Here is a 144,179-nt window from a genome sequence, read left to right as displayed (position 1 = left end):
CCACGTGGGTTTGCCGTAGCCAAGGCTTGTTGCCTCCTTCCCCGGATCCAGCATCGCCAGCAGCAGACATCCGACGTGGGACAGCTCGCAGACCTCCAGCCTGGTCGACATCAGCGCCCCTGGTCCGTGCAGCAGCAGAATCCAGTGTCACCTCTTCGCCTGGCTGAGTGACCTCGTCCGGTGCCATCCTGGTGCCCACCTAATCACTGGCTAGTGATTCAGAACTTGGTCCCCTCTGCTTACAGGTACTCTTCTTCACTGATCCGTCCCCGGATCAGCCTGGAACATCTTCACTGGTCGCCTGTCAGCAACTTCCACTTCAGGCTCCTGGTTCGTCAACGAGGATTCCCGACAACACTTGAACCCTATGCAGCCGCAGCCCCTGGGCCAGGTAAACCGAGTACCACGGTGCTCCAGCGTAGAACAACTCTCTAAGTGTCTAGATCCACTTTCGTTTTTGACCTACCTAGTCGGGTTCGCCCGAGAACACTAACTTTGCATTTACTAGTATCCATAGACTTTGTCCCGCATTACGCGTGAGAGTTTCCACTCTGCACACGACGTCCCTAGGCCTCCTGCTTCTAATCTAAGGGTTCAGCATTGTAGGCCCTGCGGTTCTAAAGCCTCTGAGAGTAGTACTTACCTGCTAGTAATTTCGCATTCCACTTCTATAGTATATGGTTTTTCGTGCCCCTCGGGCATTTGTGTAAATTGTGCGACTTTCAGAATTTCATTAAGAGTTTTGTATTGTGCTTAGCGCCCTGTCCTCATAAAGAGTCCAGGGCTGTTGTGTTATAAATAAATATCCTTTTATTTTCATAACAACTTGTGTGGTGTCCTTTCACTTTGTGTTCAAGGGGTATATGTGATGGTATAACAGCTGGCTTAACACGCCCTCTAGAGTTTAGCCTAAAGACTGCTCTTGTCCATGCTACTAGGATAGCTGGTCTATAAGGTTGACTTACAACCAATCATCAATAAGGGTCGTTTGGAATGATACACAGTGATCACTAGAATAGTGAGCACTACATATCAGGCCAACTTCTCACAATGATTATAGGTGATTTTAACTATTGGCCCTCTGATCCCCGAGAAAGTCACCTCTCGGTGGAATTCTCTGACCTCTTATCAGGCCTAAACTATTATCAAAACATTACTAATCCTACCCACTGTAAAGGCCACACTTTAGACCAGGTGTGGACAACCAATCTAGATATCTCCTTCCCCATTGTGACCCCATGCTCCTGGTCGGACCACTATTTTATCTCTTTTGTTCTTAATTTGATCACTCCTAATCATCCTCCCCCTTTGACCAACTTCACTGCCCGGAACTGGAAGAAAGCCAATCTGGTGGAACTTCACTCCACTTTGTCCTCTACAATCCCTCCGACCTCGACTCTGGTGTCTCACCAGGCTTTTCTCCTTGATCAATGGCTATTATCTGCTTGCAATACCATCGCCCCTCTAAAAAACATAAAAACCAGGTCCCCTCATGACGCCCAGCGTTGGTTTACAGACCAACTGAAGGCAGATAAATTGGCTTACGTCAGGCGGAGCGCCGTTGGAGGCGTAATTACGACCACCAGCTGAAAATTGATTTTGTGGAACGTTTGAGAACCTATAAAAAATCTATCCTATCGGCCAAAACTATCTACTTCTCTCAAAAAATCTTGGAGTCCGCCTCCAAGACAAAGGATATTTTTTCCATTGTGAATGAGCTCTCCCTACCAGACCGAGTCACCCTTCAACCTCAACCTTCCCAATCCTTGTGTGACTCACTTAATGTTTTCTTTACCGATAAAATCATCACCATTAAGAACAATATTCCTTTGCCCTCATCCCCCCACCCCCCTCCCTTGCCCCCTGAAAACCCTTGCTGCCTGGATGCCTTTCCTCCGATCTCCCTTTCAGAGTTCTGTTCACTTCTGCATAAAGTGAGCTCTGGCTCCCCTATCGACTGCTGTCCTCCCCAGGTTCTTAGGGAAATCTTTTTGGCCTGCCCTGATCCTCCCCTGGCTTTACTCAACAACTCGTTGGCGACAGGGGTGGTTCCAGATTCCTATAAACAGGCAGTGGTGACACCAATCCTAAAAAAGACCAATGCCGACCCCACGGTCTTAAGCAATTATAGACCCATTTCAATTTCTCCCCTTTTTGGCGAAAATTTTAGAGACCTATGTCACCCGCTGCCTGAGCGCCTTCATTGAGACTTCATCTTTCCTGGAGGCCCAACAAGCCGGATTCCGCCCCCTCCATTCCACCGAGTCGGTTATTGTGGCTGTCATGCACACCCTCAGAAAGGGCGCCGATAATAACATCCCTCAAGCCCTTGTCCTATTGGACCTATCGGCGGCTTTTGACACGGTCGATCACGCATTATTGATCGACCGTGTCAGGAACGCCGGTATTCAGGGCATGGCTCTTGAGTGGGTCAAGTCCTTTTTGGATAATCGTTTTCAGGCAGTGCATTTGTCTACCTTCTCGGCTCCCTACTCTTCCTTGTCCTGCGGTGTCCCTCAGGGCTCCGCTTTATCCCCTTTATTATTTAATTTATACATGCAACCCCTGATCTTTTCCCTTCGTAAGTCCGCCGCTACCATCTTCAATTATGCGGATGATTTGCAGTTAATTTTTCCCACTGATACCTCCCTCTCCTCTCGTACTACTTTTCAGTCCACCATGCTTGAGATCTCTGAGTGAATGTACCATAGCCAACTCAAACTAAATCCTACTAAGACTGAGCTTGTTCTGGTGGGAGGAGCAGCCAATCCATGGAATGACAGCTTTTGGCCTCCCTCACTAGGGCTCCCTCCCCGTCCCGTCAACTCTGTGAAGAGTCTTGGCGTGGTCATTTCTAGTGACTTATCCATGGGGCCCCAGATCAGTGCGGTGACGTCATCCTGCTTCTTCCAACTACGCAGGATACGAAAAATCTGTAGATTTCTTACCAGAGACGCACTGATCCTTGTCATCATGGTCCTGGTTAGGTCGAGAATTGACTACGCCAACACTCTGTATGCCGGTATTCCTGCATACCTCCTTCACAAGTTACAACTTGTACAAAATCAGGCTGCACGCCTGGTTTACCACCAACCTCGACACCAACATGTCTCGCCGCTACTGCGGAGCCTTCATTGGCTCCCTGTAGCCAAGCGTTGCATCTTTAAACTGGGCTGCACGATCTTTAAAGCCCTATCTGATCTTGCTCCTCTCTTTATTTCCTCTAAATTGAAATGCTATGTTCCTTCCAGAAACCTCCGCTCCTCTGGCCACAATCTGCTAGTCATTCCAAAAACTAAACGGAAAAAACATGGAGGCTCCTGTTTTCCTTTCTGGGCCCCCAAAACCTGGAATGCTTTCCCGCCGGCCATCCGTCACTGCCCTACCTATGGCTGCTTTCGTAAACTGTTAAAAACGTATCTTTTTCAGTCTGCTTTTGAGTAAATCCACACGTCCCTGCCTCCCCGCATTTGTCATGAGCGCCATGAAACCGTACGGTGTCCGAGCGCTGTACAAAACTTTTTACCACACCCATACCATACAGTAGAAGGATGATCTACCCCTTCTACCCAATGTGGAAGAGGCTATGGAACCAAATTGAGCATTCACAATACATAACTAATAGAGCTCAACATTTACCCACTTTGATCACTGTTTAGAAAACCAAAATTGCTGATTATTCAATTCTCAATTTTCTATCATCAGATCTAGAAGTAATACAATTCTTTATGTTTGTATAACAAGTTGGATTCTCAACTGCTAACAGGTCATGTGAAACTGGCACCTTATCTTTTTCTAAGCAGGTGCAACAACCTTCAAGGAATGACATCAGTGATGTATCACTTTTAGAAAGGGTTATTGAAGAATGGAGACATCCTCGACCATTTAGACACTCAGGAAACTAATCAGAGATGTTCTCTAGATAACTTGGGACCTACTTTGATCTCAGTTTATTCTCTACTGCAGAAATTAGCCACCAATATTAAAGAGATAAAGACCACCCAGTCAGAAATTGCAGAGTAGATAGAGTCTAAGTTAGACCATATTGATACAAAGCTCTAACACGTAAGTGATAGATGTGAGGAACTAGAACAGAGTATCCACTCTGCAAGAAGCTCAGATAGGATATCAAAATACATCACCTTTGCTGCGATAGAAGATAAACAAATGTATGACGTTACAACGCATACTTTTACAATTCATACCTTTACAAGACATTTTTTGCAACGCAACATCCATTACAACGCATTCCATTTCAACGCATGCCATTGCAACGAATTTTTTAAAACTACCTTTACAACGCATTCCATTACAACGCATACTACCTTTATAACGCATACCATTACAACGCATACCATTACATTGCATGTATGGTAAGTATTGGATAGTGTAGGGGTAAAAATTACTACTCTAACTCCAGGAGGGTGCAACAGTAGGGTAAGTGTTGGATAGTGTAGGGGTAAAAATTACTATTCTAACTCCAGGGGGTGCAACAGTAGGGTAAGTGTTGGATAGTGTAGGGGTAAAAATTACTATTCTAACTCCAGGGGGTGCAACAGTAGGGTAAATGTTGGATAGTGTAAGGGTACTATGCCTTGGTAAAGGTATGCGTTGTAATGACTGCGTTGTAATGACATGCGTTGTAGTAGTATGCGTTATAGTGTCATGCGTTGTAATGGCTGCGTTGTAATGGCATGCGTTGTAATGGATGTTGCGTTGTAAATGTTTTGTTGTAATGGTAGTGTGTTGTAAAAGTTGCGTTGTAAAGGTTGTTTCCCAGATAAACACCACCAGAACCAAATTAAAAGATTTAGATAACTGATCATGGACGTCAAGTTTAAGATTGGGGGGAATTCCAGAGAAGTTTAAAGAATAATTCTGATACGATCAAGGCAGTTATAAGAGTAACATGAAACATGTCCTTAACGGAATTCATACTAATCTTTAACTTGCCGGAACTGACAGAGTTGAAATGTATTTCACAAGAAAACACTCTGGAGGCTCAGACACAGATCATACAACCAGCCAGCCATATGATCCTCTGACTAAGTGGATTCCTTGTCTTATTATAGATCGCACAAGTGCAAACATTTTTGGTGTCTGTGCAGAATACAGCAATAAAATTGCACTTATTTTTGCATAAGGATATGGTCATGGTTATGTTTTATGCTAATTTAAAATGGAAACATTTTGATTATCAATTCACTCTTTCTCTTCTACTTTCTCTTTTTATTTTCTCCCCTCAGTTTTGGGCAAACGAATGGTGTTCATCCAACGCACCACCTAGCTAGATGTTGCACACATGTGTGTCTAGGTAGTATGGACTAGGCATCCCAGAAGCAGCAAAAAGAGATCAAAGGGAAAGTTTGGGTGCCACAGAAGAAAGGAGGTGATTACACACTGGGTAAAGACAAGGGAGAGGAATAGCAGAGAATAAAATAGAGAGATAAACCTCAAAATGATGAAAGAAGGAAGCATACAGTGGCAATTTAAATACTGACTCATTCTCTAATTAATACATCTGAAGAGTGATTATTTTGTTTTCTCACTTTAAGTGCATAAACCTACCATAATTAGCCTACAACCAATGGTTTGAACGAAAAATAAAAAAAGAGAAGCTATTAGTGCTTGGCTTAAACAGTTTAACCGAAGCATACTTTTTCTACAAAATACAGGTTTTATTAGAGGAAAGGAAAATATAAACTCAAGTAATCATGGCTTGAAAATTGCTATTTGGCACATTGAGGGATGGTGTTGATGGTTTACAAAAACACTCAAATTCTGAGCAAAACACCAACTTATAACAAACAAAACTTGTGGGTAATTCTTTAAATTATTATAGGATTACAAAGATTAAATTTAGTTTCTTAATATGGTCCAATATTAGATAACATAAAACCCTTACAAAATTGGGAATGATAGCTGAGTTAGATACCAGACATGACAGTGATAGCCGGTGATTTTAATTGCCTGCAGAATGTTAGCCTTAACTCTTCTAACCTAACACAATGCCAACACAAAAGAAACACTGAAAAACATCTTAATGACTTGTGTAACCGTTGAGGCGTGGCAAAGAAGTCCAAATACTACATTTTACACTTATTTATTAAACTATGCAGATGAGCATTAAGAATTCATTTATTTTAACACACCTTACACTTTCCGGCATACTGACTAAACACTACTCAGTAGGTGTTGCCCACCATGCTGCAGTAGTTCTACAGTTTTTGGTTAAAATACCCCTAAATCATATAGATGGCTCAGGGACAAACCCCTGCTTTTGCTAGAGGTAAATATGAAAATATTAAACCAAAAAGTTAAGTATTATAATTTACATAACAACACCACAGCAGATGATTCAACACTCTGGGAGGCCACAACTAGAGGTGTATTCATATCATTAAGAGTGTACCATAAAAAAAATATAGCAGCTATAAATTCGATTCAACTAGAATTAGATACGGCCTAACAGACAGTTCTTTCAGATAATTCTGAGTTTACAAATTAAAATTCGATTAATAAGAAACCTAAAATGAGAGACTTTTATTTTAAGCAAGAGATTGTCAATAATCAAATATTTGAGCGCCAAATCTGTGAAGAAGGAGAAAGAGTCAGACATTTTTTTTGGCTTGGACATCGAAGGGAAAAAAATCAGAACTTGATTAAGTGCATCAAATACCGATATCGGCTCAGTAAACTTCAGATAATAGTTACAGTCAGAAAATATTTATAAATTACTATGCAACATTATGGGGGTCTTTACGATTGCGGTTTTTCCGCATCCTCGGGGCCGGCGGAAGCCACCGCCGGCCCCGAGGATGCGGAAAAACCGCAGCGGACTGACCAAAGACCCACCGCCACATTAGGATGGCTGGTGGGTCCTGGTTTCCGTCCGCAGCTTTTCCGCCGCGGTCGGATTACAACCGCGGCGGAAAAGCTCTAATATTGTGACGGTGTCTTCCAGACACCGTCCACCATATTAGGATGGCCAGTGAGTTATTTTCCGCGGCGGGTTTTCTGCCGTGGAAAAGCATACGGAACTTCACTGCGGGGGCCCGTTGCGGGCCCCCTAGGTGAAGGGGGGGTAGGGGGGGTGCACATGGGGGGTACCTATGGTACCCCCCTGCATTTGCATGCAGAAAGCGGCAGGCACCGTGCGGTGCCTGCCTCTTTCTGCATGCAAATGCTATGTGTGCATTTTTAACATTGCCGCGGTGCAGCTTGAAGCTGCACCCGCGGCAATGTTAAAAATAGAGGATGTGACCGCCAGGGTGGCGGTCACATCCTAATTGCACAGGAGGGAACTCCGCATGCCATGCGGAGGTTCCCTCCTGCTCTGGGGTCGCGGACGGACGCAAGTCCGTCCGCGATCCTAATCGACCCCTATATTTGGAACCACAGCCAATTCAGCAACTTCGGGAATTGGAGACAGGTGAGATTCTTCAAGAGGTCAACTTACCAACTATGATTTCATTAGCAGCTGACTTACTAATAAATCGTATATCAGAAAGTTAAATAAGAGAAACTATAAAACAAGTGCCAATCATGAAAGCCTTTAGTGCCAACTTGGTTAAAACTCTAGCAGTCTTTTTTAATTCAATATTAGATGTATGTCCTAACCCCTCTCTTCTGGGAAAGGGGTAATGATAAATGTTATAAAACTACGAAAACCAAACCACTGATCCAACCTCCTGTAGATCTAAAACACCACTCAATACAGATTATAAAATGTTTACTAAGATTATAGCCAATTGCAGGCCTTCTTCCATCATGTCTGGCACCTCATCTCCTCCTGTGGCCCTGTGGCGTTAGTCTGGGGTGGGGATTTTAATGTTACTTTATCTGCCACGCTTGATAGGTCCGGTCTCCAAGCGTTCCACCCCCGCGCCACCACGGCCCTCTCTTCTATCCTACTCTAGAACTCCCTCTACGATGCCTGGGGCCACCTTCATCCCGATTCCCAGGAGGGCACATGTATGTCCGGCGCGAGGGGGTGCTGGATGCGCATTGATTACTGGCTGACCTCTCCTGACGTCCTGCCCTGGCTCACTGATGCAACACATATGGCGCAAACCTTCTCAGACCATTGTCCGGTCCAAATCCGCATCCGTCTTCCCCACTCTCCACAGTGTGCCTTCTCATGGCGTCTCCCACGAACGCCTTACGGGACTCAGTATTCTGCGCAGACATTCACACTGCTATCGTTAATTATTTAGAACTCAATAGGGGCTCCGTAGACTTGGCGTCCGTACTTTGGGAAGGTTTCAAGTCGGTAATCCGGGATGAATGTATATCCAAACAATCTGGAGTGCTCCCTTCCCTTCGTTCTACTCTGGCTTCGCTTGAAAAGGAGATTAAAGAGCTGGATGCAGCCCATGCTCCATCCCCTAGTCCTGACAAATTAGCTTGCATACGCCAAAAACATACTGAGTTCTCTGAAGCGGCAGATCGCAAACTCTCCTTTTTAGGCCGCGAGAGCTGGGCGCGTCACTCCGGTGAGGGCGATCGCCCGGGACGTACTCTTGCTAATCTCCTTTGCCCACCACGCGTGGCCTCCTACGTTACGGCCCTGGAGGATGGGGTCCCATCTAGAACTACTGTCCCGGAGGAGATCAAATCCCGCTTTTTGGACTTCTACTCGCAGCAATATTCAGCAGGTGCTCCCCTGTAGCGCGAGGCCTTTGATCAACCTTTCAACTCCATTGCGCTAGTCTCGCTGGAGGACTACCACCAGGAATTCTTGGATACACCATTCACTAGGGAGGAAATACTCGCGGCCATTTGTAGCCTACCTGAGGAAAAAGCTCCGGGCCTTGTTGGCCTTCCAGCTTCTTTTTATAGAATGTTCCCTGACCTCTTAGAGACGCAGTTGGCGGCCATGTACAATGAGTCTTTTGACAACGATCTCTTCCCGCAGTCTCTCCGGGAGGCCTTGATTACCTTGCTCCTTAAACCTGATAAACCCGCTGACCGTCGCGACTCCTATCGCCCCCTCTCCCTCATAAACATTGATAACAAAATCTTTGCCAAACTTATTGCTTCTCGCCTTCTGCTCCTCATTCCAGTTATCGCTCTCCCGGACCAATCTGGCTTCATTCCCGGAAGGGCAACTTCACATATACTTTGCACAATTTTTTCTGTCCTGCACCAAATCAATACGAATCTTCCTGCTGTGGCTGCCCTGCTGCACGCTACAAAAGCGTTCGATACTCTTGAGTGGTCTTTTCTGTTTTACCTTTTACCACGTATGGGCTTCAGTGAAACTGTTTTGCGTAAAATCAGGCTCCCCTACTACGCTTCTTTGGCCCGTTTATGTATTAATGGTCAGGTCACCGACCCCGTCAGCATTAACCGAGGCACCCGGCAGGGGTGTCCTTTATCACCATTGCTTTTTGCCATCGCAATGGAGCCCCTGGCTGCCCGGCTCCGGCAGCACCATACGCATAGGGGAATAGGCTTTTCTGCTCGCTCCCTTCTTGACTCCATGTATGCAGATGATGTGACTTTGTACGTCCGCCACCCCCAAGACAACCTTAGCCCCTTGGTCAGGGAAATCATACAATTTGGCGGTCTGTCTGGTGTACAAATAAACTGGAGTAAGTCGGTCTTGTTTCCTCTGACTGATGCCACTGTCCCCTTCACTCCCGATTTCCCATTTGTGTGGGCAGCTGGCCCAACACACTATTTAGGTATCTGGCTGAGTAGAGACCTGGACGAGCTGCGCTGTGGATTGGTTGGAATCTAAGATTTCCATGTGGAGCAGGCTACCATTGTCTCTGGCTGGCCGGATCGCCATCGCCAAGATGGTGATGTTGCCAAAATTCCTGTACTTGTTCTTGAATGTCCCAATCCTCCTCACTGCCCATTTTTTCCGAAAGTTACGCTCCTTGATTATTTCACTTGTCTGGACGGGTAGGCAACCGAGGGTGGCATTTGACATTCTCACTCTCCCCATGTCGGTCGGCGGTCTGGGTGCACCGGACTTTAAGATATACTCTCTGTGTGCACAGGCCAGCTTTCTGCATTTTTGGATTCATCCCACTCCCTACCAACCTCATGTGGCTGTCGAGGCTGATGTCACCTCTCCTTGCCCTTGACTACGGCACTGTTTGCGCCAGCTGTCTGCCCTCGGGCAGAGGTGGATACCGTTGAGACGCTTCGCTGGGCTTGGTCTGGACTCTGCCTGCTCTCAAGCCTCCCCTTACTCTCCACAAACGCTGTGCCAATAGTGAACCACCCTGCTTTCCCCCCGCTTCAGCCCTCTGGTATGTCTAAGCACGCTACGCGTCTGGGATTGCGGACAATTGCGGACCTTTATCGAGGGGACGCCTTTTATTCTGTCCCAGAATCATCCTGTCCACTGGACACGCTAATATTCTACCAGCTGCGCTCCATTTGCCGGACTTTGCACTCCCCATTCCCCCAGCCCCCTCCCACCATGCCCGCAATCGACCTAGTGTATACATTCCCGTCCCCGCACAAATTGGTCTCCAAATGATATGCTCTCACACTAATGGCAACCTCTATCACCACAGACCGCGCGCGCGAGGCATGGGGGGTTGATCTAAGCATTGACATAGCGCAGGCAGACTGGCTCTACTGCTGGAACCAGACGAAGAAGCTGTCACCCCACTACCGGCTTCGTCTGATACACTTTAAGTTCCTACATAGGATATACTGCACCCCTGCCCAGCTCCACAAGCTGGGGCTCATTCCTAACAACACCTGTATGCGTTGTGGCACCCTTGCTGCAGATTTTGCACACTTGGCATGGCTGTGCCCTAGGGTCCCCGAGTTTTGGCAGGGTGTTTGCTCCACATTCTCTGCTATTACTGGCACCCTGGTACCCCCTAACCCCACCATGTGCCTACTTGGCTTTGTAAAATTCTGCCCAGATGCTTCCCGCCGGCTAATCGCTATGCTGCTTGTTCTGGCCCGGCGCAGGTTGGCCATGTGTTGGGGTCGTAGGCCTGCTCTCAAGGTTAATAGTTGGTTTGAGGACCCCTCTCGATGCCAGACATTACTATCGGAATTTTGGGACCTCATGCTCTCCAATTCCCAGCCAGTTGATATTTGGGGTCCGCTGGTGACTTACCTTCATTCCCGCACCCCCCCCCCCAGCGTTGCTGCCTCTCCCTCGCTCCCCGCCGACTCTTTGCCCGTGGCGGCCGCCTGTGCTGTTCGGTGCCCGCCCTCTCCTCTCTTCATTAGGCCTCCGTTACATGTTTCTCATCTCCAAGTAAGGAGCGGGCGGATGCCCCCCTGCGTGGAGGGGTTCTCTTGCATTTTTTGATGTCTTTGTAATATGCTTTTGTACTTCAAATTCCTGTGAAAGGGACTGCTGTTTTTCTTAATTTACTTTGTTTAAATTGGCTACCAATGTGTTGAATTGCATTTATCTGCTGCACAGTGTACTGCACCTGACTTGAAACTCTTAATAAAGGTTTTTTTGAAAGAAAAAAGAAAAGATTATAGCCAATTGTATAAACACTGTCCCCTCACCTTATACATTTAGATCAAAACTAATTCATACCAAACCAAAACCTATGCGCCAATACACACATCAGAATTCATTCATTTAGTGGTCTCAGATAAAATACCAGCAGCTTTCATTTTATTAATCACAGAGAAAGCATTTGATATTGTAAGCTGGAAGTTCCAATTTGAGATTTTGGAAAATCTTTAATTCCCTTCCCAGTTTACAAGGGCAATCCTTGCACTTTAGCAAGTAATGTCCCCAAGGTAATAATTAATAGGGCTCCCGGTTTTACAGTATTTTTTTTTAACATTTCCGTCTGTATTTATCCATATTTATTTTTTGGCCATCTTATTGGTATTTATTCATATTTATTTTGTGTTTGGATAATAAATGGAGTCGTAAAATGGTACATTTCCACATTTATTTCACTGATGAACATGCCCTCATACTTTATTGCCTGACCATTTTCAGCAAATTAAGCAGCCAACTATAACAAAACATTCACCCACAGATAAATATTATCATTATGCTTCATATATACGTTAACATATGCTTGAATTTAAGCAAGTCTCATCATGTTTTTGAACTGTCCATGCTGTCTGCCTGCTAACCTGGAATTTCCAAAACACAACATAGTGAGTCAATCACAAGAAGCACAATTTTCAGTATTTTTCCGCTTTCAAGAATAAATACAGACAGGAAACAGATTATTTTTAAATACTAGTTCCTTTGCTAAATCAGAAAGCGTAATTTCCACTTTCATATGGAATCAAAAGCGCCTCCGAACCAAAATAAGTATTCTGCTATTTGCAAAAAAAGATGGTGACTTAATTTCCCAAATTTCCGTTTATACTTTACAGCTGCTACATTTTTACAGGTTAGGCCTTTTTTTATGAAATACTTTACCTGTGATATTCTGATGCTTTTGATTATGCTAAGAAATATGGGCATATTACAATTACCTTCCTGCATAAAAGACCCCGTGGTGTCAAAAAAGTGATTGTTGTTATAGGACGGCCCTTAGTTACTATTCTGTGAGTTACTCTGGTGGTATGAGTGTGAGGCCGCTCGGGCAACCTTTATTTACTTCAGCTAGTCGGATGGTGGGGCAGTTGTGGGGCCACTGAACGGTCACTGCTTTCATCCCGTTGAGCAGGGCACAAGTCCTAAAAAAAGAACTGGGGGGACTCTGTCAGCGGAAGTGACGTCACGACCGGAAGTGACGTCACGAAAGGTGTCTTGACTCATCGGGCTCATTGCTTCCCCTCGCTCCCCCCATAGATGCGATTGCATCTGAGAAGCCGGCGCGTGTGCAGCGTGCTGTGAGCTCCGATCTCGTCCCAGAGAGGCCAAAGAGTGAAGTTCAGCTGTTTGGAAGGGGGGTACGGTGTCCACCTGGTAAAATAATGGGGGGACGCCGTCCACCCACGTGGTACCCCGACTCGAGCCCTGCCGTTGAGGTTTCTGTGGGAACACCCACAAATGCACTCCTGTGGCCGAATGTTTGTAAGGGGGTGTTGTCCTGTTTGTCCTGGGGAGTGAGAGTTGGGGTGTTTGCTGTTTGCTTGTTGAGGAGTGGGGTTCGGTACATGCCTTGTGTGAGACTTCCTTTTTGTGCGAAATATGGTGATCTGGCAGAGGGCTGGCTTTAGCGGTGGTGGCGCCCTGTGCGACAAACATTTTTGGCGCCCCTACACCCAATGATTACCTCCTAGGATTCTCTCACTACCACTGGGCAAACATGCCCCTCATCTCTCCAATCATAGGTTATAGCTAAACACAGCACCCCCTCCTGAGGTCAGCGCCCCGCCACAGGTCAGCGCACTGCGCGGCCGCACCAGTCGCACTGCCCTAAAGCCGGCCCTGATCTGACAAGGATGGAACACACATGTCCGATAGTGCCATCCGGTTTATCCTTCCCGTACTCATTGGCAAACACATTGACCAATAAAGTTTTATCGTAGAATATTCGAGTGAAGCACACTTTGGGTTAAAGGCATTTTTTTTCTCATATCTTAAGGGGCAAGGGGTAAGATAACGCTGCTTCAGGAACACACCTCATTGCTAAAAAGTGAGCAGTGTTACAGCGTAGATGGGGAGGACAGGCCAATTATACTGACTACTCGACTTTTGCACAGGGAGTCCTAGTATGGGTGAGACCCGGGCCGCCCTTCATCACACCGGGCATCTGATAGATCCAGAAGGCGCTATGTGGTGGTCAGCGGATGATTAGATGGCCGAGACATCATGATAGGCAGCATTTATGGTCTGAATGTTGATCAGATGATATTTTTGGCTGAGCTCTCCAGAGTATTAGCCTCCCATCTGGTGGCCCCAGTCCCCCTAGGAGGTGACTACAATTGTGCGGACGATCCCACACTTGATCGCTCCCATCCTCCGCTACGGGACTTCCCGATAGTCACGGTGGCCTGAGCATTCACAAACTGGCAGACACAATGGGATCTCATTGATTCCTGGAGGTTGCATCACCCAGGAGAACAAGGCTACCCTTTTTTTCCAATTAGCATAACCTCCATGTGAGGCTGGATGCATTCTTGTGCATACATGATGTTCAAGAGATAGTCCAATCCAGAAGACCTCTCCAGAACTCCCTCTGACCATGACCCCTGGGATGGGAGGGGGAGGGGACCTGTATTCTGTCGTGGAGGCTGAAGCCTGAGGCATTGGAGGACCCGCTTTACCACAACACCATCAAGACTGCCATTAGACAATATGTCTCCGACAATACTGGCTCCGCCTCAACACCCGCCGGGAAGCAGCACTCATTAAGACAGTGATCATTGGCAGGTGCATTTCAGAATCAGTGGGAGTCCAGCAGACCTTGCTGGCAGAAGTGGAGGTCTTTGAGGAAGTACTAAGAGAGTGTTTTTTTCCTTCCCTTTTTTGTATGAGAATGTAGAAGGGGGAACTGAGATGAGTCTCACAAGCAGTGCTGATCAGCACAAAGTCCAGCCCTTCCTACTACGGTGAAAAAATGTAGAAATGTGCAGCTCTTTAAACCGTGCGCCTTGAGTGTAAAAAGAAAATACTGGTGGCACAAACACAGAAACAAACTAAGAAATTGGGTGGAAAAGGTATTCGAACGGTCGCGTAAAAAAAAGTAAACAAAACAAATGGACTACAAAGCCTAGTCAGGGGGTGGTAAGCGCTATTTAAATGCAATTTTAGCTCCTGCTTAATTTGGCAGCTAGCATTTCAACTTCCCGGCGGAAGCATGCTTACTGCGCCCCCTGGTGGCACGTTCCCGTTGCATTCCGGACGCTTTGGCCATTTATGAGATGGAAATACTCTTTTTCTCGCTCAGCGCCTCCCGGAAGGAGCGTGGCGGCGAGGCGAGGCCCAGTAAATTGCCTTTCCCGGAGGACTGGAGCCGACGTTTTCTCCATTATTGTAATTATGGAGAAGAAAGAACACTCTGATCAATTATCCCTCAATCCTTCGTCTTCGTGGCAGTGTCCTCTGACCCGGCTGCGAGCATACACCATGGCTGCCTCCTTTAATGGGGAATCTGTGGGCTGTGAGCACACGCACTGAGATGGAGCCTCGTTACAGCGCCGGGCTTCCATCCCCAGGGGGCTAAATTAATATTTCCTGACAGTCCAGTGCTTCTGAAGAGCCATGAGGGTTGGCAAAAAGTCAGTGGTAAGGGAGGCATTTCTACCCAAATCAGTGCTTTAAGAGGGATGAAAAAGGCGAGGGCCTCTAAAAGGGGCGGGGCCAAAGAAGCATAACTAGGAATCCTTTCCAAAAGGCGTTCTATGTAATTAGTGTGGCTTAAAACACAAATTAAAATCCGATGCATCACACTGTGAAACCTGACCAGTATTTCAGTGCATCCCAATGAGTGTTCTGTAGTTGAATCAAGACATGTTGGTCAACAACCTGCACATGTTCCTCAAACAAGCCAGACCTATTGGCTTTGCCAGACATGTTGGTCAAAAACCTACACATGTACCTAAAACAAGCCAGACCTATTGGTTTTGACACTGCTCGTTAGCTGTATCCGATAAATGAACATCAATTATTTTGTTATGAATAACTAGAAATGAAAATGTTTCAATTCTTGAAATATAAAGCTGAATTAAAAAATTACTAACTCTGAAGGCATCTCACGCAGGTGGCAAATACACTGAGGAAGAAGTGGTACAAACATCTAGAAGCATAACATGGCAAAAATTACTCATTACATTGGCCGGAGAACAGACTCTTTTTCAGCAGATTTATGAATATAAGGTGACTTGAAATGACATAATTACAAATTGCAGAATGCAACCAAAACAATGGCCTACATGAATTATGCATGGACCTGGAAAAATTGAGAGCTCGCCACGCCATGTTTACATTCTTTATAATTTCCTTCTATAAGTCACCGCTATCAGGAACTTTTTTCAGTTTATTCAAGGGGAAAGAAATGAAAAGTAAAGGCCCCAGGATACACTAACTTGGTAAATGCAAGCCCCAGGACTGGTTACACTGTAACCTTAGGAAATTAAATGATCTTTAACCATAGCCCAAGCCTTGCGCCCGACACCAGCCTTACATGGGACTGACTTATCCTCTGACATTATTGGCCCTCTAGAGACACCACCCTCATATGTGTATGACTCCCAACTCCATACTGTCTAGACACCAGCCTCATATGCAGTTTACTTTGCCAGCCCACTGTTTGTTCATTGGCACCAGCCTGAAAACTAGAATGTAAATGATTCTGCCCCACACCTACTTGATAGATGCAAGCAAGACATGATGTGTTCTGCCCTAGCCCGTCACCCTTGCATAGGCACTAGCTTGTCCTGAAAGCTCCCAGTTCACCTATAGTCCTTCATCTAAAGTATGTCGTGTCCTCAGTAATACCATGGTTCTGGTACTTGCATTAGCTTAACCACTAATTGTGATATTACAGCAAATGGTTTTTTAACACAACTTTTTTGGGGGTATTACTCAAGTACACAGTTAGATAATTGCAACAGCTTGTATCGCACCAGTACAGCACACAGTTTAGATTTGCAATTGTGGGTTATACTGTCAAACATATAATTACAGGCCTATTGCATTTCCCGTCTTCACAGTTCTACCAAAGGTCATTCTGTGTCTCTGAGTAGCTGGGGCACACACCTGTCCGCTATGTGTATTCCACTTACTCCAAATCTGATCCCACTCCTTGAGGCTGCCTCTACTCTCCTAAATGGTCTTTTCGGCCACCATCGACCAGTCCATATCTCGCTCCCATTCCGCAAGTGTGGGTGGCTCACTTACCCCATTTTCGTGCAATGTTTCGTTTTGCTATAATGAACCCAAGAGCCACCCAAGTTTGTTCCTTGCTATTGAGGTCTGACTGTTCCCATATGTTAAGAATTAGTAAGTCAAAAAGTGTGTAGTGCACTCCCTATGTTACTAATGTTTAATCAATCTTCTAGCAAATTTTCCACTGTGTACCACACTGGGACGAGTGCTGTCTGTCATATGTAGCAATCATGTAACTTAGTAGTCAAGTAACTAAACTTGAACGCAGTGTGCGCAATAACCAAATAATATATAATACATTTATACCCTTCGTCAGGTACTAATTGAAAGCCCAATGTTTGCGTTTCCAGACTGTTTATGTTGAGTCACGACAGATTCTACTATGAGATAAAATGTGATACGGTTCCGAGTACAGAAGCACTCAGAGGCATAGCGGTGTTTACGCTAGAACCATACAATTGAAAACTTGAGATATTACCACCCCATGAAGGGCTGGACCGACATTGGGCTTTGAATTCGCCCCTAGAGAAGGAACTAAGTCCTGAAATCCATTGGTTACGAAGGTAAATATTGTTTTATAATTTTGTTTTTGTACTGCATTGTAGTAATCTTTTAAATTTGTTCATAACCAGGTGAATACATGTTTTAGAATAACAACACATGGAATGCTCGATTTAATAATTAAAAAATAAATGCAATAAGAGGTATGTAAAAGCATTTATAATTTTGATGACCACAGTATACATTTGTTATATATTATTTGGTTATTGTGCACACTGCGTTCAAGTTTAGTTACTTGATTACTACGTTACTACTACTAAGTTACCCATATCTTATCAATATCCCCGCCCCTTCCCTCTCTTTTGTGGACCCACAATGCCCTCCCCCTAAGGCACATCTCACTGCCTTTCCACCTCTTACCCAAGAATCTCTGGCTGCTATAATTCCACTTGTCAAATCTGGCTCCCCTCTGGATCCCTGCCCGGCCCATATTCTTCGTCACATTTTCCTTAGCTGTCCTGACCCCCCCCTCCACGCTCTCAATAGTTCTCTTTCTCAGGGCGTGGTACCTGAATCACTTAAGTCTGCCGTCATTGTCCCCATATTGAAGAAACCGGGCGCTGATCCCTCAGTTCCAGCCAACTTCCGTCCCATCTCTCTCCTGCCGTTTCTGGCGAAAGTTCTCGAGCGCCATGTTACCTCTGCCTTGAGCTCTTTCGTGGAGAAGAACGGGATTCTTGCCCCCCGCCAGGCTGGGTTTCGCCCTGCACACTCTACGGAGTCCGTAGTACTTTCGGTCCTTGACAACCTCAGGGAGGGTATGGATACCAACCAACCGCAGGCCTTAGTCCTCCTCGATCTCTCAGCCGCTTTTGACACGGTGGATCATTCCATCCTGCTCTCCCGTGTCAGGGCGGCGGGGATCGGGGGCACGGCTCTGGTCTGGCTATCCTCCTTCCTGAGGGACCGCACCCAGGCTGTCCGCCTGGGTGACTTTACTGCGGACTTCCGTAATGTTCAGTGCGGGGTTCCCCAAGGCTCCTCCCTTTCCCCCCTCCTATTCAACCTATACATCTCCCCTCTTATTTTTTCTCTGCAACAAATGGAGGTCGCCGTATTTAATTATGCGGACGACCTCCAGCTTGTCTTTAACCTCTCTTCTTCCCCTGACTCTGCTCTCAACCTCCAAACCATTATGATCCATATCCGGGACTGGATGAACCACAATCATCTCAAACTCAACCCAGACAAAACTGAGCTGGTGTTGACGGGTGGTTCATCCAGCCCCTGGTCTCCCATCTTTTGGCCCCCTTCCCTTGGTCCTCCGCCTGTCCCTTCTACCTCAGTAAAAACCCTTGGCATCAAGCTCAACTCCCAACTCACCCTCCACTCCCAGGTGAGCTCTGTGGTTTCCTCTTCCTTTCTGGCACTGCGAACCATACGCAAGGTGTCCCTCTTTTTTTCATTTGATGCACTTAAACTAATTACCCTTGCCATGGTCGTGTCTCGCCTGGACTACGGCAACTCCCTATATGCAGGTATTCCTGCATATAGTCTTCGGCGGCTGCAGCAAGTCCAAAACCAGGCGGCGCGCCTGGTGTTTAAACTCCCTAAATCCCACCATGTCACTCCCCTTTTGAAATCCCTACATTGGCTCCCGGTCTGTGCCCGTGTCCAGTTCAAGCTTGCTTCTATCACTTTTCAGGCTCGACTGGGCACGGCCCCGGCTTTCATTTCATCTGAAATTATCCCCTATGTTCCCGCCAGGGAACTGCGGTCTTCTACCCTATCTCTCCTTACGGTCCCACGGTTCCGGAGGAAGAAATGGGGAGGCTCTAAGTTCGCGACCCTCGCCCCAATTTTCTGGAACTCACTGCCTCTTGAGCTCAGAGCCTCCACCTCGTACCTACTGTTCCGGAAACTGCTCAAGGCACATCTTTTCGCAAAATTTCTCAAATAACTCCCCCTGCTTCTCCCCTCATGTTTAGCTCTCTGTCAGTCTAGCGCCATGAAACCGCTGGTGTACGTGCGCTGTATAAATATTTTTAAATAGAAATAGAAATAGAAATATCTTAAGATGACATAATTTGGGTGTAGGTTGAAGGTCCATGCCACAGACTACTCATAATTGCGTTGTCATGGACTCCCAATATTTTTTAATGGTGGGACATTCCCATAGTATGTGATAGGATGTTCCCTCTGTTTCGCACTGCCATGTAGGGTCATCTTTTCGTCTCATTTTTGTCAGGGTACTACAGGAAAGATAAGTTTGGTTGAGAATTTTAGGTTGGATTAGCTTTAATCTTGAAGGTTATGGCCACCTCTCTGGGTGAGGACAGCGCCTTTTGCCATTCTTCCTGCTCTAGCTCTCCTATGTTTTCCTGCCAGCACTCCAGTAGCCTCAAAGAGGGAGTCAGGCATGTTATTGAGTAATTTTGTATACATCATTGATATTGCCTTACAGTCTATGCTGTCAGTCAGCAATCTGTCTTCCAGTGGTGACAACTCTGGGGGGGTCAGTACCTGGTGGGATGACCGCCATTAAGGCGTGTCTGATTTGTAGATATCTATAAGTCTCTGAGACTGCCATGTAGTATTCTGATGAAAGGGTAAAGTTCCCTTCAAGGGACTTTGTTTAATCTGTATTTGTTGATTCACGTTATTATAAGCGAGACCAATCGATCGTCTCTAAAGTGAGTTAATCATAAATCTATTATCAAAGTATAATTACTGTTCTCAACATATAACATATAACACATAAACAAAGACACAAGGTGTATACGAAAAGATGTTTTTATATCAAATAATTCATTAAGGGAAAACAGCTTCATATACAGATAAATAAGCAAATAAGATTTAGGACTGTGGGTACCCACATAAGTAAATTACTAAGTGACTCAACAGAACCTAAAAAACACCTATCCCAGAATACATTGAATAAAACAAGGAAAAGGGATAAGATGCGCTGTCGACGTTTCGGTTTCTTAGGAATTAATTGCTGAAACCATCCTCAGGACTGTTATCAATTGTAATCTGTATAGAGATATTGTAATCTGAAAATCAAAACATATTGACGGTTACAATAAAACACTGACTATATTCGTTACACCCTGGTGACAAAACAATGAAACTTCACAATGGTGACAAAAAGTAAATGACACGGTATATACAACATAAACACAATATGAACATAGGGTTCATTTACCTAACACCAATTTGAACAGTGAAAATTATTCCAGTAGTTCCTATAACCTTGTCTAAGACAAACAAATTGTTTATGTTAATGTCTACATAGCTTATCAAAACAGATTGAAAACCATATTCCTTTGGTTCATTAAGAGAAAGCAGATACAATTATTTGGCCATTGAGGAAGATAGCTACCATTATATTGATATCCATCAATATATAACAAATCGCTTAATTAAATAGGATGTGATTATTTCATCAACATTTATGGTATCCTTCTCACAAGTGCATAACATGAATCATGGATGAAGTTAATTTCCATGCAAAATAGCTCCATGATTCTTCACATTTATTTTTGGAACACAGTTGTTTAATTAATCAATCAATGGTTGTGTACAGCGGATGTTATATGAAACCATATTCGCTATGATGCAGTTTTTTGCATTTCACTCTATGTTAACCGGAGAATTTAAATACCTGCGTGTAACAGTGCTGCCACTTCATCAAAAACGGTTTGTTTGTAGGGCGAGGTATCTTTAAAACATGACTGAAACATAAAAAATCAGGCATGTTGGATCTGTATCTAAGGTGGACAGAAAGGGGTCTGTTTAAAGTATTGAACAACATACCTATTCGTTGTCAGAATTTAATTAAATCCGAACGTGAGGTTGAATCTTCATTCATAAAGTACAGGTACTTTGTGGAACTGGGATCGTCTGAAACAATAATAAATATGTTTTAGATTTTGTCTATCTTTTGATAGAGTAGCCATGTAGTGCTGAAGGATTCATCTTACCCACTGTGAATGGGGTTGAAATCTTGCCAATCAATAATGTAGTATTCTGGCCATAGATCTTAAAATGGTTTGACCGTTCCTTTTGACCATAGGTCTCACACTCTCGAGGTACCGATCATGTCCCATTTTTCAAACCCGCACATTTAATCAATGTACTTAGTCTTTCTGCCTCCCTTAGTGGCGTGGCTTGAGTTACTTTATTTCGCCATCCCAAGCTACTGGTCGCTTGATGCCAACGGTTTACCATTTGTTGTGTTGGGCCTGTTAAAAGCTGGTTTGTGGTATTTGTATATAACACTTGTCTATAGCCTCTGGGGCCCATGAGTAGTCTATCCATCTGGTATGCCGGATCACTGCGCGATCCTGGTACCCATTGATTGACCACTGCCAGTTGGGCCGCCCAGTAATATATTCGGATATTCGCAAAAACAACAATTGATGGATATTCGGCAGGGCGATCCAGCCATCCTACCATCCGTTCATAAGTTTCTGTATTGCTATGCGTTGGGGCTTCCCGTCCCAGAGTAGTTTTTTCATCACACACTCTATGGTGGTAAAGTATGTTTCCGGGACCTGAAATGGTCTGTTTTGCAGGATATATGATATTACAGCAAATTTTGAATTAAATTGAAAATAATATGCAGAAACCTTTTCTACGTGTTTTTCTGTATTTAAAGACATGAAATGCGCAACAGTGTTATGGTGGATTTCCCATGGCAAGAAATTGTATTGCCACATTTTAAAGGCACTGTTCTTATCATGCAAAAATCTAATAAAGTACGCAGAAAATGACTGTGTTCTTATTTAGCACAACTGACGGAACTCTGCCCCAGGTCACGTCATTCTGCCTGGTGTGAGTCAGTGTTTAGCCTTCTAAAAGCAGGAGGGAAGTTTAAATGCCTGGTTTAGAGTTTGGCTGACAGATACTCCGTCACAAATGTGATGGATATCCCACCCACCTTATTACAAGTGCATTATGATATAATGCCCTGTAATAAGATGAATGGCACATTTGTCTATGTGTGACAGAGTACCCGTCCGACAAACTCCAAAACAGGCCCTAAGTCAGGTAGGATCCTTTCTAAATCTTGTACACGCAAACTACAATCAGGGGGCAGAAATGACTCCAAAAACGTAGCCTTGTGGTGGTTGTTGGTTTGGCACACTGGCATTTTTTAGGAACCATCACGTATTTTCCCTAACGGGCATTTACAGAGAGCAAGAGAGGGAAAACACACAACGAGGAAAGGAGGAGGAAGAGAAAGACGGTAAAACCATCACAAAGGGAGAAAGCAGGAACCTGCAAGAGTGAGATAAAGCGGCAGGAAGTGTCTGGTAGTGGATTAAAGTGGCATGAGAGATTCAAGACTAGGCAGCCTTGTTAGTCAGCGCAGTGAAATCAAATAGTGCTGTCCGCAGGCTTCTGAGTTGGGTTTTGGGCACTGGCATTCATCTTAATATAAATTAAGCACTGGTTTGGGCACGGGCCAAGAAAAAAACAAAGCTCAGAAGATTAATGAAAAGTGCATTACAAATAAGCAATTCAGTGAGCACATCAAGAAGACACATATTTTTCAGATCATCTTATTCAAAAAGAAAAATAATGAATTGAATTAAAACACTAGAATCAAAGCAGGTTGCTCTAAAACGCAAGTATTGACAAAGCCAATTGGTCTCACTTTTCAACCTATTGGATTTGACAAAGCTGTACAGGATGAGGGAAAATAAAAAATAAAAAATTACAAAAAAAGGCACGATGGTGCAGCAGCCATGTCATTTTGTAGGTGCACATAAGTCTTTACGCATGTTTGCCTACAAAGTAACGCCAGCGCCAATTTTTCTTATGTAATGATCTGAGATTGATCGGTAAATGAACAAGCATTTGCAATGCAATAGGTCTCGCATTTTTGCGAGTAAGAGCTACTGGACTTGTAAATGACAATGTCTTTTATCTATCTGTTTTGGTTTGGAATGTAGTGGATGCAAGAACCGAGGCACAACTGCACAACTATGTAGAGGACTAAGAATGGGGAATTAGCACTGGGTACAGAGGCACAGCTGCAGCACTGCCTAAAGGACTTAGAATGGAGGAGTTGCCGATAGGACCAGAGAAGCAGCTGCAGCAGTGTGAAGGGGGCTAAGAATGAGGAATTACCACTGGGAACAGAGACACATCTGCAGCACTGCCTAGAGAACATAGAATTAGGAATTACCACTGGGAGCAGAGATGCAGCTGCAGCAATATCTGGAGGACATAGAATGAGGAATTAACACTGGGACCAAAGAAGGAGCTAGTAGCACTGTCTACAGGACTTAGAATGGGGAAATTATCGCTGAGACAAGAGAAGCAGCCAGCAGCACAGTCTGTAGGACTTTGAATGAGGAATTACAACTGGGAACGGAGACTCAACTGCAGCACAGCGTAGAAGACTTAGAATGAGGGGGTTACTGACAGGACTAGAGAGGCAGATAGCAGCACTGTGTAGAAGCCTAATAATGAGGAATTACCACTGGGAACAGAGGCAGAGCTGCTACACTGCCTAAATCACATAGAATGGCCGAGTTACTGACGGGACCAAAGAAGCAGCTTGCAGCACTGCCTAAGGAGTAAGAATGAGGAACTACTACTGTGACCAGAGACACAGCTACAGCATTGTGTAGAGGAATTACTGACGGGACCAGAATAGTAGCTACCACCAGTGTCTCAAGGACTTAGAATGAGTATTTACCACTGGGACCAGAGATGCAGCTAACAGCACTGCCTAGAGGCTTCGAATGAGGAATTACCAACAGGACCAGAGCAGCTGCTATCAGCACTGCCTAGAGGACTAATAATAAGGAATTACTGACGGGACCAGAGAATCAGCTAGCATTACTGCGTAGAGGACTAAGAATGAGGAATTACCACTGGGACCAGAGAAGCAGCTGCAGCACTGTGTCAAGGAATGAAAATCAGAAATTACCACTGGGACCAGAGAAGCAACTAGCAGCATTGTCTTCAGGACTAAGAATGAGGAATTACCACTGGGAACCGAGACTCAGCTGCAGCACTGTCTAGAGGACTTAGAATGAGGAATTACCACTGGGAACAATCCGTTTGGAAGCAAAAGAAGCACATGACACCATTAAACCAATGTTATGCCTAGAAGCCTTGGCAACCACAACCCTTTAGACAGCTCTTACCATTTATCCTGGCAAAGCACACACTTATATATAAAGAGAATACAAAATATGATGGAAAACTTTGAGCTACCGCTGTGCTATGCGTCCCAGGATACCGAGGTAAGTATGATTAAACAAGTCATGTCTCAAAAGAACAACTATACAGAACCTACTTGGAAACAAAATTATATTCTGTATGATTTATAAGTAAAACGTGTCGTGAACTAGTAGAGCACAAGTAAAGATTTAGTTCTCTGACTAACATACAATATGAAAACTAAACATTTGAGGGACAGTGCAAACAGATTTAAAGACGAACACCACATCCATGAATAAACATAATCCATTAAATGAAAACAACTATAAAGTTGTTACCCAAAAAACAATTCCACAAATTAACAAATGCACTGCAAGTTAGTGACATCTCAAATGGCTAGTATTTCTATCACATTGATGGTAAATGCTTTGAAGCTCCCTTCTTAGTTACATCAACACCACAAAATACATACCTTAAAACAGAATAAACTGGACGGGCACGATTGGAATGAAGCACTTTGGTCCCCTAAGGAAGTAGGTATCTCGGCCCGATTACGGCTAGTACAACTAAAGATACTGCCAGAGTTTATTACTCTAGGACTATGCTACACCGCATCCACAGGATACGACATCCTTACTGCCTTCGAGGGTGTGGGGAGGAAGGTACATTTTTTCACACCATATGGGACTGCCCCAAGATTCAGGAATACTGGAAACAGATACTCCGCACAATCTCACAAGCGCTAGAACTGTCGCTATTACCCGACCCAAACAGGTGCTTGTTAAACGTGTGGGAGCCTACTGACCTCTCTAGACATGGGCAGCTCTGGGTCACGGTGGGACTGATGGTGGCAAAACGGGACATTGCACAGCGATGGGGTGTGGCGGAACTGCCGACCAAGTCACAATGGTGTCTAAACATGGACAGGGTGATGATAACGGAAAGGGCAGTGTACTCCAACCGGGCCTGCCCGGGGAAGTGGAATAAAATCTGGACGAAATGGAATGTGTACAGGGGGGAAATTTGCGACCCCTTGTCGGAGGATGACCAGGATGAGTCTGACGGGGAAGAGGAAGTGGGATAAAGCTGTGTGCGAATTGTTGAAAGAGGGGAAGCCGAGGTTATTGAGAAAGATTTCCTAATTGGATTACCTTGAGGGGAGGCATGGGATTGATACCATGGTAAGATTGGCTGGGAGTGATCGAGTGAATGGGAATGGGACTAGTGTAGGCCTCTCGCGAGAGGTACTTGTAACTCAGACTGTATTGCTCAATACACGATCGTATTAATATTCCTAACGTTTGAAGTTGGAGTGTTGTTGTTTTCAAAAAAGTAAAAATCAAAAACCTCAACCAGTGACGATACAAACTTAAATGATGCACCTTACTTTTGCAGCGGCCATTTTTGATTTATACAGAGACTGCTTGTCCAATGAGAAAGTTTGAGTTGCTGCATTCTGATTTATGGACTGTTATAGCGGCCGGCCCACAGGGTTGTAGGCATTCCGCTGTGTATTATGCAGGTGCAATAAAGGTTTTTAAAAAATTTAAAAAAACAGAATAAACTGAGCCATGTACAGCAGAAATGATGCATCCCTTATTTCACCCCACACATGATAGTGAACTCCTGTGCCTCTTACTGTATGACATCATCCCTAAATGAATGCACGTGCAGGAGATGTGTCTGCTAAACAGGAAACGCCCAACTTTTTGTTTGATAGCTCCTACTAAAGAGCTCGGAATAACTTCCCAACCTCAAAGGAGTGCAACCTCACACGAAAAGATAAAGGTCTCTCAAAGATAGCCGACAATCACTGACACTATTTGTTTTGTTTTAAAGTTGGTATTTTTTTTTTTATATAATGGCAAATATGCAAGTTACACTTGGCAGCTGAGGACAGAGCGAAAGGCGAGTGATTGTATTCTATTGTATCGCAGTGCGTTTTGGTGTCTTGTAATATCGTATATGCTTTTGTTTTAAAATGTACTGTTACGACCTAAAAATGGTGCAAATATCGTTCTGCTCTAGTGCAAAGTTTCAGTAACACAGTCACAGGACAATAAAACAGAATAAACTGAGCAACGTACAGTAGAAATGATGCATCCCTTATTTCACCCCACACATGCCATTTTACAGAGACTACATAGGAAAAACAGAATCCTGCAGAGTAGATAAATTGCGCTGCTTTACAAGTAATATAAGCTTCTCAAAAGAAAGAATTTTGAGCAAGGTAAAAAAAACGGAAGGATATATAAAAGAATGTTAGCATTATGTTCAGAAATGCTGAAGAAGTTCATTGGGGAATCCCACCTGCTGATGCAAACATTAAAACCAAATCACAGGTTATTCACCTGACAATTGAGTCAACATATTCAAGAGCCATATGGAGTTCATAGATAGTATTCATTGCCTCAGTCAGGATCTGGGCACCCTGGGTGTATACGCACAATGGTATATTGTAGTGAAGATCCCGATTTGGAGATCCCCGAAACAATCTAGGAGGTAATCCTATACACATCACACGCTTGTTTATGTCAAGTGTTCAACATGTAAACTACATTGAGTTACTAGGAGCATCCAGGGTTGAAAATAGGGAATATATGATGTTACAACGAAAACAATTACAATGCATGCTTTTACAACACAGTCTTTACATCGCAACTACCATTACATCGCATGATTTTACAACGCATGCCATTACAGCGCATTTTTTAAAATGATAATTACAACGCATTCCATTACAACGCATACCATTACAACGCATACCATTATAACGCGTATGTGATATAGTTGAATATGCGGGTGGGGTTGATAATAAATAATACAGCATATTTAATGAGATATAGGCTTTTCTTTTATTGAAGATAACCTTCCAGTACAACTTCTTTTGCTTTTTCATATAAGTCTCTTCTTTTTTCTCCTTTTATGTTTCAGGGTCTTCACCGTCATCCCCTTGATTGGAGTCCTACTGGCCAGTGTTTTCCCTCGGAGAAAAGAAAGGCTCAGGTAAGTGCTTCTATCTTTGTTTCCTTTTTAACTCATCGGGAAAGGAGTGGGGGTTCACCAGTCCGATACAAAAAGAAATACCCTGTGAAAGTGACAATGTATTATAAGGAAGTGAGGAAGAAGGTATGTGCTCAAATGAAAGGGGAAAACTTGGGAGGAATGACCACACTGCAAGAGCATACAGAAGGAGAAAGGAGCATGAAAGTAAACGAATGTCCTTTTCCTTATTTTATCTCTTTGCCCCACACTCTAGCACTCCTTTCCCTTGCCTTCCACCTCCCTCGGGCTCCCCTTCTGTCGCCCGCTTAGCATGTTTTGTACTCACTCACACACCTGAAGTAGCCACGACCCTCCGGGGCCATGGCGGGACGTCTCCGCTTTTTCTAGGATCGGTGGGGCAGTCTCCTCTGGTTCGCGTCACTGTGCACCATATTGCTCCTACTACTCTATACTCTCCTTCTTGGAAACCGGAACCGCTTCCTCTGTTGGATTCGCTCCCGCTCCTCGTGCGCCCCAGTCTGGCGTCTTCTGTCCCTCTCCTTCCTCCTCTGACCCGTAGCTCCTCCTCTCTTGTACCATGTGATTACACACATGGGACAAAGCAGTGCTGTTCTTATAGGGCCCTGACCCGATCTCCTCGTCTCCTAGCGTGCATGAAGGAACTCCCATCATCAGGTTCCACGCAGGCTTTAAGTATAGATGAAGAGAGATATGAGACGGAATGTGACCGTGATAAACTGTCTCAGGCATATCGTCTTCACTGTCAGGAGCTTTCTGAAAGCATAATACTTTTAGGGCAACAGTAGGGTAAGTGTTGGATAGTGTAGGGGTAAAAATTACTATTCCCACTCCATTAAGTGCAACAGTAGGGAAAGTGTTAGATATTATGGGGTAAAAATTACTATTCCCATCCACCCGAAAACACATACCCACCCTAAAACAAAAAAATCTCCATTACTTACCTTGTAATGCGTTGTAGTGGCATGTTTTGTAATGGTATGCATTGTAATGGCATGCGTTGTAGTAACATGCATTGTAATGCCATGCGATGTAAAGGTAGTTGCGTTGTAACAGTTGCGTTGTAAAAGCAGTGCAATGTATGACTGCGTTGTACTGGATGTTTCCCAAAATAGGCTATACGAACTCCTGCACGCACCAATCGATCCGCAAGCACACACCACTGACTCGTAGCAGAATACAAATATTCACACACTTATTCTAATTACCACCATTTGTATTTCATTAACACAGTAATGCATTAAAATAAAAAATATACAAATTTGCTACATTTTGCCACTCACCCATATTCACAAACGTTTTACTTGGTCAATAATTTTTATTTTCACCAATTTCTTTTTACTGTGCCAAAAATAGGCTTTTTTAATAAAGTGAACAGCTACAGTCAAAGTATCTTGGCTTTATCCAAGCAACTGTGCAGACTATGAGGCTGCATGTACTCAGCATACAGAACAGCCATCGTCTACTAATTAGCAAACAAGCTGGGGGCGAACAAGAAGACAACAGTATGCCAACAAAACCAACCGCCTAGGTAACTCTGAACCTAAAGCATAATCGCCTTACAAAGAAGATGTATATACTTAAAAACATTATCACATTTCTGCTCTTGGTCTCGGTGCTTTTATAAGAATAATAAAATATAAAATACAAAGTAAACAAAAAAGATTTGTGATGGTTACATTTCATACAGGCTGTTGGCTTTGACAACAAGAACGTAGTGAAATATTCAAGGAAGCAACAATTAACCTCGGGCCCTTGTGACACCTCGTCAATCAATGGGGGATGAATCGAGCGTTGTGCTACGTTCGTCCAGTTTGAGACTTGGGACCCCAAGCTGGAGTGACCTTACGTGCACAAATGATGGCAAAACATCCAGTAGGAAACATCAGATGCTGTTTGATATATTTATATACCAGCTCAGAAAAGGGCAGCTCTTTCAAACGGTACCTGTGCTCAGGTCGCGGAGTCAATCCATTTGCCTGGCCTGTTAAGCTCATTTCCTGTAATTTAAATATATCTGTAGTGGGTGATGTGGTGTTTCCGAAATGAATTAAACAGGAAACAAGGTATAGATCACGAGTATGGTTTAATCGCCTCATCCACCAACAGCTCCAGGTCGTAACTGACCTAGAATCTCAATTACATTCCTATTCCAAGAACTGTACAACATACTTATTCTAAGAAGAATCATAGGGAGGGAAGCTAGTATCTTGGAAGAGGGAGATGCATGATAAAGAAACACAACATTACACATCTCCCTTCTTTACAACAACTTATGACATGAAGAATAAAAGTATTAAGAAGATAAAAAGAGTTAACAAATAAAGAGAAAAAATGAACATTGCTTACACACTTCACTTTAATTAGTCTTTATTCGATATATTTCAATCATAAAAGACATTTTACAAAGAAAAAAAAAATTGTTGTTTTTAGTCCCACCCCCTCCCCCAACCCCACAGAGGTACAGGATCCACAATGATTTATCACAATAAAAAAGCAAGATTAAAAGTCTCCCTATCTCATCCTATTTACATTTTTACATGATCTTAAAATATCTGTTAAAAAGAAAACACTTTTTTAAAAAGTATAAAAGCTAAATTCATTAGTACCAAAATACAAAAATAACAATTACTTATACAGTGTACGTAGTTAATCACTAATTAATACAGATTGCCAATTCAAATAACAGCAGACAATAACGGCAGACAATAGCGATCCTACAGTTACTCCAGACTCATTTTGCGTGCCCGAATTATCCACATCCAGTGGAGAAATTTTGCCATGGCTATAACAACGGGCTGAGAGGTATCAGTTCTTAAAATCCTAACAGCCTCGTTTGCTGTTCTTAAACCTAACTGGATGCAAATTGGTTTTAGCCATGAACGTCTAGGCATTCTATATTCAGGACAGGCAAACGGCACATGTCCAACATTGCTTACACATAATCTTTCATGTACATTGGAGCACTGCGTAATCTTTGACTCCTCACACGATTATTGGGTGAAAAGTTAGCACAGGAGCGAGAAGGGTTGATGATACCAAGAAGATTAGAGTCAGTATCACAGTCAGCATGAGCAATGTTCTTCGATTTAACTACCACAACTCGACTTTTGTTCCAAATCCTCCCATCTTGTGTTTTGATTGCATTACCAAAAACTTTAATGACAGGCCTGATATTAGTGTATTTTGACCAAGACCTTCTCCCTACAGGTGCCTTTATTTTTACAAGGTCACCAACCTTTACTTCATGAAATTTAACGCATTTAACTTTGTCAAAATATGCTTTCCTACAAGTTTGTTTTTCTATTTCTCTCTCCCTCCAAGCACCAACACGATTATCAACAAACCCCTTTTTCAGATTCATCCATCCTGGACACCACATAGTGTTCGGAACTCTACCCCTGAATAGTTCAAAAGGAGATTTTCCAGTAGTTGAGTGGGGGGAACAACGATAAGCATCTATTCTTTCTCTTAGTGCCTCTTTCCAATTTAACCCACTAGCTCTTGCAAGCTGAATGCATTCTTTTAATGTACGGTTGACCCTCTCAACAGCACCATTTGTTTCAGGATGGTATAAAGATGTACGTTTGTGTAATATCCCACATTTTTTAAGATAATCTTCAAACATGGTAGAACAGAACTGCGGACCGTTATCTGACAATATGCTATTGGGAAAACTCTCTCTCAAAAATATATCAGATAAAAATTTAATAACAGAACTTGACGTAATCTCGCTAACTGCACGTACCTCTATCCACCGTGAATATAAATCAATTAAAACAATCAAGTACGGTGTGTCAGAAACTCCAGTGAGGGGCCCCAAAATGTTGATGGCTAATTCATCCCAAGGATGATTGGGTAATTCTCTACATACCATAGGCATTTGCCTGACTTTTAGGAACTTGTCACTTGCACAGCACTCAACGCAGTCTCTAACCATGCGTTCTATTTCTAAATCCATACCTGGCCACCAAAATTGGGTACGTATCATCTCCTTGGTTTTCACTATGCCCAAGTGCCCAGAGTGTGCATGTAACAACAACCTTTTCCTTAAAGAAAAAGGAGGTATAAGCCTCAAACCACGAGTTAGCATGTCATCGGAAATGGATAACTCCTGAGAAACTAGGGACCATGGTTTATCTAGACGCTTATTATCCTTTAATAGAGATATTACTCTAACCAACTCCTCATCTTTTAATAATTCCTCTTTCCACTCATCCTTTCCTACTACACCCTCTGTAACCTCACAAACATTGAGATAGTCATCTTCATCAACATACTCATCTTCACAACTTATATCATCACCTTTCACCAACCTAGAAAAACAATCTGCTGCCTTGTTTGGCACACCAGGTAAATATTGCACTTCAAAGTCAAACTCTTGTAAAGATATGATCCACCTTGTAATCCGAGAAGAGATTGAATCTAAATCCTTTTTACAAAAAACCTCTTTTAATGGTTTATGATCAGATTTGACAATAAATTTAGTCCCCCAAACCAAATTTTTGAATTTTTTTAGTGCCCAAAATATTGCTAATGATTCCTTTTCAATAACAGAATAATTTAGTTCCGGACCACGAAGACACCTGGATGCACAGGCAATTAGGGAATCATGGCCATGTTTATTTTGTACTAAAACTGCCCCTAATCCCTTATCACTCGCATCAGTGAATATGTACGTAGGTAAACCTGGGACAAATGCTTGCAAACATGGAGCTTTCTTTAATTCCTCTTTTATACCCTCAAATTCTTTTTTGCACTCATCTGACCAGTCAAACGTGACACTTTTCCCAGTGAGTCTCCTCATACTCTTTGTCTTATCCGCAAAATGTACAATGAATTTCCCATAAAATTCTACCATCCCGAGAAAGGATAACAACTCATCCCTATTAACTGGTTCTGCCATATTATCGATGGAAGCAACTAAGTCTGATTTAGGAAAAACCCCTTCACTCTTAATGCAGTGGCCCAGGTAATTCACCTCCTCCAAGCCAAATTTACATTTCTCCTTTTTGAGAGACAAACCAGAGTCAGACAACCTTTTCAACACATCACACACACGTTCATTGTGTTCTTGCATGTCCGACCCAAATATTAAAAGATCATCTTGGTAACATTTTACCCCTTGAAGTCCTTTAAGTATGTGTGTCATGATTCTCTGAAATACAGAGGCAGCTGATATTAACCCAAAAGGCATTCTTTTGAACCTAAAAGTACCCATTGGTGTTATAAATGCAGTTAAGTCTTGACAAGAGGTATCCAATTCAACTTGGTGGTAGGCAGATGCCAGATCCAGAGTGGTAAAGTATCTCGCACCCTCTAACGTACCTACAATCTCATCTATATTGGGCAACGGAAATCTGTCTACCACCACCTCCTTATTTAATGCTCTTAAATCAATACACAAACGAATCTCTCCAGTTGGCTTCTTCGCTACTTCAATAGGAGCCAACCATTCTGTAGCTTCTACAGGTTCTATTATGTTATTTGCAATTAATTTTTCAATCTCTTCTTGAACTTTCACTTGTTCAGCAAGTGGAATCCTTCTAACTTTTGCTACTATTGGAATTGCATTTTTCTTAAGCTTTATACAATGCTTGTAGCCAATTAGACATCCTAACTTATCTTTAAATACAGAAGGAAACTTTTCTGCAAACATATCAGACAGGTTTTCGACTTCAAGAATTTTCACCTGAGGTGAGGCATTCGGATCAAGTGTAACCCCAAGATCACGTTGGTCTCTCCAGCTAATTAGGGCATCACCAAAATTGGTAACATAAATCTTTCCTGGAATAATTCTGCATCCCAATTCCATAGTGGCCATAAAATATCCCAAAATCTTAATTGGTTTACTGCCATAACCTAAGGGTAAAATATCACTCTTGAATAACTTTAAATTTTTTCCAAAAGTTTTGTGCAGTAAATCTTCATCAATCATGGTGATTTGAGAACATGAATCAAATTTGAATTCAATCATGGCATCATCCACCTTAACTAAAAGTGTGGGATGTTCTAATGGCCCACTACTAATTTGGAAAGTCACAGTTTTTACCTGTGGTTGAGACCATTTCTTATTTGTATTATCTCTTTTGTTACCCTTTGTTCTACAACATTTTGAAAAGTGACCTCTTCTCCCACAGTCATTGCAAATAGATTTCAATGCGGGACAGTTTGGTGAATTAGCTAAATGACCGGTGTTGCCACATCTGAAACAAGAAAATTTGTTAGACATATTAAAACTCGGATTGAATCTATTCATCCCATTGTCATTTTTTCCACTGTCTACTTTATCTTCTTTTTGGACTTGACAAACAACTTCTTCTACTTTGGATTCAGTTTTCTTCTCTGGTTCAACCATCTTCTCTTTTTCTCCTTTTAGTTCATCTACACATTTCGTCATGTGCTCTACCTGTTTTGCTATTACAAGCACTTCTTCTAAAGGTGGTTCATCCTTTAGCCATAGTTCCTTCCGAATACTGTCATGAGCACATTTCAATACGAACTGATCTCTTATTCTTTCCTCCAATGTTTGTCCAAACTTACATGAAGAAGCCAATTTTCTTAATGCAGATACATAGTCTTCCACAGACTCATCCCTCTTTTGACCTCTTAGTCCAAAATGGTATCTTTCCATTATTGTGCTCAACCTTGGGAGGTAATGACGATCTAACTGTTCTATGGCTATTTCATACTCATTTAAGTTTCTCTGTTCTGCCGCAGTGAGTTCTGGTAAATGTTCCAGTACATCTTGGCCTTCTCCTCCTAAGCAGTGTAATAATAATGAGTGTTTTCTTTCTGCACTTAGGTTTGTGCCACAAACCCTTGCATAATTTGCAAATATCTTCTTCCATTTCTGCCATTTTACATTTGGTTCACCTGGACTTATCAAGAAAAATGCAGGCTGGGTTACATTTTGCATTTTTCTTCCCTTTTTTTTATACTACACACACTTTTCTTTTCTTTGAATTTACTGTATTCTTTTTTTTTTAAATTGTTCTTCTCCAAAGATTCTCTTTTATCATTCAATTTTCCTTAAAAAGAATTGTCTTTGTAAATTATATTGTTGCGCAATAATGACCTGTTCACTTGTATTCTGCTTGTTTTCCTTTTTTTTTATAGCCTTTGTTCAAGTAATAGCCTTTGTTCAAGTAATAATAGGAACTGAGTTGTGAATATGCTCTTTTCGTTTGTTTGCACATACAATGCTTTGTTCCAATCTTGCAAGCGGAACGTTCTATTAAGCTTCGTTCTTTTTTTTTTAGAACGCTAAGAACGCGGTTAAACAAAAGCGTCTTACGCTTCAGGAAATCACGTGTGCGTAGCGCGTCACTGGAACGCAGAGAGACTTCATGTGAAACGCACTGCGTAATGCCAATCGGATCGCGCTCTGACAGGCGAGCAGCGCGAGCAACTTCTAACGGCTTTTGCTTTAATACGCTGCGCGCTATTTATTTTCCTTTTCTTTTCCTTAAGTCCCCTTTTTAATTTAAATAACCTCCCGCTGTACTCCTCACCGCACCAAGTAGTCTTCTTTCTTCAATTCTACTCGTTTCATCTGCCGCTGGGAAGACAACGCTTCCTTTCCATGTTAAACAGCCGCTGGGGAGGAAAATCGAATCAGGGACAGCTGTGTGTTGAGGCATTGAGGTAGGATCGTCGCCAATATTAATGTGGTGTTTCCGAAATGAATTAAACAGGAAACAAGGTATAGATCACGAGTATGGTTTAATCGCCTCATCCACCAACAGCTCCAGGTCGTAACTGACCTAGAATCTCAATTACATTCCTATTCCAAGAACTGTACAACATTCTTATTCTAAGAAGAATCATAGGGAGGGAAGCTAGAATCTTGGAAGAGGGAGATGCATGATAAAGAAACACAACATTACAGGTGAGATGAGTGGTATTCGTTTAGGGAAGGAGAGTCTATGCAATTAGTTTAGCGGATGTGGGAAACAGATTGAAAGCAGCGCCAAGAACTGCCTGCCCCTCTCCCTCGCCCCAATGTGCTGGGAGGAGCGTGATAGAGGCCTGTCAGGATCCAGGAACTTGACCAATGGTGAGCGAGAAAGGACCATACAGAGGACTGATGGGTAGATCAAGTGACAGCCACCTGTCCCAATTAGTGTGTCGAAATGTACGCGACTGCACACTATCAGAAACAAGTGAAAGCGCAGGGAAGAGAGGGGCATGGGGGCAGCACCCATGTGGTAGGGGCGGGCAAAATGTAAGGAGGGTGTAGTGTCGCCCCTAGCCACTGGGGCGCCAGGCCTATACCATTGTGTACATGGTGAGTAGGGGTGTTAACAATGAACCCCTGCGGGTCAATGTGTGTTTTGGTGTTTTTGACACCCAGTGGCTGACTCAATTGTGTACAGGGTGGAGAAGTGCTCTGGCCCGTAGCGGTTAGGACGACAGAAGAAAGGCCCCTACTCCCCTGGCATCGTATCAAACAAAAAGGTGGGCAAGTCTACTCTGCAAGGAGTAGAAACGTTTTATTTACTGCTGTAATTGACAAAAGGCACACAATAAAACGCCTGGTCAGTCCCAACATTCATGAAGGAGGGGCTGTAGGAAGTAGGGTCTGCTTTCCTATGGTCACCCCCACGTTTTGCTTTTTGCTTTACTGGTTTTTGACTTAATGTGGCGGTGGGCCTGCTAATCATACCCACAGCCCAGCTGTGCTCTCTCTAAATTCACACCATGTACTTTAGGTAGATTACCAATTGGATATTGGGTCACCTTATGAGCCCCTGTACAGTGTACTATAGGTACCCAGGGCATAGGTGCATCCAAGGCCTACCAGGGGCTGCAGCATGTATTATACCACTCCTGGCTGGCGATTCACATTGACACAACTGGCTGATCACTCAGCTGGGGCAAGGTTGTGTAATCACCCCTTGCTTAGGTGTAGTATCCCTATACCTACTTTACATATAGACACATATATACCTATAAGTCACTCCTATGGCAGGCCTTAACAATCCTGGAGGCAGAGTGCTTGGTTTTATGTGCGATTAGCCTCTAGCATGAGATGAGCCTGTCTGCAGCTTTCGGAACCATGTCCTTATAGCTGTTCTATGATATAGCCATATCATATATTCTTAAGTGCATTATCATCCTCGCGGTTGAATGCTAACTTTAGTTTGGCTTTATCAAAACATGTTGTGTAAGGTGTCATGCGCTTTGGAATACTACCCCCTCACCAGTTCTGGCGACGGGGGTAGCATTCCACCCTTCTAGAGGGAGAAGACATGTTGTTCCTAGTAAACCCGGTTAAAGTTAACCAGAGCCTCAGCATCACAAAATGAATGCTGCTGCCACAGACACAAGTCTGACCTCCTGCTGCTGGGAGTCCTTCGAGCAAGGGAGGCTTGGACAATAGGTTTCCTGTCTTGGGAGGTGCTAGCACCACCCCAGACAGGCCATAGTGTATTGGGGCAGGGAGGGCTGGATGAAATGAGACACTGCATGGGGCACACAAGGGCGCCGATTCCGATCCGGTAAAAAGCGCTCCGAATTGCTGTACGGAGCGTTTTTCCCCGTACGAATCGTACCTGAAGGCGTCCCCGTACGAATGTGCAAGTACGATCACAACCTAATGCGTCACTCCGTACGCCACGTAAAAAACGGCGTACAAATCGAAAGTCCATACGAATAGCAGTCGGCTGACGCTCGACGCTACGTCCGAACGTAAATAGACCGCGTCTCCCGAACCACAAAGTACGATCCGTGTTCTACACACTCCGTACGGCTCTTTTCCTACGAGAGCTCAAAACTACCGTAAAACCACACTCCGGCACGACCCGCACCCCGGTACGCGACAAGCAGGACATGGACGCAATCGTCCGTGTAATCCCTATCCTGTACGCCCACCACCTCGTACTGAGAAACCGACGACGGTGCAGAAGGTGAGTACAACGAAGTTCTACATACCTGTACGTCTTGCAACACGTGCACATCTCCATTTCACGATTGTAATGTCTGGCCATGTTGCGCCACACACTCCCGCACATCACCAGTGAAATACGGTGACCGGACGCACCTACGTCATCGACCACGGGGTACGACAGGTCACCGCACTACACCAGTGCAATACGGAGACCGGCCGTACCTACGTCATCGACCACGGGGTACGGTACGTCACCGCAGTACACCAGTGCAATACGCCGCACCTACGTCATCGTCCACGGGGTACGGCAGGTCACAGCACTACACCAGTGCAATACAGAGACCGCCCGCACCTACGTCATCGACCACGGGGTACCTCAGGTCACCGCACTACACCAGTGCAATACGGAGACCGGCCGTACCTACGTCATCGACCACGGGGTACGGTACGTCACCCCACTACACCAGTGCAATACGCGCACCTACGTCATCGTCCACGGGGTACGGCAGGTCACCGCACTACACCAGTGCAATACGGAGACCGGCCATACCTACGTCATCGACCACGGGGTACAGCAGGTCACCGCACTACACCAGTGCAATACGGAGACCGGCCGCACCTACGTCATCGACCACGGTGTACGGTACGACACCGCAGTACACCAGTGCAATACGCCGCACCTACGTCATCGACCACGGGGTACGGCAGGTCACCGCACTACACCTGTGCAATACGGAGACCGGCCGTACCTACGTCATTGACCACGGGGTGCGGTACGTCACTGCACTACACCAGTGCAATACGCCGCACCTACGTCATCGTCCACGGGGTACGGCAGGTCACCGCACTACACCAGTGCAATATGGAGACCGGCCGTACCTACGTCATCGACCACGGGGTACGGCAGGTCACCGCACTACACCAGTGCAATATGGAGACCGGCCGTACCTACGTCATCGACCACGGGGTACGGTACAGTACACCAGTGCAATAGACGTGTCGCACATACGCCTGCCATGTGATTGTAAGTGTAAGTGGTGAGCAGAACACCCACCAGTGCCCAGCATCAGAGTGTGTGTGGCTAACACCCCCCACCAGTGCCCACCAGTGCCCAGCATCAGAGTGTGTGGCTAACACCCCCCACCAGTGCCCAGCATCAGAGTGTGTGGCTAACACCCCCCCCACCAGTGCCCACCATTGCCCAGCATCAGAGTGTGTGTGGCTAACACCCCCCACCAGTGCCCACCAGTGCCCACCAGTGCCCAGCATCAGAGTGTGTGACTAACACCCCCCCACCAGTGCCCACAGTGCCCACCAGTGCCCAGCATCAGAGTGTGTGGCTAACACCCCCCACCAGTGCCCACCAGTGCCCAACATCAGAGTGTGTGGCTAACACCCCCCCACCAGTGCCCACCAGTGCCCACCAGTGCCCAGCATCAGAGTGTGTGGCTAACACCCCCCACCAGTGCCCACCAGTGCCCAGCATCAGAGTGTGTGGCTAACACCCCCCCCACCAGTGCCCACCAGTGCCCAGCATCAGAGTGTGTGGCTAACACCCCCCACCAGTGCCCACCAGTGCCCAGCATCAGAGTGTGTGCCTAACACCCCCCCACCAGTGCCCACCAGTGCCCAGCATCAGAGTGTGTAGCTAACACCCCCCCACCAGTGCCCACCAGCGTTGTGTGTGTGCGGTACTAGTGGGTGCGAGCGAGTTGTACGGGCCGTTGGTGGGGGGGGCTCGCGTACGCTTGTTGGGGGGGGGTGGTGCGTACGGTACTTGGGTGTGCGATCGAGTTGTACGGGCCGTTGGCGGGGGGCTCGCGTACGCTTGTTGGGGGGGTGGTGCGTGCGGTACATGTGCGTGTGATCGAGTTGTATGGGCCGTTGGCGGGGGGCTCGCGTACGCTTGTTGGGGGGGGTGGTGCGTACGGTACTTGGGCGTGCGATCGAGTTGTACGGGCCGTTGGCGGGTGGGGGGCTCGTGTACGCTTGTTGGGGGGGTGCGTGCGGTACTTGTGCGTGCGATCGAGTTGCTTGGGGTGGTGCGTGCGGTACATGTGCGTGCGATCGAGTTGTACCGGCCGTTGGCGGGGGGGCTCGCGTACGCTTGTTGGGGGGGTGGTGCGTACGGTACTTGGGCGTGCGATCGAGTTGTACGGGCCGTTGGTGGGTGGGGGGCTCGCGTACGCTTGTTGGGGGGGTGTGCGTGCGGTACCTGTGCGTGCGATCGAGTTGCTTGGGGTGGTGCGTGCGGTACATGTGCGTGCGATCGAGTTGTACGGGCCGTTGGCGGGGGGGGGGCTCGCATAGGCTTTTTGGGGGGGTGGTGCGTACGGTACTTGGGCGTGCGATCGAGTTGTACGGGCCGTTGGTGGGTGGGGGGCTCGCGTACGCTTGTTGGGGGGGTGTGCGTGCGGTACTGGTGCATGCGATCGAGTTGCTTGGGGTGGTGCGTGCGGTACTTGTGCATGCGATCGAGTTGCTTGGGGTTGTGCGTGCGGTACATGTGCGTGCAATCGAGTTGTATGGGCCGTTGGCGGGGGGGCTCGCGTACACTTGTTGGGGGGGTGGTGCGTACGGTACTTGGGCGTGCGATCGAGTTGTACGGGCCGTTGGCGGGTGGGGGGCTCGCGCACGCTTGTTGGGGGGGTGTGCGTGCGGTACTTGTGCGTGCGATCGAGTTGCTTGGGGTGGTGCGTGCGGTACATGTGCGTGCGATCGAGTTGTACGGGCCGTTGGTGGGTGGGGAGCTCGCGTACGCTTGTTGGGGGGGTGGTGCGTGCGGTACTTGTGCGTGCGATCGAGTTGCTTGGGGTGGTGCGTGCGGTACTTGTGCGTGCGATCGAGTTGCTTGGGGTGGTGCGTGCGGTACTTGTGCGTGCGATCGAGTTGCTTGGGGTGGTGCGTGCGGTACATGTGCGTGCGATCGAGTTGTACGGGCTGTTGGCGGGGGGCTCGCGTACGCTTGTTGGGGGGGGTGGTGCGTACGGTACTTGGGCGTGCGATCGAGTTGTACGGGCCGTTGGCGGGTTGGGGGCTCACGTACGCTTGTTGGGGGGGTGTGCGTGCGGTCCTTGTGCGTGCGATCGTGTTGCTTGGGGTGGTGCGTGCGGTACTTGTGCGTGCGATCGAGTTGCTTGGGGTGGTGCGTGCGGTACATGTGCTTGCGATCGAGTTGTACGGGCCGTTGGCGGGGAGGCTCACGTACGCTTGTTGAGGGGGTGGTGCGTACGGTACTTGGGCGTGCAATCGAGTTGTACGGGCCGTTGGCGGGGGGGCTCACGTACGCTTGTTGGGGGGTGTGCGTGCGGTACTTGTGCGTGCGGTCGAGTTGTACGGGCCGTTGGGGGGGGGGCTCGCGTAGGCTTGCGCGAGGGGTACATGTGTGGTATGTATTGATTGCGCTTGCTGTGAGGCATGGGATCCCGTACGAATCCATCTTCATGCGCGACTACTTTGGCCCGTACGAATCGCGTACTGGGTTCCCCAACTGGATCGACGCTGAGTCGTACGGGGCTTCGACTGTTGTTTGTACGGATGGCTGATATTCGTACGGGAATAGGCGCAAATGGATCGTACTACGCAGGTCGGACATTTTTTTTCTATTCGTACGGATTCGGCTACGAATACGAATCGTACGGGGGATTTTTTTACCGGATCGGAATCGAGCCCAAGGTGTCCCATGCATAGTCCGGTTATAACCAGTTGCTGGGGCACTCCAGCCCCAGCTCTGGCGCAAAACTGGACAAAGGGAAAAGGTGTGTAACCACCCCCTTCACTGGTCCCACCCATAGGAGGGACCTAGCAGGTAACCCAGCCCCTCAGATTAGTATATAGGTAGGAGCTGAGTCAAGAGACTTTAGATTTATCCTGAACTGAAACTTGAAACGAAAGTCGAGACCTTTGACATTCTACTCAACATAGAAGACTGAAGAATCTCCCTTGTGGTCAAGGAGTGACCACCCTGTGCAAACAGGCACCATCCAGCGATCTGCAGTTTGCTTTGTCGATGCTCCCGCCCTAGCTCGACCACAGAGCCTGACAAGAACCAGACTTCCAGACTTTGCTGAGCTCGATCCACAGCCACAGCAAAGCTGAGACCCGTGGACATGACGAGAGACGTGGAACCGGCCATCTTGGAAAACCTGCACTTTGCTACCTGTGCAGCTCCCAAGGCACCCTCGAAGCTGTGCATTGGGGATTGAGAAGCCCCAGCTCCGAGCACCTTCTGCACCGACGCACAGCCCTCCACACTCCACGAGTGCCGTGTTTCACCTGCTAGTGTTTTTGTGCTTGACGCGTCTGTCCGGTCACTTGCCCATTGGCTAGTGGCCTCTGTGACGACGAACCTACAAATTTCCACCGCTGACCTGGTTGCTCCAGGCTGACTCTTGCTTCCCTGAAAAGGAGAAGCCCATCAGACCTTGCTGGTCTGATCAAGAAGCCATCTTCGATTCCTGTGTGGGTTGCCTTTGCCAAGGCTTGTTGACTCCAATCCAGAAGCCGACCCCACCGACAGCGAGATCCTTTGTGGGACAGTCCGTGCCCAGCTCCTTATTGCTTCACGACATCGCCTGGTTCCTTCCTGGTTCCTTCCTGGTCACTGGCTAGTGACCCAGACTCTGTCCCTTCTGCCTTCGGGTACTCTTCATCCTCGATCCGCCCTTGGATCCACCCGGACACTTCTCTCCCGGTCGCCTGCAGCATCTTTCTTCAAGGCTCCATAGGATTCAGCGACGAAACCCGACACACTTTGACACCTATGCACCCGCTTCCTGTGGGTGAGGTAACGCGAGTACTCCGGTGCTCCTGTGGGTATTAACTATCCTAGTGTCCTAGTTTTCAGTAGCTTTCTCCTAGTGCATCCGGAAGTGTCCTAAAAGAACTCGTTTCTATTTCTTTCGCTCCCATTATAACTCTATGGTAACTCGCGTGTGTGTAAAGACACTGCACACGCCTCCCGTGGGCCTCCTGCTTCCTATCCTTTGGTTGTACAGCGTAGCCCCAGCGATTCCCTAGGCCATAGGCCTATCCTTTGTTCGTGACGTGGTTATAATACCACTATTTTAGTATATGGTTTGACGTGACCCAAGGGCGCTACTGTATTTTGTGCAACTTATTGTATGATAATTAGGTATCTTGTTATGTGCTTGTGCCTCTGACCTCAAAAAGAGTTCAGAGGGGTTGTGTTAGTAATAAATACATATATATTTTATATATAACCTGTGTGGTGTCCTTTCATTTGGTACTAAAGGGGTTACATACGGTAAAACAGCTGGCTTCACATGCCCTCTTGAGTTTAGCCTAAGACTGATTTGTCCAGGCTACCACTAGGATAGCTGGTCTATAAGGTTGACTTTACAACCATCACCATAAGGGTTGTCTAGACTGATACAGGGTGCCCACTAGAATAGTGGACATCACATATCAGGCCAACTTCTCACAGGGGCTCACACTTAAAAAATATTAATAATAATAATATGTGTTTTCAAAGGAGGATCTCATTGATGTCATCTCCCAACAACACACACAGTGCAATCGTCTGCTAATAACCCCTGTATCCAGGCTAAAGGTCACTGGATAGGGAACGTAAAGGGGCCTACAGGAAGAAAGACTATAATTGGCTGATTGTCATCACACACATATGGCAAACATACCAGCAGTGGAACCTTTCATAGTGGAAGGTGCCCCATCGGCGCAAGCACCAAAGTGGAAAGAGTAGGTCTAGAGAGTGCTACATTTCCTTGAAGCCACAAAAGTGGATAATGCTTTAAAAATTAGCACTGATACTTCATTTAGGGGAACAAGACATCTATAAAATATCCAAGTCAATCAATGAAGCTGTGCCGAAGACGGACCTCACCCTCATAGCAGCCTTTAGAGCACAATGGCAAATCAATACTATGAGAGGTTCATATTTCGCCAAGCGAGGCAGCAGGCGGAGGAATCCATTGATGTTTTCTATGCATGTATGAAGGAATTGGCCTGTACATGTGTTTTCAATGACAAGAATGGGGAAATAAGAGAGCAAATAATTCAAGGGTGAGGGTTGGAGGAATAGGCGGAAACAGAATCTAGGAGTACGTATACTGTTCTCAGTGTTGACTTATTTATTGGACAGTGATAAGGGTAAGCAATACTATGATGCGGTAAACATGAATCTTCTTGAAGAAAGGATGGACTTCTTTCTTCCTCTCTTCGGGATGCTCTTCCCTCAGTGGTTGGTTTTACCCAGGAGGCTCAAGAGAAGAAAGAGAACATGGGAGGTAAGCACCCTTCTCGCTAACGTGTGCTTGTGCGCACCTATCCTGATGCCAGCGCGCACTCCGTGTTTGGAGCGCGCACACAGCCAGGACATCGCAAGAGAGAGTTGCGCCGCTGCTTTAAAACAGCGAGCGGGACGAAAAACCGCCACTTTCTAATTGTGGCGTGCCGGAGTACAGGTAAGGCTTTCTTGGGGCATGGTGCTACCTATGTGGCTGTTGGTAAAGCGCGGGATGATTGTGGACTTTTGTTTAAGTATTGATGTTAATCAGAGCCCCTTCAGGGGCTCTGATTAACATCAATACTTTAACAAAAGGCCACAATCTCCCCCGCACTGCGCTTTACCAACACAACAGCAGAGCCAGTTTAAAAACACAGCGTGTACATTCTGCAAGTACATGCTTTGTGTTTAAACTGGCTCTACTGTTGTGTTAGTAATGCACGGCTGCGAGAGCAATTGTGGGCTTTTGTGAAAGTATTGATGTTAATCAGAGGCCTTTCGCGTGTTCATCCAATTTGCCAACTGCCCTTAAGACCTTTATTGTGGCACTGTATGTGTGAAAATACACCATTTTTTCACTTTTTATTTAAAGTAAACGTTTTGAGTGACATTTGGCTCCGCACGCGCGGTCTGATTCCTGGCGCACATAGCCATAGTTGCAGCGCACAGAGATCCTCCACTGCCGCACACAGAGGAAAAAAAGTAGAAGGAACATTGGCGGTAAGTGTTTGAACTTATGGTTGTTTCTATTGTGCTACCCGTCACCGACACCCGGTGAGAAGACGTGCAAAACGTTAGCTTTTGTAGGCTTAGTGCTCTAAGTGAGGGCAGGGTATAGGAGTGATCGAAACAAGAACAAAAAGATAAAGAAATTCGTGGTGACTCTTCTCAGCACTCGTTCTCTGTTGCACTATCACAAAGTACTATTGAGTTCAAAGAAAAGGAGACACATTTCCCCAATACAATAAAAAAACAAAAAGACCCTTCTACTATCTTTAGGGCCACTACTCATGCCTCGATGTGACCTACTTCTGATTGGGCGTTTAGAACACCCCAAAATAAATATAGAATTGAGGCCAAACTTAAGGGACCTGAGAGCAAACCAATAACTTCTTGTGCTCACCTTATTCCTCGCCCCGTTCTCCTTTACGCAGGTTCCCCTCCTGTGGCTTCTACTGTCTCGAGACACGAACCCCTTATGTCAACCCCAGTTCTGTCCAATTCACTTCACGCCGGGGGCCGCAGCTCTCCAGAACTGCGGCGGCAAGCAGGTGTCTCCTGGGGGGACTTCACCAGTCGTCATTCCAGATTTCTGTGCCATCTTCCCCATCTGTGGTTTCCTCTCCATCCTTTCCCGTCTTCCAGTCGTCCACCGCTTTCTCTCGCCAGTGATCCGCCTCTTGTACTCTTGTCTTTGCATCCTCATCTCCTCCACCACTTCCGGGTTTTTCCACGCGTCTCCCTCTCTGTTCTCTCAAGGTGTTCCTTTTGCCATTCTCCAGGGCTGCTGGTTGGTTCCCGCAGAGGGCGGGGTCTGTGGCGGTCTGCATGGGAGAGGAGAAAAAGGTTTAACCCCTTGGTTACCTTCGTCCATCGCCTAAAGTATGCTAAGGACGTATTGTAAGAAAGTGGCTCTATATATACTGGACCAGAATAAGGTACAGTTTGTATAGGGTCCACAAACCCCAGAGGTATAACAGAGGTTAAAGTCAGGACTGACCTTAGTCTCAAAAGTGGTAGCTTGGTCGAGCAGTAAGGCAGTACCAGAGGACAGTGTAAAGCATTTGTTGAACACACTCAGTCAGCAAAAGGTTTCACACACTCAAGGACTGAAGTGCAGGCCAATTGTTTTTATATCAACAGATATAGTTGTTTTATTTTTAGAACCAACAGGTATAAAAATATACTGTTCTCGTTATGAGTACTCTCATGTAATGACTTGGCAAAGAGGCACTAAACTTTGTGAACACAATAGATACAGGGGTTGCAGTAGGCAACACAATTCTAGACACACTATAGCATTGAGCTCAATGGGTTTTCATCATATATGTACAGTTGATTACTTTGTAGATTACTTTGGTAGTTCCAGGACTGGATCCTAGGTTCAGTCCTGGTATCTCTAAGCTGAAACCAATTTAGTAAAATCGTTTTAGTTATGGTAGTGATTTTTCAGGAATATAAAGCTGTTTTAAAAGTTCACACTTAGAAACTTTTCAATGAAAAACTGGCAATGTTTTCCAATGGGAGAAAATTCAGGTTGCAGGTAAAGTATGATTTCGCTACTTTTGTAATCCAGTACTGGGCTCCTGGGTCCAGCACTCGGGTCTCAACTTAAAACAGGTGAGTAATTGCGTTTCAGTATTTCGTATGATTTTTACTGAATATTTCAAGTTTTCAAAAGTAGGCACTAAAAAGAAATTTCATAGAAAAGCAGACAATGGATTCCTATGGAGAAAATACAGATTACTAGTAAACCCGGTAAGGATTACTTTTGCGGTTCAGTACTGGGCTACAAGGTACAGTACTGGCTTCTCCCCTGATCACAGATCGGGTGATTTTATATGAATATTTTTAGTTTCCAAAACTTCACACTTAGAAGATTTTTCGAGTCAAACCAGTCAATGTTATCCAATGGCAGGTAAGTGAGTTATCGGTTTCCAGGTGAGTACTTGGCTGGTGAAATTAGGGTTCTGGGCATAGACTCAGGGGTCCCCCAAGGTCAGGTAAGTACAGTTGGTTCACCCCCAGCGGCTCAGGGGCGGCCGGGTGCAGAGGTAGTTAGACCTAATGTTACCCAAAGAGGGAAAGGGGACCTCCGGTTGGTGGGTGCTGGATAGCAAGCCACGCGGCTGTGGGTGCTGGGCGTGTATTTCTCTTGCCACTGCATCAATGCTGGACATGACCGGTTGAGTCAAGGAGTGGCTCATGTACCCTATCGTGTGTGAAGAGATAAGGAGGACGGCTCACAGGAGGGATCGTCTCATTTTTAACTAACCCATGCAGCCGGTAGGAGTCACCATGGCTCAGCAGGGTCTTGTTTAAATGTTGTGTCCAGCATTGATGCAGTGGCAAGAGAAATACACGCCCTGATGAAATTGCCTCAAATGGTAAAAGGCAATGAAACATGTTGGCTTGTGGGTTTGGGCTGTATGATTAGCAACCTATTCCCCTTCCTCTTTTAACCAGTTAGGCTGCACTAAGTTTAAAGAATTAAGTGACCAGTTACGTGCATTCCTAACTTTATAAGACACTTTATTCGTGGTTTTCCTTCCTTTTCTTTCTTTCTTTCACTGCACTTGATTGCACTCACATTAGATTTGTGTTTGGACACTTTCTTTTGAGATTTGATGACCGCCGATGATGAGAACAGAGCAATTCTGGTGAGTACCAACCAGATATCCCGATGGTGGTGCGCCCGTGAGTGGTCATCTCGCCTTTTCACATTTTTTAAGCACAGTAAAATCACTGTTGTTTATTTTTGTTTGACTGTCAATGTGGGATGCTAGTGAATTCTTTTAAATTGGCATATAAAAAGTGTACTCTCTTCCCCTATTATCATTTAAATGGGGGGAGATAAAATAAATGAAAAAATTTGATAAGAGGTACTTAAAAAAAATATATAAAGGCCTATTAGGACCTGGTCGCTTGTGTTGAATTGACACAAAAAGGTGTGCCATGTCGACTCTTTGTTTGGTTCTGTACTTAGACACTCAGCCTGCAAAGGCAGTGTGTGGGTGTCAGGGTACAGGGCCCCTGAGGGTGGCACAATAAGTGCTGCAGCCCTCAGGGGTCTTCTATGGTCACCAGGCCCTGGGTACCTAGGGTACCATTTACTAGGGGCTGACAGGTGGCCAGAGATGTCAATTGGGTTTTAGTTGTAACACAGTTTTAGGGATGGAACACCGGCCCTGGGTACCTGGTTGGCAGGAGCCCAGGGCACACTCAGTCAAAGCACATCAGCAGTCAAAAAAAAGTGGGGGTATACCAATGCAAGAAAGATGGCGCTTTCTCACACGTATTACTTCTGGTAGGATACATTTGTACTCTTCATCCGCCCCCTCCTGACATCGCGCCTCAGCTAAACTCCATGAGCGGATCCTGAAAGAGTCAGGTAAATCTCTGGCTGACATCCTGATGCAAGGCAGGATCAAAGAACTATGTAGAGCTCAAGCTGTGCACATGGAAGCAGCATTACAAAAACCCGTAAAAACAGAACCAGACAACATTATAACCCCGGCTCCTACAGTGCAACAGGACAGGAGAATGGGCACCAGGACCCGGACATGTGGCGCCTGCGGCGGACCTACTCATCGACCCTCTGAGTGTCCAGAAAGGGGCAAGAAGTGGACAGGGTGTGGAAAACTCAATCACTTAATGAAAGTCTGTTGCTCAGGAAAAGGGCAAGTACAGCACACCACTGTCAAAGCACTACCAAAAATGCCAGAGAGAAGCAGTGACATGAATGATGACAAGAGTGATGAACACACTGTCCACTCTGTCTTTACGATTGGCACAGCTTTTCAAACCACAAGGCGCCTACCACAGTGCCAAATACGGGTTGCAGATCATCCTTCTACTTCGGTGGTAGACACGGGTGCGACGATCAACATAATGTCGGCAGAGGCTTATGGCGCTATGTGATCACCCCCACAGTTACATCCATCCAGCCACAATTAAAGTATTTGAGTCTTTGAGAAACCTCTTGTCATGCAATGGAAATTCAAACCACCTTAACATATGGGGCAGATGTATCAATCTATTTTGAGGTCGCAAATACTGTGAATCGGTAAAAAAACAGTGTTTGCGATCGCAAAATAACTGTCTGCTATGTATAACTGTGTTTTGCAGTGCAAAATAGGTAATCGCTAAAATAGCGAATACCTATTTGGCGAAGACCACAATCTGCAATTAATTTTTGCTAATTCTCAAATACTGACACGCTATTTGCGATATTCGCAAAAAGCAATGTTGCAAATTACGAATTTGCAAACCTATGTATCATATTTTCGCAAATTGCAATTCTTCATAATTCCAAATTTGTACCTGATTATTGCCACCAACTCAAACCAGGTGGTAACCAGGTGCAACCTATTTAAACAGGCCCACAATGCCACAGGGACTTCCACAATGGCAGCGCTGTATGTGATAGCCAAGAAGATGTGGATTCAAGCAGCAGCACAGAGAAGGAGGCGACAGGAACGGGTCTTAAGAGTGCGCATCACTCTTCCAGCAGACAGAGGAAGAGATACATGTCAAGTATAGTCTGGACTCAGCTACCATACTGGATTTGATTGCTGAGCTAAAACCTATGCTTGAGCACCCAACCCTAAGGACCCAAACCATTCCACCACATGTGCAGGTCCTGTGTTCACTGCACTTACTGGCATCAAGCAGCTTCCAGGAGGTGATAGCGACAGCAGGAAAGGGGTCTCCCAGAGTTGCCTGTCGCCCTTCTTCCATGCATTCTTGGATGCAATGGTACAGAGGCTACATCATCACATGCATTCCCTGCCACACAACAGGCATTACTTCAAAACAAACTAGACTTCTACCAGACTGCCCACTTTCCCCATGTAATTGGTTGCATAGATGGTACCCATGTAGCCCTCTCACCCCCCCTCAAACAATGAGTATGTATTTAGAAACCGCAAATCATTAAGTTCACTCAACATACAGGTCATCTTTAACGCAAAATATATCATAACGGATATAGTGGCAAAACACCCTGGCGGTCCACACGATTCCTTCATTTTTAGACACAGTGGGATATAAACACGGCTCACTGGGGGTAAATTTGGTGAGGGCTACCTGCTAGGTTAATGCATGTCAAGCACTCTTACATACAGTTAAGGGCTGAAGTGAGAGGACAGTCAAATTGTATGTCTTTCATTCTGTAGGTGACAGTGCATATGCAGTGCGCAAATTCATCCTCACACCGTACCTCAATCCAGCTACTCCAAGAGAGCGACGATACAATCGCGCACACAAGTCAACACACAGGGTAATTAAGGGGACATTTGGTATACTAACGAGCAGGTTCCGCTTGCCTGCATAAAAGTGGGGGAGCACTACAATACGGCGCACAGACCTGCTGCAAGATTGTGGCTACTTGTGCCATGCTGTACAACATTATGACTAAAAAAGGCATACAAGTGAAACGCACAGATACAGAATCAGATGAGGATGAGGTACCAGGTCCAGGTTGCAGACCAGCAGGTGGTGTAGGGGCAGCTGAGGGCCGACAGAGACATGGTGAAATAACACACAACTATTTCTAGGTGAGTAATAAGGGCACAATACAAATAATGATTTGTGAATTACTGTGTTTAATGTACCTTAGCATCAGGTAAATTGCATTCACACAGACTAAAAATACACTTTATGTGTGGCACTTGCTGTAGAACATGTCATGTACACAGTGTATGGGTAATGGGTCCACAAATGTCCATATGCCATGGGTTACTTCACCCATTAGCATTCAGCTGTGGTGACTCAGTTCATTTCTTCCGTGCACGTCCTGCCGTTGCACTCCCAGGGTGCTGACTGCTCTCCCTTGAGGCAACCGATGGTGTTCCCTGCCTCACACAACGCTGTCTGGATTCTGCAGTTGGTGGAGTGATGCTGCTTTGGCTGGAGATCTCCTCACTGAGCCCAGGAGACCTGAGCCACCTATGTTGGCTGTCTGCAGCTGGTCAACTGCATTGGTGACCTGCACTAAACATTTGGCAACATCCTGGCTGCAGTATGCCAATTCTACCTGCATGGTCACTGTGCGGCGCAACAGTACCGATGTGGCAATTGACAAGTGGTTGACCGCCTTGCTATATATGTCCAGACGGCTGAACAGACGTTGTTTTCCATTGCGTCTGGATGCCTAGTCCCTTTTCATTGTGGCACAGAGCTCTTTTATTGCTCCAGTCATTTCCCTGATGCTGTCTGCACAGGCCTTATGTCCCTCATCTACTTTCTGATTGAGTTCTCTGATGCCCTCCTTCATCTCTGTAAGATTATGATTAACAGACACCAGCTGTCTTTGTATTGATGTCATGCTTTTGGCTTGCAGGCACTGCACCTTTCAGACCATAGCTTAGAATTATCAGCATTGTATGGTATATTGACAAGATAATAAATATATTGTATAAGTTGGAGCAAACTCTAGATAATATATTTTTCTTACTTTTTAGTATTCACTGGTAAAAGAAAAATCCCGAAGAAGGCATTTGCCGAAACGCGTTGGTGGTATTCTGCAAATCACTACCAGTGTCTTTGTTTATATAATGTTAATTTTACTGCATATTGTGTTTAAACAACATCAAATGTGATAAATATAATATGCTACTTAACTGTGAACTCCTAATGATTTTGCGGTTGAATTTACCAGTGTAATGTAGGTAGCAATGTGTAATTATTTATGTGTTGAAGTAAATTGTGTATAAATTGAGTCTATATATATATGTTTCTACCAACAAAAAATACAAAAAGATTAATAAAATTAAGAATATTTTTCTAAATTGGTTGATATATTGTTTGTTATGTGCTTAAGTGTCTAGAGTTTGCGCACTACCTTATTGCCAATCAGCACTGAGCCCGGAGCTTCCATTTTCTGAAAAATAGGCGCTGCACCTTCACCATTGTGCCTTCCAGGCCAGAAATTATGGAAGGATCCTCTCCTGCGTCTGCGCTGGTTTGTGCCCTTTGCCTGGGTCTCCTGCAACTCTCGTCCCTACGGTGCATAGGGAGCTGATCATGTACCTGCTGTGCACACTGTTCTTGCTCTGGCTGTGCCTCATCCTCTATGTATTCGGGTTCTCCCTCCAACACCTGGAGTGGAGGCACAATGTGGCGGTGTCTTTGTGGGACAGGTGTTGGCAGTGTTGTCTGCTCTGTGTCCTCTCCCCCTGCCTGGTCCTGTGTCTGTACAGGCTCCTCTGCTTCGCTGTTGTCACCCTGTGTTTCAGGTTCAACTGTTAATACAAAAGCACTTTTTATTGTGTGTTCTGCCTTCCATTGTTCACTGAATAAAGTTTTCTGCATTTAGGTTACCTAAGTACTGTCTTGCATTTTTGTCTTAACTATTTTGTGTCAACTGCTTATACATTGCTGAGTAGTGCTCAACTGTATTATGTGTGTGACTAAATCTCCCATAATGCACTGCTGGGTGGGCTGGAAAATGTGGAATGGAGTTGCATTGTTACTTCGTAATTTGGGCATTCCTGAGTGTGTCATTAAGTTGGTAATGTGTCAGGGCTGATTTAGTATGCTTCTTACCTTATCTGGTGATGGGCGTGTCGGAGCTATCGATATCTGCTACCCCGCTGATGCTTTCAGGCTGTAAGGTGGAATCCACCAACTTCTCAAGGGGTGTGGATTCTTGCTCTGTGGATAAACCCGCACCAATTTTATTCGTCTCTGCAAGCCTGGTGGCAACCTTGTCCTTAGACCGTGAGAGCATGTCATACCAGCGCTTGCGTAGGTCACCAATGGAGCGCTGTGTGACACCTATGGCATTCACCTTAGCCTGTATGTCGAGCCATATTTTCCTCTTTTGAGGCTCAGGGACATGCAGGGATTTCTTGGGAAAAAGAACTTCATGGCTTTTAACCATCTCCTCAATTAGTAAATCCTTCTCCTGCTCAGTGAATTTGTGTTTCCTTTTCCTGCCAGCTGCTTCCTTATCCTTCTCCTGTGGCTCCATTGTGTATTAGTGTTGTAGCAGTTCAGAGTGATGTGCTTCTCCGCCCAGCCTCTGACACACCCTCAGGCACTCAGGAACAGAATGGGTAGTCACACTTTATGGGTGTGATGTCATCAAGCTGTTCTTGAATAACAGATTTGCAAATTTGGGATTTTTAATTGCAAATTCGAAATTAAGAAATCGCAATTTTTGAAATTGCTATATTATTTTGCGATTTTTAAGAAATCGATATTTTTTGCGGTTAACTATTTACATCGCATTTGCGATTCTCATACAGCGATTCACAAAAAAATCGGTATTTGAGAATCGCAAATTCATTTTTTGATACATATGCCTCATGGTTTCCAATCAGTGGACTCACAAGTGTATGTCACACAAGAAGGTCAGGGTATGCCTCTGGGCTGCAGAGCAGCCGGCTCTCTCAGCAGTGTAACATTTGCATTTGGAATACATCAGGAAGCCATAACTCACATTCTGGATGAATTTCCAAAGGTGTTTGGTGCCTAAGAGACAAGTAGATCCACCTGCATATTGATCAGTCAGTGTGACCTGTAGCTTTCTGATACCGGCACATTGCCTTCCATCTAAGACCTCTTGTGGAAAAAGAACTAAAAAGCTTGAGGCCATAGGCATCATCGAAAAGTTAAAAGGGCCAACCCTGTGGGTATCGCCAAATGTCGTCGCGAGGAAACTGAAACGGCCCGGAGAGATGCGAATATGTGTAGACATGTGCCTGCCAAACTTTGAAAAAGATTGGGTTTCAGTTGGGAGAACAGGAAGCAATGGCGCTCTAAGCTGTACGATCAATGAGCAGATTTGTTAGTGTGGTGAGCATGCTGTGCAAAGCAGGCAGGGGAACACAAACCCAATAGGCAAAAAAAACCTGTATTGGCGTAGGAAGGCCTGAACCAAACAGAAGAAAGCAGATCCTATGCACAAGCTAAAGGAGTAGGTGGTCCTGACGTCAGGACTCAAATGCGAGCAAAAAGCAATATACGTAAAAGTTCAAATAAATATCAAGCACAAAGGTTTGTGTAGGTGAAGAAGTTTTATAAGTCAATTGTTGGTCAGTTCAGAAATAATAACCAGCCGACACGTGTTTCGTCACACCGTGAAGGAGATGTGACTCATCAGGGCTGAAAGGTTAGAAAGCATTCAAGACCGTGGTGGCGGTAATCTGTAAATGCCAGCACGCGTGCGCAACGACGGAAAGAAATGACTTGCTCCCCGCTCCCGTCCCACTTCCCGGACCTCGGACGCTCCACGGACACACGGATTTGTTGCGCTGTTCTCCTTTCCACAGGTCCCTGTGTGAAGTTGTGGATGCACCCGTCCTTCACTTCGAACCTATTTTGAGGAGCGGGGACCAAGTCATTTCTTTCCGTTGTTGCACACGCGTGCTGGCATTTAGGGATTACCGCCACCACGGTCTTGAATGCTATCTAACCTTTCAGCCCTGATGAGTCACATCTCCTTCATGGTGTGACGAAACATGTGTCGGCCAGTTATTATTTCTGTACTGACCAACAATTGACTTATAAAACTTCTTCACCTACACGAACCTTTGTGCTTGATATTTATTTGAACTTCTACGTATATTGCTTTTTGCTCGCATTTGAGTCCTGACGTCAGGACCACCTACTCCTTTAGCGTGTGCACAGGATCTGCTTTCTCATATGTCTGCCAAACGTTGCCATAAAAAGAGAACAGCACCTCACCCTAACAATTGATGACCTAATTGGCGAGCTCAGTGGAGCCAGCTGGTTTTCTGCATTGGACTTGCGCTCAGGATAGTACCAGCTTGTTCTCGATGAGGAGTCCCGTTACATTACAACGCTTTAACACATGTGGGACTATGGCACTGAAAATGTTTGAGTTTTGGGGTTTCAAGTGCAGCCAAAGTATTTCAAAATGCAATTCAAGAGCTTCTCGTGGACCTCCCCGGAGTTGTAAATGTCAGCGATTACATTTTGATTCATGGCAGTGTCAGTGCACAATGCCTGGTTAAGAAAGGTGTTGCAACAAATTCAGGACTCTGGTCTTACTCTCCATTGCAACAAGTGTGAATTCTTGCAACAAACATTACCCTTCTTCAGCTATGTATTTTCGTCGGATGGAGTTGCCCATGACCCAGATAAGGTACGTGATATTAAAGAAGCACCAGCGCCAGCCATCATGACAAAGGTACCACTGACACGACCTCTTTGAGAGTTGACAAAAGGATCTGTCCCATAGTCCAGGGGTCCTGAACAAGAAGCTGTGTTTCAGGCCACTAAGGATGCCTTGTTGTCCACGATCACATTGGGCTACTTTGACCCAAGACTTCTGATGCAGAGGTCCACTGAGGACGATGACTAGGCCCGGTAGCTTTTGCAAGTAGATCTCTTACCAACAGGGAACAGAGATATTCTCAAATAGAGAAGGAAGCCATTGCCATTGATTGGGGATGTCGCCATTTCCACTTGTATGTGTACAGTAATCTCTTCACAGTCACCAGGGATCATCAACCATTAATTCCACTCTTCAATGGTACAGAGTCCAAGCCACCTTCAAGAATCGAGAAAAGGATGTTTCAATTACAGGAGAACAACTGCCATGTGGAATATCACCCTGGGTCTGGAAACCAGGCGCAAAACTTGTCCCGACACCCTCGTGCAACCACTTCTGAAGAAGAAGAGGAGGACTTTGATGAGACCGAAGAATACGTGTAGTACTTGACTGACAGGTCCCTTCCATTCCACTCTCTGTCAAAGACCTTTGTTGTGCCACCAACCGGGATGAATGTCTCCAGAGAACTCTAGAAACTGTGAGGACTAACAAGTGGCACAGCTTCAAGAGCCAGTAGGCTTTACTCACCCTGGAGGCACGGTGGGGAATGGAAAGTCTATACCATGTTCGCCAAGAGTTGAGTGCTGACCCAAATGGATGTCTTCTGCGAGGACCTCGTCTAGTCAGTCATTCCCGCCACTCGCCAGTAGGGTGATTCAAATGGCCCACGCTGGGCACCAGGGCATGGTTAAGAATAAAAGATGTCTCTTAATGGATGAGAAGGTGGAGGAAGTAATCTAAACCTGCCCATGGGGCCAAGCCTCTGGGGATGCCAAACTGCCAACACAGATACTGACTGAGAAAAGACGAGTTGTCCATCAGTGTGTGCCAGCCTAGATTTCGGGAGTCTCCCAGATATTAGGCATACCCTGGTGATGATCTATGAATATTCCAAATATCTGGATGTAGAAATATTGTTTTCTCTAAGTGCTAATGAGGTGGTGCCCAAGTTGGAAAATATTATGGCTACCCATGTGTTGATCAAGGAAATACAAACGGACAATGGTCCTACTTTCCAGGGGCAAGAGATAGCTTCATATCTCAACTTTTGGAATCACCTACAAGAAAATAACTCCAAAGAGGCCGCAGGCCAATGGGGAAGCTGACAGATTCATGAGAACTCTAAATGAAGTCATCCGGATTGCCTCAGCGAGCCACCAGTCTCCTGAACTAGCCATTTACTCTTCCCTTTGTGATTATCCACAGACTCCCCACTCTACTACAGGGTGAGCGCCTAGGCACCTGTCAATGGGAAGGGTAGTCATGGACTCCATTCCTCACCATCCTAGTTGGACACTGGGTCCGGTTGATTATCACCTGAAGCAACCTGACCACTCAACCTGGTCACAAAGCATGAATCCAACCAGCCAGATGGTCGCACCACGAAGCCTACCTGCCGGACATCGGCAGAAGGAACCAGCACACGGTCCAAGAAGCTCAGCACCACGAAGCCTACCTGCCGGACATTGGCAGAAAGGATCAGCACAAGGGCCAAGAAGTTCAGCCAAGGCGCAGTCCGTGGACATGGACCAACGAACTTCAACCCCATAATTAATGGAAGCAACAGAAAGAGGAAGTGAAGGTCGCAACGCTAACCCTGGGAAGTGAGTGACAAGAAGACACTGTCCTAGGACTAGGACAAGACCAGGAAGACACGTGCAGAGTGCGCGCGCTGCATGAGGAAGCCTGGCCAGAGAAGTTGTAATGGTATTGTGAAGTAAAAAAGCTCTTCTGTCAGAAGGGAAAAAGAAAGCATCACACCTCCAGACCACTCTCTCCCTCATATGAATGATTAAAGAGCCCTAAAATCCTTTAACTCGGTGCATTGTTGAACTTACAAATGGCTCCTCTTTAAAGGCTTATTATTCCTGAGGGGAAACGTTTTAGTATCATTTTGTAGCTGTAGCTTCTTTATGTTATTTTTAATGTCCATAGAGGGAGAACATTGCTTTAATCTAACTAGACTCCCATTATGGCTCTAGCAATAATGACACTATCAATTTAATATGAGTCAATAGAAATTTGTGCAGGATCTGACACAAAGTATTCGATAAATCATGTTCATCCAGGAGTCAAGAAAGACCCCTGCATTTTTTTCAGTGCATGTTTGGGGCAGGTAGGTAATTTATAAACATTAAAGTCTGTCTATCTCATCCTTACGTTGTTTCGGGAGATGTCTGAGCTAATTAAAATAAAGTCTGATTTAGATTCAAGTAAACTAAGATAATTCACACCCATTTAAGTTTGAATCTGATTAAAGATGTCCCGTATCAACATTTTTTATGTCTCACTGAGATAACGTGCATGCGTTCTCAGCGAGACTTATGTACAGGGGCATTCAAAAATGCTCCCCAACAGGCGGATTGCCTACAGTGCATGTGTGCAGGCGCATGCACATCGAACACCATTCGGCAGCCTGTGAGCCTCTCTCTGCACTCACACTTCAAAGGAATCCTGTCCCCCGCCCCCCTCCGCGCAATGCCGAGAGCTTGTTGTTTACACACAACACCCCAGATGCTTTTGACACCCCTCTCGCTCTACACCCCCTCTCTACACCCCTCTCTCTACATCCCACTCTCTACACCCCTCTCTCTACACCCCTCTCTCTACACCCCTCTCTCTCTACACCCCTCTCTCTACACCCCTCTCTCTCTCCACCCCTCTCTCTGTACACATCTGTCTCTACACCCCTCTCTCTACACCCCACTCTCTACACCCCTCTCTCTACACCCCTCTCTCTACACCCCTTTCTCTCTACATCCCTCTCTCTACACCCCTCTCTCTACACCCCTCTCTCTACACCCATTTCTCTCTACATCCCTCTCTCTACACCCCTCTCTCTACACACCCCTCTCTCTACACCCCTCTCTCTCTCTCCACCCCTCTCTCTCTACACATCTGTCTCTACACCCCTCTCTCTACACCCCACTCTCTACACCTCTCTCTCTACACCCCCCTCTCTACACCCCTCTCCCTACACCCCCTCTCTACACCCCTCTCTCTACACCCCACTCTCTACACCCCTCTCTCTACACCAATCTCTCTACACCCCTCTCTCTCTACACCCCTCTCTCTACACCCCTCTCTCTCTCCACCCCTCTCTGTCTACACATCTGTCTCTACACCCCTCTCTCTACACCCCACTCTCTATACCCCTCTCTCTACACCCCTCTCTCTACACCCCTCTCTCTCTACACCCCTCTCTCTCTACACCCCTCTCTCTATACCCCTCTCTCTACACACCCCTCTCTTTACACCCCTCTCTCTACACCCCTCTCTCTCTACACCCTCATCCCTACACCCCTCTCTCTACACCCCTCTCTCTACACCCCTCTCTCTACACACCCCTCTCTCTCTACACCCCTCTCTCTCTACACCCCTCTCTCTACACCCCCTCTCTCTACACCCCTCTCTCTCTCTACACCTCTCTCTCTACACCCCTCTCTCTATATACCCCCTCTCTCTACACACCCTCTCTACACCCCCTCTGTACACCCCTCTCTCTATACACCCCCTCTCTCTACACCCCCCTCTCTACACCCCTCTCTCTCTACACCCCTCTATCTACACCCCTCTCTCAACACCCCTTTCTCTACACCACTCTCTATACACCCCTCTCTCTACACGCTCTCTAAACCCTCTCTCAAAACCCCTCTCTCTACACCCCTCTCTCTACACCCCTCTCTCTACACCCCCTCTCTCCACCCTTCGCTCTCCACCCCCCTCTCTACACCCCTCTCTCTACACCCCTCTCTCTCTACACCCCTCTCTCTCTAGAACCCCTCTCTCTACACCCCCTTTATCTATACCCCCTCTCTCTACACCCTCTCTCTCTACACCCCTCTCTCTCTACACCTCTCTCTACACCCCTTTCTCTACACCCCTCTCTCTACACCCCTCTCTCTACACCCCTCTCTCTCTCTACACCCCCCACTCTCTCTACACCCCCTCTCTCTCTCTACACACCCCACTCTCTCTACACCCCCATCTCTCTACACCTCTCTCTCAATACACCTCCCTCTCTCTACACACCCTCTCTCTACACACCCCTCTCTCTCTACACCCCTTTCTCTACACCCCTCTCTCTACACCCCTCTCTTTACACCCCTCTCTCTCTCTACACCTCTGTCTCCACACACCCCTCTCTCTCTACATCCCTCTCTCTACCTCTCTCTCTATCGCCCTCACTCTATCCATCTATCTATCTATCTATCTATCTATCTATCTATCTATCTATCTATCTATCTATCTATCTATCTATATAGTCATCTTAGATAAAGGACCTCCTTAACTCTCTCTACACCCCTCTCTCTACACCCCTCTCTCTACACCCCTCTCTCTACACCCCCTCTCTACACCACTCTCTCTTCACCCCACTCTCTACACCGCTCTCTCTACACCCCTCTCTCTACACCCCTCTCTCTACACCCCTCTCTCTCTCCATCCCTCTCTCTATACACATCTGTCTCTACACCCCTCTCTCTCTACACCCCACTCTCTACACACCTCTCTCTCTACACCCCTCTCTCTACACCCCTCTCTTTACACCCCTCTCTCTACACCCCTCTCTCTCTACACCCTCATCTCTACACCCCTCTCTCTCCACCCCTCTCTCTACACACCTCTCTCTACACACCCCTCTCTCTCTACACCCCTCTCTCTCTACACCCCTCTCTCTACACCCCCCTCTCTCTACACCCCTCTCTCTCTACACCCCTCTCTCTACACCCCTCTCTCTATACACCCCCCTCTCTCTACACCCCCTCTCTACACCCCCTCTCTACACCCCCTCTCTACACCCCTCTCTCTCTGCAACCCCCTCTCTCTACACCCCTCTCTCTATACACCCCCTCTCCCTACACCCCCTCTCTACACCCCCTCTCTACACCCCCTCTCTACACCCCTCTCTCTCTGCACCCCCCCTCTCTACACCCCTCTCTCGAAACCCCTCTCTCTCGAAACCCCTCTCTCTACACCCCTTTCTCTACACCACTCTCTCTACACCCCTCTCTAAACCCTCTCTCAACACCCCTCTCTCAACACCCCTCTCTCTACACCCCTCTCTCTACACCCCTCTCTCTACACCGCCCTCTCTCCACCCTTCGCTCTACACTAAGCATGGGCGAATTTTGCGAATCTCGCGTTCGCGAATTTTGCGGATTTGCGAACTCGCAATCCGCAAAATCCGCGAATTCTCGCGAATTTGCGGATTTTTTTTTGTGTGTTTGCGCGGGTTTCTGCCAGTTCGCGAGGGTTTTGTACAATGTCGCAAATTGCGAACTTACCTGTCGGGTCGCAAGTTTCGCGAACTTGTTGTTTCTACGTGTCCAGCCTGTTTGGGACACTCTTCTTCATCACTGCCACTCTCTGTCACCACTGCCACTCTCTGACTACTCATGCCACCCTCTGGCCCACCCATGCCACCCTCTGTTTCATCACAGCACCCTCTGGTTGTCCAGTCAGTGTACATTATTGTGGCAACGCAAGCACACCTTCCCTGCCTCAAGTGACCTGAATTAATTTGGGGCTGATTAATGTGTCACAGAATATTTTTTTAGCTGGCACCTGCTTCCTTAGTGCTTCCTGATTAGTGATCTTTTGAACTTGCTAAGTGCTTTCATTGTTGCAAAATTAGTTACAACACCTGCCCTGCCCCAACTGACAATAATGAATTAGGGGCTGATTAATGGATTTGAACCTCCAGCCTGGCTCCTGCTTGTCTCCCTTAGCTGTAATTCAGGACCTTTGTGGCATATGTGTAACTATTCTGAGGTTCAGAGCAGGGTCACATAATAGTTGCAACTGGCAACTGAACTCTGGAGGGGCCCCTCAGGAAGCACTACAGAAAATGGCTACTAATGATGAGCCTGAACTTTTGAATCTGGTAAGTAGTTTCAGTTTTGCTAAGATCGTATTTCTGCAATTTTGCACTTATTCGCGGGGCGCGAAGTTGTACTGGGAAGCCGCGAACTCACGCGAACAGTGCGAGCAGTGCGAGCAAAATCCGCTGCTCGCGGATTTGCGGATTTTGCGGGAGATTCGCGAATCTCGCGGATTGCGAATTTACCGAAAATCCGCAAAATCCGCGAGCGAAACGGATTTTCCGCCCATGCTTACTCTACACCCCCCTCTCTACACCCCTCTCTCTACACCCCTCTCTCTCTACACCCCTCTCTCTCTACAACCCCTCTCTCTACACCCATCGTTATCTACACCCCCTCTCTCTACACCCCTCTCTCTCTACACCTCTCTCTCTACACCCCTCTCTCTACACCCCTCTCTCTACACCCCTCTCTCTCTACACCTCCTCTCTCTACACCCCCTCTCTCTCCACACCCCTCTCTCAATACACCCCCCTCTGTCTACACCCCTCTCTCTACACACCCCTCTCTCTCTCTACAGCCCCTCTCTCTCTACACCCCTCTCTCTCTACACCCCACTCTCTCCACACCCCACTCTCTTTACACCCCTCTCTCTTTACACCCCTCTCTCTCTACACTCCTTTCACTCTCTACACCTCTGTCTCTACACACCCCTCTCTCTCTACACCCCTCTCTCTACCTCTCTCTCTACACCTCATTCTATCTATCGCCCTCACTCTATCTATCTATCTATCTATCTATCTATCTATCTATCTATCTATCTATCTATAGTCATCTTAGATAAAGGACCTCCTTAACTCTCTCTACACCCCTCTCTCTACACCGCTCTCTCTCTACACCCCCCTCGCTACTCCACCCTCTCTACACCCTCTCTCTACATACCTCTCTCTCTACACCCCTCTCTCCACACCCTCCTCTCTACACCTATCTCTCTCTCTACACCCCTCTCTACACCCCTCTCTATACACCCCCCTCTCTACATCCCCTCTCTAAACCCCTCTCTCTACACCGATCTCTCTCTACACCCCTCTCTCTCTACACCCCCCTCTCTCTACACCCCTCTCTCTCTCTACACCCCTCTCTCTACACCCCTCTCTCTCTTCAACCCTCTCTCTTTACCCCTCTCTCTACACACCTCTCTCTACACCCCTCTCTCTACACCCCACTCTCTACACCCCACTCTCTACATCCCTCTCTCTACACCCCTCTCTCTACACCCCTTTCTCAACACCCCTCTCTCTCTAAACCCCCCTCTCTACACCCCTCTCTCTACACACCCCTCCTCTCTACACCCTTCTCTCTACAGACCCCTCTCTCTTTACACCCCTCTCTCTACACACCCCTCTCTCTCTACATCCCTCTCTCTACACACCCCTCTCTCTCTATACCCCTCTCTCTACACACACCACTCTCTCTACAACCCCCTCTCTACACCCCTCTCTCTACATCCCTTTCTCTACACACACCCCTCTCTCTACACCCCTCTCTCTCTACACTCCTCTCTCTACACCCTCTCTCTACACACACCCATCTCTCTACACCCCTCTCTCTACACCCCTCTCTCTCTCTCTACACCCCTCTCTCTCTACACCCCTCTCTTCACCCCCTCTCTCTACACCCCCTCTCTCTACACCCCCCTCTCTCTACACCTCTCTCTCTACACCCCTCTCTACTCCCCTCTCTCTACACCCCTCTCTCTACACCCCTCTGTCTCTACACCACTCTCTCTACACCCCTCTCTCTCTCTACACCTCTCTCTCTACACACCCCTCTTTCTCTACACCCCTCTCTCTACCTTTCTCTCTACACCTCTATCTATCACCCTCACTCTATCTATCTATCTATCTATCTATCTATCTATCTATCTATCTATTACCCTCACTCTACCTAGCTATCTATCTATCGCCCTCACTCTATCTATCGCCCTCACTCTATCTATCTATCGCCCTCACTCTATCTAGCTATCGCCCTCACTCTATCTATCTATCGCCCTCACTCTATCTATCTATCTATCTATCTATCTATCTATCTATCTATCGCCCTCACTCTATCTATCGCCCTCACTCTATCTATCTATCTATCTATCTATCGCCCTCACTCTAAGCATAGCCCTCAATCTATCTATCGAACTCCCTCTATCCATCGCCCTCACTCTATCCATCGCCCTCACTCTATCTATCACCCTCACTCTATCTATCTATTACCCTCACTATCTATCTATCGCCCTCACTCTATCTATCGCCCTCACTATATCTATCGCCCTCACTCTATCTATCTATCGCCCTCACTCTATCTATCTATCGCCCTCACTCTATCCATCTATCTATCGCCCTCACTCTATCCATCGCCCTCACTCTATCTATCGCCCTAACCCTATCTATCTATCGCCCTCACTCTATCTATCTATTGCCCTCACTCTATCTATCGCCCTCACTCTATCTATTGCCCTCACTATCTATGTATCTATCGCCCTCTCTATCTATCTATCTATCTATCTATCTATCTATCTATCTATCTATCTATCTATCTATCTATCTATCTATCTATCTATCTTTCGCCCTCACTCTATCTATCTATCTTTCGCCCTCACTTTATCTATCTATCGCCCTCACTCTATCTATCTATCGCCCCCACTCTATCGATCTGTCAATTTATCTATCGCCCTCACTCTATCTGTCTATCTATCGCACTCATTCTATCTATCGCCATCACTCTATCTATCTATATATCGATCGCCCTCACTCTAGCTATCTGTCTATCTATCTATCGGCCTAACTCTATCTATCTATCTATCTATCTATCTATCTATCTATCTATCTATCTATCGCCCTCACTCTATCGCCCTCCCTCACTCGATCTATCGCCCTCCCTCTATCTATCTATCACCCTCCCTCTATCTATCTATCGCCCTCCCTCTATCGATCTATCGCCCTCCCTCTATCTATCGCCCTCCCTCCCTCTATCTATCGCCCTCCCTCTATCTATCGCACTCACTCTATCTATTTATCGCACTCACTCTATCTATGGCATCACCACAGCATCACTCAGCATCACTCAGGGGCACCACAACATCACTATGCGCTACCACAGCATCACTAAACGCCATAGCATCACTTGTCGCCACAACATCACTCAGCGCCACCACACTATCAATCTGTGCAACCATTCTACAACTGGTTCAAATATGTTCTTTCAATGTTTCAAGCTTTATTACAAATGTCTCAAAAAAAGATGTTAATATTTCACTTCTGTTCCTGGATTTTCCTCACAATAAAATACACTGAACATAATCTTACAAAAGTTATTTACAAAAGTTTAAGCTATTGTCATTATAAATTACAATAACTTTTATTTAAGTATTAATTATTTTTAAAAAATGAAAGCTGTTGTTATTTGTAATATCATTGCATCTAAGTCACGTAAATACAACACATATTGCATTACAAATTCCATAGGTGTCACATTTGCGAAAGTTAAAACTATTGGCATTGTAAATGATAAAGCTATTAATTTTGCTATTTTTAAAACCAACACATAAATACAAAATGTGTCATTTACAATGCCAATAGCTCAAATTTTCCTAATGCGAGACCTATTGCATTGGAAATGCTTGTTTTCTTTAGCTCGATCCACTCAATTTATACTATAAGCAATAGATTTGTTTGAAAGTGACGTTGTCAAAACCCAGTTTTAAAAACAAAAATAATGAAACAACTAAGCATTGGTAGTATGCTAAATTCGTATTATTGTATGCTTCTGCTTTGGTATTAGACTTGACAACCCTAGTTTACTTTTTGGACCACGAGTAACTCGTCTGATGTTGACACACATCTCTGAGCAGGCTTCTTACTCTGACGTTATTTGCTCAGGATTAAACTTTCTCTGACAGATCGTGTAGACCGCACCCCCCCAGCTCTCTCAATTATAATAGGCTATTCAAATTTCCCGCCTCGTTTTCATTCCTGGCCAATCGGAGTCACGGAATCTAAGGTCCCGTCTAAAGCACCTGAACTCCAATTGGCGAATACTCCTTGTCAAAGGTTTCTGTCCAATCAGGAAGCGCGAGGTTGGAGAGCGAGCGCTGTGAGCATCGGAAATGCTGATTCGAGGAGCCGGTAGTCTACAATCATGGCGGTCGCAAGTGGTTTGTTCAGTGATCTACGGGCGATCAAGAGAGAGCTGCTAACTGCTAGCGCCGCCTGCCGGGAGCGGGGGCTGCTGCACGGGGGCAAGTGGTGAGCAGAGTGCACCGGAGGGTTTGCAGGGAGCAAGGGATGCAAAAGAAAGACACATTTGGGAGGGGACAGTCGCGGTCAGGATAAGCACTGCCTAGTGTCAATGGCGGGGTTTTTTCACGCCTGTTGATCGGAGACTAGCACTTCCAAATGTTTAGTATGATCCCATTTGGAGTGTGTTTGCGTGTGGTATTTTAATATCTGAACAAACAGCTTTTAAGACAGTAAAATGTCATTACATAAATCCCTCTTCGAAAGACTTATGGTCTCACTCGTTTAGAGTGAGACTCACTTGTTTGAGGTTCTGGTTGGCTCACCTCATAGCAGCCTTAAGTCACACCTGGTATGATGCTCTAGATCCTGCCCTCTCCACCCCCATTTTACAGGGCTGTCAACAGAGGTGAGGCGGGAGGGGAGTTCACCTCTATTGACAGGTCTGCTTTCTGCAGAGAGGGTCCTGGGAGTAGCTGGAGCCCCAGGAAGCATTACCTCCTCGTCCGTCTTCCTCGCCACAGTATATACATATGAGCCTCCGGCTCCACACAGAACTCCAAGCATAAACAAGCATTTACAATGCAATGGTCTCGGCAATATTATAGGTAGAGCTATTGGCATTGCTTATTTTTTTATTTTATTTTTTATCCCTAAGTAAATGTTATTGTCATTTCTATTGTGAATAGTTTAAGTGTTTGCACATGTGTTACATATTGCATTAGCAGAGAGAGAGTGAGGTAGCGAGATAGAGAGGTATTGAAATAGAGAGTGAGTGATGTAGTGAGAGAGTGAGGTAGATAGAGAGTGAGGTAGTGATGGAGAGTGACGTTGTGAGGTAGTGAGATAGAGAAAGATTGATGTATTGAAAGAGAGAGTGAAGTAGTGAGTGTTAGTGATGTTGTGAGGTATTAAGATAGAAACAGTGATGTAGTGAGGTAGTGAAAGAGAGAGTGTAAGTGACTTAGTGTATTTGAGAGTGAGGTAGTGAGATAGAGTGAATTATTAATTTAAAAAGAGAGAGTGAAGTTGTGAGGTAGTGAGAGAGTGATGTAGTTATTTTTTGAGAGTGTGTGGTGATATAGTGAGGTAGTGAGAGTGAGAGAGAAATAGATAAAGTGATGTAGTGCTAGAGAGCTGCCTGGATTGATAAATATATAGCCTTGGAAATGTTTACTTTTGGGCAGTTAACTTTTATATTTTGCACGCCGGGTGCTCGCTCCTCGCGTTGCACGTGCGCTCTCCTTTCACGCCCGCGAGACCGAGCACGCGGCCGCCCTCGTGCACCCAGTCTCAGGAGCCCTCCCCGGGTGGTGTAAAACAATTGGCGTTAAATGGGAACCGGAACTCTTCTTCCTTGGGTTTTAAAATTATGTTCATATTTTATCATTCACAAATGGTCCTTCATCAGTATGAGGGAATTCTTATCACGGCTAATTGTATTCATTTGCTATGACACCAACATAAATTATAAAATCGTAACCATTCTATTTACAAAAAGAATGATTTGACAATGAAATACTCCGACCCTTCAGGAAAAAAACATTTTAATAAAAGCTGCATAAATAACCGTTCTGGTTCAAACTCATTTTCTTTGAATTGTATGATGTTATGAACTGGTATGAAAAATTAACAGACTTTTGTAAAGTCAGGAACTCCATGGATGAGTACTGGCAGTTTGGTTTAATAACATAATAATAAAAGCTGTGACTGGATTTAATGTATAAAGAATTGTCCACCTGTCCGAGAATGTCTCTTAAATCTTAAGCGCATTGGGTCTCGCATCGGGTATGAAAGCGCTGTGGAAATACAACTGCAATATAATACAGTTGGCACATCCAAGTCGCCCTGCAGTGCGGTCAGTTTATCGAACGGTTGTTGAGAGCCCATGGTGGGCTTATGTGGGGACAGAGAGCTCGAGAAGGGGCACTGTGGGTACCCACAGAGCCAAGCTGAACTAATATGAGTACAGAGAGCCCAGGGTGGGCAGCCTCGGCAACATACAGTTTAGGGTGCAAGCTGTGGGTACAGAGAGCCCTAGATTTGCTGCTGTGGGTACAGTGAGCCCGGGGTGGGCAGCCTCGGGGACATACAGCTTAGGGTGAAAGCTGTGGTGGGTACAGAACAGAGAGCCCTAGATTTGCTGCTGTGGGTACAGCGAGCCCGGGGTGGGCAGCCTCGGGGACTTGCAGATTAGGGTGCAAGCTGTGTGTACAGAGAGCCCGGGATGGGCCGATGTTGGTAGAGGACCCGAGGCGGGCTGCTGTGGGAACAGAGAGCCATGGGTCGGCTGCTGTGGATATATAGATCCCTGGATAGCTGGTCTGAGCACAGAGAGCACTGGATTTGCTGCTGTAGGTATAGAGAGCCCTTGATGGGCTGCTGTGGGTATAGAGGGCCCTGGATTGGCTGTTGTGGGCACAGAGAGCCCTGGATGGGCTGCTGTGGGTATAGAGAGCCCTGGATTGGCTGTTGTGGACACAGAGAGCCCTGGATTGGCTGTTGTGGATATAGAGAGCCCTTGATAGGCTGCTGTGGGTACAGAAAACCCGGAATGCGGTTTGGGTTCAGCTAATTCCGAACATGCTGTTGTGGGTTAAGAGAGCCTTGAATGGGCCGTTGTGGGTACGGAGTGCCTGGAATGGGTTGCTGTGGGTACAATGAATCCGGGAATTGCTGCTGTGTTTGCAGAGAATCCAGGATGGGTTGGTGTGGATACAGAGAGCCCGGGGTGGGCTAGAGCTACTGTGGGCACAGAAAGCTGAGTGTTGGCCCAGAGAGTGAGGCAGGGGTGCCTCTGCTGAGAGTAAAGAGTTGGGTGGAGGGGATTGTCTCCTACACGTGGCTGCCCATTTCTCCGGTGGGGTAGTGCGGGGGTCGCCCTCTGTTAAACATTAGCACTGAGGGTGTTTAAGGCCGCTCGTTTGAAGGCTGTGAAAACATGGCTGCCCAGGTAAATGATTGCAGGGCACGGGCAGGAAGTGCCCTGCTGCTCCTTCACCCGTTAGCGATTGCTGCCGGTGGCACAGGCCTCTGCCACGCGCCCTCAACCCCGGAACCAGTGCGCCTTAATGAGAGCGACCGCAGGGGCTCCAAAAATGACACTATGTGGTGGGGGTGGCATGTAACTCCCCCCGCCCCCCACGAGCGTAGAGCTGCGGACGATGAGTCAACTCTTCCCTCCCCGCACAGGAGCTGCAGTGCCAGCAGTCTCCCCATGCCCCCTGGGGTGCTCGGCCCCTAATGAGCCCCCCTTCTTTATCGCATCCAGGGGTGCACCCGCGGGCGGCCGGCCGAGGTTCCAAATATCCCTTTCAGAGGCAGAGGATTGTCGAAAAGGACCGCTGCTGCTGAATTTTCCACCCTTGTACAAACCCATTGTGCTACTTGCATCTCAGTGGAGCAGGCGCCTGTCGCTCACCGGCTCCCCTGGGGCTCAAGGATAGCCGGCCCTCTTTGCCACTGTTTCACAACCCTCGTCTCTTATCCGGCAGAAACGCTGCCTAACTCATCTGACAAAATATGTTTCCTGCACTTCAACAATGAGAATAGTGTACATCCTCAGCCCTTCTGCATTGTCTCGGAACAACTTCCGCCTGGGAAAGTCTGTAAGAGCAGTGTGGGGGCCAATGCAGCCTCATTATGTGGAGCAGTTTTTTTGCCCACATACAGTGCATACGTCACTGAACATGTCAACCGTAAAAAAACAAGGGATAAGCACACATGCTCAAGATCATATGGGTAGCAAAGGGCTCCCTCTTCCTTGGGTACAGATGATACCGCAAAGCAATACGCCCAGCACAAAGTCAAAAAGTCATACATTTTGTGTTTTAGTTATTGTTTGGCATTGTGTAGCGCGCAACCTGATGTCAGTATGACATTGCAGCCTTTCTCGCTGATACATGTCAGTGTCACCGCACAAGCAATATTTATGTTTCCGGGGTAGGACTCTGAACCCATATTTTGGGAAATGTCATGCTAAATGTAGCGAGAAGACCACAAGACACCAGTCACCATTCTGGAGCAGTCCAGTCAAAATATATAAACGATTCTTAATTGAGAAAGAGGCGCCTGTTAATGCTGATGCCATTCTGTACCCCCCACCCCTTCTTCGTCTCCAGTGGCAGTGGGGCGCCCGGGGCAGGCAGCGGAAGGGGGCGGGAAAAAGACACGGCACATTGGGGAGGGGAGGACAAAAGGGGAGAGGTAAAATAAAAGAAAGACAGACCGTGCCAGGATCGGCTTGAGCGGGGGCTCAGCGGCGGCGGGAGAGGCTGCAGACACCGTCTCCAGTGGCAAAAAAATAAAATGGCGGCCGTCAACTCAGAATTTTTTCGGATTGGGGGCGTGTTTTGCTGTTTTGAGTGACAGACAACGTCACTGTCTAAGGAACAGCAAAACTTACGCCCCCAAATCCGAAAAAGACGGAGCCTATTCGGAGGGACTGCTCTCTCTTCCAGCTGGCCTCCGTTTAGGAAGCCAGCCAATGGGAGAGAGGCAAAAAGTGAGGCGGGACAAATAGTCCCACTAAGAAACATTAGTTCTCGGACTTCCCGGATATTACCGAGACCTAAAAACAGCGCTCTAGTCTCCCTCTCCCTCCTCCAAGATTGCCCCCAGTGGCTCCAGCCAATCCCATAAAGGGATACAGAGACATCAACTCGACCTGTTCTTTTTTTTCTGCACTTCTCCAAGTGCTGTGTTCCCTGCTGGTCAGGTGAGTGGGACTGGGGTCTTGCTTAAGCAACCCCTCCTGTCCTTAGGTATCTAGTTGGGGGAAAGTAGTGTTTGTTCTTTTCTTAATGTGTATGTTCATGGCGTTTTTATTTGATGTGTTTCAATTGTATTTTTTTTTTCCCCCTTCTTCTGCCTCCGAGCCTTGTGTCCTGCTTAGCGGACTTTCGTGGCGTTTGTTTGCGGCTGTATTTGTTTTTCTACCGTTGGGCGGGACGCCTTGAGTCCTGCTCTGCCGCTTCTTTAATTTTTATCTTTCCTTGCCGGCCGCGCGTTCTGCTGAGTTGACGTTGCGCGGCCGGGTGCGCTGACAATGGGGGCCGGAGGCTTCCGTTCGCTTTCCTTGCCTACTGCCAGTTTGAGCGTCAGCCTGTGTTTGCTGCCTCTTCGTCGTGTCTACTGCGGTAGGGGCGCATTCAGGGCTCTGTTTGGCACGCAACGGTCTGAGACTGTTTTTGAGTGTGCGCGCGGCTCTTCCGGCTGATTTTATGTTTTTTTTTTCACTTCGGACGAGGTGTGGTTTGTTCGGTTGCCTAGCAACCTCAGGACCTTTTTTTTTTTACCGGGCGGGTTGTTCTACTCATTGCCTGTGTTTATTTTTGCACTCGTTCACAAGTGTGGCTGTCATGGATGATTCTTCTAAAATTAGTGCTCCTGGTTCATTGCATGAAGCTTCTGGTTCAGGGGTGTATGTTCCTTCCATGGAATTATTTCAGCTGATGATCAATTCTGCTGTGTCTGCAGCATTACACTGTCAGGTGCCTGTTCCTCCTAAAAAGAAATTTGATGGAGCTGCTGCTGATTCTGACATTGATGATGAAGTTGATGTCAGGGGTCGCTTTGTGCAGGGTGCAGACCTTAAGGAGGTGCTGGGTCACATTCGTGAGAACTTGGTATTTCCGGCTTCTGTTGTGCTTCTGGAGGACGATCTGTTTTCACAGTATCCGCGTCCTGAGCCTGATTCTTTGCCTCTACGTTCTGTTTTGAAGGTCTTGGAGAATGAATGGTGAGATGTGGACAAGGGTTCCTGTCCGCGTTTTTTGAGTAAGAGGTACCCGCTGAAGGATTTTGCTGTGAAATACCCTTCCTCGGTGAGGGTTGACTCTTTGTTGGCCAGCATGTCTTCCCATGGGACTGTTGTTTCAGAGGATTCTTCTCCTGCTGACCCGGTTGACCGTAAAGTGGATGGTGCGGTGAAACGCACTTTTGCGGCTGCAAATTTTTCTATCCGGGCTGCTGCCTATTCATATTGCACTATCCAGTCCTTGCTTAAGGATTTTCAGTCTCTGTCTGAATTGATGGACCAGGGGAGGATGTTTCTTCTACCCTGGCTATGATGGAGCAACAGGTTCGCCTGCTTTCAGATGTCTCTTTTGATTCTTTGGGGGCGGCGAGGCCGGCGGCTGGGTCTCCTGTGGCTGCGAGGCGTCAGTTGTGGCTCCGTTCATAGAAGGCTGATGCTGCGCAGAAAAACCTGCTGATGTTGATCCCCTTTTCTGGGGTTGAGCTTTTTTGGTTCACCTCTGGACGAGATTGTGAAGAAGACAGCGGAGGACCGTAAACTGCTTGCTCCTGTACGGAGTGGCCGCTTCCGTGCCTTTGGTTCACAGGGGCTTTTGGTCCTTCTAGGAGGGGTCGGGCTGGTCAGCCCTTTCGTGGAAGGGGGCGTGGCCGGGGTGCTCCTTCCTTTGATAAGTCCCGGTTCTCCGGTGCATCTGCCTCCTCCGCTCCTGCTTCCAAATCATGACTGGATTGCTCCTGGTGTAGGTCCGGTTGGGGGTCGCCTCCCTTGCTTCATGGGTTCTTGGTGAGTAACTGTGTCGGACCAATGGGTTCTTCAGGTGGTTTCGGAAGGTGTGCACCTTGGGTTTGCCAAGACTCCCCCAAACTGTTTCAAGGCCGCTCCTTGTCACAGGGATCCTCTGTAACGGTTGGCGCTTTTGGAAGGAATTGATTCCCTGGTGGCCGGAAAATGCGGTGAGTCCTGTGCTCGACCGTCAGTTGGGGTTGGGCGTGTATTCCATCCTGTTTCTGGTGTCCAAGCGCACCGGGGATCTTCGACCTGTACTGGACCTGAAGTGGGTCAATACTTTCATCCCTCACCAGAAATTCAAAATGGTTTCGCTTCAATTGGTCCTTCCTCTGGTGTCTCAGGATGATTTCCTTGCTTCCATAGACTTGTGGGATGCTTATCTGCATATCCCTGTTCATCCCGACTCTCAGCGGTTTCTCAGGTTTTGCGTCCTGGGTCGTCATTACCAATTCCAGGTATTACCATTTGGGCTCTGCTCTGCTCCCAGGGTCTTTACTAAGGTTCTGGCTCCTCTTATTGGGCATCTGCATGGGTAGGGCATTAGTGTTTTTCCTTATCTGGATGACATTCTATTTGCCGCTTCTTCTCTTTTTCAGGCGGAGTTGCATGTCCGGAAGGTGTGCCAGGTCCTGGAATGTCACGGGTTCCTCGTGAATGTGCCGAGGTCCTCCCTGGTTCCTGCGCAGGAATTGACTTTCATTAGGGCTCTGTTCAGGACACAGTTGGGGATGATGTTCCTGCCCCCTCCCCGGATTCTGTCCCTGATGTCTGCTCTTCGTTCCCTGTTGTTGGGTCATTCGCATCCTGTGAGCCTATGGTTGAGGGTTCAGGGTCTGATGTCGGCATCTTTGTTGACGGTGCCTTGGGTTCGCCTCCGCATGTATCCGGTGGTGTCCTACATTTTGTCGCATTGGGACCCCTGTTCCCTCAATATGGAGGTTTTGATTCCTATGTTGGAGGCTGTTCGGATGGTCCTGGGTTGGTGGTTGGACGAGGGTCGTCTGTCCAGGGGCCGCCCTTTTATGATTGTTCCCACCAACGTTCTCACTACAGATGCCAGCCTGCTGGGGTGGGGTGCTACTCTGGGGGATTCGACGACTCAGGGGGTTTGGCCTCGGTCGATGTTGTCTTGTTCTTTCAACTACAAGGAGCTGTAGGCCGTCCTTTTGGGTCTGTTGGATTTCTCGGATCTCCTTCAGGGTCGCCATGTTCAGGTCCGGACGGACAATCAGGTGGTGATGTCTTATGTGAACCATCAAGGGGGGTGCAAGGTTCGTTCCCTCAGTTGCCTCAGCCGTCAGATTTGTGGTTGGTCGGAGGTGAACCTGGCGTCCCTGTCAGCCATTTACCTTCCGGGTCCGGAGAACACTGTGGCGGATTGTCTGAGCTGGGTGTTTCCTTCCATGGGGTCTTTGTCCCTCACTCGATTGATGTTCAGGAGATTGCAGAGGATGTTTGGCTTTCCGATTGTGGACCTGTTTGCTTCCCAGTGCAATGCCAAAATCCACTGTTTTTGCACGATTATGCCTTGCCAGGGTGCCTGGAGGGTGGACGCTCTGTCGTTCCTTTGGCCGGCGGGTCTGTTGTTTGCCTTTTCCCCGGTTCCCCTGATTCCATCGGTCTTGCTGAAAATCAAGAGGGAGGGGTCCTTTGTGCTTCTGATTGCTCCGGGTTGGGAATGCCGCCCATGGTATCCCCTGCTGTTGGAATTGGCTGTGTCTCCAGGATGGGCTTTGCCATTCGTGCCTTACCCTCTGGAGGAACAAGTAGGGTCTGGCGTACAACACAGTAAGGCTGCGCCTATTAAGCAATAAACAAAACAGTTTGCCAGTACTGTGAACTGGATTATATGGATTACATTTGAAGAGCTATCAATCGCTCTCTCAAGCTGACCACTTTTTCAGTCGCTACAAATTCAAAGCACAAAGACTTTAAGGATAGATGTTTATTAAATTCAACTTATAAATTTAGATCTGTTTTTTAGATTACGTTTTTTTGTTATTTGTTTTTTCAAATCATCTTATTCAAAAGATCACACAATATATACAAAAATAAACAGTCAGTTGGGAGGAGAACCAAATTGAAAGGGCCGGGAAAGGGTCAATAACACATTATGGGCAACACTTAGACACTTGACATACAATTAGACACTAGACAACATATATAAGTAGTACATGAAAATTAGGGTTGGTAGAGGTTAATGGCGTTATTTACAACTATATATAACAAAGCAGCTGTGTTTTATTCTCCTAGATGTAAGTTGTTCATCGAAATGAATGAAGAACATTGATAATTTTCTTGTCACTCAATGAATGAGCAATTTAAATAGAGCTTAGACAAGGAATCAAATCATTTTAACGCCTACAATTGGCCTTAGTATTCACAAAACAGCCACTATAGTGGCGCCACCATTCATCTACCACCTTAATAGTTCATAGGTCAATAGTTCATAGGTCGACGCGTTTCGAATCCTATCTAATTGTGTAGGATTCTCTTCAGGACCAAACCAACTCAATCTGTGAAAAAATAAGTGAAAAAAACTCTGTCAGTGGAAACTAAAGAAAGACTCTCGGGTCACATTCTACATCCAACCACTCTCAATATGTTACCTGTCATCCTTTCAACCTTGTTTTAGGCGTGATGAGTTTACTGAAAAAGAATCGAAACAATATGTTTCAGAAATTGTGCACGTGAGTTGAACATTTTGAAAAACAACTCCGTGACGGTCGTATAGGTACTTACAGATTCCTACGGTAAAGCCTCCCTTTTGAATACGTGTCCAATTGGTTAATTTTTTAGTTCCAATTGAGGGGGCGCATTCGCCTCGTGCAATCAATCTAAAATGAAAAAACAACGGATGTGGTTATTCCGTTGTGGTCAATGAACCGACCTGATAAGCGAGCCAGAGAGCACCAGTTTACCGTGCAACTCCGCTCGCGTTTACTTGCTAGATCGCGGGCTCTGTTTACCTGAGGCTGCGTGATTCTCCTCCAGTATGGGTCGCGGTCGGTTTGAAAAAACGCGATACCAAATGGGCGGAAAAGCCTCTATTTACTCGCATTCATTTCCGGTTTACGGGTCAGGGGCTCATGGGATTTGTAGTTTTCAGTCTGCCGGAGGGCCCTCCGGCTTCTTGTTGCAGTCATGTATGGGAAACGCATTTAAGGTGCCATGGTGTAGTGATGTCACATCTTTAGAAGCATGTACAGATCTTCATAGGCTGTACAATTCCGACATTTCATTTAACCCTTGTGTGGCTGTATTAAATTTCAAGATTAACATAGCCTCACGTTGTCGCAATTTGGCCTCTACGTCTCCGCCTCTGGGGTCAGGGTCAATTTTCGAAATAACAGTCCATTTTAGGTCTTGTTCACTGTGCAGTTGATCCATCCAATGTTGAACTAGTGGGGCAGTGACCACTTTCCTCTTTATCCTTGATTTATGTTGGGACAACCTTTGTCTTATTTCCTGATTTGTCTTCCCTATGTATAGCTTATCACAGGGACATAGGATCCCGTACACCACATTTTTTGATTTGCAGTTGGTGAACTGGTCATGTTTCCAGGATATTCCTGAGTGCTGGAATAGATCCCCTTCCTGAGTAGAAGCACAGCAGAGGCATGTGCCGCATTTATGATGACCTTTAATAGGTGGCAAATTGACATAGTCCCTCACTGTCACTGGTTTAGTCTTAGGAATCGCTGCTCTGACAATATAATTCGCAATGCTTTTATCCTTTTTGAAGGCAAATAAAGGATGTTGCGAAAATTGAGTGTCTAGATCTTTAATCAGATGCCAATTCTGGTAGATCAGTTTTTTGAGGAAATTCGATGTAGGACAATATGTTGACACGCAGACAATCCGTGTCTGTTGTTGTTTCTGTCTCCTTTTTAACAATTCCTCTCTAGGTGTGCACCATGCTCTTTTGATGGATTGATTTAATAGTTTCACCGGGTATCCCCGGTCTTGAAGTTTGTTTTTCAAGATATTCGCATGATACATGAATTCATCTTTGAATGTGCAGTTTCTGCGGATGCGCAGAAACTGCCCTATCGGAAGGTTTTGTTTGAGACTTCTTGGATGATTGCTCGAGAAATCTAGCGCTTTATTGCGATCCGTGTCCTTCTTAAAAAGGGTGGTGACTAGTCGTCCGTCTACACAATATACTTCGACGTCCAGAAAGGACATTCTTGTTTTAGAAGTTTGTAGTGTAAATTTGATATCACTTGTCCTGTCGTTGATCCAGGTGTGAAATTCAACCAGTTGTTCATGTGATCCTGACCATTTGAAAAAAATATCGTCTATATATCTTACCCATCCTCCTATCCACTGGAGGAATGGGTTATTATTATAAACGAACATCTCTTCATATTGGCTCATATAAAGAATTGCCAATTCCGGGGCAAAAGGACAGCCCATGGCTACTCCTCTTGTTTGAAAATAAAATTCTTCACCAAACTTGAAATAGTTCTTTGTGAGGGCCAGTTTCGCCAGTTGTAATATGAAATCTGTTGGAATTCTCATAGGGCTCTCTCGCTTGTTCAAAAAAATCTCTAGAACCTCCAAAGCCTGGTCCTGGGGGATTTGGGTGTACAGCGAGACTATGTCCATGCTTACTAATGTGTCTCGATTCTCAATGAATGTCATTTGTTCCAGTTTTGATAAAAAATCAGTTGTATCCAGAATGAAGGATTTTACCGTTAAAATGAAAGGTTTCAGGAAAAAATCAATAAATTTGGAAACTGGTTCGAACAGTGAGTCGCATCCAGAAATGATAGGTCTGCCCGGTGGGTTATCTGCATTTTTGTGCACCTTGGGTAACACATAAAATAATGGAGTCCGTGGGTATTTATTAGACAAGAAATTGAATTCATTCTTCCCGAGAAATCCTTGATCGAGTCCAGTTTTTAATATCGATCCCAATTCATTTTGTAGATCCAATGTTGGATCCTTATTAATTTTCCGATAGCACGTGGAATCCGACAGTTGTCTGACTGCTTCTTGAATGTAGTTTGGTGTTCCCCATACTACTATGGATCCGCCTTTGTCGGCCTGTTTCACTATAATGTTGTCATTCTGTTTAATAGTTTGCAGAGCCGACTTCTGATCTTGAGACAAATTCGGTTTAACATATCCGTTCCTTCGTTTCTCCTGTACAGCTAAGGCTGAGAGTACCGTTTTTCCAAAATATGTGACCTCTTTAGGCACTTTATGTGCTGGAGGGCAGAAGCTTGATTTTCTTTTGAAACCAGTGGTCTCCGTTTGAAGAGAATTCTCTTTATCAGCAAAGAATGTAGTCAGTCGAATGTTTCGGCAAAATTCTATAAATTCAAGTTTTAATCTCACGAAGTCAGTAAATCTTGATGGTACAAATGTGAGTCCCTTTTCAAGGACACTGATTTCCGATGGTGTTAGTGTCGTATTTGAGAGATTGAAGATGGAAGATTTTGTATGAGATGTTAATTCTTGTAATTTTGCCTTCGCGTTGACATTTCCCATGGCTGGTTGTATCTGGTTTTCCCACGTGGTTTTTGTGCGTCCTGTCCTAAAAAAGTCTGTTGTTGCTGCTGATTTTGAAAGTTGGACTGATAATTTTGTTGATATTGTGGCTGATAGTTCCTCTGGTAACCCCCTCTTTGATTGAATCGCGGGCGGGGGCCTGCTTGCTCAGAGTCGCTACCTCCAGAGGAGGATGTTTCTGAAAATGTGAGAAACTTGGAGCGAGATCTCCCTTGGTTGTCGTTCAGGAAGCGTCTTGCTTCTGGTCTTGAATAAAATTCTTGTTGTAAGTACGGATATGTTTTTTCGAATGTGAAATTCCGTTTATCTCTTTCAAAGTTATTATCTTTCTGTTGGATAGTAAAATCTTTAAATTCCAGTATTTCTTTTTCAACTCGCTCAAGTAAAACTTTACAATCCTGGATCAAAGGATTGATTTTAATTTCTGATTCTAATTTCTCTATCTCCTCGAGTTGTGCTTTAGATAAACGTTGCGCAGTTTCAATGGTTAACACCATCAGATCCCGACTACATTTGGTCTCAATGTAGCTGAATCCTTTCTTGTATATATTATCCTCGGTGAATATGACTGGTATATTCTTTACAATTAGCCCTGATGGTATGGTTCCTGACCTCAGATGTTGGAGCAGGTAGTGACCGTGCAAATCCGTCCTTATTTGTTTCTTCTTCAAACGAATCAGTTTGTCTGATTCATTACTCACTTGTGCCGTATTACTGAGTGTGGCGGAGCCAAATGTGGGAGGGTCCTTCAACAGTTTTTTAATGTGATCTTCGCTGTATGCGAAGGTCTGATCTTCTGACATAGTAAGAAGGGTGAATACAAGATTTCTTTAACCTATAGGGTATTCATACATACACTCTCATTCTTCATTCAAAAAATGTAATAAGTGCAACATAAAATTGTGAAAAAACGAGTGAAACGCAAAAAAACAAGTGACTCGACTAACTGCCCGTCAATGAAAAGCTACAAGCTACTTTTAACAACTAGCCACAGCCCAAGGCCTGTGGCAAACAATGGGTTCGAAAATTTGAGACAATAATCTTGTCTCGGAGGTGCCCCTCGCGAGCCGGCGCCCGCTAATTCACTAAGAAACAAGTAGGGTCTGGCGTACAACACAGTAAGGCTGCGCCTATTAAGCAATAAACAAAACAGTTTGCCAGTACTGTGAACTGGATTATATGGATTACATTTGAAGAGCTATCAATCGCTCTCTCAAGCTGACCACTTTTTCAGTCGCTACAAATTCAAAGCACAAAGACTTTAAGGATAGATGTTTATTAAATTCAACTTATAAATTTAGATCTGTTTTTTAGATTATGTTTTTTTGTTATTTGTTTTTTCAAATCATCTTATTCAAAAGATCACACAATATATACAAAAATAAACAGTCAGTTGGGAGGAGAACCAAATTGAAAGGGCCGGGAAAGGGTCAATAACACATTATGGGCAACACTTAGACACTTGACATACAATTAGACACTAGACAACATATATAAGTAGTACATGAAAATTAGGGTTGGTAGAGGTTAATGGCGTTATTTACAACTATATATAACAAAGCAGCTGTGTTTTATTCTCCTAGATGTAAGTTGTTCATCGAAATGAATGAAGAACATTGATAATTTTCTTGTCACTCAATGAATGAGCAATTTAAATAGAGCTTAGACAAGGAATCAAATCATTTTAACGCCTACAATTGGCCTTAGTATTCACAAAACAGCCACTATAGTGGCGCCACCATTCATCTACCACCTTAATAGTTCATAGGTCAATAGTTCATAGGTCGACGCGTTTCGAATCCTATCTAATTGTGTAGGATTCTCTTCAGGACCAAACCAACTCAATCTGTGAAAAAATAAGTGAAAAAAACTCTGTCAGTGGAAACTAAAGAAAGACTCTCGGGTCACATTCTACATCCAACCACTCTCAATATGTTACCTGTCATCCTTTCAACCTTGTTTTAGGCGTGATGAGTTTACTGAAAAAGAATCGAAACAATATGTTTCAGAAATTGTGCACGTGAGTTGAACATTTTGAAAAACAACTCCGTGACGGTCGTATAGGTACTTACAGATTCCTAAGGTAAAGCCTCCCTTTTGAATACGTGTCCAATTGGTTAATTTTTTAGTTCCAATTGAGGGGGCGCATTCGCCTCGTGCAATCAATCTAAAATGAAAAAACAACGGATGTGGTTATTCCGTTGTGGTCAATGAACCGACCTGATAAGCGAGCCAGAGAGCACCAGTTTACCGTGCAACTCCGCTCGCGTTTACTTGCTAGATCGCGGGCTCTGTTTACCTGAGGCTGCGTGATTCTCCTCCAGTATGGGTCGCGGTCGGTTTGAAAAAACGCGATACCAAATGGGCGGAAAAGCCTCTATTTACTCGCATTCATTTCCGGTTTACGGGTCAGGGGCTCATGGGATTTGTAGTTTTCAGTCTGCCGGAGGGCCCTCCGGCTTCTTGTTGCAGTCATGTATGGGAAACGCACTTAAGGTGCCATGGTGTAGTGATGTCACATCTTTAGAAGCATGTACAGATCTTCATAGGCTGTACAATTCCGACATTTCATTTAACCCTTGTGTGGCTGTATTAAATTTCAAGATTAACATAGCCTCACGTTGTCGCAATTTGGCCTCTACGTCTCCGCCTCTGGGGTCAGGGTCAATTTTCGAAATAACAGTCCATTTTAGGTCTTGTTCACTGTGCAGTTGATCCATCCAATGTTGAACTAGTGGGGCAGTGACCACTTTCCTCTTTATCCTTGATTTATGTTGGGACAACCTTTGTCTTATTTCCTGATTTGTCTTCCCTATGTATAGCTTATCACAGGGACCGGAAATGAATGCGAGTAAATAGAGGCTTTTCCGCCCATTTGGTATCGCGTTTTTTCAAACCGACCGCGACCCATACTGGAGGAGAATCACGCAGCCTCAGGTAAACAGAGCCCGCGATCTAGCAAGTAAACGCGAGCGGAGTTGCACGGTAAACTGGTGCTCTCTGGCTCGCTTATCAGGTCGGTTCATTGACCACAACGGAATAACCACATCCGTTGTTTTTTCATTTTAGATTGATTGCACGAGGCGAATGCGCCCCCTCAATTGGAACTAAAAAATTAACCAATTGGACACGTATTCAAAAGGGAGGCTTTACCTTAGGAATCTGTAAGTACCTATACGACCGTCACGGAGTTGTTTTTCAAAATGTTCAACTCACGTGCACAATTTCTGAAACATATTGTTTCGATTCTTTTTCAGTAAACTCATCACGCCTAAAACAAGGTTGAAAGGATGACAGGTAACATATTGAGAGTGGTTGGATGTAGAATGTGACCCGAGAGTCTTTCTTTAGTTTCCACTGACAGAGTTTTTTTCACTTATTTTTTCACAGATTGAGTTGGTTTGGTCCTGAAGAGAATCCTACACAATTAGATAGGATTCGAAACGCGTCGACCTATGAACTATTGACCTATGAACTATTAAGGTGGTAGATGAATGGTGGCGCCACTATAGTGGCTGTTTTGTGAATACTAAGGCCAATTGTAGGCGTTAAAATGATTTGATTCCTTGTCTAAGCTCTATTTAAATTGCTCATTCATTGAGTGACAAGAAAATTATCAATGTTCTTCATTCATTTCGATGAACAACTTACATCTAGGAGAATAAAACACAGCTGCTTTGTTATATATAGTTGTAAATAACGCCATTAACCTCTACCAACCCTAATTTTCATGTACTACTTATATATGTTGTCTAGTGTCTAATTGTATGTCAAGTGTCTAAGTGTTGCCCATAATGTGTTATTGACCCTTTCCCGGCCCTTTCAATTTGGTTCTCCTCCCAACTGACTGTTTATTTTTGTATATATTGTGTGATCTTTTGAATAAGATGATTTGAAAAAACAAATAACAAAAAAACATAATCTAAAAAACAGATCTAAATTTATAAGTTGAATTTAATAAACATCTATCCTTAAAGTCTTTGTGCTTTGAATTTGTAGCGACTGAAAAAGTGGTCAGCTTGAGAGAGCGATTGATAGCTCTTCAAATGTAATCCATATAATCCAGTTCACAGTACTGGCAAACTGTTTTGTTTATTACCCTCTGGAGGGTCCTCTTCTTCTTCTGCCTGTGTTCCGTTCCCTGGGTCTGCGGGCCTGGCTCTTGAGAGGGATTCTCTGATGCGTGAAGGTTGTTCTGTTACTGTGGCTGGGGTCAGTCAGCAGTCCCGGAGGCCTTCTACGCTGTAGTCCTACGCGAAACATTGGGATGATTTTGCTTCTTGGTGTGTGGAGCGCGGGCTGTCAATGTCTTCTTTGGACCCAGCTCGCATTCTGGATTTTTTGAATGATGGTTCTTGTTGGGCTTGGCCATTTCGACTCTTCGGACTCAGTGGGCCGCCATTCGTGCTTTCCATGTCCTGCCTTTGGTGTCCATTTCGCCATTGGTGTCCCGTCTTTTTAAATCTCTTTCTTTCCTGCGCCCCCGTCCTATCATGTGTCCTACTCCTTGGGACCTTCCTTTGGTTTTGCGTTCCTTGCAGTTGGCTCCTTGAGCCGTTGGAGTCGGTGGACTTGAAGTTTTTGACGCTCAAGGTAGTGTTTCTTGTGGCTATTGCTTCTGCCAGGCGTATGGGTGAGTTTGGTGCTTTCCTTCGTTCTGCCCCATTTTTGTTGGTTTTTTCGGACCGTGTGGTCTTACGCCCTCATCCTACATTTATACCTACGGTGGATTCTTATTTTCACCGGTCTGCTGAAGTGGTTCTTCCGGTTCTTTTGTCCTGATCCTTCCTCGGCTGAGGAATCCCTTTTGCACCTCTTGGATGTTCGTCGTGCCTTATTGATTTATTTGTCACGCACGTCTTCCTTTTGTAAGGTGGACAACTTGTTTGTCAATTTTGGTTTGTCGCGTCAGGGCCTGAAGCCCTCCCTCTCCACGATCAGTCGTTGGATTAAGGAGGCCATTATGTTGGCATATGCTTCGGTTTCTGAGGTCCCCTCCCTTCCTGTTCAGGGCCGTTCCACCCGAACTGTTGCTGTGTCATGGGCTTCCTTCAAAGGGGTGTCCATGGTGGATGTTTGCAGGGCTGCTACTTGGTCGTCCCCTCATGCCTTCATGTCCCATTACCGCCTTCAGATTCCGGGTGAAGGTTCTGTTTCTTTTGCCTCTTCTGTTCTTTCTGCGGGGGTTCCTTGAGAGGTTGTCCTTGTGGTTTCTATGCCTCTGAATATTAATTTATGTTTTTCGCTGCACTGATGGTGTGGTCTGTTTTCCTTACATGAAGCTGATTGCTTTGGTATCGGCTCATATGTATATACTGTGGCGAGGAAGACAGACGAGGAGGTATAGTTTCCCTTCCCTCCCGGCCCTGGTGGTGGCTTCATGTCTGCGGCTTGGTTTTTCAGGTCGAGTTGATGTCTCTGTATCCCTTAATGGGATTGGCTGGAGCCACTGGGGGCCATCTTGGAGGAGGGAGAGGGAGACTAGAGCGCTGTTTTTTATGCTTGGAGTTCTGTGTGGAGCCGGAGGCTCATATGTATATACTGTGGCAAGGAAGACAAGGACTCGGAGTAATGAAGATTACCGGTAAGTAACCGGGGCAATAACAACTTCTGGAGAGCCCTCCTACAGAGTCCTTTATTTGATGGGAAGACATTTCTTCTTTTGATCTTTTGGCACATTAGAGTTCTGCTTCAAAACTTTTGTCAACCATTAGTGGTGTTATTTTAATTTTATTATCATTCTGCTTCTTTTACTATTTAAACGATTTCAGTTCCTGTAATGGCATTTATGTCATTTTCCTTGACACCTCGCCTGGTGAGGTTGTCAAGCATGCTAATAAAATGTTGCGCCTGCCATTTTTTTTTTTAATTTGAGAGGGCTGCATGCTACGCCCCTGATAAGGAGTTGGTCAGAATTTTCAGACCCCCTGCAAACCCCCATTTGCACAGGGACTGAAATTTCGAGTTGGGTGGTATTTGCAGCACGCTGTAATTACCGGGTGAATTAAATATCTCACCCTTTGTTACATTTCAGCAGGTAAAAGTCCAGTATTTACTTAACCATGTAGCGAATGGTGCATTAAACACCCCAAATCCGCATGCTATTCCACAGAAACTCATAATGGGTACTATTTATTGCACTTGATAAATAATGTACCCTCATGGTAGCGTCATTTATCCGGTGCGATAAAAAGCAACTGGATTCCGATTATACAGGTGCTCATCAAGAACTGCGGAAACACTCCCCTCAGGCTCCACGTCCCTACCCCCTTATCCGGTATGTATCCGGACCAGGCACAGTAATCCATCCATCTAGCAAGCCAGATTGTGTAGCAGTTCTCTTTTCTTACCTGACTCATGACCACTTCTGCAGAAGCATTCGCCTTCAGGCAGTGCCTGTCCTGGACCAAAGCCAAAAGGGCCCATTTTCGCTAAGTCATACAGTCACAATGTAAACCTGCCACCTGCACTGGCATATAACTTGTCACAGATCATTGCCAGTACACCATATGCACTACATCGGGTGTACGGGGTGAAAACACGCACTGCTACACATGCTCCTTTTTTCTTGATTGAGATTCTTGATAGTTGCCACTGTTTGGCCACACAGTTTGGGCGGATCCCTGTAGCACATCTGCTCCAATAATGTTTTGCAAGTTGAATTGACCCCCCCCCCTTCTTATTTTTTCGTAGCCCAGCAGTGTTTCCCTGCATTGACTGGCCCCTCCTGCTGATACCATGCACAGCGCACAGTAGGTCTCCCTCATCATGAACAACTGCGTTGTAGATGGAACCAATTCACAACCCAGACATGTCTCACACCAACATTATCACATGGAACATAAGGGGCATGGAAACTCCATTGCGTCGTTACTGGAACTACTCATATCGGAAGTGCAGATCCACTCATCCCTTCTGCAGAAAACTCGCCTGACTCTCCCATAATCTGATCAACTCCGTTGATGTGTTCAGATATTTGCTGCTGGCTCTTCGTCCTTCGCCAGTGGGATACTGATTTGGGTACGGACGGGCACCCCATTTGTGGCAGAGGAGGTGATGGCGGACGATATGTATTTATACAATGTCGCCTGAACAGGCTTCAACTCATACTAGGGACGGTATACACTCCAAGCTCAGACCAAGCGGCATTTCTCCGCAGCCTATCTGGCGTATTGGCCTATTGAAGTGAAATCCTAAGGCTGATAAGCGGTGACTTCAGCACTGTCCTTGACACCGCACTCATTTCCCCCGCTGTCACGCACTGCCTCAGTTTCAAACGCTTGTATCTTGGGTGACTTGTTGAGTCACTGGTGGATATGTGGCACACACACACTACCCCGACATTAGAGTGTACTTGCACTACTCAGCACCACATGGTCTACACATCCACATTGACCGAATAATGGGGTCGCAAGCACTCTTTGTGCAAATCATATATCTTGGCCTCACACACTCTGGCCATAATCCTCAGTTGTTACAACTTCAGTGGGTGGTAGCCCCCACAGGCCATACCCACATGGTGTCTCCAACCTTCCATTCTGTGAAGCACTCTGGTCCACATCGGCTGAATTCTTTGAATACACGAGGGCTCTACAATTAGCAAACTTACAGAATTGGAGGCCTTCAAGGTAACCATCAGGGAATGAAACCTGGGAATCAGCTGGAAATGCCGCAGGCACCTCGATGACGCCTTTAGAAAACTTGAATGAGAACTCCAACTGGAGACGCGAACAGTGACGAGGCCAGAGTGCGGAAGCTGGATGTAAAATGAGAGGAACGTGCTGCTCTCCTAGAGTGCCTTAGGTGTGTAAACTATGCAGTGGATCCCTCTCGCACTCATGCGGCCTCATCGCGCGGGGCGCCTACTGGCGTGGCTTATAGGTCAGGAGCAGGTTTGCCACCCCATTCAAGCCCTACGGTATTGAACTTGACTACTACAAATGCAACAAGAAATTCACACCAAATTAACTCAACACTAAAGTGCTTTGTACGCATCGACTATTACCTTTGATAACGAGCACTATGCAACCCTTTTCTCTCAGTTGCGACTCCCTGCCATCTCCCCAATGCAGCGCGGAGAACTAGAAGAACCAATTTCACATTTCGAAATGCATAAAGCCGTCGGAGCTCTAGAATCGCGAAGGACACCTGTGCCCGAATGCCCCCCTACGAGTTTTACAAGACATACGCACACACGTTTGTCCCGCAATTGCATGCATTCTACAACGCTGCACTCCAGGCAACCATACTCCCGACTTCAGTATGTGAATACTGCTTGTTTTGCAGCCGAAGCCGGACAGGGATCCTACTGATCTGGGCTCCTACTGCCCACTGGCCCTCTTAAAAGCTGATCCTAAAATCCTGGCTAAGGTGCTTGCTGACCCCCTGGCACCGTTGGTCCCATCTCTGGTCCACTCCAACTAGACAGCTTTTTCCATCTCGCAGCACATCATTGAACTTGAGGTGCTTCTTCAGGGTCTCTACCTACTCCCCTCAAAATGGCCACACTCTGGGTGTCTGGTTCTCGAGCTTGAGAAAGCCTTTGACTTCCTTGAGTGGGACTTTCTTTTTGCTGCCCTGACCAGATACGGCATCAATGGCAGATTTCTCCTCTTGTTCTACACATTGCCGACGACTGGGGTGAAAACTGGCCCCTACATCTCCGCCCCTATAGCGGTGTGTCGTAGAACCTGTCAGGGATGCTCGCTGTCCCCGCTGTTTCTCTCTTTGGCTGTTGAGCCACTAGTGGCTGCGGTCAAGGAGCAGGGTGTGGATTGAGGTTTCCCCTGGGAGACGGCACACACATTGTCTTGCTATAAGCAGACGATATCTTGGCATATCTTAGAGATGCGCAATCGATCCCATCTACTGTGGCCCAAATACTCGGCGACTTCGCAGACCTTTCTGGACTGCCGGTTAATTCGAGAAAATACATTTCTTTATCCTTTCATGCCCGGACCATGCTCCCGCTCTCAACGGTAGTCGCATCAAGTGGCGGCCTGACACCTTCCGTTATCTAGGTATCAGAATCTATCACAAGCAAGCAGACCTACTGGACAGTAACCTGGGGAAGGCGATCGCTGCTCTCCGGTCCCAGATGTCTTTCTTGCTTCCATTATCTGCCTCTGTACATCTCAACCTACCCTTTTTGGCAGTGAGAGAATTCATGTGGAATAATCCCGATGTCGCATAGTCCTTACTAAACTTTGCCTGTCAACTGATGGGCGCTGATTGGTGATGCCTAATGTGGAGCAATACTATCTTGCGTCACAGCTGCAATGGGCAGCGAAGTGGTTGGCAGGACTCCAGCTACAAGACACTGCCGCTCTCTCCCTGTCAACTGCATCCATACTCCTGCTATTACACCCCTGCCCCAAATGCAGACAACGTGAGCCTCTACTCTTGAGGGTCGCATTCCAATGATAGGTCAGAGGTATATATAGAGCACATTCAACGCTTCCATATGCACCAGCACTGCCCCAGCAGGGCACGCCGTGGGTTGACTCCGTGACTGACGGCCTGGCTAGGGGCGGGAATTCACACACTGGGTGATTTATACCAATATAATACCCTACTGCCTTATGAAATACTAACAAAAACCAGTGGCCTTCCCCAGTCAATTTCTACTGTAGAACTCCGTTTGCCGCCCTGGGTACCAAATAAAGGGACATGGCTGCGGAACACACAACGCATTTAGCCATCCAGTGTTTACGTGTCATGGAGATGGGAAGGCATCTCACCAAATGGTTCGCTGCTTCACTATGCCAGCACACAGGTGACATGAACACCATTTAGGCAACACTGGGAGGCAGACAGTCATCGCCCCTTCACCGACAAGGAATGGGCTGAGGTACTGTGTAGTCCCACATACATTCCCTGTAATGCCCGCTTTCGCCTCATCCAGAATTACATAATACAAAAAGCATACCTCACCCCAGCCAAAATAAACAGATTATTTCACTGCATGAACGCCTTCTGCCCCAGATGTCGTGCCTCGGATGCCGACCTCCTTCACATGCTAAGGGCCTGCCCAACCCCACATGCCTACTGGCGCTCAGTTGGCGCTGCCATAACTGGCTGCAGCCTAATGCACACCTGGGAGGAGTGTCTATTACACCTCTACCCCAGAGGCAAACAGCAGAAAGTCAACTCTTGCTTTCTTGACCTAGGCATCTAAGTGGCCAAACCCCTGTTCACAAAAACATGGCCAAACCCCTGCTCACAAAAACATGGAAGTCATCAGACCCATTTCCCCCCTAAAAAAATAGGATAGACCACGGGCAAACAAGCATTAGTTTAGCACAATTAGCATAGGACTACAATTACAACCAGTTTCATATCACTGTTGTATTATAGTAGCATTTATATTGTGGGCCTAACGAGGCGCCAAAGTGCATCAGTGGACAGGTGCTTGTTACACTCCATATGGATGCTTGGCTGGAAGGATATTGCTTGTGGAGTGTATGTGAAGTGTTTTGATGTTGTGTGTGATGAACAGAGCGGTGCTCTTATCTTAGCATGTGTTGCAGTGCTCCAACATATAGGGGAGAAAAGAGGAATATGGGTTACAATGCTTGAGTTTTAGGTCACTGTCTTGTTGGAAGGGCATGTTGTGTGAGTGTGGCCTGTGGATAATTATATGCAAATTATTACTGTTCCTGGAACTGATTCCTATGTATCTTGGATAAGCAACCCGCATCATAGATTTTATTTGACACGGCTAAGACTAAGTCTCATTCATTTAGGTGCCTTCCCTTTTGGCTGGCTCCTGGGTTGACGTGAGCATGAAGTGTCCATGTGACGCCAGTTCCACTCAGTCCACTGCACACTTTATGCTGCTTTGCACATTGTACGGCTCGATAAGAGCTCAATCTTTGCACCCAGTTCTTTTGCACAGTCACTTTACCTCCTGCAGAGGGATTAAGATCTTTACACCCCAGAAATCAGCCATGCAACACTTAGTTATATTGAAGCTGCTATGAAAATAAGGAAATTTTATGCAATTTAAGCATTATTGTGATTTTAGATTTTTAGAACCAATTGTTTTTGCAAATGAAAATGTAAATCCGTATTTGTAAAGTGCGAACTACTCACCCTTACGGGTCTCAAAGCGCTGGAGGCCATCGTAGAAATTAAGTGAGCTATTGCCCAGAGTCACATGGTGCTGAGCTGAGCTGCCGCCGGAGCCGGGGATCGAACCGTGAACCCTGTGCTCCAAAGGCAGCTGCCCTGGCCGCTGCACCACACCTCTCCAAATGACTTTACCTGTTGTTTCTTTTAAAACTGATTATAAATGTGGACATTTTTCTTATGTGCTTTTATGATACACGGTCGAATAAAGATTTTGTTGGACTTGACAGAGCAGTGCATCACGTATATCTCCAAGTAACATAGCCTGACCCAATCGTACACCTGTGGCCATTCTGCCCCAGCCTCTGGATGGCCATAGGGTATACTTGGTAACAGGTTAATGAGGCCGCTTCATATTGCGCCTCTCCCTATGTGTGGCCATCCGATGACCTAGATTTATAGAGGGTATCATCACTGCCAACATGTTTCCATGATGACCGTTGCAGCGCCACTGAGGTCAATCAGGTGACCTCATATCCTATTCCTATCCGTTCACCCTAGCTGCTAGCATCTGATTAAACAGGGTGTCCAGAGTCATCTACGGCTTGTACCTCGGAGTTCCCCGTCTGAGACAATGCATCGGAATCCCCATCCAACTGCCTGGATGTCTGCAGTTTCTTCAGCAGTATTTCTCATGTCTCCAGATCTTGGTCAGCATTTTCATCCGTGCAGATCAAGCGTAAACTTCGCCCCTCTGCTACTCCCCATTCGTGCTTGTCCGCTCTCCATTTCTTCATATTTCTTAAGGTTCTGGCGAAATTGAAGTATTTGGACTTAGCCCTAGAACACCAGATCCTGGTTGGAACATTCATCTGTGTGACTTCTTTGCACAAACCACAGCTTTTTGAAAATATAGCAGCGAGGATAATATGTGAACTACATAGACCTGCACATGTCTCCTGCCTTAATGAAGCTTCACTAGCTCCCCGTTAAACAGAAAAATTCCTCATTTCACAGTTTTTGCTGCACTATACATTTCTTTAGCAGTCAACTTTTTCAAAGGCTTGCATACACTTTGGCCATGTGACCATGAAGGTGAGTATTATGAAGTATTTTGGTAATACTAATTTCTTTTAAAGCTAGTGGGATTTATCTTTAAGGTATCCGCACTTCGTTTCACATTTGAAGCTGCGCCTGAGCTCTGCGTGAGTGAGTAAAAATAACTTTACTGTTGGAAACCACAAAGGTTGAGTACGTACAGAGTTCAGTGTACTAGGCCTTAGTGGGATGTTCGTTGTATACAGTGTGGTAATGGACCCAACTTCGCTGTGCAAGAACGAGGTGATGACTGTAATGCTAGGACAACGAGGACTGGGCAGGATTATCTACAACTTAATGATATTACTTTTAGTTTGTGTGTGTTGTACAGCATGAATAAGACCTGACTGCATGCAGTCTTTAGACTTAATGAATGTTCCTCCTGTTGTCTTTTCAGGGCAGCTGAATTAGCATTTGCTCTGGAACCGCTTCCTGAAGCTGAGTTACCCCCTCGTCCTGAGTTCACAGAGGTAAAGAAGAAATTAAATTGGTCCAAGGTTGCCGAAAATCAGAAACCAGTAAGAAATTTAGAGGTTAGGGATGAGGACATGTACTGTGGAGCAAAAGTGAATGAATACTGGAGGGATCTTTCAATTACTTTTGTTTTTCAAAAGTGTGAAACCTTACTTTCATCTGTTCGCACAACTTCATTTCCTGCCGCCTTCTAAACCTATTCCATTTCGCTTCCTTATCATTTGGCAGCTGACCCTGTCCCTTAAACAGACCCTCCAGGATTTCGCGATTTGCAAAATAATCGCGAAATCGGCACTTTTGTAAAAAGGCAGCGCTTTTTACAAAAGTGGCCGCGAAATCAGGTGTTGCAAGCTCCTCGGGGGTCTGATTAGTCTTAATCGGCGTCAATTGTTAACACCTCTCAGACAGAGAGCCTCCAGGTCACATCAGAGACAGAGCGCTGTGAAAGGAAGACCCGCCGGAGTCACCGGGAGCAGGAAGGATTTACATGTTGTTATGTTTTACTGTTCTTAAATGGCACGTGGCATTGTGGCACAGTATGGGCCCCTCCTGTCCTTTTAAAAGTCTAGTTGGATGCTGCTTTCATTATATTCCGTGAAGATAAAGTGGCGTTTTTCTAGGAAGGGTTTTTTTTTTGCTTCTTGCCTTGTGTCTGTTTTCATTGTGGCAGTGTTTACAGAAATCATCTGTGTTTAGCAGCGCAGTGATTTAAAGCACCGAAGCTTGGTGTGTGCACTGAGATGAAGATACTCCCTTCCTTTTGACAGAGGGCGTGTTGTTGCCCAGTGGAGTGCTTCTGCCTCTGTTACGATCTTGAAAGTTTATGGCCCCAACATTTCAAGTAAGCAAAGTATGGACCTTAATTATGTTTAGTTAAGTATTATTAGGGATTGTTCATTTTTCACTTTTCTGCAGGTGTACTTTCAATTGTGGTTGCGTTTTGGACATTTGACTCTTTCGGTACGGAATTATTTGAAGGACTGGCGAGTTTTCATAGCAATTATCTCTCGCAGAATAATATATGATTTTGTTGACCCGTTGACCTCCTTTACAACTTTTATATAATTTTAATCAGTTTTCCTTCGTGTTTCCTTTCATACAGTGTCTATCTCCATTGCCTTAAATCAGTCTGCTCTCATACTTTCTACATGTTAACCGGCTTTTTTCCGGCACAGTTATTACGAATAATAGGCATCTGGGATATTTCTACATATGTCAGACATTATAGACGATTTAACCCCACCGAAGTGCCGTATGTCATTATAGTTCCCTTCAAGAGTGACGATCTTGTTGGTGAGTCTTTTTTTCAGCTTTGAATAACTGTATTTAGTCTGCCCTCTCATATTTTGTCCTGTTTATGTTCACAGGCTTTCTGCCGGTGTCCCGCAATCCATTACAGTGGGCATTTGGAACATTACCACACATCTCTATGAAGTGACTTATATCCACTAGGTAACTTATTAGCCAGCAGCTCGCTTATGCAGTGCCACTCTTAGTGTTTCTGAACACACAAGTGCACTTGGCGCAACATGGGCGTGGTCCCTTTACTGCTGATTGTCTCTTTTAATCGTAATCTGTATTATGGTTGGGCTACTCCTCCTTATCAGTGTATAAGAGCTTTATTTAACTCCATTTGTTTCCATCTCCACAAGGCCCTCCTACTATCACTAGGATTGCCACTAGTGTTCACTCCCTATCATACTTGGTGATCCCAGCTTAGATAGAGTCTTTCACTATTTTACGGTGCATTGAACTCGCTGCAGTTGCCGATCAGGAGCTGAGGAGCACTGAGATAGGATAAAGGTGCCAATGAGGTGCAGCGCTGTGCTGTGATGCATGGCTATGCGTCAATCTGCCTCGGTTCTGGTGAAACCCTCAGATCAGCCGGGAGAAGTATACTCTGACTCCAGTCAAGGGTCCAGGACCTTGACAACACCTCTTTGGGGGGAGGGAGAGGGGGGGGGGCAGGACTCAGTCCCACAGACGCAGCAAGATGACCAGCAACCCTCTGCTATTGATTGTGCTTGGCTAAACCTATGCTCAAAAATATACCAAAAAGGAGAATATGGCAAGCAAACCCTCTCAGACACTTTAAACATGCCTATTTCAAAGTGGAATACTCTGCTAAAACAGCGCCATAGATTTATGGCTGAAAAGGTATGGATAGGAGTGAAATAAAGTGCCGCAATAATGCCGCTAAATTTCCATTTTTGTGCCGCTAAATTTCTATTTTTGTGCCGCTAAATTTGCAAATCTATGCCGCAATATCCTGGGGGCTCTGCTTAAAGCACAGTCAGTCAATCCTTTGCTGTTTTTTCTAGTAGCAGCAGTTTTCCTTTGTGGGTTGGGATTTCGCATCCTCCCATTCCAAATATTGGGCTATGTGTCTTACCTTTCTCAGTGCAATTGTCCACTAGATAAAATTGCTTCTGATGACATAGGGCCATTTCCAAATTCTGACTTTTTTGTGAGCCTCTTTGGCCTTCTGAGAGGATTTTAAGTGGTGTCAACCTTGCCCAGGTAAACTTACTTTTTTATTTTTTTATGGATTTTGAAAATATTGTATTCATTTTAGTTTTGATGTAAACAACTAACAGTAATAGCAGTGAAACAAACAAACAGGACGCAGGTATTTGTTACTCCATAGAGGCTGGTACATCAGAGAGATGTAGAGTATACACTGTAGAATGAAGAAATTACATTAGGCCTCCCAGTGGTTCTCAAGGAGCTTTGTGGCCCTCCATATCCATCCTTTCTTCTGCCCCGCCATCTGTTGCTTTGTGTGTGAATGTGCCTCTCTATGTCCACATTCCAAAGCTCCAAATGGCACTTCTTTCTTCACCTCCCATTAACTGTCTCTGTGTCTATAGAATTTGGATCTTACTAGAGCACTTATTGGCGCCTACTGCATCCAGGATTTACATTCTAGATATCAACCATGTATCAGTCTCTCTACATATTTCTGTAACGGTGAACATTATCTTGCATTAAATCTTCTACCCACTTACACTTAAGCAGGTTTCCTGCCATGGTGCTGAGAAGGGTAGAACATACCTCTACAAGCTAAAGAGTTAAGCCAAGAACTGGGACTAAAGTCAGGTTTTCAGGCCGTAAGTTCTACAAGGTTAGGAGCCAGGATAGAAAAATAGTGCTCTCTTAGTTTCTGGCACTGACTGCAAGGATAACAAACAGATCCGAATTTCCCTAGAATAAGGGTCAAGCTCTGCAATAAGTGTAGGAAGTTGGCTTTTTATGTAGCGTAATAAAAAGAGGTACACTGTGCAGAGAGTCCAGGTAAACCTCAAAGGAATTACAGAGGCACAAATGACACCCCAAGTTGTCTTTTTTTGTGGTAGTGTGGGCGAGCAATTGAGCGTATCAGAGGGTAGTGCTAAGCATCTATAGCACACACAAAAGCAGTAAGTGAGACACACAGTCAATAGAGAAATCCAACACCAATTTATAAAAATAACACATACCTTTTATATGAATTTAAATACCTAGATCATCAGAATCAAGTAAGTACTTTTCAAATTATGAATTATTACAATACGGAAAGAGGCAGGGACTGGGGGGGGGGGGGCAGCCCGGGGGAACCCACAGAGGGACTCAGCCCTTGAGATCTTCGGGCACATAGGGACACGGGCGGTCCACTTCTTCTCGGGCTGTAGGGCTCGGTGCAGTGGTGTCTTTTGGCATCTGATTTGATACTGGAGTCACTCGTGGTTGGAGAGGCCCTGCAGAAAGGCTGCAAGTGGCGACTGGCAGTCCAGTCTGGCGAGACCCAAGGATGGACTTGGCTCTTGTGGGTCTCAGTACCCTGTGGGCACAGTCACCTCCTTCAGACTTAGGCTCTGGAAGTCGTCTGCAGGAGTGCTTTGAGGTGTCGGGTGGCAGCGGCCCAGGACTCACTCTTTGTCTTTGGTTTCTGGAGAAAGGGGAAAACAGGACCATTGGGCCATTCTCGCTGTGGGTCTCACTGTCCCTCGATGTGCAGGTCGGTTTTCCTTGGCGTTGGTATCCGGTCTGGTCATGACAAGCCTTGGCATCTGCAAAGGGCCCAGTACTCCAGGTATTGGCATTGTGCAGCTCTGGTCGGTCCTGGCTTCCCCACACTTGGAGGGAGGATGGATCTGACCTGTCGGAGCACGGCTACCTCTTGCTGGGGGGCTGCTGCGTTGTTGGTCCCAGATAGCGGCAGGCGGGTTTACCGGATGTTTCTTCTTTGTTTCCTGAACTGCAGAGGAGTAGCTCCTCTACTCAAAGGGTGCTTCTTTGGCAATTAGCCAAGAACTGGCAGCCCTCTGGTTTTCTTGGAGTATGCACAGCGGCAGGGCAAGTTGGTTGCTCCACTAGGGTCTGGTGCAGCAGGGTGGGGGGAGGGGTTGTCATCCCCTCAACTCAGAAGGAAGCCAGATTCACATAACAAAGGCGGTGGGCTCTTTGAAGCTCCCTGCCTTTGAATGCTAATTTACGTGCCATCCTGCTGGGAGGAGGGTGGGGGTAATACTCCCACTGCTGGAGCAGGATCTGCCCCTGACCACCTGGGCGCGTGGGTTCTCCCCGCTGGGGTCCAGAAACTTGTCTGTGGTGGCAAACTGGTCAGAACCAGTCAACCAGCACACAAGTAGTTGGTAGGTTTTCAGGGGGCACCTCTGGGTACATGTATTATTAAATCCATCACTGGAATCAGTCTGGGTTTATTTTATTTTTTAACTTTATTTTCATATTGAGATTTTCGTATTGCATACATGTATCCTATAGTGCTCATCAAGATATAATCCAGATCTCAGAATATTATAACAAAATGTCTGCGTAAATGACCTCAAACACAATACAGAGCTCATCGTCAATCTGAGAGGCTATTATCCCGGCCACTCGCTGTGCTATTCATAATGTCCATGAGTATCAGTCCTGACCAGTTATACATTTTCTATATATTCTTTAAAGCATTTACAGTTCAGTGAGATAGACAATGTGCCTCATACCCCACTCTTAAACCAACCCCCTCTTGTTTGGTGAATATGTTACTCCAATGTTATCGGGTGCTAGCAGGCAATTTATCCCACCTCCCCCGCAAAAGAGGGCCCAAAGGGCCATGGCCCATTCAGTATCATTAAGTCATCTCCAATGAATATGTCTGTAGATAAGTCCTTAATGGTTGCCAGATGTCTTTTGGCTTAGCGGCTGGCGGTTGCAGTGTGGCATATGTGTCACTATTGGTATCGCAATATATCAGTTCTCGGGCGCTACCCTAATGCAATGAGAACTGACACTTCGCCACCAGTAGGGCTATGGCAGCGAACCTGCGCTCTCCTTTCTTTAAAGGTTTAACATAGCCTAGTAAGGTCATCAGTGGTGTAGGCTGTATGGTGCTGTCTAACATCAGGGACAGATGTCTAAAAACCTCCTCCCAGTATGTTAATATGGGGCCGCAGTTCCAAGCCAGGTGGTCAAACCCAGCCTGGTCGACCGCACATCTGGGACATAAGTGTGGTATGCTGGGATCCATCTTGACCAGCAACTGTGGCGTAATGTATGCCCGATGCAATGTAATAGTTTATGCCGGTGGTTGTTAGATACGCATCTCGCTTGTTCACAACAATAAAACCATATTTGATCTGTCAGTGGGAAACCCAGATCCTGTTCCCAGGCCAGACGTACTTTACCACCGACTGCTGGGTGGAGGGCTTAGGCTGTGTGATAAAGTCGGGACACCAAATGTTCCCCATCTGATGTAGTTATAGTCAGAGTAACTGGTAAGAAATCTGCCTATTCCGTTGTGTGTGGGGGTGCTTCACATAGGAAACTAGGCACCCTATGTAGGACAAATCTATCCATATATACTGCATTCCCATTCAAAGTTAGATCTCCCACCGTCCGCATCTGTGAGTCCTTGAAGTCGCCTACAGTATGTAATCCATATCGAACACGAGTGCCCCTGGTAATTGTTTCCATTGTCGGGGGTATCCAAGGGTTATTAGCTAATGGTCTAAAAGGGGAATACAGGAATTTAGCATGAAAGTATCACTGTAGCTTGGACCAAGCCCAACACACAGTAGGCAATGTCTGAAGCTCCTCCGGATTCCGCGTAAGCCCCTGTGGGAGGATGACTGAATGTGAGCTCGGGTGAACTTAAGAGCTCTCTGGTTTAAGATATTGCAACCTGGCATGCTCGTTGGACCAGTAATATGTGAAATGAGTTTCGGCAATCAGATAGTATAAATAAAAGTCTGGGACGCCAAACCCTCCCAGACGATATGGCATAACTAGTGTATTCCACCCAATACGCAGTTGTTTGCCTGCCCATATCAATTGAATGAGCAGGGCCCACAATGTATCAAAGAATTTAACAGTAAGCGCGATTGGAATATTTGGAAAAAGGTACAAAAAACGTGGGAGTACTACCATTTTAAAAATGGCAATTCTACTACCATTCCAAAGAGGAAGTTTGATCCACCGCTCAATCTGCGTTGTGAGTTTATCGATTGCCGACCTGTAATTTACAAAAGGGGGTGGTGATGGACGGAGCATCTGAATCAATCAAACACTCACACCCAGTCAAAAGATCTGGGTTTAATCCATCACCGTTCTTTAGCCCACTCTGCCACCCCAGTTCAGACATGGCTATATGCAAATCAGTCTGACCCTGTGCCTCATGGGAACAGTTCAGCCCGAACTGCCAAGCCATGTCTTCCCTGAACCGGAAACAAGCTTCCGAGGACCGTTTTCTGGCATTCCAGCCGTCTTCAGCCCGGCTTGCTTGAATCCAGTGGCAAAGTGAGCAAGGGACTCACGTCTGCCTACACTTCTCAATGCCAACTAAGTAATTTTATTTTGGGTGTAACTGTATTTGTTTTAGTTATTTGCCTACACTTCTCAATGCTAACGAAGTAATTTTATCGGGTTGCAGTGCAGCAGTTCACAACTCCGTTCAGTCAATCGATGTTCATTCACCTCGAGCTGAGCATGAAAATCTACAAAGCTAAGCCTATTTACGGGCTCTTCTTTATATCGCACTGACTTCGAAGAAGTCGTCTCTAGGTGCTCTACAACGGGTGTGCAAGATCTCGAACGGGTAGTAATGTCTTTTAAGGCTTTTGCTGTGGATTGAAATATGTCAAGCTCTCTGATGCGCGGATAAAACAGGCTACGATAATTTATATAGCGCTTGGTGCCTCAGAAATGTGGCTTCGTAGCACTGTAAAATAACAGAACTGCAACTCTAAGGGACCATTGTACAGTTCTCAGAAGAACTGACGGGATCCAGCAGACCAGTTATCCAGGGGCTTGCGCGAGTCTCACTGAAGTGAAAGCACCGCAATCTATCATAGTGTGTGCTTGCTTTCCCCGGTTACTAAATTGGACACACAAGTACATACATGCTCTTTGGATCACTTCGCATTAGCAATTAGTTCGGAATACACTTAATTTGGAAATATATATATATATATATATATATATATATATATATATATATATATATATATATATATATATATATATATATATATAATACATTTTTACATACATACATATGTGTAATTGCTCTGCCTTTCTATTTGTGTCACGCTGCCATACCTGTCCTTGCAGGGTTTGGAAGTTTGGAAATTTTATAATAAAAGGGTTTCATTTTCTGATCACTGTAGCTATGCAAAACGGAAATTATGTAAACTTCCACAGCATATTCAAAAGCCTTATGGAGCCCACCTTGTTCGTTTACCAACCCACAAACCTGACCCCTCCCCCAAACACACCAGGGTGAGTTTCACTCAAAGGACCTCTCCTGCACTGACATGGGCTGCTGATGACGTAGTCTAATATAGAACAACAAGTAGGAACTTTCCTTGTGAAAGCTGCCGGAACGTCTCCTTCTGTTTGTTTCGTTACCTCAATTTATTTAATAACTCCAATAACATCTTAATCCGTTTGTCTTCCTTAATAGTCAGGAACAACGGGAGTTGGTATGGACCAGGTTTCCTGCATGGTCTGTGTTCTGATAAGCTTTTATTAAGGCGGTAGACATTTTCGCATTCAAATCTCCCATTAGTAGTGCTTGCGAATATTTCCACTTGCCTCTAAGGTAGTTTTGATCTGTTTAAATATTATTGTATTATTGTCAGTAATGGATTGTATTCGGGGCTGGTGAACCATAAATGTTAACAAGAAAGGAAACATTCCGCTTGTGTTTTGCAACAATTCTTTAGAATATGCTTGCAGAAATAAAATAACAAGAATTGGCATAGCCAATAGGTTTTACCTGTAGGACCTGGTGCATAACTAAATACTTATAAAGTCCCAAAGGCGAGACCTATTGGCTATGCCAATGCTTGTTTCACTTTTTAGAGCCACTTGTCACACAGCCTGCAGTAGTGGTCTGTATGAGTTTGTTGCTGGGTCCCTTAGAGTGGCACAATATATGCTACAGCCCTTAGGAACCCTCTTTAGTACCTATGGCACTAGTTACCAAAGGTACCACTTTCTAGGGACTTGCATAGGTGCTAAAGGCCTGGTCACTTGGGGATCAAGTGGCCAGTTGTCTTGTTTTGAGTAAAGAACACGGACACTGGGGACCTGGTTATCAGGAACCCAGTACACTTAAGTCAAAATTATATCAAATACCAGGCAAAAAGTGAGGGGGATTACTGCAACAAAAATCCAGTTTCTTACAGTAAGGAATAACAGGTTTTTTTCTCCTGTAAGAGCTTGTATCCTTACAAATAATCACTACTTATTTTTAGCTCTCATACCTTAGCAAGTTGTTTAGAAATTGGTGACATGACTGTCCTTTCGAGTCTGCCATGAGTGTTCCTCCCCATACTCTACTGTTGAATATGTGGATTCTTGCCCGTACTCCTCCACCACACCCAGCCCCCCAATCATCAATTTAGGTTAGTTTGCTACATATTAAAAATTTCGGGACATGTCTGTCATATTTTGAGACGTCTGTCGACTGCAGCTGCCGTTCCTCATACCGCACACTTGTACCTTTGCTGGTAGCTGTAAGAAAGTGGCTCTATATATACTGGACCAAAGTAAGGTACAGTGTGTATAGAGTCCCCAGTCTCCAGACGTATGACAGAGGTTAAAGTCAGAAATGACCTTACTCTCTAAAGTGGTAGCTTGGTCGAGCAGTAAGGCAGTATCAGAGGACAGTGTGAAGCATTTGTTGTACACACTCAGTCAGCTAACGTTTTCACACACTCAAGAACTGAACTCTAGGCCAAATGTTTTTATATCAAAAGATATAGTTGTTTTATTTTAGAACCAACAGGTATCAAAATATACTTTTCTCAATATGAGTGACTTTAGGTAGTTACTTTGCAGAAAGGCAAAAGACTTTGTAAGTAGAATAGCTACAGTGGTTGCAATGGGCAACACAATTCTAAACACAATTTAACATTGAGCTCAATGGGTTTTTCTACATAAATGCAGTTGATTACTTTGCTAATCACAGGACTGGATCCTGGTTTCAGTCCCGGGACCTAAGCTGTAAACAGTTTAGTAAAAACATTTTAGTTACAGTTGTGATTTTTAAAGAATATAAATGTATTTTCAAAGTTGACAGAAACTTTTCAGTGAAAAACTAGCCATGTTATCCTATGGAATGAAATTCAAGTCACAGGTAAAGTAGGTTCTCGTTACTTTTGTAATCCAGTACTGGACTCCTAGGTTCAACACTGGGACCTCTACCTAAGACATGTAAGTAATTACGGTTTGATAGTTGGTATGATTTTTAAAGAACATTTCTAGTTTGCAAAAATCGACACTTAGAAGAAATTTCACAGAAAAACGGTCAATGGTGTCCTATAGAAGAAAATTCAGGTTACGGGTAAGTACGGTTAGGATTACTTTCTTGGTTCAGTACTGGGCTCAAAGGTACAGTACTGGCTTCTCTCCTGATAACAGGTGAGTAATTCGGAATTCGAAAATTCGGCTGATTTTAGATGAATATTTTAAAGTTTCAAAACTCCACACTTAGAAGAAATTTCAAGTGAAAACCAGTCAATGTTAACCTATGGAAGGAAAGTGAGTTGTCGGCTTTTAGGTAAGTACTCGACTGGTGGGGTTAAGGTTCTGGGCATAGACTCAGGGGTCTCCCAGGGTCGGAAAGGTACAGTAGTTACACCCTCAGTGGCATAGGGGCAGCCGGGTGCAGAGAGAGAGTAGCCCCAATGCAATCCAATGGAGGGTAGGGGGCCTTCGGTTGGTGGCTGCAAGCAAGCAGGCCACACGGCTGTGGGAGCTGAGCTCCTGGTCACTTACTTAGGGCAAGTGGGGAAGTAGAGTAGGGCAGTTCGTCCACTTCCAGCGGCACTCGGGTGGCTGGGTGCAGGGTGCTTTTGAGCCGTCTGGCGCTCAATGTTATCCAATGGGAATGTTAAAAAGTGAACAAAGGCTGCCGGCTCGGGGACAGAGATTCTTCAGGTGCGACCACCACATCGAGAGGTAAGTTGAGATCTTGGAGAAGAGGTAGATACCCAAAACGAGGGCACCGGGGGCCGCCGTGTGCCGGGGTGTCTTTTGGTGTCGGGAAATCTTACCCCCGGCTGCGTGCAGTTGGAGGGGTCCCTGGCTCTGAGGCTGCAGGCGTCGTCTGGTTCGCCGAGGAGGGTCTTTGGGCACTGGACTTCGGGTCCCAGTCGCCGGGGGAGGTCCTCGTGGTCTTGGGTCACTCAGTCACAGGCTGGGCTTGGCGGGTGCAGAGTGGGCTGGATTTGCGGTTCCTGGCTGGCACCTGGGGTATTGCTGTTGGAGCAGAACCACTGCTCATGGGAGTCCCAGTCTTTTGGAAGGTTCAAGGCAGGCAGGTCCTCTGGGGTTGTCGAGGTTGCTGTCCGCAGGAAATGCTGGAGTTTCACAGGAGCAGGCTCCAGGATCAACAGGCCTGTAGGGTTCAGGGGCCAAGTCAGTGGGTGTCGTCCTTTTGTCAGCAGCTGGCCGGCAGGTCTTCTTTTTTCTTGGTCTTCTTGTTGTTGCAATCGAGATCTGAGGAGGGAAGGTTCAGGGTGCCCCTAAATACTAAATTCAGGGGCGTTACAGGTAGGGCAAGGGCAGGAACCGGTGGGTCCCTGTCCTGGGGTGGGTACACCCCCTAGCCTGCTCCTCTCCTGTGGGAGGGGGCAGGAGCCTAGCTGTGATTGAGCAGGGCTCCCCATCTTCAAGATGGCCGGAGCCCGGAGTCGTTCTTCACCTCTCCTCCCCACCTGAGGGGTGGGGTTGGCATAGGCTGGCACACCTCCTTTCCTCACTTAGTTTTTCCCGCCGTTCTTCCCGCCAGAGTGGAGGTCAGAACCGGTGGGGGCCAGTTGCTGAGTGCAGCGAGTGGCCTGGAGAAGCTCACAAAGGCGGTATGCCTTTGAAGATTCCCCTGCCCATCCTGGGGGAGGAGGCTTGGCACCTCGTCCCAGGATGTGCATTGTTCCAGGCCCCCGAGAGCGGCAGGCTCTCGACCCAGGGGTCCAGAAACTTGTCTGGTGGTGGCAGCCTCGGGAGCCACACATTCAGGACACTGGGAGTTGGTTAGGTTTCAGGGGGCATCTCTAAGATGCCCTCTGTTGTGCATTTTACATTAAATCCCACACTGGCATCAATGCTGGCTTAATGTGCTGAAAAGTTTGATATCAAACTTCTCCGTCTTCAGTGAAGGCATCATGGTGCTGTGGAGTTCGTAATGATGACCTCCCAGCACCATATACTCTTAAATGGCAGCACTGCACTTACAGTGCCCAGGAATGGCCCTGGGTACTGAAGGGGGACAGGACTCCTGCACCTGTGTCCACATCACTGGCTAGGGCACCAAGCTAGAGGGGTGACTGATGGATGCCAGGGCAGTGAGCTTGTGGGCATTGCACACAGGGATGTGGGCCATGTTGACTCTGTTTAGTTCTGTACTTAGACACTCGGCCTGTAAAGGCAGGATGTGGGTGTCGGGGTACAGGACCCCTAAGGGTGGAACAATAAGTGCTGCAGCCCTTAGGGGTCTTCTCTGGTCACCATACCCTGGGTACCCAGGGTACCATTTACTAGGGGCTGACAGGTGGCCAGAGATGCCAATTGGGTTTTAGTTTCAACACAGTTTTAGAGAAGGAACACAGGCCCTGGGCACCTGGTTGGCAGGAGCCCAGGGCACACTCAGTCAAAGCACATCAGCAATTCAGCAAAAAGTGGAGGCATACCAATGCAAGAAAGATGGAACTTTCTCACAGTAGCCACTCGATTTTGCAGGGCTTCCCTTGGAGCCCATTTATTTATTTAAGTATGTTAAATGTTTATTTTGCTTTTAAATTCGAATTGGCAAAGGATGATTTTCCCCCTCCAACTTCAATAACAAGCATTTACAATGCAATGGTCTCGTCTTTGTTAAAGTTAGAGCTATTGGCATTGCTCATGACATTATTTTTGTTTTTAAAACCTTTAAATAAATGGCATTGTCATTTACAATGCCAATAGCTTAATCTCTCGCAAATGCGAGACCTATTGCATTTGCACCCACACACACACAGAGCCACACACACAGAGCCCAACACACACACAGAGCCACACACACACACAGCCACACACACACACACACACACACACACACACACACAGAGCCACACACACACACACACAGCCACACACACACACACAAAGTCCCGTTTGTTAACACGAAGTGCTGGTACTCTCCAATGAAAAGTATTTAATCCATACTGAGAAATGCAGGAATTCGCCTTTCAAATGTAGGTGCATACACTCAGTGATTGCGCATTTAAAAAAATTATCCCAGGCCATGCTTTATTAATTATTACAACACGCTAAAACAGTACTCGAACAACATGTGTACATGCTAGAGAGGAGACGTAATAAAGTGCTCGCGTGTTTTTTTGGAGATTCGAGCGTCCGTGGAGGCGAGAGAAGCCTCTTCTGAATAAGTGCGGGTCCCAGAAGGTATAGAAAACCGGGGCCTGAGCAAGCTGCTGTGCACCCCACCCTCACAGAGCTACAGAGCAGGTACAAGGAACTGGCACCTTTCATCCTAGCTTTGAAACGTCCACACTGCCACGCCTTTTATCCTTGCTATGCGTTGGTTGTGCTCCGCCTTTACATCCTCATTTCTACCCACACCATGCCCGTCCTTTCATCTTTCAGAGGCTTCCCTCTTGTCGTACCTCTCTTGCTCTGCCCTTTATCCTGCCATTCTCACCTGCAACGCCACGCATTTCAGCCTCCCACGCATTGCCTATACAGTGCCTGCCTGCTCTGGTTCCCGGCCTGCTCCTGGCGGTCGGTGTTACCCTCCTCTGGCCCGATCCAGTCAGCGAAGGCCTGCAAACCGAAAAGCCCCCCCCGGGAGGAGCAGCTGCTCCCCCCACTACCCCCCTTGCACCCCCCTCCTTGCAAGCCACCCCTCTCTGGCTCTTCCTATATAGCAGGGTTACTCCTATATAGCGGGTTTACTCCAGGCTCCATGGATGATGGAGTGCGCCTGCCAGGCCTCGATGGGGAACAAAGCCCTGCTGCTCCTGGGGGCCGGGGGGCTGGGGCATGGATGGTGAGGGTCTGATGGCGGCGGGAGGGAGAGGAGAGGGTGTAATCTGCGATATTGGCAGGTCAGGTTAATTTACATTCTGCTTTAATCCTTGCGAGTCCAGTGGCTGGGTGTCTGTCCTATATTCACATTTTGTATAGCGCCGTCTGGGTTATTGAAGTGTTTCTAGGCACATCGAGAGAGTGAGCGCAGGCCCAGGATCCGTTGTGTTCTGAGTGCTCGCAAATTTTTGGAGATGCGAGCGTCCGTGGAGGCGAGAGAAGCCTCCTTCTGAATAAGTGCGGGTCCCAGAAGGTATAGGAAACCGGGGCCTGAGCAAGCTGCGGTGCACCCCACCCTCACAGAGGTCCCCCCAGCCCGAGCCCCCGCTGGAGTTGAGCAGGCCGCTCAGGCTCTTCGGCAGCGGGGCGGGGTCCGTCCAAGGGAGGTGCCCCGGCTAGGGGCTACGGCCGCCTGATATGAGCCACTCGTGGCCGGTCTGCCTGGCTTGTCGGGCAGTGGTGGGCTGGGCAGTCCTGAAATAACACTCGGTGAGAGGCTCTCTGGAGACAAGGCGGCAGCTGGGCTCGGTGTTTACAGCACACAAGCGGCGGCGCCTGCCGGCCTCCCTCTCCGCTTTCTTAGGGAGCCAAAGAGGAGCACAGGGTCACCGCCGCCCGAGGAAAGTCCTCCTCTGTTCCCGATTTCCTTTCCTTCTCTCGCCGTTCTTTCTACCTTACGTATTTTCTTGAATTTCACTTTGTTTTTTTCCTTTCCCGGTGTGTGGCGATATGGCTGTGGGAGGAGAAATGAGTGAATAACAATTCCACCCCACCCCTTGGGCTGAGCAGAGACCTTTCAAAACAGCTCACGGGCGGCAGGAGTCTGTAAGCCCCGTCCTTTTCGGATTGGGGGACATGTTTTTCTTCAGAGAAAGAAGCGAAAGAAACACGCCCCTCAATCCGAAAAGGACGGGGCTTACAGCAAAAAGAAATAGTCACGGAGACCTCTTCTCCAATGGCTGGCCGCCGTTTAGGAGGCCAGCCAATGAAGAAGAGGGGCAGGTTTAAGACTCTCTACTCTGAGACATAAGATCTCGCCAGCGAGACTGCGCATGCGCAGCCTACGCTAGCAGAGACCTAAAAAGGGCAAAGGCTGTGCCCAAAATGCACCTATTCAATGTGTATATACTCTCTAGGGACTGAAGGAGGTGCAAATGTCCAGTTATGTTCAATATTTGTTAATGGCAAATGTTTAAAAATGAAATTGTGACGTTAATGTGTTTAGTTGAATGCTTATAGAAGCTGAAAGTGTCTGATACTGCCCTCTCATGCGTGACATTTCTTTCCTCCCAGGACGACGCTTTTGATCTTGATGCTTACACATTAGCAAAGTCTTACTTTGACCTGAAAGAATATGACCGGGCTGCATATTTCTTGTACAACTGCCACAGCCAGAAAGCATACTTCCTCTATATGTACTCTAGATACTTGGTAAGTTTATTCTTATTATCATTTGTGAATAATACATGCTTTGTGAGATCACTTCCTTTATTAAAGATTTTGGTTGGTGTCCTTTCTTGAGCAATAGATGCCTGATAAGATCATGTCCTGTATAATAGATGCTTAGGAAGCCCTTTGTCTAGTGCTTATGTGATGTCTCATTCTATGAGGTTAGCGTAATAACTGCAGTCCATTTGGTATTTTAGTCATTCTTCGCCTACCCAACCGTATAATATATAAGGCTCCCTGTTTTCCATTTTTACAGATAAATACAGACTGAAAACTATTTGGTTTCCTGTCTCTTTTTATTTTTAAATGTGGAGAAAAAAGGAAATTGTTTTGCTTTTTGAGTGATTCTAAATACTGTCTGCCATGACTGCCAGGGCAAAAGCTGTGTGGATTGATGGATAAGGGTGTTAAAAAAGAAATGGATTTTAGTAAAGACGCTTAAACAGCAGTAGATCCTCACAAGGTTGATAGAGAAATGTGCATAGTTTGATTTAAGTGCCTTGATTTATCTTCTGTGAGTGCACTTGCAAGAAAAGGGACCCCCCTTTAACGGTAACTAAGGTCAGGGAGAAAGGAGGGAATGAGAAAAACAATTGAGCAGAAAAAACTCCCTTGTGACCTATATTGCTTTATGAAAACAGATTGTATCTGGTATGGGTATAGACAAAACACATGGATACAAATACACAATCGTGTAATATAAATCTGATTTATGTATTATATCTTTTTAGCTAATAGTTTATAATCACTTTATAGATCACAGGAGTTTTTTTCTGCTCAGTTATCTGTGAGTGTTCATATCATTAAAACCTGGCAAACATTCAAGCATGAGTGAATGTTGATTGGTTAAATAAATGTGAAATTATACTAGTTTCAACCTAAATATGGACAAATACAGATAAAAATTAACAAAAAATAAATATGGATGAATACAGACAGAAATGTAAAAATAAAAAATACAAACAAAACGGGAGCCCTAATCATGGATCAAGGTTCTATTTTCCTTTTGAAGGCAAAGCAACTTGAGATAGCTGATATACAGGAGCAGGAACACTTGTGAGGCCTCACAATTCTCAGCCTTGCTATCTCTTCTCTACATTTCTGATTGCAAATATTGTTATCCTTCATATACCTGGAAAAGAGGCATTGTCACGAGCGCTGTGTGTGGAAGCTGTGACTTAGTATTTGTCAAGTAAAATGTTTTGTCCAAACTAGGCATAACTCTTTGAAAACGAATGGAAACATATAATGTTTGCATTATTAGTGAATCTTTGCCCAAGTTTTCAGCCTGACACGTAACCTCAAAAAGAATGTGCTGTCCAGTTGTACCAACATAAGTTCATGAAGCACGTTTAATACTTTAAATGAAGTGGTATTCTCTGATTTTCTGTTAATTAGCAAGCATGCCCATCACAAATGCTGTACCTATCTGGGTGACACTCTAGAGAATGGGGGTATAAGTTGTACAACCACATGTAATGTTTGTTTCTTGTACTCCCTTCAGTCAGGAGAGAAGAAGAAAGATGATGAGACAGTGGACAGTCTTGGTAGGTGCTTGTTCTTTGTCACCTTTTCACCTGCTAACTTTTTATTCATGCTTATCTGACTTCTCACTTTCCCATGGAGGTGTATATAAATAGCTGTGTGTAGGACCTTTTGCTGGAATAGGAGGGGGGTACCTAGTCGAAATGAGGTACACTTGCAGTGATGCATGAGCTGCACTAAAAGAATGAAAGATGTTGCTGTATGTCACGATTAGGCGCATTAGAAGAGCAATATGTGGCCCTCTGTGCTGCGGTAAAGTGGAGATTGCTTCAGGTAACATTAGCGGTACCGTGGCAGAGCTGTGTGGAATCGTAGTTTTGGCATATTGGATGTTGCTTGTTTTTGTGGCGGTGCACCAGCAGAATCAAGTTTAGTCATGCTACCAGCATGGTGGTAGAGAGCTGTTTTTTCCTAATTATAGATCAGCGTTGTGTTTGGTGTTGGCAGAGCAACAAAGAGCAGGGAATGATCTGGTGCTCTGACTGACCCAGGCAGGCAGCATGTCATGGTCTGATGCTATGGACATCTTTCATGTTAACGTGTATTTCAGGTCCACTGGAGAAAGGACAGGTGAAAAACGAGGCCCTGCGAGAGCTGCGCGTGGAGCTGAGCAAGAAGCACAAGGAACTGGAGCTTGATGGATTCGGACTTTATTTGTACGGTTTGTGGAGTCCTTGGTGGAAATAATGTCGCCACTGAATCTGATGTAGCTTTTCGCCTTAGTTTGCCACGGCACCATGTGCTGTCTGTATACGTAACTGTTAGTGAGTGCCTTCAGCTTAAGGGCCCTGAATGTACTCTGCTATGTCAATCAATCAATCACTGTATTTGTTAAGCACGCTACATACAAAGTCAAAGTCCAAAAAAATTTGTATAGCGCACTACATACCCAGAGGGTTTCAAGGCGCTTAGGAAGGGGAGGAGGATTATTTGTCAAATATCCACGTTTTAAGCTGCTTTCTGAACGCTAGGTGGTTCTGGGTGAGGCGAAGGTAAGCGGGGAGTGAGTTCCATGTTTTAGCAGCCAAGTATGAAAAGGATCTGCCTCCCATGGTGGTCTTGTTGATGCGAGGTACAGTGGCGAGGGCTTGGCTGGAAGAACGTAGTTGGCGGGAGGGGGTGTAGAAGGACAGTCGAGAGTTGAGGCAATCTGGTCCGATGTCGTAGAGTGATTTGTGTGCGTGGGTAAGCAGTCGGAAAGTGATCCTCTTATTGACGGGTAGCCAGTGGAGGTCTTTAAGGTGACCAGAGATGTGTTCGTTACGTGGGATGTCTAATATGAGCCTGGCTGAGGCGTTTTGGATTCGTTGGAGTTTCTTCTGGAGTTTAGCGGTGGTACCTGCGTAGAGGGTGTTTCCGTAGTCCAGTCGGCTCGTGACCAGAGCGTGGGTGACTGTTTTCCTTGTTTCGGAGGGGATCCAGCGGAATGTTTTTCTGAGCATGCGAAGAACGTTGAAGCAGGATGAGGATACGGCGCTGACTTGTCTGTTCATTGAGAGTGAAGAATCCAGGATGACGCCAAGGTTCCGTGCGTGGTCTGTCGGGATGGGTGCTTTTCCAAGGGATTCCGGCCACCAGGAGTCGTCCCAGGCAGAGGGGGATGTACCTAGGATGAGGACTTCTGTTTTGTCTGAGTTCAGTTTCAGACGGCTTTGTTTCATCCATTCGGCGACTTTTTTCATTCCTTCGTGTAGGTTAGTTTTGGCAGTGCAGGGGTCCTTGGTGAGAGAAAGGATCAGTTGAGTGTCATCCGCGTAAGAGATGATGTTGAGGTTGTGTTGGCGGGCGATGGCCGCGAGGGGGCTCATGTATACGTTGAAGAGGGTGGGACTGAGTGAGGATCCTTGAGGTACGCCGCAGATGACTTCAGAGGCCTCGGACTTGAATGGAGGAAGGCGGACTCTTTGGGTTCTTCCGGTGAGGAACGAGGTGATCCATTCAAGTGCTTTTCCTTGGATTCCGATGTTATTGAGGCGTTGTAGAAGGGTGCTGTGGCAGACTGTGTCGAATGCTGCGGAGAGGTCGAGGAGGATGAGGGCGACTGTGTCTCCATTGTCCAGTAGAGTTCGAATGTCGTCTGTTGCTGCGATGAGGGCGGTCTCGGTGCTGTGTTTTGCTCGGAAGCCAGATTGTGAGGGGTCGAGGGATTTGTTGGCTTCGAGGAAGACGGCGAGTTGGTTGTTGACGGCTTTCTCAATGACTTTTGCCGGGAATGGAAGGAGCGAGATGGGGCGGTAGTTTTTGAGTTCGGTGGGGTCCGCTGTTGGTTTTTTCAGAAGGGCGGTGAGTTCAGCGTGTTTCCAGTCTTCTGGGAAGGTAGCGGAGTTGAAGGAGCAGTTGATGACGTCTCGGAGGTGAGGTGCTATGACGGAGTCTGCTTTGTTGAAGATGTGGTGAGGGCATGGGTCTGTGGGGGATCCAGAGTGGATGGAATTCATCAGGCGGATGGTGTCCTCAGTGGAGATTGAGTTCCAGGCGTTAAGGGTGTTTACGGGGGGAAGATGGTCAGCAGCAGGAGAAGGATCTGCCGCCGGCGGTGGTTTTCCGGATACGAGGAACTGTGGCGAGGGCGAGGTTGGCGGAGCGGAGGCTGCAGGTGGGGGTGTGGAAGCTGAGTCAGTCGTTGACGTATGTGGGTCCGGTATTGTGTAGTGCTTTGTGTGCGTGGATGAGGAGCTTGAAGGTGATCCTCCTGTTGACGGGGAGCCAGTGTAGGCCTCTCAGGTGGGGTGTGATGTGGCTACGTTTTGGGACGTTGATGATCAGTCGTGCCGAGGCGTTCTGGATTCGTTGTAGTTCATTCAGGAGCTTGGTGGTTGTTCCTGAGTAGAGGGCGTTCCTGTAGTCGAGTCTGCTGGTGATGAGGGCATGGGTGACTGTTTTTCTCGTGTCGGGAGGGATCCATTTGAACATCTTAACGAGCATTCGGAGGGTGTTGAAGCAGGAAGCAGAGACGACGTTGACTTGCTTGGTCATGGAGAGGGCGGAGTCGAGGATGAACCCCAGGTTGCGTACGTGGTTGGTGGGTTCCGGGGCTGTGCCTAGCGATGTGGGCCACCAGGAGTCGTCCCAGGCTGATGGGGCGAGTCCGAGGATGAGGACCTCCGTCTTGTCTGAGTTCAGCTTCAGTCTGCTGTCCTTCATCCAGTCGGCGACGGCCTTCATTCCTCTGTGGAGGTTGGCTTTGGCGGTGTGGGGGTCTTCAGTGAGGGATATGATCAGCTGGGTGTCGTCGGCGTAGGAGATGAGGTTGAGGTTGTGTTGTCGTGCGACATGGGCGAGCTGTGCCATGTAGATATTGAACAGCGTCGGGCTGAGGGAGGATCACTGTGGGACGCCCCAGATGATCTCTGTGGTTTTTGAGCGGAAGGGTGGGAGGCGGACGCTCTGGGTTCTGCCGGAGCGGAAGGATGTGGTCCAGGCCAGGGCCTTCTCTTGGATTCCGGCATCCTGGAGGCGAGTTGATAGAGTGCGGTGGCAGACCATGTCGAAGGCTGCTGATAGGTCCATGAGGATGAGGGCGGCTGTTTCTCCTTTGTCTATCAGGATCCTGATGTCGTCGGTGGCAGCGATGAGGACAGTCTTGGTGCTGTGGTTGCTGCGGAAGCCGGATTTGGAAGGGTCCAGGAAGTCGTTGTCTTCGAGGTAGCGGGTTAGCTGCTTGTTGACAATCTTCTCTGTTACTTTTGCCGGGAACGGGAGCAGGGAGATGGGCCGGAAGGTCTTGAGGTCCTTGGGGTCCGCCTTCGGTTTCTTCAGTAGGGCGTTGATCTCGGCGTGCTTCCAGCTTTCCGGGAAGGTTGCTGTCTCAAAGGAGATGTTGATTGTTTTCCGGTGGTGGGGCGCGATGGTTGTGCTGGCTTTGTTGAAAACGTGGTGAGGGCAGGGGTCGGAAGGTATCCGGAGTGGATAGAGTTCATGGTTTTGATGGTGTCTTCGTCGCTGACGTTGGACCAGGCGGTCAGGCGACTGGTGCAGGTGGAGGTCGCAGGGGTGGTAATCTTGGTGGTGGGTGCGGGGTGTCGGGGTTGAAGCTGTCGTGGATGTCGGTGATCTTGCGGTGAAAGAAGGTGGCCAGGGAGTCTTAAGGGTCTTGTGATGGTGGGATGTCGTTGGTGTTGGAGCTGGGGTTGGAGAGTTCTATCACGATGCTGAAGAGCTCTTTGGTGTTGTGTGCGTTGTTGTCTAGGCGGTCCTGATGAGTTGATGGTGTCTGTGGGTGGCGTTCTTGTGGGCTGTGTGCCTGTCTGGTGAACGGTCGCGGAGCCATTTCTTCTCCAGCTTCCGACAGGTGTGCTTGGAGGTCCGGAGGTCTTCGGTGAACCAGGCGGCTTTCTTGTTGGTGTGGTTGGCTGTGGAAATCTTGAGAGGGGCGAGGGTGTTGGCGCAGTCGTTGATCCACTGTTTGAGATTGGTGGAGGCGGTGTTGGGGTCGATGTGTCGGCGGGTGGTCTCAGGGCGAGGGTGGTAGTCAGATTGTCCTTGGTGACCTTGCCCCAGCAGCGGCTTGGCAGCTGTTGGGTGCGGTGGTGTGTGGTGGGTTTCCTGAAGGTGAAATGGATGCATCTGTGGTCGGTCCAGTGGGGTTCGGTGGTGTGGTTGAAGGAGACGTGGGGGCTTGCAGAGAAGATGGGGTCCAGCGTGTGTTTAATGGAGGGTTAATGAGTCGACAGGGTGCTTCCATAGCAAAAGGATGACCTCTGCCTGAGGCAGCACACTGAAATATTCACTTCTCTCATTGCAGGTACGGGGTGGTGTTGCGCAAGTTGGACTTGGTGAAGGAGGCCATTGAAGTTTTTGTGGAGGCAACACATGCACTGCCCTTACATTGGGGGGCATGGTTAGAGCTATGCAACCTCATCACGGACAAAGAGATGGTAAGTGTGTGTGGTTGCATACATATGATAGATCACTGGAGGGAATGTTTTTGGGGTGAATGGGCCTATAGGGTGATTGCATGACAGAAGAACTGTGAGCCTGAGCGGAGTGGGGACGTCACCAAAGATATACACCAACCTTTGACATTGATGGTAACTTGCCCATCTTAGTGTGGACTTTGCGTGTGTGTGTGTGTGTGTGTGTGTAAGTCAGGAGTACATCACATGTATTCAGGGGATGGGCTTTAATAGTGCATCTTTTAAGTGACAATTTACCCAACGGATAAGGGACATTCTTGCAGCAGGCAGGGAAGCTGTGTCTGTGTTTTTATACACACAGTGGAGGATGTGCCCCATCCTCATTTGTGCTTTTGTCTCAGCTCAAGCAGCTGTCTTTGCCAGAGTCCTGGGTGAAGGAGTTCTTCCTGGCTCACATTTACACTGAGCTGCAGCTAATCGAAGAGGCGTTGCAGAAGTACCAGAGTCTCATTGATGTAGGCTTCTCACAGAGCAGTTACATCATCTCCCAGATTGCAGTGGCATACCACAACATTCGAGGTAAGAATGTAGCATAATTTACTGGGTATAGCAGTCCTAGGTCCCTTCCTGACTTTTACTAACTAGTGCTCCTCTTTGCAGATATCGACAAGGCGCTCTCAATTTTCAATAAGTTACGGAAGCAAGATCCCTATAGAATTGAGAACATGGACACATTCTCCAACCTGCTGTATGTCCGGGTGAGTGGGTATGTCAATCATCCACCCTTTGTGGGCGATACATTTTCTTTCACTTAACTGGTGATTCTCCGGTTATGCTGGCAGGGGTGCCCAGAGGAACTTCCTGCTGAGAGAAATGCAGCTGATCTACGGGCTGAAGGGTTAAAGGGAGTTTCCTGCAACACTGCAGTCCTACAGGCTCCAATGTTAATAAGGGAGCTCCTTACAGAACTGGCAAGAACAAGAGAGCAGTATTCTTCAGGCAAAGGAGCTGGGGGTGGTAAACAAAGTTCCCTGCAGAGGAAATAGTATCACAAATCATGTAGGCAATTGGCGAGTGGAAACTGCTCCCCATTCCCCTGTTTCCTCTCTGCCCACCTCATGCCCTGCCCCAAGCACATTGAGAAGAAGTTCAAAGTGCAGTTTTCAGTATCACAAACTAAATGGGCACAGGATGTGAGGAAGAACCCCCAACAGGGTTGCACAGATGCAGGAACAGAGTTAATAGGGAGCTCCTTTTAGAATGTATAGTAATGTTTGTCACAGGACCACAGCTAGTGGACTGTTTAGAAGGCATACATCCATATCCCGCGTCCTGGCGCAAGTGGTCACTGTAGTACTTGCAGTAACCAGAAGTCTTCCTCAGTGCATTTTCTTTCTAGGTTTCATCTATTAATGGTCTTGTCTTGTTTTTTCTTCCCTAGAGTATGAAGCCGGAGCTCAGTTATCTGGCTCATGATTTGTGCGAGATCGACAAGTATCGCGTTGAGACATGCTGTGTTATTGGTGAGTGCATTTCTTGTTGTATGTTCCAAAAGGGTTGCCTCCTGTGATCCCTCATAATGCCACTCTATCTCTCATGTACACCCCCAGGCATCTGATAGTGGTGACACTGGTAATCTTCCTTTACTTCTCCTGACCCTTCCTTATTTTGTAGGTAATTACTACAGTTTGCGTTCTCAACACGAGAAGGCAGCCCTGTATTTCCAGCGAGCTTTGAAGCTAAATCCACGCTACCTTGGAGCTTGGACCCTCATGGGCCATGAGTACATGGAAATGAAGAACACGTCGGCAGCAATCCAAGCATACAGGTAATGAGGGAAACTGATGCTTCTACACAATGGTTGTGGATGGTGAGGCGAGGTATGTACATACCAGAATTGGATTCCTAGGGGCTTTTTCATACAGTAGGATAGAAAGTGGGGTATCTGAACATACGTATTATGAGGGAAGTCTTCTGTGCACACTGTTATTCATAAAACACGTAGGTGATGCGTATGAGGGTGTGGGGTGTTTTAAATAGTAATGTAGAAGTAACCAGGCCGCAGTGAAGTTACTTTACGCTTGATATTCCCCCAAAACATATTTATGGCTGCTGGCTACACCTTCTTCTTAATCATAACCAAATTGGCTCTCACTGACATTTGCACAGCACTGATCACTTTTCTATGGTGCTTAAAATTATTGTAATTTAATTGTAGGCTCGGGCACGCTTGGTTGCCAAATTTGTTTGTTCAGTGATAAAAATTGTCACCTAACAGGTTTCAAATAAATATTGATTTGAAGTTTACAAATATATGGCTGGCCCTGTATTTGAGTTTAAAAAAATATATATATTGGTATTGTTTGAGATGGATGGGTTTGCATTATCATTATTTCTGCATGCCTCCATTGTTACATTTCTAGGGATATACGTAAAGTATAGAATGGTTACATTGTTGAAGTGTCTTGGGCCACGGTGGCTGCCTAGATCAGAACGCAACAGAGCATGTAGGAAGACCACCCAGGAGTATTGCCTTAACACCATCTTACAACCCACCCCATCCCCATCCAGCAAATGATTCTTAGTTGTCCTAGTCCTGCAGTTTTAGATTTCGAGCTTATATGTTCATATTTTTTACAGACACGCGATTGAGGTGAACAAGAGAGATTACAGAGCTTGGTATGGGTTGGGGCAAACCTATGAGATCCTCAAAATGCCTTTTTACTGCCTATATTACTACAGACGCGCTCATCAGCTCAGGTAACCAACATTTTGCATGACATATGCATGCTTGTATGACAGATGAAAGGCTTGCCTGGGCTGCATGTTGTGTGTTTGGGGTTGCTGAGCGATGGAAAGGAGCACATATGCTATTGGCCATGCTTAGCTATTTTCTGCCACTCTTTCTCGCTGGTTCATGCAGTAGATTGCAACCATTGATTCATCTTTTTTTCTAACAGGCCCAATGACTCTCGAATGCTGGTTGCTCTAGGAGAGTGCTACGAGAAACTCAACCAGCTAGTGGAAGCAAAAAAGGTAACTACTGATGGGCATTGTTTGGCAATGAGGGCAATAGTTTCTCATGAATGGATATTTAGCATTGCAGTAACTCTAAAGTAAATCTGCAGCATGATTGAGAAGCACGGAAAAGGAATTCGGAGCATGGCTTTGAGAGCCAAGAGCACAGGGATCTAAGGTATTGACACATGGGTGCATTGAGCTTCCAGGACTTATATGGGCATCTTTTATGGGACTGGCACATGCCTTTGAAAGGACCCTGGGGCATAGCTCTGGGATGATATGGTAAGGGCTTTGGTGCATGACTTTAGGCACAATTAAAGGTCTCTCTGGGCTTTGCCTTGGGCACAAGGAGAGGGCTCCAGGGCAAGGTCTGATGTAGCGAAAGGGGCTATACCCAATTTAGAGAGAACATCCAAAATGAAGGGCCACATCCCTTCAAGTCAAGTGCCTGCCTACGTTCCAGTTTGCAGCCCTTACTTCTGTGTATAGCCTGTTTGAGAAAGGCATTTGTGGCGACACTGGATCATTCCACAGCAAGCCCAATGCGTTCATAGGACAGATGGTCGAGACAATAGACTTCGTGTAAGAAGCTGGACTCCTTTGCAGATATCCCCGCACTTTTTGATCCCATTGGACTAGTAGATGCTGTTTTTTTTACACTGACAGCACTGAAGCCTGTTAGCCAGGCTAAAGCACAAGTATTCTTTCCTGTAAAACTGACATGTTCAATTGTAACCCATTAGCAAGGACTTCACCCTTGTAAGTCCATAGTAAATGGTACCCCAAGTACTGGGCATGGGTACTAAAGAGAGTGCCTAAGGGCTGCAGAGCGTCTTATACCACATATGACCCATACAAACATTGCATGCAGGCTGCGAGAAAGGGCGCAAGCCCTTCTGATAACACAGCATTGCACACTCCCTATGTGCAGTGCCCATACACTGCATGTACTATATCCAAGTCACCTATACAGCAGGCCTTAGTATCCCTAAGGCAGGGTGCATTATATTACATGTGAGGACATAGCTGCATAAGCAGATATGCCCCTGAGGTGTCTAGTTCTATTACTAGATATTGTAAGTAAACCGGGAAGCCATCTTAACTATATGTACTGGGTCACTGGTCAATACAAGTTACCCAGCTACATAATGGCTTTACTGAAAATAATGGTGTTTGGTATCAAAGAACTCATATGGCTAAATCCATACTAATGCCACTATTTGATTTGTCCTGACATGCATCCAGAGGGCACCTTAGAGGTAACACTGAAAAACCTACGAGTCCTCTAGTGTGCTGGCTGACTGGTATAGGTCAGTCTGTCACCACAGGCGAGTTTCTGTCCCCCTAGAGATGAGAGCCAGCGCTGAGGTCAGAAACAATGCCTGCTCTAGCATAAAGTGTCACACCTCCTCCAGCAGGGTGGTTAGTAAATGTGCATACCAAGGCCAAAGGCTTCAAAGCATCTGCTGCCTTTGATATGGGACACTGACTTCCTCTCCTCCCAGACCTTGGAGATGCCACCCCCTGCCCTGAGTCCTGTTTGGCACCAGGACAATGGGAAATTAGCAATGCAGGTAGGCATGTTGTACCACCAGACCAGTTACACCCCTTGGGTGGGCTGCCTGACATGCTCCACTAAAGAAGGGTTCCACCCTTTTGTTTTTGGTGGAACTAGAACTCTGGGACAGGGTTATGCCCACTCCCCACAGGAAGTGTTCATATCGGGGGTGTAGTGACCCAATGGTAAGTAGGCCATTGGCTACTACCCTACACTCCACCTAAAGCCCCTAAATTGAGCATCTCAGGATGCCCCCGGAGTCCAAGAAAGCAAATCAAATCAAGATTTTGACTACTGAGAACCAAGGAAGATGAAGAAGGACCGACGAGTGAGAACATAGTAACTGCATCAAAGATTTGTGCCAAACCCTGCCAGGCTGCTTGTACTTTGCCTTTTGCTGAGGCGAACTCCACAAAAAGTTGGACACCCTCCCCAAACTTTTGGAGGAACGTCCTGCACCTCAACAACCAGGAAATATCTTTCTTGGACTGGAGGAGCAACTTCCCTGCGCCAGCAGGCACTGACTGCAGCTGCCCGGTCCAGCGTTCTGTCGATCCCCGGGCCCACCAAGGGAGCTGTACCCCAGCAAAAAGTCTTCATGATCTAGGAGATCAGATCCATCTCCCCACCAAGTTTGGAGACACCAGGACCCCCAGGAGCGGACCTGCACCAAACCTCTGGGTACCAAAGCAGTTGTTGCAACCAAGGGTTGTTGTGTGTCCAGTCTGGACACGCCAAACTACTGTCAAGGGTCGTTAGGATTCATAAGGCCAGCACAGAGAGTGGCCCTGCTGCCTTGCTTGCCCCCCTTCACCAGGTCTTCGACACACAGTGCGAGCCTCTAACAGCGTGACCCTGCCGGAGAAAACACCTATGCACCGAGCCGCACAGCCCGTGTCCACGGAAACCGATGGTGTCCCTGTACCCTAGAGACCCTCAAGAACTGAGCTGGGTTCTGCTGGGATGGTGCCCTAGTCCCTGGTTGCAGCCTCTTTTTACAGGTACCGTTTCCCATTGTCTTTAACGGGTGGCGTTTGAGGCTACCATCGCAATCGGCACCTCTGCACCCAGACACACCAGGGCTGACAGGATTGAACTGCTGGTGGTTTCTTGGGCCTTGGCCCTTGCTCACCTTAAGTCCAGAAGAATTGTCTTGTAGGTTGTTTGCAAGTGACCCTATACAGTGAATGTTTCTCCCATAGGATATCATTACTGTTTTCAAGACTCGTGCCTCAAATCTGACAGCTGTACTTTTCTACTGTGAAATTTGATAACGTCTAAAGTACTTATCCGATTAGGAAGTTCTTGGTTGCCTAGAATTCTATAAAATTGGTCTAGAGTTTCTTCTAGAGTGTGTCTCTCATTTATTGACTCCTGTGTGTGTTCAACAAACGCTTAAAGCTGTCTTCTGATGAGCCTAAACTGCTCGCCCACACTACCAGAAGGGAGAGCATTTGAGATTATCAATTGCAGCCCTGTAAGCCAATAGGGGTCCTCTGAACTTTCTACATAGTGGTACCTCATTTTGCACACTACAACAAAAAAAAGCCAGCATCCCACACCCAGCATTTTTCAAAATGCTGAATATATCACTGACCAAAACCCAGGACTGACTTTGTGAAGCATATAACTACGGAAGCTTGAAAGGTAGGTTAGCCAACCACACATTTCTTGGCTGTACCCTGCCCCACAGTGGCCGTCTGAGACCCAAAGGGATTCAGCTGGCTAAAACTAGACCCCAAACACACTTTAACTATTCTCATCAGTGACTTTGTTTTTCTGAAATTCCGTAGTACTGCAAATCACTCTTAGATGCCACTTTTTCTTTGAGGTCAAAGCAAGCAAGCCTGTCTCAAAGGCTTATCAGTTAAAACTAATTCTAGAGACTGGCAAAGCTGTGCTTACAGTAAGTCTGTGCTCAGGTGGTAGATGGTCTTTCCGCTTCAATCCCCGGGACACACTGAGGACATAGGTTGGACACTTGCAATCTTGCAACATCATCAGGTTGACATACAGGTATACTGTATATTCAGTTTTGGTAACCTGTTAGGGCACTTTGTTTTTTATTTATTCATTCTGCATGTTTTATGGTTTACTTAATTTCTTTACTAATTTGCAGGATACTTGCTTTTTTCCAGGTTTTAATCCCTTGACTTGTCTGATCTTTCTTTCCCTCTTTTATGACTTGGTGGATATCATCAGAGATGGCTTTTGTGTTGTAAACTGTTAGAAAAAGGTTTCGTTGATGACTTGTCTGTGTTTCTGATACTACATTTCTTTCGCCTGCAGTGTTACTGGAGAGCATATGCTGTGGGAGATGTGGAGAAGATGGCTCTGGTCAAACTAGCAAAGTAAGAGTTTGTTTTTACTCTGTTAATACTCGCCTGCCTGGTGCTTTCTGTAGTGCTTTCTTTCTCATTGAGCCAGCTTGTTTACTGCCTTCCTAGACTCCATGAGCAACTGAATGAGTCAGAGCAGGCGGCTCAGTGCTACATCAAGTACGTCCAGGATATCTACTCATGTGGGGTAAGGAAGTTAAATGGTTTATGATTATATTGTGATTGTACTAACACTGTCCGGTGCTTTATGTTTTTATTTAAATAGATTTTACTTGGCGGGAAGAGAATAGTCTGTGTGTTTGGATTGTGGCATAATGAACAAATCGTGTCTCTTCTCTTCCTCCTCAGGAGATTGTAGAACACCAGGAGGTCAGCACAGCCTTCCGATACCTCGCTCAGTATTACTTCAAGTGCAAGCTGTGGGATGAGGCATCTGCCTGTGCTCAGAAATGCTTCAATTTCAATGATGTGAGTTCACTGACTTTTATTAATGAGCTGTTAGGGGCCAACCACAATGTTGTCAGTTACGGTAGGAGTATGTCTCACAAACAATGGTTTGAAATTTGCAAGAAGCAGTCCATCTATGAAGCCATAAATCTTGTAGCTGGTTTCCTGAGTTGGTGCAAGCCCTCAAAACAGTGTGTACTCTTCAATGATTGCTGATAGTTTACACATTGATGTGCAGTGCGAGGTAAATACAGGTTAATGTGTTCTTGCGTGAGTGCAGTGCATGGGCTGAATGAAGAACTGTTTGGGCAGCAAAGTTTGGATGGGTCAATCCAGGTGATTGTACTGGATTGACACACAAGCATCTTAATTGGTGACTGAGGGCACCTTCGTCGCCTTCAATTAACTGATATACAAGTTTTTAGTGTTTTCTTTTTCTATGCATGAATGTTTGCTTAGGAATCTTGGGATTGCGAGTGCCATTTGTACTGTTTAAACAGTGGCACCTGCATGTGAAAATGGATAGCAAAAATCCCCCCATCCCCCCAAAAAGGCAAGTTTTATATGTAGTTCCCTGCCCAGGCCAGATATTGCTTGTCTGTTGCATTGCAGGAGCAGAGATACCATCCTGTAGCAGGCCCTTTTAAACTATAAAACAACAAAGTACTATTTTTCACTGACTGCATTGTCAGCACATTATTTTGAGGCGTCCTTCTTACCAGCCAAAACAAGTCCGAGAGCTGTTCCCAGTGAAGTTACAAATCACAATGGCTATAAGTCACTGTTCTTCATGAACCCAGATGAAGTATGGCAATGAACTGACCAGTGTGTACTCCTGTTACCTGCATGATTCTCGAAACACCGTAAGATTCCTCCAAGAGCAACCTATAAAGTACTTACCTGGAACGTTTGTGTTTTGGGCTTGAAGCAATGTTAAATACAGTCCTACCCAAGGCACAGAGGTGGTAACATTGTAGTCCTGCAAGAAACTCCTCTCACAAGCGAAGAAGTGCTTAAACTACAGTGTACATGGAGGGGGACAGATAATGGTGTATTTTTCATGTGCTAGGAGGACAGTAATATGGATCTGAATGGCACCCTGTTTAATGCACTCAACATATACATTGATACCAGTGGCGGATATGTTCTGGCTCATGGGAGGCTTGACAGGTAAAAAATGTACGCATCAAATGTAGACCAACACATATTTTTTGAAGAACCATCATCAAAGATTGCGATATTGCTACAATCCACTTTGCAGCTAATCTTGGCAGGTCCCACCCACTACTACCAGGCACTGAAATGTGGTTAGAGTATCTACTGTGTGCAACATCTGGAAACAACAATAGGATCTAACTGATGCATGGAGACACCTACACCCATCATTGAGAAAGTACTTGTTTTATTCTCCAATGCATAAGCTTCACATTAGGTTATACAGTATACTGTGCTTGAAGCACATACTATGAGCAGTCACCAAAGCTGAATACATAGGCAGAACTTTGTCCATCCTGATTGTCTCAACACGCGCCTTTCCTTTTACACCCCCACCCGCCAGCTGCGTTCGTCCAACCAAGTCCTCGACGCTGTTCCGCGCATCCACAAAGCCACCATGGGGGGAAGATCCTTCTCCTACTTAGCGGCCAAGACCTGGAATTCCCTTCCCATCCACCTCCGCCTTACTCAAAACCACCTAGCCTTCAGAAAACAGCTTAAAACCTGGATATTCGATAAGTAAACCCCCCCCCCCCCTTCCTCAAGCGCCTTGAGACCCTCTGGGTGTGTAGTGCGCTATATAAATTCCGACTTGACTTGACTTGAACCTGTTAATGCTAAGCCTCCCCGAAAGGGCACACACAACTCTTGTCATGGAGACTACAGGGTAAAATATTGAGATAAAATGTATCACGAATCACTCAGACGCTATAAACAATTACTTCAAAAAAATTATGGCACCGCCTCTAACAGACTAATACAATGGGATGCATTTAAAATGGTCCTCAGAGGCCACTTTATTAAGACAACAGTGGGGGTTAGGAAGGCACTAGTGACTGAAATTACAGAATTGAACATTACACTGAAAGAAGTTTAGCATAGACACAATCCCTGATGGACAGAAGCAGTTGCTGGAGCCCAAAGAAAAGTGTATAGCAACTTCTCTGACTTGACTGCAAAGAATACCTCGGGTGGGTGTTCACAGAATATAACAGAGCAGGGAGGTTACTAGCCTGGTTAGCAATACCAGAGCTCCAAGACAAACCGAGAACAGAACACCGCAGGAGACTGAATTTAATCAACTGAAGGTATCAACAGAGAGTTTGTATCATATTACTAAGCGCTATATAATAATACTGCAAGTGACAGCTCAGTAGCTATAATTGATTACCTACATTACAAATGACTCGGCTGTCCCATCAGCAGATGGAAGCACTAAACTTCCCCATAACTGAAAGTAAAATCAAAGATGCTGTACATGCGCTGGCAAAGTACCAGGCTCAGATTGGTTGCCCATCGAATTCTGTCAGGCATATACAGACATCTTTGAGAGGTAACCCCACTGACAACCTCCTATAGATCTCTCTCTGTTAAATACTGATTACAAAAATTCTTAGTAAAGTACTAGCCAGTAGAATACAACTGTGGCTGCCTTAACTTGTACACCCGGATCAAAATGGATTTATAGCCAGGAGAAATACACCATTATATATAAGGGGACTGGTATGGGGAATGGATGAGACCCTTCCCCCCCTTACTTGGTCCTCATTAGATCACTAGATCTAAAAAAAATCTTTCTATACGATATGCTTGAGAAACTGTTCTTGATTCAAGTGTTGCGACGCTTGAGATTCGGCCATTAAATTATAAACTGGATTAGACTCTTCTATTCGAATTCCATAGCCTGAATCAAACCTGGGAGACTGATCTCAGTCATTTGTGGTAAGCAGAGGGTCCCGCCAGGATGCTCTCTATCGCTTATTCTGTTTGCATTGGCTGTGTAACCCCTGGCATTGGCGTCCAGAGAGGTGTGCTGCACTGAGGGAATTGGAGTTTAGGAGGGGACTTGCACAGTTTCACTATATGCGGATGACCTAATATTGTTTCTAAGAGATTGACACACTGTAAATGCCCACAGCCACTGGTATGTTGTCATCAGTTGGCAAACACTCTAACCTACTTGTCAACTGGACTAAGATTTGTACATTTCCCATCTTCGTACCTGGTGCAATGAACGCTCCGATGGTATTGACAAAAGGGGGATAATGTGGGACATGCAATGCAGCGTTGCGATTGGTCTGAGCGATGTAGTTTGGCTCTCAGACGGGGACAGGGAGCCTTTGCATGTTCCTCACCAGGCTGTGTAATGCAGCCTGGTGGGGAACATGCAAAGTGCACATGACTGTTTGTCCGGTCCAAGACGGCCAGCCAAGCAGTCATGCCCACTTGGAGTGTTCAAGCCACCCTGTGCCACCAGCCCTGCCCCGCCCACCCTAACCCAGCCCCATAGTGAAAAATGTAATGATAATAACGAGGCTATCATTTTATTTTTCCTTTCTCCTGCTCTGAAAGCAATGAGGCGACACTCCTCAGCCTTAGCAGAGGAGCAGCCCCTGATCGGGTGGCTCTGGTTAAGCTGAAATTGCACAAAGACAAAGTCTTACTGGTTCCACCAGATATTGGATTGTAATACCTGGTAGGCCCTGTTGCAGTGGATTCACAGATGGGCAGAGAGAAAACTGGCAGAAATTGGTCTGATATAGTTCATTGCAGATCAAGGACAACTAATCTTTGAACTGCTGAATGCAAGCACTCCCTCAACGTATAGCTGGGGCTGTTTGCGGCTGCAACGTACAACTGGAAATGTGTGCTAACAAAAAGACAAATGCGAGCCCAAGGTAGGCACCAGAAGGCCCACTAGTTGGTTTCCCAACTGCTAAAGGTTATTTCAGAGCAGCCGAGCTGCATCCCTAGACGAGACTGAGGTTGGATACAGTTGTGAATTACTTGGACTCTGATAGAAGGGCATTGCTTGAAACTGAAGGACTGCCAAGTGGGCAATTCTTACAATACACTGTGCTGCAAAATGCATCAAAACAGTTTGAAAACCCCAAATATGGAGCAACAACATGACGTCCTCCTGTTAATGTACACCTTGGGACGCGACCGGTGAGTGGTCATCTGGTTCTATCAAGCCTTAATTAATATGACCAAAATTCATCTTAACTCTTCATGCAACAACTGGGAAACAGACCTTAACCGTGTCCTAGTAGATTTAGATTGGGCTTGAATTTTGAAATGCACATGCAAAGATAATGATTTGCATAGGTATTCTCTAACCCCCAAAAAACTCAATCAGATTTTAGGCAGGATCCCCAGATCATGCCCTAGGCATACACAAGATGCAGCAGGGTTTTCTCATATGGCCTGGGATTGTCCAATGTTAACACCTAATTGGGCAGAAATTGCCTCACTTCTCAAACTGACCTTGCAGAGTTGGCTTATGCACTGCAACGCGGTACCTGCTATAGCATTCTGCCCGCCCCACAACCTGTAAGGCACGTAGCAGATTTATAGACCAAGTTATATCAATGACTTAAAGAGCAATTGCCATAAACTGGAAATCAACATTTGCCTTCACAATACCGTTACAACCATTACAAAAAAAAGAGTTTCAAAGTGGGCAGGAACAGTTATACAGAGGAGAACACAAAGACTTACTTAAAGACGATTACGAGTCAGTGGGATGAAATACTGCTATCCTTAAATGCAAACATCAGAGGCACAATGGCAAACTTGTAACCTTTAAAGCTTTGACACATATACAAACACAACAGCCATTTGCCTACATTTTTACTTTGTGAAATGGGTTAAGCTTCACATTGTAGTGTTCCTCCTGCTGATCACAACAAATTAGGAAGACGCAACATGGCTAGCCTTGTTGAAAACACAGCACTTTGGCACACCTCACACTCCAATTATGTACCTTACGCCTCGTCTATCAAGGCAACAAGCATACATTTTATGGTTTAAATCTTTTTATTGAAACATTTTCACAACATATTCAGCATTTCGGGGGCATCACCAAAGCCGTGCACCCACGACCAAAGTATACCGCAGCCAAGAAATCAGTGCAGTAACGCACTTAAGGCAATTGACTTAAACATAACATGACTCCTAAATGAATGTGAATCCCTCACTCCCAGCCCCCTCCCTTGCCCCTTGTCCACTAAGAAAACAAACTAAAAAGAGCATGGCCTAGTGTCAAGCAGAATCACGCATCAAGACTCTGCTGGTTGCTGGTCCGACAGCCGTGGTAGGCGGAGATACCTAGGACAGGTGACTTCCCTAAATTCAGTAGAAAGGAGGGACAGAAACGGTTGCCATAGATCGTTGAATGCAGATCCTTTTCCTGCTAAGGTCAGTTAGCTTCTCCATGCCTAACACATGCCAAAGGCGGTATAGCCAATCAGTGAAGTTGGGGATCTGGGGGGTACGCCAGTGCGTCAGGATGTTTTGGACTGCAGATCCCAGCGCTATTGCAATAAGGCAGCCTCTGCGGGATTTTAAGGGATATGTTAATGGATTCGGGAGGCCCAGAAGGATATACGCAGGAAAGCGTGGTATTTGTGAATCCAAGTGCTTATCCACCTCTTCGAGTACTTGGTTCCAGTAAGGCTGGAGATGGGCACACTCCCACAATTGATACACAAGAGTGCCCCAGCTCCCGCATCCCCGCAAGCATTCCGCCCCTTTAGAGGGATCAATTGAATGTAGACGCTCAGGGGTATGATACCAATAAGTGGCCAGTTTGGTACGGGTTTCAGTCATTCCCATGTGGTATGCCGAGTGACGGGCTCTGTAATATACTCCCTCCCATTCCATATAGCTAAGTGTTCTGCCTAGATCCCGTTCCCATCACTTGCGGCTAGCATTGTACATGTGTGTGTGTCCCGGTGTAATAGCATCTTGTAAAGATCTGAAATTAGTTTTTAGTCCAAAGTGCGTGTGACAAGCCACTTTTCGTATGGGGTGAGGTGTCTGCTGGCTGACGGTCTGACCTGGTTGTGTAGGGCCCAATGCCTAATCTGGAGGTACCGAAGTCTTTCGGTTTCAGACAACCTATAGTCCAATTTAAGCTGCTGGAATGAGATGATCCCGTCCACGTAAAACAAGTGGCCAAGGAAACGACACCTTGTGGACCTCCACTGCGCGGAGGCGGCTCCCTCTAGGCCTGGATGGAAGTCGGGGTTATCGGATAGGGGAGTCAGCGGCGAGGGAAAGGTAGTCAAGTTGTGCTTGACGTTGGTACGGTCCCACGTTTCAAGGGTGGCTCGGGTGATAGAGGACGCGTATAGATTAGGGGGCCTGTGTGTCTTCCGTAGGAAAGGGATCCCCTGCAGAGGCCTACCAGCTACTGCTTGGTCTTGAAACAATCAATGTTTCTCGGAATCCAGCCGGCTCCATTCCACTAAATGAAGCAGTTGAGCCGCCTGGAAGTATAGCTGAAGGTCGGGGATACCGAGGCCCCCCCTCTTCAGGGGGATGCACTGTCAGAGCATGCTTCATCCTCTGCTTGCGACCGTTCCAGATGAAGTGTGCCAGTTCAAACTGGGTTTGCTGTAGCCACCCCTGTGGGGGTCAAAGAGGCAAAGTCTGGTACAGATACAGGAGCTGGGGCAATATAGTCATTTTAACTGCTGCTATTCTACCAAGCCAGGAGAGCGGGTAGTGCTTCCACTGGCCCAGTTCTTTGCGTATTTTCACCCATAGTTGCGCATAATTAATGGCCACTATATTCGGTAGGGAGAAAGCAAGCTGAATCCCGAGGTATGGAACTGAGCTTGCCGCCCATAGTATGGGGTGGCGGTCCTGAAGATTTGTCCGGGTGGAAGACGACAAGGAAAGGTCGAGTGCCACCGAATTATCCATATTCACCCTAAACCGCTAAAATTGGGCAAATGTCTCCAGTTCTGTGAGACATGCTGGAAGTGCGAGAGTCGGGTTTGATGGCGAGATCAGGACGTCGTCTGCGTATAAACTAATTGTGTGGGTGCTCCCCCCCATTTAATCCCCGATATCTCTGGGTTGTGCCGAAAGTGGGACGTCAGGGGTTCCATGTAGAACTCGGAGAAGGGGTGACAAGGGGCACCCCTGTCTCGGGCCCCTCTCCACAGGAAACTGTGATGGCGTGTGGCTGTTGACACACACCTTGGCCGTTTGAAACCGGTAGCAATTAAAGATGCGCGTACGGAACTTCTCCCCCCATCCCCGCCCGCTCGAGGACCCGTTCCAGGTATGGCCGGTGGACCCTGTCAAAGGCCTTTTCGACGTCTATGATGAGTAGCATGTATTCCCCTGGTATCTTAGACACTTTCCTGATAAGGTGGAGTGCCCGCTTTGTATTATCAATTGTTTGGCGCTAGGGGATAAAGCCTGCTTGATCCGGGGCTATCAGATCTGGCATATACTACGCAAGGCGAGTGGCCAAAATCCTGGTATACATCTTGATATCTACGTTAAGGAGAGATATAGGGCGGTAAGCCCCGCATGTAGTTCTATCTTTGCCCGGTTTCGGGATGACCACTATGGAGGCTTCCAGCATTTCTCCTGTAATCGCCCCGGGTTCCAAGAACGTGTTTAAGAGCTTAGTGAGGATCGGTGCCACCAACGCGCAGAAGGTTTTTATAAAATGTTGCAGAAAAGCCATCCGGCCCAGGGGCCTTAGCAGGCTTGAGATGGCCGCGACCACCTCTTCTATCCATATGTCTCCGTCCAATAGATCAGCCTGCGTTTTAGTCAGAGTGGGCAGGTCGGTGGCTGCTAGGTACTCTGCCCCATCTGTATAGGACAGGGGTGTGCTAGCGTATAAGCAGGCGTAAAAATCGCGGATTGTCTCCTCCGACGTGAATCTCCTGGACCCCTTGTCTGTCGGGTCTCTGGCAATTTATGTGCAAGGAGCCGACCGCATCTGTCACCCCCGGTGTAGTAAACATTTCGCAGCCGGAGGGCTGCGTACTCTGCCCTGTCCTGATCTAAGGATGCCAACTGCTGCTGCACGTTTTTCAGTTGACGCCAAATCCGTGGCGCCCCTGTCCGCTGATGCATCTGTGCGAGCTCCCTCGTTTTTTGGGTGAGATCTGCTCTCTTACGCTTGCGATCTGAATTTTCTGCCGCTGAAATGGCCAGTATTTCCTAGCGGATGACCATTTTGAACGCCGCCCATTGTGTGGCCCCGGACTTGTCCTTGTTCTTGTTATGGGAAAAATAATCTTGCCTTGTAGTTGTTCTACCACTTTGTGTAAGAGGGTGTCACGAAGGCGCCAGTGTCACAGGGATCGCTGCGTGGGGGGAGGGGGGGGGGGTGGTAAAGGAGTTTAGTACTGGTGCATGGTCCGACAAGGAAGCTACTTCTATTTCTACGGTCGTTACTAGTGCATGCATAGGGGCTGAAGATAGCAGGTAGTCTAGTCTAGCATACGTTTTGTACGCATTAGAATAGTAAGAGTATTCCCTAGGGCTGGGATGGAAACTGCGCCATAAATCCTGAAGGCCTAAGTCTTGCAAGCACGCCAGTCCCATGGTCGAAAGCGCCCCAGTCTGCCCTGCATGTTGGCATGTTCTGTCTGCCACATTGTCGAAAACCAGATTCAAGTCACCACTCAGCAGGATCTGTCTCTCCGTCGTGGCTGTCGCGTCAGTGAGTGCTGTGTGTAAAAACCGTTCTTGTCCCTCGTTGGGGGCGTATACTGAGCCTACTGTGAATGTGAAGCCACCTAAGGTAAAGCGATATGTAAGGAGTCTCCCCTTAATCTCGGCCTCTTTGTGAAGGACCTTCCCTCGAATCCCTTTGGTAACAAGTATGACGACTCCTGCTGTTTTGGTGGGGTTAGAGGAAAACAGCTGGGTAGGGAATTTACGTGACTTGAGATGGTAACAGTCCTTAGGTAAGAGATGTGTTTCCTGCAAGAGACAAATGTCAGCATGAGTATTTTCAAGACCGGGCAATACTGCTTTGCATTTAACAGGATTGTTGAGCCCCCTCACGTTCTGGAAAAGTATCTTAAGTGTGGTGGGGGCCATTAATTCAGGTGGGAGTGACTAGGGCCATGAGTGGATCCTGGTGCCTTTTGCTGTGCTCTTAGGGAGCGGGTTATGGTGCTGAAGTGTTCTACCTGTACAAAGCCGTAGTGTTGATTAAAAAAAAAAAAAAGGGTTGACAAGGGGCCCAAAAACCTTAAAAATAAAATCCCCATCATCTAACAAAGTGGAACTCCTCTGCAGAGGTGAAGAAGGAAAACAGTGTAACCAATAGAATAGTGAACTGGAAAATTCACGAAAAACATTTCGAAGTCCATCCTCTTGTGATGATCGGGGAAGACTTTACATGGGGAGTTGTTCGTGGCCAAGGACAGTTCTCTTGTCCCCTGCCGGCCGGATCCGGCTCACGTGGACAAGTTCAAGCGCGTCAATTTGCTGTAGGTACGTCAACCCGGCTGTGTCTTTGCGATCTCTGCTGGACGGGACTTCAGCGCAGCCTTCTGACCTCTGGAGGTCTCCGCAAGGTTTGGTCTTTTGGTTCGGCGGCGTTTGCCTTGTTGCCTCCATCGGGGTTTGTTGTTGTCTGTGCTGGGCCCTCATCACTGCTGTCTTCCGTCGGATGCTCTATACCCAAGAGACGACAGGCCGTCGTAAGGGAGCGGATTTGAAACCGCTTTCCGTCCATGCGAAAGATCAAGCGAAACTGGTGTCCCCAGCTTTATGGGATATCGTGTTGGTGGAGATAGGAGGTGACTGGTCTGAAGGTCCTTCGTTTTGTGTTGGGTCAAATCAACTAGGTCCTGTAATAAGACCAGGGACTGTCCGCGGAAAGATATTGGGTGCATCTGTCGCGCTTTCCGCAGTATCTCTTCTTTGGTACGTAAATCTTGCACACAGACCAAGATGTCGGAAGGCGGAGCTGCGTCTGGGAGTGGAGGTCCCACTCTTTGCGCCCGATCCAGCTTAATGTCCCTACCCGGCGGATTGCTTAGGATGTGGTTAAAAAGTTCCTTAGTATATTCAAAGATGTCATCCGCCTCTTCCTTGGATTTGACACCCTGAATCCGGCATCACGATCTGTTCTCCAGTCCTCGAGATGGGACTGGAGGTCCACTTGTTGGTCATGAATGCGGATAACTTCTTGTTGCAAAGTGGCCATCTCCACGTCCCGCTTGTCAGACTTTTCCTCCAACTCTGCGACCCGTTCGCCAATGTTCTCCACGTTCCTGCGGACTTCTTTGAGGTCTGCCGTGAGGTCGCGTCTAAGCGTTTCTATGTACTCCCGAAGTGCCTCAAACAGGGATTCAAGGAATGCTTTGGTGATCATTTCTCCCCCTTCGGTATTCATGGGGCAAACCGTCCCTGAGGTCGCTGATGTGCCCCCTGGTTACTGATCGTTTTGGGCCTTAGCAAAAAGGTCTTTGAGGGTCTTGTCTTTCCGCACCCGGGAGGAGGACATGATAGGCGCGAGCCAGGTGCTGTGTCCGGGCAGAGAGCCCCAGGTTCAGTAGGCAGAAGAAGGGGGTTGGAGTGAGCCCCGCCGGATGCAGTGAGCATAGCGCTAGTGGCGACAGATGCTGGTCATTCAGCGTACTCCTGGTCTGCTGGGCGGCCCCCGCCGCAGTCACAAAAGGCGGCTGGCCTCCTGACGAGGCTACGAGTCCCGCCCTGGCTACGCCACTGTCACAGACCCTTAGTGGTGTGACTCGGAAGACACAGTCAACCATGAGGTGAGATCAGGGCCCCAAAGTTGAACTCTCTGTAGCAGGGCGAGGTACAAGGTGCGTCGGGACACACAACCACCATCGATTGACTCCTCAAGCTCCGGGCCCTACCCAGCCCTCTCAGGGTGAACTCTGCTGCAGCGATGCTCTGTCACCCTGAACTCCCAGTCCCGACCGAACACTGCAACTTTCCCCGCACGGCACTTGCCTGGGGGTCCCTCTGGCGCGGTGATGCCGGATGCTCCCACCGCATCTCTGTCTAGGGCTGGAGTCTCCAAGATGCTGCATCCACACAAAATGGCGGGGCCGCCGTTTCACCACAGCCAGCCAAGCCACAGTGGGCGACCCCCAGGAGCCCCCGCACCGTCAGGAACCCTGCTGGTCTTCAAATGTGGCTGCTGCTGCACGCCTTCAAAGCTCAGGATCTTTGCGAGAAGATGTAAGAAAACATGCAACCCTCCATGCGGCCGACGCTGTCGTAGGATCGGGTCTCCTAAAATGGGGGTCCTCTGCTCCCACGTGAAGAAGGCACCGAGCCCGCAGGGTCCTCTCTGCTTCTACCGTCCCCCGGGAGCCCCCGGACCTATGAGCGTCATCCTGGGGGGCTCTTTTACCAGAAGTAAAGAAAAAACTAGCCCTGGTTTCGGTTTCAAGTATCGCGCCCGTGTTGTGGGCACAATAATTGAAACCACGTGACGGCCTATTGGTGTCTATTACGCGCACCAAGCGACCCCAATAGGCCGTGGGCGGAGCAATGCACCTTTGGCCAATAGCGTGCAGTCTTTCATTAAAAGACGCACACTAAGGCCAATGGGGTAGCTGAAAAGGAAACGCACACGCTTGAGCATGTGAGATTCCTAGGTCAGCTCACTTTCCCCGTTTTTCCCCTCACTAAATGTCTCGCGCTGCGCAGTGCACCAATAGGCGCGAGATCTAAAAACCTGCTTGCTAAAACATTCTTTTGAAAGTCCTCTATTTTACTCAATTCCTGCCGATGTTCGATGAACATACAAGAAAGGCTGATGATGGAGAAGGAAAAGATGCTTACTTGTAAAATCCTTATTCTCCATTTTGGACCTTTTCTTTGAATTCAAACACCTTTTTCTCTCTGCTGTAGCATTATAGAAGAGGTCCTTGACCACTCTGACCTGTAAAAATTAAGTGGTTAACCGTTTATGCAAATCAGCATATAGAATCCTTAAAGGAGCACAGCACATTTTTCTCCATCTAAAAAAATCTCATTAGCACCATTTCTTTGTGAGATTGGTTCTCTGCCAAAAGTAAATTGAAGCACTGTTTTACAAATTTAAATTCAACGAAAAAGAACATGTTAAGAAGTACAGACATGCTTTTTTTGCAGATAAGTTTGCAAAAGCAAAAAGGTTACACATGTAAAATTTGTTATGGAATTCTGCACATGGGCAAGAAAATTCTGTTTATAAATAAAATGAAAATACATATGCTAGAATACTAGTATTGCAAGTAACTTCCTCCCCTTTTTTCCCCCCAGACACGAGAGGAGGGCAAAGCACTTCTTCGACAGATCCTTCAACTACGGAACCAGGGAGACGGTGGTTCCACAGAGTCGTCCAGTGCAGCACCCTTCTTCCTGCCGCAGCCCCTGTCTGCAAGCAACACCCCCACACGCCGGGTGTCTCCACTCAACTTGTCTTCTGTCACACCCTAACACCTCACATGGACACCTTCCAATACAGAGTTGGATAGAGGGGTGCTAGTGCTGTCCTTGGGTCAGGCTGGTCCTGCTCAGTTCAGTTTCTGAACAGGTGCTGTGCAGCACACTCAGCAATGCAGAGACATTGTAGAATGCTTTAACTGGGTATACTCCATTTGTTCAGATAGGACAGCCCACTGAAGTTTTTTGTCCTTGTGATGGTGCTACATTACCCCTTTTGGGCACTTAAGCTTTTTTTTATAATGACTTGTATCAATAGGTACCTTGCTTGAGATCCCTCCTGTGCAGTTCAAAAAAAGAGGAAAGAGCAGACTTCTGAGCAGGTTAAACTGAAATGCAATGGCATTGAACAAAGCAAGCTCCGTGGTACCTTGTGAGGTGCACAAATGGAGGCAGTGAGACCCTGTACTTGAAAATTGACTTGGTGTGGACGCCTCAACAACCACAGTAAGAGGAAAGGAAGACCTGCCTGGCTATAGGCGGCACAAAGATTACCTACAAAGCTCCTTATGAAATGGGCATTTTGACTAAAAGACAGTCCCAAGACCCGGTCACGCCATTTTTATGTAGAAAATAAAGGTATGCCTGACTGAACCTTGTTCACGTATTCTAGAGACGAAGCAAGTAATAAGCATTTTGACTGGAAAATGCATCTGAGAAGTTCCTAGCCTTGGAGTGGACCTGTGGATGTACATTGTTTTCCTACAACAGAGAGCTTATTAAATCTTGTTTCTTGCCCTTTGGTTTGTCCTGTCTCTTATAGTCTACAATCATTAATGTGCATTGTAGTTCTCTCAGACATATTTGTTTTGGGGAGGTTCTAAAAGTTGGTGCTATTTTGCTACTGCCGATCCAGACCCATGCTTCTGGAAAAAAATGCCCACTCGGGTGCCCTCTCACACTTCAAGAAATAAGCCATTTTGTGTTTACACTGTACGTTCTGTGGAGTCTAGATGGCCTCTCACCCTCTACATTCTTACCCTTTGTGCTACATTCTTACCATTTGTGCTTAAAGAAAAAATGGGAAAATGCAGCATACTAAATGTCTGGGCGGAATTGTCCTCTGGTTTATATTCTTTTGTACAGCTGCGTAGAAGAGAGAACCAGCAGACACTCCCAACAGCCATTAAAGTATTTACACAAAACTATATTTATTCTACTTATTCTAATTGCATACCACAGTTTGAAATAAATTGTTACCACACCATTGTAGGCAAGGTTATGTTGCGCTTCATATACTTTTAATTCAAAATGTAAATTTTGCTTTCAATTTTCAGATGTGTCCAGAGAGTAAATGCTCATGCTGGGGCAGTTTATCCCGACCAAGAGTAACAGGAGTAGTCTGATCTGGGATTGCAATCTTTTGCATAGTTTGGCAAAGCTGTGCTATTCTTGTTTTTCCTCTGACCTGTGTTTTTCCATTTACTAAACTTAGCATTGTGCGAACCTCTTGGAGGTGTTTAACTTTTAGCAGTCCTCTTTAGAAAATCATAGCTTTGTTGAAAAGAGGTACATTCAGAGTGTTTGCTACACTGAGTAAGGGTTGCCAGTAACCCAGAAAACCAGAATATATAACGTAACTATCAGATCCTGGAATCTAATCCAGAAGTACCAACTTGATTACCTACATCCCCATCGGGGAGACGGTCCACTGGTTCTTCCCTTTAATATTTTACCATGTCCCCTTTTACGGGGGTCTTCTACCCATCCACCTGTCAGGCATGTGTGCTTGATTATAAATTGATTTGAGCGTAAGGTATCCATTAGGGATAACATTTGTATGGCTATACAAGATAGTCTCCCTGCCGACTTGCCTGTATGTCCTTGAAGAATGCAACGGTGTGCCAGTTCCCTTCGTTAGTGTTTACCTCTGTGAAACTGGGATTGGTGAAAGTCTGCTTTGATAGTTTCACTTGGGATCAGAGGCCAACCAAAATTTGCCAGCAATCGAACCTTCTTGAAAAATTGAAAACTTGTCAGACCGACCAGCTGCAAAACCCAGTATTCACAAAACACTTCACATGTTACATTCAAATGAAAACATAGGTAAATATAAAGCTGCTCTTGTAAATTCTTGATTGCCTAAATCCGGATCTGCAGAATTGTAGGACACGTTGGTCACTCTGGGAAATTTCCACCAGTTGCGTTTACATCCCACGCCATAAACAACTTCTATTGTGTAAGTCCATGCAAGTATTGTGAATACCCAAAGCCATAATCTTCTGTGTAGTTGCAAGCCATTTTAATATCTCCTACACTAATCTTCATTTCTAAACTTGCATATAAATTAGTAGTGGCTGGCGTAGCAAGTATGGAGACGTCACCAAACTGTGGGGAATATACTTTTTTTCATAATCATTTTGAAAGAATTCACAGCAATCACCTCTTCTACCCACCTTCCACACATACCAAACCTGAGACTCGAGCATGAGGTGGAAACAGCCAACATGCTCGTGCCCTCCCCTCACTGAGAAGCCCTTGGTATCCTTCAGTGGTCTAGTGTACTCTGTGCTGAGCTTGCTGGGTAGCCTGAGTATGGAACTTCTCAACCTTGGTGGTTGTGGGGGACAGGCTCTGTTGGAATCTCCTCTGTGTGGCTGGACACTGGTTTTTTTAGGGCTGTGATGCCACTCCTCTGGAACACAGTAATACCTTTTAAAGCCCTTCCTTCTTTGCTGTCAAAGATTTCCCGAAGAGTGTTCAAGCATTGCTTTGTGCTCTGATTTGGCCGGTGTTTGCGACACTGAAGTTCTGGTATATACCGTATTTTCCGGCGTATAAGACGACTGGGCGTATAAGACGACCCCCCTACTTTTCTTGTTAAAATATAGGGGTCGTGCTATACTCGCCGAATAAGACTACCCCTCTTCCAAAGCAGTCACAACACATCTTCAACCAATCTGCATAGCCATTTTGAGGATTTATTTTGGGCTTATTAGTGATTCTAGCCCTCCGTGACATGAAGTGTAAAGAACTGTCCTGTTCCTATATATTTTGAATATGGGCCCCATCTTGTTGTCTATAGTTTACCCGTTACCATATATTCTGTAAAATGGAACAGTCAAAGTGGAGGTGGTGTAGAAGTTGTGACGTTGGCTGTACTGTCGGTAGTGGGGTTGCTCTCATACGGGACAATGGATGTTTATGATTATGGCACTTATTTTTGTACCTTCATGAGGAAATTCCTACCCATGATCTTGCTAGCATTGAGAGCTGGAAAGCCGGTGAAGAAGGCCTCTGGAGTTATCGTAGTTTTAGTACCGTTTGTCATTGGATCTTGTCTTTCAATCCGGTCTTGTTGATGGACATGCAATTGCATGAAGCTGGCTCTGTATATACTATACCAAAGTGAGGTATAGTGTGCACAGTCTCCAGTGGAACCCCAAGCGGAGGCAGAGGTAAAAGTAGAGAGCACCTTATTCTCGGTTTGTGATAGTGTGGGTGAGCAGTAAGGCTTTATCAGAGGACCGTGTTAAGCATTTATTGTACACACTCAAAGACTGAACTCAAACCAATTGTTTGTATAAACAATATTGCTTTAGTCACAATTTTATTTTTAGAACCAAAAAACAGTCACTTATAAACTGTTTGTTACGGTAAACATAAAACAGTGCAAGTGGATTAAACTTTTCATAACTCCAAGCTATTTTTACAGGATTTGCTGGCGTGACAGTTTCATTTTAAAAGCCTTCAAAATTTTCCTCTTCGTCATCTGATATCATAAGTAAATCAATGAGATCTTGTGGTACATTTGTAAAGCAGTCATCGTATGGATCTAATTCCGTATCAGATGGTGTAGTCTCGGCTTCCTCTTCATCTTGCCACAAGTAGCCGTCCTCCATACCTTCTAATGAATTTGATATGCCACACTTCTTGAAAGACTTTATGACTGTTTCTGCATCAATATCATTCCAGGCTTTTATGACAAACTTGCACAAAACATCCAACTGTGGAGCACGCATGTTTCCTCCTTTTGTGAATGACTTTTCGCCGCTAACCATCCACTCATTCCACTATTCTCGAATGCAATCTTTAAATGGCTTGTTTAGGCACACATCCAGTGGCTGTACCAACGATGTCAATCCTGCAGGAATAACTGCTGCATCTGTTTTTATTCTTGCCAGCCTTTGCTTGGTGCTGGGAGTTAAATGAGCCCTGAACATCACCAGTAGACTACGTTTTTGAATAAGTCCACCTGGTCGCCTGCTCCATACATTATCAAGCCATAGCTTTACCCCTTCTTCATCCATCCAGCCTTTTTCATTCACATGTACAAAACAACCAACAGGAAACTTGAGTTTCGGCATTGTTTTTCTTTTAAAAATAATCTTTGGTCTCAGTTTGGTTCCATCAGCTGTGCTTGCTAGTACCACTGTAAAACTGGACTTCTCATGTCCTGTTGTTTTTATTAAAATAGTTTTTTCACCTTTTGGATGGACAGTTTTATTTGCAACCATATCAAAATTCATTGAAGTCTCATCTATATTTCCGATACTACTTAACGCATAGCCATTGCTTTTGCCTCAATACCCGATTATGCCTTCCCAAGAATCTAGTACACCAGGATACAGTGGCCTTAAATCTGTTGCTGTGATCTGGGTTAGATGTGGCCCACTGAAGTGCAAACAAACGTATTTTATTTCGTGTCACTACATAACCGCTTTGGCGATGCTCATTCACCATGTCCGCTACATGTTTTTCGAGTTCTGGCCAATGTGGGGTGCCTCTTCTTAATGCACACTTACCCCTTGGCATACTCCTTAATGCTTTTTCATTTGCTTTCCAGTCCCGAACCATCTTTTCTGTTACTCCATATTGTCTTGCAGCAGCACAGTTATTATGTTCCATGGCAAAGTTTACAACTTTAAGTTTGTAACTGGCTTCATATTTCTTTCTTCTTGCTGCTGCTGGAGCAATGATGGGTTCTTTTGTTAGCCATTTGCATACTGTACTGTATATACTGGTGCTGTACTGTATGAATCGGTACAGATGCTGGTGCTGTGCTGTACTGTCTTCACAACCACATGTATCTGCTCACCAGATTAACTGCCTTTCCTGTTTACAACAACCAGCCAATCACGGCAAGCGATGTACTGGTACCGGTATTTCCTGTGCACACTGCATACAAACTCTGCTTGGGTTTGGAGGTTTGTAGTTCCTCTCATGTTCTAAAACATGTTGTTATTGTCATCTTTACTATGTGCTCACACTACAGGCCCTCTCCAAGCATCTCCTTTCATTATTAAACAGCCATGCAGAACAGTATAGTGCATTTCAGATCTATTATGCGTGTGTATCAAAAGAAGGTATGTAAGAATTCAACATCCGACATTAAAAAGAAATGCAGCGTGTTTGTGATTCCTCAGGAATGTACTGTAATCACCCTTCTGAAATAACTGCAGCAAAACATTATGTACTGTATTTCCGGCGTGAAAATTCTACAGTCACCTTTCTATGGCCATGAACTAAAGAGATCACGTACGGACGCTCCTCTCCTTCCGATGAACGCGAGATTTATGGCCACATCGGAAGGAGAGAGACGCCAGATCAGCACATGTGCCCGCTGGTTGGATTGAATACCGGGTACCGTATCTTTGTCAGTCAGCTCTAGTGATCTTTCCACAGTTACGGTGCGTTCTTTAGATACTGAATCCTTCATTTCTTTGCGTTGATGCCTTGTTTTGTGGAAAAGCCTCATGGATACAATTTCTGGTGATTGATATGCCAGAATTATCTCTTATGCTTTCCGCTCCGGATGATAGCCCGTCACAGACTTGTGAGTTGCTTGTTAAATCGGGTGTTGTTGACTGGGATGTCGAGTCATTTGTATTACTGCTTTGCAGATTAATATGTTGTGATTTGCACAGTTTTAGGTTGATCCTTTCTGCTAATGGTTGGACTTTGCTTTCTTTTCCTTCTGCATTATATTAAACTTCTTGTTGTCTGCAAAGTTCGGCGGAGTAATTATTTGATTAGCCTGTAATGGGGTTATGATTCTTCCTTTATATTGGGGATTTTTTCTTTAGAAAATCTCCGAATAGGTACTAGGCTGATTTCTAGTCAGGCTGGCCTTGACCTCTACTGGTCGTCTCTAAACCTTGCCTGTTTACTCGTTGAAGGCTGAATATGAAATTATGAACATGGGTCTCTTTGTTGATTAACTGTTGCTTTAGCCTTCGATTTTTATGCAGAGCCCAATGACTCCTTGTTTCCTGCCTGCAGAGGTGTGTCTGGATGCTCAGGAATATCCGAATGTGATTTTTCATAAGTTCCCCTTCGGGACATGGAGTGGGCAGACTTAGTCGATTAGGATGCAGCCGTTGAAGTGCAGGCTCTGATGTTTGATGATTTCTGCTCCAATTTCAAAGTCGATGGAGCGTTGTTTCCACTCCCAAAAATGTATTTCCCGGCGTATAAGACGACCCGCGACTTTCGAAAACATTTTAAAGGGTTAAAAAGTCATCTTTACACCGGAAAATACGGTAATCAAACCCATGAAGCTTTACTAGAATTAACAGTAATCTTTTCATTCTTTTATTATTTGGCATAAAACAAGCAACCTGCACCCAACTCTTTAGACAGTGATATTTAATAAACTGGCAGTTTGGGTGAAAAGGTTTCAAATACATATATTAAAATCAGTCTAAAATGTATCAAACGGATCTAGGATGCCTTAGTTTTCCAAAGTTAAAATAAAAGGCTCCTTTGAACCATCTTATCACTTAGGATTTGGAAAATATTGTGAAACAGCAGACTGAAGTGGATGAACCTCCCAACCGCCTCGGCCACCCTTCAGGTAATGCCAACTGTAGGAAAGCAGATTAGTATGTGGTGTGGTTGTGAAACCTCACCATTTAACAATGTCACAGTCATTATCAGGTCTCGTTAGGATTCTTGAATAAACCTGTAGCTCAATCCTGGGTAGGTGTTTTACATAGCAGTCTGGTTCAATCAAAGGTAAAAATGTAAAGCAGCTAGAAGTACCAAAACAGTTAAGTGAGAAACACAACGAAAATCCGACACCAACTTATTCAAATAGACTATTTTTTTATCTTAAATTAGACCCAAAAATAAAAAAATATATTGAGGAAAACCATTTATTTTTTAAAAGGCTAGTAACTTCTTTTAGAAAAGATGCACTAAATGATTGTAATCGGATGATCAGTGCCTCACCAACTAGCTAGTGCTGCTACTTCTCTTAGCTTGGACGGGCCATGTGGGTGGAGGACCCTCTGGTACACGGGGGACAGTTACCTGTCACTTCCAGCAGTCTTATAGTCCTTGGTGTGTTTTAATTCCCTTTAAAGTGGTCCAGCCAAGTAGTCCTGGTGCACCAGGTACAGGATGCTAAGATGTTGAAGAGATGGGAGAAATGGCTGTGTATTTTCTGGGGGCCACCCTGTTTTCCACAAACTGCAGGGGCTGTCTGTGGTCTCAGGACTCAGTCTCCCACGATGCATTTGGGGAATCCAGTTACAACTGGTCATTCAATTACGGCAGGTCCGGCGGTTGCTTACAGGTAAGCAATTTCTTTTCTCTCTAGGGACCAGGGTCACTTCGCCTTGGGGTTCCATAAATTTGGGAACATCTCTGGAAGGTCTGTACTCTGTCACCCAGCAGGCACTTGGGTGTCCAGCGACGTAGCTGGGCGTTGGAGAAGTGCAGGGCTCCTTTGCTTTTGGTGATCCTGAAGCTTAACAGGACGCTAGTCAACTAGCCTTTGGAATCACTTCTTTTGTCCTAGCACAAGTGGAAATCTTTTACATTAGTGGGTATAGTCCTCTTTGTGGGACCCTTGGGTGTAGGAGGTGCAGTCCAGTCTGTGGTGCAGCCTCTCTTTGCTGGGTCCAGGGAGAAGCAGGGCAGTCCTTCGGTCTTCTTGCAGCCCAGTAGTGATCTTAGGACTGTGTGCCAGGGGTACTCGTTTTAATGCCAACTTCAGGTTTGTGGGAGGGGCAGACTGATTGCCGAGAGGGCAACAATTCCCATGGGGCAACCCTTCCAACTTTACATCACTTCTAGGGAAATGGTACAAAAGGGGGTGGTAATGGACTTTGCCACTGGATTCAAGCAAGCCGGGCTGAAGACGGCTGGAATGCCAGAAACCGGTCCTCGGAAGCTTGTTTCCGGTCCAGGGAAGGCATGGCTTGGCAGTTCGGGCCGGACTGTTCCCATGAGGCACAGGGTCAGACTGATTTGCATATAGCCATGTCTGAACTGGGGTGGCAGAGTGGGCTAATGAACGGTGATGGATTAAACCCAGATCTTTTGACTGGGTGTGAGTGTTTGATTGGTTCAGATGCTCTGTCCATCACCACCCCCTTTTGTACCGCTTTTGGCCGTCATAAGTGTGGCAGGGTATGCTCAGACGTGAGTCCCTTGCTCACTTTGCCACTGGATTCAAGCAAGCCGGGCTGAAGACGGCTGGAATGCCAGAAACCGGTCCTCGTAAGCTTGTTTCCGGTCCAGGGAAGGCATGGCTTGACAGTTAGGGCTGGACTGTTCCCCTGAGGCACAGGGTCAGACTGATTTGCATATAGCCATGTCTGAACTGGCTCCCTTCTGAACGTCGAGCCCAAGATTTTGGTTAAGGCGTTTATTTATTTATTGCGATTTATAAAGCGCAACGATTGCCCTTGGGCGTCTTGGCGCTATAAATTCAGTTAGTGTCTCTGTAGAAAAAGATGAAAAAATTCTGTCAGTGGAGGCTAAGGAGCGAACGAGTTACTGGTCGAACAACCAAGTCTTCAGCAATTTCCTGAATTGGAGAAGAGAGTGGGTTGATCTAATCGTTAGCGGAAGGGAGTTCCAGAGTCTGGCTGCTGTAAACGTGAAACGTCTATCTCCCCAAGTAACAGTCCTTGTACGCGGTACCACTAGTTGATGCTGTGTCGTGGATGTTAGTTGTCTAGTGGGACGGTAAGCAAGGAGCTGCTCTTTAAGAAACTCCGGCCCTTGTTTGTGAAGCGCTTTGAATGTTAGGCATAGAGTTTTACATTTTATCCGATTTTTAATCGTCAACCAGTGGTAGTTCCGAATTGTTTGCCTAATCGGTTTGAATTTGGGGGTCCTGGAAAGCAATATTGCCGCCGCATTCTGAATAGTTTGTAATTTGGCGACCACCCGGGCTTGGGCATTGGCAAATAAGCCATTACAATAATCCAATGAGGAGAGTACCAGTGAACTCACCACAGTTTTTCCAGCACTTTCTGGAAGGAACAGGATTATTTTTCTTCTAAGCCTAAACTTATGAAATGCGGTGGACGCTGTTTGGTTTGCATGGGTGACAAAATTCAGCTTTTCATCAAAGAGGACTCCCAAGTTCCTGACCCTTGGGACGGGACTTGGTAAAGCTCCTAGTGATGGAGGCCACCAGACTGACGACCATATCGGGGAAATTTTCCCGAAAATGACCACCTCCGTCTTCTCGGAATTGAGCCTAAGGCAATTACAGGCCATCCAATCTTTGATCGCTAACATGCCTTCTTTGAAGCGTGCAGCTACCTCTTCTCCATCATTGTTGATGGCGAGCACTAGCTGGGTGTCATCGTCATAGGTGGTAAGGCTCATCCGGTAGGTTTTAATAACTCTTGCTAAGTCCGACACATAGATGTTAAAAAGTGTCGGACTTAGGGATGAGCCTTGGGGGACCCCACAGGGTAAAGCCAGTTCAGCCGACTTAAATGGTCCTAGCGTTACAGCCTGTGTTCTGCCAGATAGAAAGGAAGCAAGCAGGTCCTTTGCTCTGGATTGGATGCCCAAATTTCCGACACGGTCAATTAAAATGGAATGATTAACGGTGTCGAAAGCCGCAGATAAGTCTAGCAGTTTGAGCACTGCTGTCCCCCCCTGGTCTCTGATGATTCTGATATCATCAGCGGCTTTAATAAGGGCTGTCTCCGTACCGTGAAGTTTGCGAAACCCAAACTGTGAGTCGTCCAGCAGGTTGTTTTGTTCGATGTATTCGGACAGTTGACCATTCATTGCTCTCTCAACCACCTGGGCTAGAAACGGCAAGCTGGCTATTGGTCTCTAAAGAGCTAAGCCCCGGCTTCTTCCTCAGGGGTGAGGCACAACTGAAAGTCAGCGCGCTCGGAAGGTGATTAAATAACCTGGGAGGGCGGGATGCGGCCAACAGCTGGAGCGCAACCCTTTCCTCCTCCCAATATGGCGGCTGACAACACTCTCTCCCACAGCGTCTGCACGTAATCTGCTGTGCTGGTAGCAGGTTTAAGTTGCGGCGTTATCCGAGGTGAGGCTTTCTATTTTAAAAAGTTCCCAAAAAGAGAAATCAAATGCCACAAAACAATCATTAAATGTACACTTTTTAAAAGGCTAATGAGCTAAGCCCCTGACTTCCGCCTCGGAGGTGAGACACAACTGAAAGTCGGCGCGCTCGCGCTCTGAAGGTGAATAAATAACCTGGGAGGGCGGGAGGCGGCCAGCAGCTGGAGCGCAACCCTTTCCTCCCCCCAATATGGCGTCTGACAACACTCTCTCCCACAGCGTCAGCACGTAATCTGCTGCGCTGGGAGCAGGGTTAAATTGCGGCGTTATCGGAGGTGAGGCTTTCTATTTTAAAAAGTTCCCAAAAAGAGAAATCAAATGCCACAAAACAATCATTAAATGCACACTTTTTAAAAGGCTAATGAGCTAAGCCCCCGGCTTCCGCTTCAGGGGTGAAAAACAACTGAAAGTAGTTGGCAAGTAGTCTCCGACCCCATATAGCCTCGTTAGTACATCCAGATCAGACCGGGTTTATGCCCCAACGGGCGACCCGCCACAACAGTTTGAGGGGCACATGTTGCAGTGGTGACTGTCCAGGGATTGAGGGAACGAGCAGCGCTCGTGATGGCGGATATGGACAGGCCATTTGACTCTTTAAGCTGGGTATATCTATTTGCACTTTTGCGTAGGTTGAACATAGGACCTCGATTCATGTCGTATTTAACCCTGTTGTATACGGACTTAACGGCATTGGTGGAAGTGGCAGGCTCTGTCTCCTCTACTTTCTCTATTGGGTGAGGTACCAGGCAGAGGTGTCCTCTATCTCCCTACTTATTCGTGCAATGGAGCCCATGGCAGCCTGGGTGCAGATAGACGCTCAGGTGACCGGTCTCGAATGGGCACACGGATTGTTTGATCGTATGGCACTATATGCTGATGATGTGCTGTTTTTCCACACTAATTTGGATAGGACGGGACCCCGGCTGCTGCGCATAATGCAGATCTTTGGGGAAACTTCGGGCCTATACAAGAACCCTCGGAAATCTACCCTATGGGTCGTGGGAGGTGGGGGCGCGCTCGGCTCCTGGGCGTCGTCGGTGCAGGTGGTTCATGGGGGAGTGAAATATCTGGGAGTGTTCCTGTCCGATTCTCCCACTACGGTTTGGGATCGGAACTTGGCACCCGTATGGGATTGAGTGTGTGAGGACATCAAGACCTGGTCTCATATGCCCGATCAGCCATTTATAAGATGGTTTCGGTCTCCTGCGTACTGTACCAACTGCAGAATCATCCGTACCCGATTCACCCTAGGTGGTTCCGTCAGGTGAACTCAGCTCTGAGCGAGTTCCTCTGGGATGGTGGGGCGGCAAGGGTGGCGCTACGGATCGGCTTTCAGTCTACATATTGCGGGGGGCTGGCAACCTCAGATATCTTGTCTTATTATATGGCCTCGCACCTGCTCGTCATCAACGAGTGGTGGTATGGGGACAGGACAGACCCGGCCTACGCCGTCGAACGACGGTGCATGGGAGACCACACCCTACATAGATTCTCTATTCTGCCCCGTTGAGACGCTCTCTACCATCTGCCACGCAGATTGTCTTTCCGATCTGGAGGCAAGTGTTACGGAGGATGGATTGGTGGACCCCACTTTGGCATAATGGCTGCTTTCCACACTTGGCGGCTCTGCCTGGGTTCTGCGACTGGGACAATATTGGGATCTCCACCTTGGGCGACGTCAGGCGAGGTCTGGTTTTGAAATCCTTCCAGGATATCCAGAAAGACTTTCAGATGCCGAAACCCCAATTTTGTAAGTACTTACAGTTCTGGCATGCTATTTCCCCCAGCTTTGAGGGATTGGAGTCGCTGGCGGAGTTCTTCCTGGTGGAAGCCAACGTATTTATGGGGGACCTCCATGATCACAAGATCTCTAAAATCTACCAGTACCTGGTTACACATTGTTCCCCTTCACTGCAGCGCTTAAGGGAGGCCTGGGAGGGCGATGTGGGTCAGATGGAGGAGGAAGACTAGACAGAGGCTCTAGCATCTCCACGAGGAGCAGCCGTCGCGATGAGCCAACGGGCTTATCCAAATCAAGTACCTACATTGGGTATATTATACCAGGGTCAGGCTCTGGAGGGCGGGCTTGGTGGCCTCCCCGGTGTGTCTCCAGTGCGAACACGAGGGTGGCACCCTGCTGCATACTGTTTGGCATTGCTCTGTATTAGCGAGATTCTGGAGGGGGGTGCTGGCCTGTCTCTCTGAGGTGCTGGGGTGGGAGCTTCCCAGTTCGCTGAAGCTGGCCCCCTGCATGTGATGGAAGGGATCGGGGGCAATATTTGCAAGTACCATCGTATGCTCCTGGGCTTTACTCTGGCAAAAAGGGACATCGCCAGGGCTTGGAAGGCAGCATTCTCTTCCTCTGTCTCTGCCTGGAAAAATGGTCTAGACTTTTGTATGGGTCTGGAGATTCCAATATTTGTGGCCAGGGGGGTGTCCCTGAAAGCACTTTAAGATCTGGAAGCGATTGGCTGACTATCAAGTTCTGGAGCTTGAGCTGCCACGGGGGGACCGGAGCCGATACCCAGTGTGATCTCCATATCTTTCACTGTTATTTTCTGGTTAAATGTATGCCCTTTCCTGCAGCCCATCGGCAGGACTGTTGCCTCGTAGGAAATGATCGCTTACAATGACAGTTTTTGAAGTGATATGTTGCTCTGGAATAGATGACAGTGAGGTGGGGTGTGGGGGTGTTACAGTTCTGTTTTATTTGCATCACCTTTCATCTTCTGATATTTCATGAAAAACTCGACTATCTACTTGCCGGACGCAGCTCACAGCTCACTACAGCAAGTGCCGAAGGTAGCCGACCCTCCAGCTGATGCACTGACACTGCCTTTCTCTCGCTGAGATTCCAGCTCCAGTGTTTCCAAGCTCCCCTCGCGGGGTGTTCGGAAATCGAGTTCCGAGACAGAGATACCAGACCTCCTTCATTCTAAAACCAAGGTACGGAACTGATTAGACCCCAAAAGAAATCTTGGTTAGATTCTTGGCAAAGAAAAACTAAACCTATGCTACACCTCACTTACTCCTTCCCTCGTACTAGACTCAGGTTAGGTACATTGGGGTAGGCGTATTTTAGAAGCACCAGTTGAGTACTTTTTAGCCTTTTCATCCAGATTGGATGAGGAGCAGCCGCCTAAAGCTGAACTCGGACAAGACTGAGGTCCTCATCCTCGGACCCACCCCCCTCTGCCTGGGACT

The 144,179-nt window shown here is 46.3% G+C and overlaps 1 protein-coding gene across 1 annotated transcript; it reads left to right on the top strand.

Annotated features, from left to right (window-relative positions):
• Positions 1-64,576: 64,576 nt before the first annotated feature.
• CDC23 (cell division cycle 23) lies at positions 64,577-131,424 on the top strand. Its single transcript, XM_086931822.1, has 16 exons — positions 64,577-64,748; positions 89,372-89,444; positions 104,314-104,451; positions 105,974-106,016; positions 106,565-106,670; positions 110,759-110,891; positions 111,272-111,449; positions 111,531-111,628; positions 112,312-112,393; positions 112,545-112,698; positions 113,511-113,630; positions 113,831-113,906; positions 117,739-117,800; positions 117,897-117,975; positions 118,137-118,256; positions 130,506-131,424. Exons 1-16 carry the CDS (start codon positions 64,642-64,644, stop codon positions 130,680-130,682), a joined length of 1,746 nt encoding a protein of 581 aa, XP_086787948.1. The 5' UTR covers positions 64,577-64,641; the 3' UTR covers positions 130,683-131,424.
• Positions 131,425-144,179: the final 12,755 nt, after the last annotated feature.

Source organism: Lissotriton vulgaris, chromosome 7 (assembly GCF_964263255.1).
Source record: "Lissotriton vulgaris chromosome 7, aLisVul1.2, whole genome shotgun sequence".
NCBI classification, from domain to species: Eukaryota; Metazoa; Chordata; class Amphibia; order Caudata; family Salamandridae; genus Lissotriton; species Lissotriton vulgaris.
Note: the sequence above shows the minus strand (reverse complement) of the source record. Positions and strands in the feature narration are given on the sequence as shown.

Coding starts and splice junctions, on each gene's coding strand:
- CDC23 (XM_086931822.1), top strand. CDS start 64,642: ATGGCGGTCGCAAGTGGTTTGTTCAGTGATCTACGGGCGATCAAGAGA. Junction 106,017..106,564: donor TGAGACAGTGGACAGTCTTG/GTAGGTGCTTGT, acceptor CGTGTATTTCAG/GTCCACTGGAGAAAGGACAG. Junction 118,257..130,505: donor AATGCTTCAATTTCAATGAT/GTGAGTTCACTG, acceptor TTTTCCCCCCAG/ACACGAGAGGAGGGCAAAGC.